At 34.3% G+C, this 144,179-nt stretch overlaps 6 protein-coding genes, 3 long non-coding RNA genes, 1 other non-coding gene and 4 pseudogenes across 12 annotated transcripts; 6 read left to right on the plus strand and 8 right to left on the minus strand.

Annotated features, from left to right (window-relative positions):
* Nucleotides 1-6,403: 6,403 nt before the first annotated feature.
* LOC146909573 (putative SWI/SNF-related matrix-associated actin-dependent regulator of chromatin subfamily A member 3-like 1) lies at nt 6,404-11,515 on the minus strand (annotated as a pseudogene). The gene is made up of 3 exons (XR_015018224.1): nt 10,066-11,515; nt 9,560-9,854; nt 6,404-7,385 (listed from the first exon to the last, which is right to left on the minus strand). The product of XR_015018224.1 is annotated as a putative SWI/SNF-related matrix-associated actin-dependent regulator of chromatin subfamily A member 3-like 1 (transcript).
* Nucleotides 11,516-21,193: 9,678 nt separating this feature from the next.
* Nucleotides 21,194-22,095, plus strand: LOC146909574 (protein FAR-RED ELONGATED HYPOCOTYL 3-like; annotated as a pseudogene).
* Nucleotides 22,096-25,494: 3,399 nt separating this feature from the next.
* LOC146909575 (protein RADIALIS-like 3) lies at nt 25,495-26,384 on the minus strand. Its single transcript, XM_085727568.1, has 2 exons — nt 26,020-26,384; nt 25,495-25,835 (listed from the first exon to the last, which is right to left on the minus strand). The coding sequence occupies exons 1-2, from the start codon at nt 26,271-26,273 to the stop codon at nt 25,811-25,813; spliced, it is 279 nt and encodes a 92-aa protein (XP_085583694.1). The 5' UTR covers nt 26,274-26,384; the 3' UTR covers nt 25,495-25,810.
* Nucleotides 26,385-36,315: 9,931 nt separating this feature from the next.
* On the plus strand, nt 36,316-39,640 carry LOC146909576 (uncharacterized). The gene is made up of 2 exons (XR_015019472.1): nt 36,316-36,412; nt 37,529-39,640. It is a non-coding gene; the product is annotated as an uncharacterized LOC146909576 (long non-coding RNA).
* Nucleotides 36,908-64,820, minus strand: LOC146909577 (uncharacterized). Of its 2 annotated transcripts, none has more exons than XR_015019470.1 (2): nt 64,556-64,820; nt 36,908-37,163 (listed from the first exon to the last, which is right to left on the minus strand). It is a non-coding gene; the product is annotated as an uncharacterized LOC146909577 (long non-coding RNA). The 2 variants fall into 2 exon arrangements; XR_015019469.1 differs by lacking the exon at nt 36,908-37,163 and adding an exon at nt 37,351-38,670.
* On the plus strand, nt 39,393-39,630 carry LOC146909578 (small nucleolar RNA U3; annotated as a pseudogene).
* A 3,861-nt stretch (nt 64,821-68,681) lies between the features above and the next one.
* Nucleotides 68,682-75,244, plus strand: LOC146909579 (pentatricopeptide repeat-containing protein At4g33990-like). The gene is given in 7 exon segments (XM_085729724.1): nt 68,682-71,215; nt 73,535-73,561; nt 73,564-73,760; nt 73,762-73,852; nt 73,906-74,181; nt 74,396-74,531; nt 74,842-75,244. Coding segments are annotated over 7 exon segments (3,339 nt in total). The 5' UTR covers nt 68,682-68,832; the 3' UTR covers nt 75,071-75,244.
* A 1,807-nt stretch (nt 75,245-77,051) lies between these two features.
* Nucleotides 77,052-79,954, plus strand: LOC146909580 (uncharacterized). The gene is made up of 2 exons (XR_015020345.1): nt 77,052-77,373; nt 78,645-79,954. It is a non-coding gene; the product is annotated as an uncharacterized LOC146909580 (long non-coding RNA).
* Nucleotides 77,703-77,922, minus strand: LOC146909581 (small nucleolar RNA U3). Its single transcript, XR_015020737.1, has one exon. It is a non-coding gene; the product is annotated as a small nucleolar RNA U3 (small nucleolar RNA).
* A 1,163-nt stretch (nt 79,955-81,117) lies between the features above and the next one.
* PEX6 (peroxin 6) lies at nt 81,118-88,077 on the minus strand. The gene is made up of 16 exons (XM_085729725.1): nt 87,837-88,077; nt 86,369-87,007; nt 86,041-86,284; nt 85,698-85,833; nt 85,208-85,391; nt 84,439-84,630; nt 84,075-84,359; nt 83,830-83,901; nt 83,166-83,252; nt 82,937-83,059; nt 82,676-82,786; nt 82,554-82,592; nt 82,334-82,455; nt 82,107-82,251; nt 81,840-81,920; nt 81,118-81,706 (listed from the first exon to the last, which is right to left on the minus strand). The coding sequence occupies exons 1-16, from the start codon at nt 88,068-88,070 to the stop codon at nt 81,617-81,619; spliced, it is 2,784 nt and encodes a 927-aa protein (XP_085585851.1). The 5' UTR covers nt 88,071-88,077; the 3' UTR covers nt 81,118-81,616.
* A 3,140-nt stretch (nt 88,078-91,217) lies between these two features.
* On the minus strand, nt 91,218-94,229 carry LOC146909583 (10 kDa chaperonin-like). The gene is made up of 3 exons (XM_085726364.1): nt 94,060-94,229; nt 92,835-92,974; nt 91,218-91,556 (listed from the first exon to the last, which is right to left on the minus strand). Exons 1-3 carry the CDS (start codon nt 94,162-94,164, stop codon nt 91,508-91,510), a joined length of 294 nt encoding a protein of 97 aa, XP_085582490.1. The 5' UTR covers nt 94,165-94,229; the 3' UTR covers nt 91,218-91,507.
* A 4,579-nt stretch (nt 94,230-98,808) lies between these two features.
* Nucleotides 98,809-101,818, minus strand: LOC146909584 (10 kDa chaperonin-like). The gene is made up of 3 exons (XM_085726377.1): nt 101,649-101,818; nt 100,424-100,563; nt 98,809-99,147 (listed from the first exon to the last, which is right to left on the minus strand). Exons 1-3 carry the CDS (start codon nt 101,751-101,753, stop codon nt 99,099-99,101), a joined length of 294 nt encoding a protein of 97 aa, XP_085582503.1. The 5' UTR covers nt 101,754-101,818; the 3' UTR covers nt 98,809-99,098.
* A 4,559-nt stretch (nt 101,819-106,377) lies between these two features.
* Nucleotides 106,378-109,391, minus strand: LOC146909585 (10 kDa chaperonin-like). The gene is made up of 3 exons (XM_085726720.1): nt 109,217-109,391; nt 107,992-108,131; nt 106,378-106,716 (listed from the first exon to the last, which is right to left on the minus strand). Exons 1-3 carry the CDS (start codon nt 109,319-109,321, stop codon nt 106,668-106,670), a joined length of 294 nt encoding a protein of 97 aa, XP_085582846.1. The 5' UTR covers nt 109,322-109,391; the 3' UTR covers nt 106,378-106,667.
* Nucleotides 109,392-134,520: 25,129 nt separating this feature from the next.
* LOC146909586 (zinc finger BED domain-containing protein RICESLEEPER 1-like) lies at nt 134,521-135,393 on the plus strand (annotated as a pseudogene).
* The last annotated feature ends 8,786 nt before the right edge of the window (nt 135,394-144,179 follow it).

A 144,179-nucleotide genomic window follows, 5' to 3' on the forward strand; every position in this document is an offset into this window, starting at 1 on the left:
ATGTCCTATAGCAATTTTGAGGAGCAAAATACTAAAATGCTCTATCAAGGTGGATTAAACATCACTACTCAGGTTGATTCTTAATGAAGTTATGATATGGGGAAGGGAAAGGTACTATACAATGGATAGGGATAACCGGATAAGGGACATCCCTAATCTCTGGCTAGTGGTTCTAAAGGGTAACGCTGCCAATTGTGGGATTGGAGAAGATTCCCTCAAATTTTGTGTGTTATGCTATGATGTTTCTGCAATCTCCACAATTAGGTCTCCTTTTACTTTAGTGTAAACTCTCTTTCTTTTTATATTTTAGAACATTATACCATATACCCATACATTTGTACCTTCACCCCTACAAATCACTTATAATTCCAATTTTATCCTTTTTTTCTATTTAATTGTTTGCACATTTATTTTCACCCTTATTTTTAACATATCCAAATTCAAAGTTCACCCCTACAAGACATTCAAGATATGTATGTTTCGGATAACTTCAATTCAAGTGACATTTACGATTCAAATTTCTTACCGAATTCTTGTCAAAATAGTTTTCCGCCGTGTTTTAATTTCACAAAATTCATATTACCTTTCCAAATATTCAAACTGTAAAACAAAAATAAAGCTACATCCAGTTTGTTGTTAATTCTCATAAAACTAAGCATAACACTTCTAGAATTGGTACCTGTGTTCTTTATGATCATTTCCATGTTCATTGTTTACGTACACAACGTTTCGAACTCCTTTCCAATCATTTTAGAAAACAATTAGTAATAAAAAAACATTATTTTTTTAACAATTTAATAAAAAAAACTTCTGTCGAATCCATCATATTCATTTTGGAATCCTTTATAATCTTTTTCGGTAAACGCCTAAACACAAACTAGAACCGTCAAAAAATCATAGAACCGTCGCAAAGTCGTGTCAAAATTGCGTTAAAATTGCGTAAAAGTCGTAACAGATTCTGAACCGAATCGTGATATGTGTTGAAATTGTTGTTAACCGAGATCCTAACCCGAAACACATATTGCCGTTTTCGGATGTCGTAGGGTGATGTTTCGTGATAAAACACAAACTAGAAGATTGAGATTAGTTATTCTAGAACTCACTCTCATTGATGTTGGAAATCGATGATTCGATGATTTTTGGGATAAAAAAGTTTATGTAAGGGATGAATATTGTTGGGGTGCAACTCGAGTTTTGTTTTTCGGAAAAGTTGAAACAAGTTGTCCGGTGTAGAATTGTTGGGGTGAACTGTTGGGACAAAACAAACACCGAAGTGGTTTGAGGGTAAAATGGGTAATTTGTGTAAAATTTTAGGGTGAGAGTATAATTGTAGGGGTATGGGGTATAATTTCCTATATTTTAATTGAAGATTAGCGAATAAATGTACTCTCATGTCACATGAAATGTTTATGATCCAAACCTAAACTAGAATGCAAAATCATTCAAATTTAATAATAGTTTATTAATGCATCATATATAGAGATTTTCTAAAATTTGTGGCCAATAGACTGCTGGGGAAAATGAATGTGGACGGTGCTGAATTTTTTTTCCTTGCTGGAGAAATTTAAATTCCTAAAGATAATAAGCTTAAAATATGGAGAGAAAAAAATGAAATTTAAATAAATTATTAGTTCATGTTCAATATTTTGTTTCAAAAAAATTATACTCCCTCCGGTCCTATTTATAAAAGAAATTTGGGTCAACAAAAGTGAATGTATTTGGTCCAATTTTTTAACCGGATACATTAACTTTTGTTGACCAAAATTTCTCTTATAAATAGGACCAGAAATATTCAATCAAATATGAACATAACTCACTAATTTAGTTGACAGAGACGTTGCGGTATGCAGAGGTCGAGGTTTTAACCTCAACTCCCCCTTTATTCATCTTAGGGGTGAATTTATAACCAATAACCTATTTACAATCGTCGAACAAAATGTTGAGAACATTCTTTAGAACCGCACAAAAAAAATACACATAGTGTTGAATTCGAATTGATAATTCCCATGATGATACAAGTTAAGTTTAGTATGGAATCTATCTATATTTTAATACAAGCCACAAACCTAACTACATGCTACAAGCTTAGGTATGTGCTTGCGTGGTTGGTGAGGGATGGTGGCATGCTACTTGCTCAAACAAGTTGGGTGCAATTCCGAATGAGGTCTAGGAAGGAGATGCTTTATCACTGTTTAGAGGTTTTATGAGGGGCAGAGTACTTGCAACTAGTGTTTCTTCAATATGAAATATACTCAAACATTAACATGACAATTCTGCATTCAATATAAAATCAAGTGTTTTTACTTGGATATATTATAGGATATCTAGATGAAATACATCTTGTGTTGGGTGTGACATATAATGATATATAAATATATCTAAATACTTATATAGACTTGTCTCGACGGTCGATAAAAGGCAAAAACATTGATACTTTGATTCCCTTCCAATTGTGCGACTTCGATTGATCCAATGCGGCCGGCCCTAGGCATAGACGCCGAAGTGATGCGGCCTAGGGGCCCATGCCCGCAGGGGGCCCTAAATTTTTTTTATAGGGGCGTGTATATAGCAAAACGAAGGAAAAAGTCGGTGCGTATAGTAATTAGTACCGACAGGCCTAAATACGAATGATTTTCTCGGCCCATCAGTATAAAACAGAAAAAAAGGGTATTACTTTTCCCACCCTATGCCTTTCCTAGCGCGCCCTATTTTTTTTCCAAAATACCCTTAGTCCGGATTATATAATCCGAACTAATTCCGAACATATATTCCGGATTCATTCGTGTATTTTGACACTCCAATCACCACGATGGTTGATGATGCCGGTTATAAAATAGTGGTCGGATTATATAATCCGAAATGTTAGAGATATTCGGAAAATATAATCCGAAACATGTAAATCACCCCGTTGAAAGTCAACAAAAGGGGGTGGTGGACGACGATTCCGGATTATATAATCCGTAATGCGCTAATTATGTCCGGATTTAATAATCCGGAGTGCATCGATTCGGAGGCGAAGCCATCTGTTTTGGTGAGCCTCGTTTTAGAGCAAATTCGGTCAATGTTTTTGGCCTTTGACCATACGCAAACTAGAAAATCAAATTATAACATCCAAATTAACAACATAATATAATTTTTAAACTTTAATAAAACATAATTATCCAAATGGTACATAACATAATTATCCAAAATATTCAAACATTAAAATTACATAAAATAGTATCGGTCCCTAATAACTACTCCTCTGCCACCACCTGCCACCACCCCCGCCACCCTCGGTAGCTTTCCGACGATGGTAAACTTTGGCATCATGCACCTCTCTCAAGGCATCCTCCAAATGCTGCCATTCCTCACTCCCTTTCGGCACCGGACCGCTTCTCATCACGGCATAAATGTGGTCTCGATGCGGCTCGTCCTTCCGCTAAGCCGTAAGTATGCAAGGTCTCCATCATCTTGAGCGGCTCGGGCATCAAGGACCTCACGCTCGGTGGCCGTGGCACCGGTTTCGGCATGTCTGGAAGAATCATGCGTGGATGAGACACCTCGGTAAAACCACTCGATGTATCCATCTACTACCTCCACACCATGGACTGCAGCCTCTCCCAACTCCCGAGGTGTCGCCGCATAATCAAGTGCACGGCGAAAGCGGTTTGTGATCTACGCCAAGTTCACATCAACAGGTGCACTCCTCGTCCATACCCCTGCAGCTCCTCCTCAAGCTCTGCTCCTCCATACGCCGCAACTCCACATCGGGCATCTCCTCGCTCTATGTCTTCTTGCCGATCCGCCGCCGCTCGACATCGGGATCGACATCGGCACGACGTCCTCAGCACCCCGACGCCTCGGAGGAATAGTACCTTCGGCCTCCATCCTGTTGCCTACGCGCTCTCCTACGGGAAGCATGCCCCGCCTCCCTTACGCGCCGAGTATTAGACGTTGAACCTTCGTAACATTCAAATTAGGGTAATCAACCATCACAATCAAACAACACATTCAAACGGCACAAAACGAAGCAAAACAACATTCGGGTTTGTCCGGATTTCGAATTCCGAAAGGGCAACAACCTAGTCGGAAAACGAAATCCGGATTGGATTCGACGAATTCAAAAAAAAAACGAACTAATTTAACTTGCATGACTACAAATCGAACTTACCTTCCATGATGTTTGACAAGGGTTGAAATGTGGTGCTTTTGAGCAAAAAAACTCCAAATTTGGACAAGATTTGTTGTGTTCGGAATTTGGGATAATGTAGAGAGAGAGAAAATGGGGAAAGTGAAAATGTAAAACTCGTAAAAATGGGGGTGAAGTTCCTTTTATATGTCGCAATTGTCCGGATTATATAATCCGGAATTTTCATAGTTATTCCGTAATATATATTTCGGAGGGTATGTTGGTAATTTACATAGGGCGCGCGAGGAGGCCATAGGGTGGAAAAAGTAACACCCAAAAAAAAACGTGGAAAGGCCCAATAAAGAGGAAAATAATGGAAAGTGGCCCAACTAACACACAAACAAAAACTTCTTTTGAGCAAGAAAATTGTTGTTTTTGACAATGAAAGCTTCCTATTGACACAAGTAAAATACTAAAATGCCTCCGGCGGTTGTTAACAACCGCTCTGCAAACCGCCGGTTGTTAGCCGTCATTGGCCTCGCCGTAGTTAACTACCGCTAGAATATTGCTTTTCCGAACATGCCCACTTGTTGTTTCACCACAACTTCCATTTTTCTCGATCTCCTCCTTCCTTTGTTCAAAGGTATGAACACCGATCACATGTCCTCTCGCCGCCATTTATCCTAAATCAAGAAATTTGCACTCTTTTGATTGATACAATGGATAACTTTCATCCCAAACCCAATTACCTTCAACCTTTTCTCGCACCTCTTGGTGGTGGGGTTCTTGCTTGTAGTCTTGGACTTGATTTGAAGCCACGTAAAGAAATTAATCTATGGAAGAGAAGGGCCTCTACAACTGGATCCATTAAATTAGATCAAACTTGGTTAATGGTGAATTGGCCTCTCTTCATGAACATAAATCAGTTTTGTGAAGACTCTTGCTCTCTTCATTTGCTTGTTCAAGCTTTGTTAGTATATCGCGAATTTCACCCATTTCTCGTTCTTACTTTCTCTGCCTCTTCCAAGAACAGATTCATATTAGTTTCCAAATGGGTCAATGAAGATCTTGTTAATTCAACACCACCTTGTTTTTGAAGACCGGCTAAATCAACTTCATCTTTCATAATCGCTTTTAATTTGTTAACATTGAGTCAAGAAATTTGAATAAAACAAGTCAAGAAACCATGGGCTGCATGAATGATTGAAGCAAATTCAAAACATCTGTTGCAATATATTGGATGATCGTAATTAATTATTATTAATTAATAAAAAATGGAAGTTGGTGGCCGAAACAAGTGAGAATGTGCGAGAAGAAATTTCCGGCGGTAGTTAACTACCGCCGAGGTCGTTAACAACCGCCGGGGGCATTTTAGTATTTTACTTGTGTCAATAGGAAGCTTTCATTGTCGAAAAGCAATTTTCTTTGAGCAATTAGAAAGACAGATGAAAAAAGAAACTTAAAAAGAAAAACCAAAAGGTTCCAAAATCAGTCATTTTCTCCGGGTAAATTGTTTTAGGTATATGTTTTTTTTTTTATTCCAATTCTATTTGATAATATTGTTTCAATTCTCTAATTGCTTCAAGTGTTGAATTCTAATTATACTTTTTTCTTATTCCAATTCTCTTTGATAATCATTGTTTCAAATTGCTTCAAGTGTTGAATTTTAAAATTCTAATTGAATTATTTATGTTTTTTCCAATTGAATTCTTGATTTTTTCCATATAGCATGATTTGTACACCAAAAAGCATATGACATGATTTATTCAAGAATCAAGAGTTCACGTACCGTACATAAAACACGTACACGTTGAATATCAATTTTTGATTTTTTTAATTAATTGTTTGTACCCATAGACTACAGATTTTTGGATATTTTGTGCAACTATTGTATTTTCTCAATGATGGTCTATATCTATATGTCATAGTTTTATTAGAGTTGTTTTCTCTAGAGATAGGTTGGTATCCATACCTATAATTTTACTTAACTTTGTTGGGTTAGGTTCGGCCCCCCCAACTTTTTTGTTTTGTTTTTCCTTTTTATTAATAATATATAGGATGAGGTGTATTTGACACACGATATTTTGAGGTGCCAACATACCGGGATGTCAAAATATCGTATTATAGTGACTTGGGGTGCCGGCATAGGCTGGGATGTCAACCACTATAACTAATACATGTCTCATTCATCATTTATCGAAGAAATTTTTTTTATGATGTAATACAATGGGCCCTTTTTTTATACTATGCCTAAGGCCCGTAAAACTCTAAGAACGGCCCTGATCCAATGACTTTAAACATTAAGAAATCCGGTGACTATAATTTGGTTATAAAAAAGTAGTCCAACTGATATTTTTCAGCACTACAGAGCTAAAGCAAAAGTTTGAGAGATTCAAACAGACAATAACTAACACTTGCTAATTGCAACTATCCCACTAATCCTCACAGTAACCAACTCTATTCTCCTAAAACAAAACGGAGATCCTCAATGCCCATGCCAGCGATATCCTTTGATCTTCTCCCAGATCCTCGGCTTGTAATTGTTTTCTTCTTTTCTTGCAACATTAGTATTTTCTCTTCGATGCTGTTTTTTGCAATCAGTCTAACAATCTTCACTTCTTCTTTCTGTCCAATGCGGTGGACACGATCCATTGCTTGTTCTTCAACGGCAGGGTTCCACCACGGCTCCATTAAGTACACTCTGGAGGCAGCAGTAAGATTTATTCCTGTACTCGAAGCTCTGAGACTTGCAAGCAGAATCATTGGCTCATCAACTTCTGAGAGTTGAAATTGTTCAATAACCTGAGCCCTTTGTTTGGCATTCATTGTCCCGTCAAGACGCAATGTTTTAAAGCCAGCTGCTTTTAAAGGTTCTTCTAACAACAGCAGCATCTTACGGAATTGAGAAAATACAACTGATTTTGTAGCTGGATTTTGATCCCTTGATTCCGTAAGAAGCTTTATCAAAGTAGCGATTTTGGTAGATGACCTTACTTCTGGTGTGCACGGCTCAGTAGGATCATCAGTATCATCAGTCTTGAAAGATTCAGGGGTGCTGAGAATAACTCAGATTCTGAGAGGGAGCGCCGACAAAGTGGACAACTGGAATTGCTGCGCTGAAGAGTTTTCAGAATACATTCTCGGCAGAAAATATGAGCACAGCATGTAATTACAATATCTGTTGGGGGAGATAAACAAATTGGACAATCAAAATCTTCACCATCTTGTAGCATCCTAATTAATGTTTGCAGCAATTCAGGGTTCTTGGAAACATCTGCTTAGCAAAAATTATGCATGGTTAGCAAAATGAAGTAATACTTAATAGTATTGATTATCAAAACTCTCTTCAATAGTAATGAAAATGTATGGTTCACTGTATGGCAGAACACACAAATTATATATCTGTTTGCTACATAAAGGCCATGTTCGCATCAAACTAATTTAGTACATTGGTAAAATCAATTTGACCAAACATAAGAATTCATATCATATCATTAAATATCACAAGACAACGATTACCAATCAATTTATTGTTGACAATACATAGGAGGAGTCCTCTAATAGTTTATACACACACTTGGGCTGGGCATGTGATCACAAAATACTTTGAGAATGCATAAGGATGTGGACTCTACTTCAATCAATTTGTGTAAAACTTTGACTGACACATGAGGTGTTGGCAAAGAAGTAACTCTATGAATGCGGATAATAGTGATATTGTGCATAAATATCAAACTAGATGTGCCCCAATCTGCTAGCACTATCCCAAAAGTGGCCAACCAAAGCCACCCCCCAAAACAACATCATCACAACCCAAGTCAAATATATAGAAATTTGCAGTCACCACAAGACCACTCAAGTCAAAGTAGATTTGGATGTTGTCGGCGCGGAAATCAGAATCTTAGGAAAAACACTCATGGTTCCCAGGAAATGAAAATTTGAGAATGTAAAAGAATATGCACCCACTCTAATTCCTCTCAATCCTTGCGTCAAATTCAAATCATCCTTTAACCCACGAGCTAATTCAATTATAGTCGAAAGGTCTGAAGGTTCATGGATGTGCATCTTGCCCAAGAGTTGTGTTTGTGCAATCAAATTTATTTGAGCCACCAAGGATTCAGAAACCTTTACATATTCCTCCAAAGCATCGCCCTATCGTAGTATTCGAAGTCTCTCAAATATGCTATCTGTGTTCTTTCACCAAATCTTTTTATGAGAGCCATCGTAAAAATCTCCACCCTGTTCTTTCACCAAATTGAATATGCTACCCCTGTTCTTTCACCAAATATTCTACCCTTGTTCTTTCACCAAACTCCCCTGGTAAAAGTAACACACTACTCAACAAACTTTCTTCTGGAGTACACCAAGTTTGGAGACTTCTAGCTCGCTAACATATTTTCCTTAGTTTTATCTAAGCCAGCTCATCTAATATTAATGTCATGCTTACAATGCTTCACAACTTCTGAAAGTTGAAGTATTCCATGCTAAGATGAATTCCTCACCGACTGTGTTCCATACATACACATAAAATGAATTCCTCACTGACTGTGTTCCATCCTGACCCGAGTTAAGTTGTTAAGGACATAGAACGCTATCACCCAATCATCTGCCAAGACATGCCTATCACCTGAAGGTTTTGGTATTGATGCCTAATTGATATTCAACCAGTGGAACAGTTTATCAACTGAAATCGGAGGAGTTAAGATTTTAAAAGAGTTTGACTAACATGTGCAATATTGCACAAGTTAAGGCAACTAAAAGTAGTAACTTTTCCTTGAAAACCAACAATTATTTATTAAAAACTACATATTTAATATAAAAAACACAAGTTCCAAGTCAAAGTTACTACTTTAAACTTCTTAACATGTGCAAATTTGAACATGATAGAAAAAACCCTTTATTAAAAAAATAGAAGGAAAAAAAACAGCAACGGTGTTCCTAAGCAAGCCACAAACTTGCGTTTCAATACAATTTAGAGACAACAGTCATAAATTTCACAGAAATGAAATATGTGACAAGGTTTTGAAACATTAACCGTAACCAATAAAATGATATTTTTTAGGTAAGAAGTACTGTATTGATATTGCTTATGTAATTAGTCTTTTATAGGCACTAATGACGTCAAAGATTTTGATGACATTTTCATGATCACCAATCACACCCCAACAATTGAAAGTAACAAATTGTTAGTTGACAGTTAACACAGCATTCTAGCTCTGCTAAGAAACATAGATAATATGAGGTGTTGGCTGCAAGTACATGGTAGATGAACATAATGTATTATGAATTAGGAATGCATGAGATGAATTTATACATTTGTCATGTAATCTCATCTTTCCTCGTCCTAAGCTTCCAACAAAAAACATAAGTGAGATGTACCTAAATGGCTAAATGTTATCATTGCTAGTTTCATAAAAAAGGTCATTGCTGGTAAAGGGGAAAATATACCTTCAATATCAGTTGAAGAAAATAGACACGACTTGAAATCCAAAGGAACCATCGAAAAATCAGCACAGATCTGACGAAGTCTTAGAATCATACTTAGTATAGTGGAATAACTAGATACTAGTCTGTCATTGCTGTTATGATGCATCATAAGTGACTTTATTTCCTCTTTAACCTCATCATACAGTTTACGTTCTTCAAATGAAAGTTCAACATGACAAGTCTCAACAATCTTAGGTGGAAGCCCCACCAATGCAGTGTCTTTGGTTCTTCGCAATGATATTGCCGACATCAAAACCTACCCAAAAAAGAGTAAGTAAAACCATATAAACAAACAAGCGCTTACACAAAACATACCAAACCAAAAAAACAGAATAATTGGTCACAACTCACAAACACTGAAATTCAAATTCAATTCATTGAGCAAAAGGAAACTAATAGTTGATTTATGTAATCCCCTACACATGCAAGTAAAAAATGACAATCAATACATCGTTATCGAATTGTACCTGCAATCGACTCATCCCGGTCTGTTTTCCTTGATTAAGAGGTCGCTGAACCAAGCTTTGCCAATAACTCTTAATAGAAAACGGCTCAAAATGCAAAAAAGCCATAAGAGAAAACAAGTCATAAGAACCATTCTGAATAGGCGTCCCCGTAACAGCCCATCTCCTCTTCGCATTCAAAGCAATCACAGCCTGACTCTGTCCCGCATTAACATTCTTGATCGTATGCGCCTCATCCAAAACAATCCTCCTCCACCCCAATTTCTTCACAGGAGTATCCGAACACCGCAACTCAGCTCCCAATGTAGCATAAGTAGTCAACACAATATCATACTTCCTCAACTCCTCAGCATCTTGAGTCCTCCTATCACCATAATACATATAAACCTTCAACGTGCCACGGTTAGTATGTTCCTCCAATTGAGTTATCCATGTCGAAATCACAGAAGGAGGACAAACAATCAATGTACCATTTGTCTCACTCTCCACCCTCTCTACACTACCCCTACCTCTTTTCTTCCCACTTTTCATTTTCATTTTATCATAACCAATCAACGATAGCAACGTTAACGTCTTCCCTAATCCCATCCCGTCCGCAAATATCCCTCCCGAGAGAGGCTCCGGCCGCGCATTAGTTTGATAATTCGTCAACACATTAACAAAATTCCCCTCTTTCTCCTCCCAAAACGGCGGTAAATCATCAGCACTTTCACGATGATAAAGCCATCCTAGTGCTTCTTTTTGGTGCTGCAGAAGCTCTGATTTAATAATGCTAGAAGGAGGGTTTAACGGTTCAGAAACTAGGGTTTTGGAAGCTAGGTTTTCTCGAACGAGTTTGAAAATTTGATCTAGGTTTTTACTATTATTATTACCGGTTGTTACAGAATCAGCGCTGACGGTGTCAGCGCGTGTTTCTTTAACGGCGGCGGAATGAGAAAGAGTAAACGAAGGATCACTATACGAAATGAAATGAACATTGGAACCGTTAAAAGCGTCATGAACAGCGTCAAAAGCAGATTGATGAGCGAAGATATGAATCTGACAAGGGATACGGAATTTGTTATTGTTAGAGCGAGTGTTGGTAGGAACGATGGCTTCGACGTGGATGATGTGGGCGTCGAGGAGAGGAGCGAGAGCGGCGGCGACGGCGCGTTCGATGTAACCGACTTGGAGTGTTTGAGTGTTGAGGACTTTGATGGCGTTGGAGTCGTATGGGTTTAAAGGTTCGCGGATTAAGCCGAGGATTTCGCGGCCGGTGATGGTGCCGGAGTAGTGTTTAATGCCGACGATGTTGGCCATTACGAAACCGGCGAGGTAGGTTTCGGATTGGGATTGGGAGAAGGGTTCTTGTGAGTCTTCCATGGTGATTGGGATTGTAAGATCTGAAAGGTGAAATCAAATGAAATGAAATGGTAAAGGGTGATGTTTTTGTTTTGGTGATATTTTGAATTGGTGGAGATGATTGTGGAGGCGGTATTTATTTTCATTTGCTAAAATTGTGCTGTATTTGAATTTTTAACAATAATTTCTTCAAAAAAAAATTTTAACAATAAAACATTTATAAAAACTAATCATGTAAATAATTAAAACATTTATAAAAACAAATAATGTAAGAATAAAACAATAAATAAAAATTTATATATTTATAAAAAAAAAGGTATAGATATGTGTATATGACTTTATTAGTCCAAAAAGGTACTTTGACTTTAATAGCTTTTCAATTTATACATTAATATTTAAAATATTTTGTAAACAGATTATCCTAGTTATTATTGATAATTAATAGAGCAAGATACACTATGATACTTCCTCTGGTCACAGATATAAGCAAAAAAAACTCTCAAATCTTGGTCACAAATATAAGCAAAACTTAACTCCTTTTCAAGTATTTAATACCACTATTCCTAATTTACCCTCATTTAATATTGCACTTTTTTAAGACATTTATGCCACGTTTTTAAGACATCCACTTTTTTCTTATGAGTTACACTCATTTATAGTGCGACGTGCTAGTATATCTATCCACTTTTTTTCGTATGAGTTCCAAGGTACTTCGCATGTATCCTTCCATCTTCTCTTCGATACTAGTAATTGAAGAACTAAAGGTATGGATCATTTGTGTTACCTTCACCGAATATGTCACTTATATCTTCATCTTCAACATGAATGTCACTTAAATCTTCATATTCTCCACCAATGTCATTAAAATATTCATATTCACCCTCAATGTCACGTAAATCTTCATCTTCTCCGATAGCTTCATCTTCAAAGAGATCATCAATGTCACCAATGACATCTTCAATCTCATTTCCAAACTAACCTTCATGTAGAGGATAAACATTCAAGTCGAAAATATCTTCTTCAAAGGAAGGGCACACGTTTAAATCTATGGCTAGTGGAGCTCTATACTCATTTACGGACGACATAGCCACGTTTAAGTCGATTGGTGTTAGTGCTCTGTCTTCGTTTAGTGTCGATGCACCATCATTAACATCAAAATCATTGTATGGTTCATTCAAGTCAATAACCAAAACCATGGTGACCTTGGGCAAAAATGGTGAATAGGTGTTTAGTTTATAAAGGAACCTCCTTTGAATATGTTGGCGGGTAACAAGAAAATGAATCGCTTCGCATTTTTGAAAATTTTGACAAAATTTGAATTTCATTTTTATTCCCGCTAAATGAATGTTGTTGGAAAAAATGAATTGCTAAATTTAGTGATGAAATGAAGAGGAAGACAAAGAATTTTACAATTTGAAGTTCTCTTTCGTTGTTTTGTTGGGCACGTGTGCGGTACTGCTTCTGTCCTTTTTTGCTCTAGGAACAAGTTCACATGTTATAGAACCAATGCTTTTGTTGGGCATGTGTGGCTTTTAGTTGAACGAGAGTAAATGATGGAGTTGTATTGAACTTCTCAATGGCTAAATTTATTACGGGAATAAACTCGTCTGTTTTTGTATCAAGGTTAATTTAGTAAATTTTACTCATATTTTTCATCAAGTCAAAAGCGTTAACTACACTTAACTGAATTCCTTAATATGTGTGTAAACAATTTTTTTTTGCTTAAATAAGTGACCGGAGGGAGTACGAAAAAAAACAAGGAGGAAGAGACGCTACATGTACGATAAAAACAATTTGGTCTTTTCTATAGAAATAAAGCTTGTCCCTTTCCTTGAGAACTAGAGGGTTGACGCCAAAAAAACTTGGTGCGCACATCATTTCAAAATCCATCAACATGCATATCAAATTGAGAAAGGGTTTAATTGTCCACTTATATCTCAAGAAGAGAATTCTTACCGGAAACACATGCACCGGTCAAAGTGATAGGCCAAACCGTAAGTGCACGGTCTATCGAAGTAATAGTAGTAAAATAGAGTATCGTTCCGCTAGGGAGTTGTTCAATCTAATTAACTTTAAAAGAATGATTAGAGGAGAAGAAAGTTTATAAAAAGGAGGTTTAGTTGGCTGAAGGTAAATAACAATAATATAAAAGAGCCTTGGGACCGTTGGTTTGTTGTAATAACGAATCTTTTCACAAGCAAGCCTTAAACTTATAACCTTACGTTGATCTTAATTTCTAAAGACAAGTTTCTCTTTAGCCTATCACATCTCCTTTCGGTCTCAATGAGTGTGTTCCTCCAACAACCACACCTATTTTCATGGGTGATTGCCTTTGGAATCCTTGAAGCTCGAAACTTTATATGTCTCAAGGTTTGCTAGACTATTTTCATGTTTCGCAATCCTTGTCTAGATTCACTTGTTCGAATATCTAAACTCCACTTTCGTTTTATGAATTGATATTTGGAATAATGAATTAACAATTATCAAACCCTCCACTTTCGTTTCTACAGCTTGATAATGGTTAATTCATGTTAAAACGGTGAATCTAGATTAGAAATTAAGGTTACATAAAATTAAGGTATAAGGCTTGGTTTGATCCGGATTAAGTCATTATATCCAACAATCCCAAGACAAGAGAAGTCTACTCACTCATGCTCATCGTAGACATGGGGAAGAAGAAAGAAGACAATAAAATAAATTGCGAGAAAGAAATAAAAGAAAGAAAAGAACTTTATTAAAATAATTGTACTGAAAATATTCTAAGAAAAGGTGAATGTTTATGATGGAGTGCTCCTCTATTTATAGCTTTACAATTGACTTAAAATCTAAGCAACTATAAGGGCTAATCGGTAAAACTACAACAGAGTAACTTGGGCTCGAAGAAAAGTAGCAAAAGAGCATCCTAGAGGGTGGCACGGCCGTGCCACTGTTGGCACGGGCCGTGCCAAGCTTCGACTTGGTGGAGACATATTTTTGTCTCGTATCTTCGTATTTTCGCACCGTATTTGCTCCAGTCCTCTTTGTTTTGCTCCAAGACACCTTCCACCATATATTTATTCCTGAAATAAAATAAAATGCAATTTAAAGTAAAAGATTCAAAAAGGAAATAAATTTCCAATAAAATCAAATCAAATCTAAATAAAACTAAACTAAATAATGCTTTAAAATAGACTAAATTATGACTCATCAAACTCCCCCACACTTGAATCTTTGCTTGTCCTCAAGCAAAAGGCAATGGACATAGCAGCAACAAAAGATTAATTATGGCAATGCAATTGAAAACATCATGTCTCTTTGAAGGTTTTGTTTCAAGTACACTAATCACAATTTCAAACATTCCTTGTGAACATATTCAACCCAACATCAAGTCTTAAGTGAGTGTGTGTGTGCAGTCCAACCTTTTTCTTGCTCCCGCATAAGACAGATATTATGAGGAACAGTTCTATCCTTAATGCTAAAGTAACCGAGAAAAGTCCTTTCTTCATTTCATATAAGAGTGATGAGAATTTGGTTAAAATTAAATTAAATTAACAATTTAAGCACAAAGGGGCTGCAGGTGCTTAGGGCTATCTATCCTCATAGGAAGTCTTTTTGGATGTAATTGTCCTTTCCCCCTAAATTCAAAATCACCCTAAGTAGTGCTGCAAAATTTTTATTTCATCTCCGCGTAGGAAGTCTTTTGGATGTAATTGTCCTTTCTCCCTAGCATTGATGAATTTATTTTCCTCATTTGAGGGATTTGGAACTTAAGTTCAATTAGGGAGTCACCACCACAATTAGGAAGTTAGGGATTGTCGTTTCCCCACATGTTGGTGTCATTCTCCCGCCCCATTTAACTTTAACAATTAAGAGAATATAACAATAAAGCACAATTGATTATTTTCCCACACAAACTTATACTACTTTTACTCTAAAGACTTTTAAGGGTCTAAGTTAACACTAAAGATAGAACGTGCTCCTTAAAATACCTACTCATACATTTACTCAAAGACTGCTTAACCGGATGCTTTTCTCATTGGAGATTTTTCACAATAAAACAAGATGTGGGTATAGCAAGAACACAAAAAACACAAGAAACCACTTTTATGTACAAGAAACAACCTTTAAAGAAGAGACAAAACAAAAAAATTTATGCCATATTTTACATTAAAAACAAGCTACTAATCATGCCTTTCGCTATAAAAACAAAACAAAAGAATAAAGTTCAAGGGAGTTTGGAACACTAAGACTCTAGACACTTTATTAGCCCCCCCCCCCCCCCCCCCCCCCCCCACACACACACACACACACACACACTTAGGGGAAGCATTGTCCTCAATGATTTAAAGAAAAGAAAAGAAAAGAGAAGAAGAAGAAGAAGTAGGAGAAAAGAGAAGAAGTAGAAGAAGAAGAGTAGAAGAGAGATAGAGAGAGTAGTAGAAAGAGAGAAGGGAAAAAAAGGAAGAGGAAAGCTCACAATGTTTTATTGAGGTCCATAAGGAGGACCTTGGAGATGAAGGTGTTGCATCATCCGGCGGAGCATCTCATTGTTTTCTTGTGTTAAGCGGTTGCCCCTTTGAACATCATTCCTTAGTTCGGAGATTTCAACACCTTGCCTTTGTTGCTCGGTGCTCATCCTTTCAACTTCATTGTGAATCCATGCCCATCTTTGATCTTCATTGAGGTTATCGGTGTCATGGCCATGGTGCTCCTCTTGGTGCAAGTTAGCACTTCCTTCCACATCATGGTGCAAGTTAGCACCCTCTCCTTCATCAACCTCTTGCTCTTCAAGAACCTGCGCATATCATCATCATACAACAAATTCTCTTCCACCTCGGTGGTAGTCCAAGATGTGTTAGGTAGTAAAAACATTAATGGCACATTGAGCTTGAGTTGGTAATGGAGTGGTGGACGATATTTAATGAAATTCATAGCAATGAGGGTTTCTCGGTTAAGCCTATTATTTCCCTCAATTGGTTTGATCCCCTCATCCTCACTCACACCAAAACACCTAGCTATGTATGTAATGATGCCACCCACCACTATGTCTCCCTTACCGGCTGGTCTAGTACCTACGAAGTCTAGGTAATCAATCAAATAGAAACAAGTGTTGACGGGGTGGTTGTAGGGCATTGCCCATAACATGAACAACTCATCGGTTCTAGTGTTTCCTAGCTCGGTTCTACCCCAAATAGTGCAAGCCATTACCCTTTGAAGGTACTTAAGTACGGGGTTGTGAATGTTGCTAGCTTTGTTTGCCCTAGGGACGTATGCATTAAGGTCGGTGATGCGTTTCCAAAAGGCCGCCGGTTCATAGTTATCCGGTTTTAGGCTAGGATCCCAATGATCATGAATATACACTTCATTAGCAAAACCTAAGGCTTCACAAAAGTGCTGAAGAGACATATTATAATCAATGTTCAATAGTCGAAGGTGATTCTATGGTTGGGGTTTTCAAAATTCAACTTATCTTTGGTAAAAACAATTGAGCTCAAAAATTCATAGGTGAAATTCCCATAACCCCGCATAGGTTCTAACATATCAGTCCAACCTAGCCTTCCTATCAGCCTATAAACATCATCTCTAAGCCCTAGCACATTCAAATCATAAGAATCGGGATATCTAGAAGGATGTAAGGGTTTAGAAATAAGAATTTTATACATGTCCCTTTGTGAGTTGTCCTTAAACTTTATCCCATGATTCTTGACTTGTGCTTGCTTCTTTGATGGAGGACCGGAAGAGCTTGCTGGTTCCTTACCACTTCTTCTTGAAGCCATTGACCTTGGGTGTGGATTGGATTGAAGGTTTAGGGTTTGGGAAGATTTTTGGTGGAAAGGATTGGTTTAGGGTTGGGGTTTATGTTTTAGTAAGGTTTATGAGTTTGGTTGTGGAGATTGGTTGAGAATTTGTGGTTTTTGGGTTAGGTTTTGAGTGAATAGGGTTTTGGTGAATTATAGGTTTGAGTGAATGAAAGGTGTTTTTGATTTGTGGTTTGTGTTTTGGATGAAGTTTGTGATTGATTTGTGGAAGAATTGGATTGATTTGGTGGAGTTTTGATGGAGATATGAAGGTTTGAAGATGGATGGTTATGGAGGTTTGAGAGAGAAGTTTGAAGGTAGAGAGAGATTTATGTTTGAGAATGAATGGAGAAGAAGAGGAAAATTGGGTTTATAGCACACTAGAGGTCGGGCACGGCCGTGCCAACCTTGGCACGGGCCGTGCCAACATTCCCGACTTGGCCATCCTATTTTTGCTTTAAAAACTGGCACGGCCGTGCCGGCCTTAGCATGGGCCGTGCCACCTCTCTCGGTCCAGGGGGCTTCAATTTTTTTTCATTTTCTTGAATCGTAATTGGACAATTACCTACAAAACAACTTAAAACAAAGAAAAACAAATAAAAAAAAGCAATTAAATGCGTGGGTTGCCTCCCACGAAGCACTCGTTTAAAGTCATTAGCTTGACGATCAAAAGGTTTCTCTATCCGATACCTAATCTCTCACTAAGGGACAATGGCATCAAAGTAATATTCTCCCCCAAATCACATGTTGCTCTTTCTATAGTCTTGGATCCTATGACATATGGTATGGAAAAACTCTGGATCCTTAAGTTTAGATGACAATTTGCTTTGAGTGATTGCAATAAATTTCCCTGAATCGCTCATCTAACTTGGACTCATCAAACCCTTGTGGGAAATGAATTTTTGGCTCATATGGTGGTGATATGTGAGGCTTATCACTCTATACTACAACTTTCTCACTGTTTGGTTTTTCACTCTCTACCCCAACCTCAATTGTCTTGGTTTCTACAATAGGGTCCTCTAATTGCTTATCATCCCTAAGTGTAATAGCATTTATTGGGCCTTTGTGGTTGGTTTCGGTTGACTCGGGAAGACTCCGGAGGGTTGTGGGGAAGAGGTTACTTGTTGGGCTACTTGAGAGATTTGAGTCTTAAGCATTTTGTTGTGAGTAAAAAGAGAATCCACTTTTGCGGAAAGCCTATTGAGAGAGTCATTCAAAATTCCAGCTTTGACTTTAAACTCTTGGTTATGCCTAATGTTATCTAATTCAAAATTTTCTATCAAAAGTTCCAAGTCGGATTTTCGAGGGACTCCTTGGTTGTTTGCAAAACCGGGTGGTGATGTTTGTTGTCCAAAAAGATTTTGAGGGGTTTGAAAAAAATTGACTATTCCTAAACCCTTGATTATATTGAGCATAGTTTACTTGCTCGGGACTTCTAACAACACTACCTAGTTGACATTCAACACTAGTATGACCAAATATTTCATAATCCTTACAAGGTGGTGAAAAGGGGGAAAAGGTCCATTGGTAAAGGTTTTGAGCCATGCCTGAAATCAAAACAAGAAGAGATAGAATAGAAAAAAAAGAGAAAGAGAAAGAGAGAGAGAGAGAGAGAGAGAGAGAGAGAGAAAGGAAAAGAAAAAGAAATAATATATATATATATATATTTAGAAAGAAATATAAAGAGAAATAAAATAAAATAAAATAAAGAAAAATATTTTTTTCAGTCTAATCGTAAAAAAAATTAATCAAATTGCAATAACTCCCCGCAACGGCGCCAAAAACTTGATAGGCCAAACCGCAAGTGCACGGTCTATCGAAGTAATAGTAGTAAAATAGAGTATCGTTCCGCTAGGGAGTTGTTCAATCTAATTAACTTTAAAAGAATGATTAGAGGAGAAGAAAGTTTACAAAAAGGAGGTTTAGTTGGCTGAAGGTAAATAACAATAATATAAAAGAGCCTTGGGACATGTTGGTTTGTCGTAATAACGAATCTTTTCACAAACAAGCCTTAAACTTATAACCTTACGTTGATCTTAATTTCTAAAGACAAGTTTCTCTTTAGCCTATCACATATTCTTTCGGTCTCGGTGAGTGTGTTCCTCCAACAACCACACCTATTTTCACGGGTGATTGCCTTTGGAATCCTTGAAGCTCAAAACTTTATATGTCTCAAGGTTTGCTAGACTATTTTCATGTTTCACAATCCTTGTCTAGATTCACTTGTTCGAATATCAAAACTCCACTTTCGTTTTATGAATTGATATTTGGAATAATGAATTAACAATTATCAAACCCTCCACTTTCGTTTCTACACTTGATAATGGTTAATTCATGTTAAAACGGTGAATCTAGATTAGAAATTAAGGTTACATAAGATTAAGGTATAAGGCTTGGTTTGATCCGGATTAAGTCATTAGACTTATCCAACAATCTCAAGACAATAGAAGTCTACTCACTCATGTTCATCGTAGACATGGGGGAAGAAGAAAGAAGACAATAAAATAAATTGCGAGAAAGAAATAAAAGAAAGAAAAGAACTTTATTAAAATAATTGTACTGAAAATATTCTAAGAAAAGGTGAATGTTTATGATGGAGTGCTCCTCTATTTATAGCTTTACAATTGACTTAAAATCTAAGCAACTATAATGACTAATCGGTAAAACTACAACAGAGTAACTTGGGCTCGAAGAAAAACAGCAAAAGAGCATCTGGAGGGTGGCACGGCCGTGCCACATGTTAGCACGGGCCGTGCCAAGCTTCGACTTGGTGGAGACATATTTTTGTCTCGTATCTTCGTATTTTCACACCGTATTTGCTCAGTCCTCTTTGTTTTGCTCCAAGACACCTTCCACCATATATTCATTCCCGAAATAAAATAAAATGCAATTTAAAGTAAAAGATTCAAAAAGGCAATAAATTTGCAATAAAATAAAATCAAATCTAAATAAAACTAAATTAAATAATGCTTTAAAATAGACTAAATTATGACTCCTCCTCAACTAAGAGTTCATCAAAATAAATATGGACGAAACTTATTTGCTTTGCACGGTTATGCAGCTTGCGACGACATTATCCAAAACTATAATGGGCAATTTGTTAAAGGTTTCATGTGTAAGCTTTGTCGGGAAATGCTCTTATTGCATGATTAAAGGGATACATCTTACTCTTGTCATTCTTGAAACAAATTCCATGTATGCCATCAATATGATCCATAATCGCCATACTTCCATATTTCACCTCACACTTCTTTTCGGGAGGTCATATCCCTCATCAACCTCTCGAATTTGAATTTTTATATAAATTGTATTCAACGTCTCGAGTTTGACTTTTTATATAAATCATATTCACCATTAACCAAACAATTATGTTGACGCACGGTAGGACCGGCCCAAAGTCCATTGAGTCTTGAAAATTGCTTTTTTGACAAAGAATACTTCCAATTGACACATGTAAATGACCTTAATGCCCTCGGTCAGAGTTAACTACCGTGGGACCCAGGTTGTTAACTGCCGTCGCTTTCTTTCCCTCCAAAACCAAGAAACCCCTACCTCACCTATTCATTCATCACCTTACTCATTCCATTCCTATACCACACCCAAAAAAAAACCCATTTCAAAATTTTTGTGTCAACATCATGCCTCCAAATCATTGCCGATCGATTGCTAAGACGTTTCTATACACAAAATGCATCAAAGAACAGGTATTACAACGTTAAAATCCATTACATTTGATTGATTTTCCTGGATTTTTTTTTGTACCGTCACACGTTTTAGCGGCGGTTAACTACCGTTTGGGAGTGAGCGGCCGTTAATCTCCATTGGTAACTTAGAAAATTTTGAAAAATTTTCAAATGGCAAGGTCTTCCGCCAATTTTTTTTCCACAATTTTTTTTCTTTTGTATTTTTTTGGTTTGTTTATGTTATTATATGATATTAGATACATGTTTATTAATTAGTTTAGTAATTGTATGTTGTTTATTTATAGATAATGTTGAGAATGCGGGTGATGATCCGGTGATCGAAAACCTAGAGTTGTCGATTCCATTAAGGTTGAAGCTCCCGCTAAGGTCGAGGTTTCCGTTAACGTTGAGGCTTCAAGCGTCAATTCCGATGTGTGGAAACTTCGTGACAACGAAGTGGACACGACTCATTTCTTTTCAACCCGAGACACATGGAAAGATAAAGACGAATTGCTCGGTTGGGTCCGTCGACAAGCAAATAGGGCTGGATTTACGGTTATCATTAGAAGATCTTGTGAAGGAAGAAATGCTATGTTGGAGTTGGTTTGTGAACGGAGCGGCGAACACAAAGTACCGAAGACAAAAGTGAAGCATGAAGGAATGGGATCAAGAAAATGTGGGTGTTTGTTCAAGATGCGTGGATATGTCGTTAGGGAAGACAATGCTTGGAAATTGGCTATTCTTAACGGCGTTCACAACCATGAGATGGTGCCGTATGTAGCAGGGCACCTTATTGCCGAAAGATTAAGCTGAGGACGACAAGAAGATTGTACATGACTTGACCTATTCTTCGGTGAAACCAAAAAATATTTTAACAAATTTGAGGAATAAAAGGAAAGAGTCCATGACAAATATCAAGCAATTCTACAATGAACGTCATAAATTCAAAAAGGCAAAAAGGGGTGACTTGACGAAGATGCAATATCTAATCACAAAGTTGGAAGAGAATGGATATGTTTATTACGTAAGAGAAAAAAGGAAAGTCGAAACAGATTCAAGACATATTTTGGACTCATTCAACATCGGTAAAGTTGTTTAAAAATTTTCCTACTATTTTGATAATGGATTCCACGTACAAAACCAACTTGTATAGGATGCCATTGTTTGAAATAGTTGGAGTCACCTCAACCTATTTGACATATTCGGTTGGTTTTGCATTTATGACGTCGTAGAAGGAGCATAACTTTACTTGAGCTTTGCAAATGTTGCTTAAACTTCTTGGACCAAATAGTGATATGCCTAAGGTGGTAGTGACCGACGGGGACACAAGTATGATGAATGCCGTAAAAAATGTTCTCCCCGGTAGTAGTGCAATACTTTGTTATTTCCATGTTGGCAAAAATGTTAGATCAATAATCATTACCGATTGCAAAGTTAAACAAAATGTTCTTGTGGTGGATGAGCAAAAGAAGATTGTTGACGAAGAGAAGCATAGTAAGTTGGTTGATACCATATTTGATGCATGGAAAAAATTGGTTGAATCTCCTACTCAAGAGTTATATGCGGGTAATCTAGTGGAATTCCAAGATGCTTGTAAGGATCATCCAAACTTTCTTCACTTGTTCAAGAAACCATATTGAACCCTTTTAGGGACAAACTAGTGAGGGCATGAACGGACCTTGTGTTACATCTTGGGTGTAGGACCACGAATAGAGTTGAAGGAGCTCATGGTGTGGTGAAGGAATATTTGTCCACCTCCAAGGGTGATTTGGGTACTTGTTGGCAAAAAATAGATGAGATGTTGGCAAACCAATTTGGGGAGATACAATCATCGTTTGGTAGGAGTGTTTCGGTCTTGGAACATAGGTACAAAGATGTCACTTTGTACTCCGGGTTGGGGGGTCACGTGTCTAGACAAGCCATGAACTTTATTTTTGTGGAAGAAGAGCGTGCTAGGAAAACCTTGTGCATTGAGAAGAAAACTTGTGGTTGTGTTCAAAGGACGTCGTATGGCCTACCTTGTGCATGCTTCATTGCTATGAAAATCCGTCATAACAAGCCCATTCGATTGGATGAGATACACCCGCATTGGCATAAGTTGTATATGGGTGAAGAACAAAGTAATGAAGATTTGTTTTCGGTCGCGGAGGAGTGGCGTGGTATCCAAGAACGTCTCCAAAGAGTTTCGTTCCAAATGAAACTAGAAATCAAAGAGGCTTTGCGGTTGTTAGCGTTTCGGAGACCGCATTGTTGTCACCACCTCCAAGAAAGGTGGCAACCAAAGGAGGTCCCAAAAAATCAAAACCACACGTAGTAGGATCCCATCTTCGTGGGAGACTATTGATTCTCAACATCCGGAAAGTCAATCTTCACCACGGAAAAAATCTTCACAAACTAAAAGAAAAGATGCTCGCATTGGCATTTCTCCGGTTTCGGTTCATAAGCCTAGCTTGGTTTCAACAAGTTATGATCCATCCAATCCTATGTATTACATGCCAAAATTCATGAGACCATACATTGAGAGAATTGTGGATGTTATTGGTGACGGACATTGTGGGTTTAGGGCTATAGCCGAAGCCGTGGGTTTGACGCAAGAAAATCATGTTATGGTGCGGAGAGCACTTATTCAAGAGTTGAAAGAGCATATGAGAAAATACATCGAGATATATTTTGCATAATGTGGGAAATTTGATGAATTTCAAACAATTGATAAACGTCAACGCATTATTGGTTTTGTGTGATGTAACCGAATAATTGATAAACTATGAAATGTTGATGTTTATGATTGCCGGATGTTGTTGTTTTGGTTTGATTTCCTCCGGAATTGACGTTTGAAATTACAGTAAAACATGACACATTTCCTCGGAAAAACCAGGCGATGCACTGTTCTCGTTAACCGGTGTGAGCAACGGTTAATCGTCGCTAGGACCCCAAATGACGGTTGTTAAGCTCGGCGCATTAACCAGCGGCCGTTAATTGTCGCCGGGGGATAAAATCGTCATTTACTTGTGTCAATAGGAAGTATTCTATGTCGAAAAGCAATTTCAATTTTCTTGAGTCTTGCTACAAGGGCCTCAAAATTGAGGGGTCCAAGATATGAATCGAGTATGAGTTATAAACTGCCAATGTGATTCATTGCAATGGTCCAGTGGCAAAACAGATGCTTGCACGTGTGTCGGGCCTTGTGGTCGTCAATTCGAATCCATGCTGTGGATGATTTTTAGTATTTATGCTGGGGATGATTTTTAGTATTTTATTCATAATATAATACTGTAACTAATATTTTTAACGTTAAAAATGAAAAATTGTACCTGAGTTAAATTTAGCTCAAGAGATTTTGTTCTCCTCTCCTCTGTTCCTCTCCAACCAACCAGAATTAGGCATGGCAACAAAACCCATACCCGTGGTTACCCACCCGAACCAAACCCAATTTGACGGGTTTTCCCCGTTTTGACCGGGTATGGGTATGGGTTTGGGTTTTCCCCGGTTCCAAAACATGGGTATGGGACGGGTAACGGGTATATAGGTACCCACCCCAAACCCATACTCAAACCCGTCCCGAATGCGAGAAAATTATTTTATGTTGATATGTCATGTTATTTTGTTTAATAATTGTCGTGTTATAAAAACTACCATTGATATTTAAAGGGGCAACTAAATCAATCGATCTAACAAATGTTAAAGCGAGCATATTGTTGGATAATGCATTACAACATTTCTCTCAGAGGTTGCAAAAAGCTTCTATTTTTTGTTAAAAAAATTATTCAATGTGGGGATGGGGATGGGGCGGGGATACCCGAATCCGTTGGGGATGGGGTTGGGGTTCAATTTCTCATCCCCGTTGGGTATGGGTAGGGTAACGGGTAAGATATGACAATCGGGTATGGGGACGGGGAAGGTAAAACCCGTCCCCACCCCGCCCCATTGCCATGCCTAACCAGAATCATTATTCCATTTTTAAATAAGAAAGATAGAGTTTTTTCCTTACCATTGACTTTAGTTAGCACTGATAATAATATTATTATATTATGATTCAAATGTGATAATTTAGCATGAAACATGATAAATAGTGTGACGAACGACTACATGCTTCCAAATAGTTCGACACAAAGATAGAGCTTTTACAGATTATAATCGGATTTAGCATATTGTCGTTAATACCTCAGCAAAGAAAAAACACGTTTTTAGTTTTGACAAGACCATTAGACAACATGATACCTCTTACCTATTTCTATATATATATATATGTTAAAGTAAGCTCCATCAAGCACAATTACATCTACAAGGGGAACACACTTTATAATTATGCCTGTGCTTAATGTTAAATAATTGTCTTAAAACAAATGAAAGAATAAAAGAAAATAAGCTTAAGCAAATGAATAGCCAAATATAAGTACTATCAATAGCAATCATCATGTTTCTATGTGCTTAATAAGTATAATTGTTAAACCACTGATTCCATATTATTATGATATATATTCATGATTTTCCAGCTGCAATTGTTTTTCAAGTAAATGATATTCGGAAGGTTGAGTAGCTTAATTAATTTGAGTTAATAGAATCGAAGTAGTTAAAAGATCGGAATTCAAATCTTGGTAAATAAAAAATATTAAACTAATATACTAGTAACATTTTCTTATGAAAAAGTAAATATAATGATACATGTTATTGATATTTGATAATTAAACAAGAAATATTACAACTTTATTAAGAACGAGGAGGTGAAACAGTTGTTGATTCTCTTAGCCTGCTTCAACAACAAGAAAGTAAAGGATGGAATTTTATCCAAAAAGAGTAAAGGATAGAATCATAAGTAAAATATGATTCTTATGACTAATACTCTAATGCTATTACTCTAGCACTATTTGAGACATACACCCCTCAATACCATTAATTAGGATACTAGAATAAAAAATAAAATTTGTTGTTGTTGATTGCACTTGTTGGTCAATGAAGGCTCATGTTCCTCATCCTATAAAAGAAAGTAAAGAGTATTAATCAAACAGTAGATTTATGAAAATCAGATAAAAAAAGAAGTTGATTAGAGTTATAGTAGTTATATTTAACTATTGCTTCATAAGCTTCTGTTTAATTATTTAACAAGCGTAGGAATATGAAGCTATCAATTTAAGCTATTAATTATTTAATTATGATACCTTTTCTCCTCATGAGACACTGAAATTTTCTTGTAATTTGGAAATGGAACTTTCCCTGACTCAATATGTTTAATATCCTCAACAAGAAGTTCATAATGTTTCTTAACTTCCTCAGGAGTTTTGCCACCAACAGCATGAGCTACATTGTACCAACGATCTGGAGTGTCTTTGTCATAAACAGCTAAAGCTCTTTCAAAGGCTTTGTTCTCCTTAACACTCCATGAGCCAGAAGCTGACATTGAACTAGATGCCATTTCTTAATTAATTCAAGGTATGAAAGGAACAATTAATAAGCTAGTTTTGGTTTGAGAATCACTTATGAAGAGTGGTAAGTGGAGATATGTTGTGAGAGGTAACAATGTTTGCTCCTTTTATAGGCAGAATGGGAAGGTATATGAAATAGGGTAGTGCCAGTTGGCATCAAAATCTTGTGCTAAAGAAAATGAAGATGTAGAATTATTATGATTTGTTTCCTTATGAACCACGAAAATTAGCTGGCCCAAGAAATTCAGCAACTGCAACAAACAATATGGGAGAATCAGTATCTTCATGACAGTAAAAAATATAAGTCCATGAATAGACAGGTATTTTAACCCAACAAACAGGAAAATTCTTCTTCTAAATTATAAGTATCGGTCAAAATAGTCTCTAAATTTTTGCTACAAAGTAACGTTTCAGTCAAACTAGTCTCTCTATTAATTTTTGTTAGGGACTATAACAGGACGAGAATAGTCTCTAATTTGCCTATAAAGTTTAGGTTTCTCATGGACTATTAGCTAGTAAACTACTAATTAGTACATACACATTTGTAATTACTTAAATATTTGTTCCCAAGTTATTGTAAAAATTTTAGGCAAATAAGTCTCTAATAAGCTAACATTGAGGAGGGGTCAATATGTAATGTGACATGTTAATAGATTGAAATGACGATAGAGGTTATAGATGAACCATTTTAAATGATATTTTGTGATTTTGAAATTGACCAATACTGAAAATTTCTAGGATCAATTTGACCATTCACTTAATTTAAAATTTATCAAACTAGAGCTGATGAAAATTCTTCTCAAGAAAGTAAAATATGTGAAAGAATATACTAAAGCAAGTAGTTTAGCAATTGGACATTGAAGCACTTTGTTACAGACAGTAAAGTTAAAGAAGTCATACAGAACCCACTATGTGCTAGGTCAGCAAATCTCTATCATTATTTTATTCTCTTATTTGCAGGGTATTCAGTGGGTCCAAGCTGAATCATACAGAATCAATATATAGCAGAAACAATTGGAGATACAATACAAACTATGCTAGTTATGTGCATTAATTTAAACCGTTTAAAAATAGTTAAACTGGGGCAAGTGTTATATCCAACGGCATACAAGTGTAAATGTGAGATTATGTAAGTGCAAACAAGTTTGTGCAAAGTAGCAAAGGTACAAACATCAAACTTTTTCAAAGCATGCAACAAAACAAACAAGCATAATATATGTCGTACAAAAGGATTGGATTGCATATAAAAGGCCCTGTGGTTTTTCATCATAGCATGGTGATCTTGCATCTGTACTTTGTACTGAACAACATTAATTCCAAAACTCTTACCTGCTGGCTAGTTGTGCTCCTTCAATTATTGTGGTTTTGTTTTTTTACCCCAAGGTTAAATAGGTCATCACTGACTACTTTTTTTTTAACTGCTAGGGGTCTTCTGAATTTACTTGGCCAAAATAAATTGTTGCTATTATTACAATTACAATTAAAAACATTTGTAAGAATTTGCATGTGAGGTAAAAACTGATATGTCGGGTAACGACGGATGATGGCAACGGTGGTAGTGCGGTGCTCCGACACGGTGGTGGTGCGGTCTCCACGGTTGAACGAAGGGTGCTGCGGGGAACGTTACCACTCCAACACTAAGTCAAGTGTAGGAAATGAGGTTGAATGTGTAAAAGTGTGTGGAAAATGAATCATACCTTGTGGGTGACGCGCAATCACCCTTATACGGAGAAGGAGACAACAACGGATTCTATGAAATGTGGTGCCTCGTCGTAGAGCCGTTGGAGGCCTCAAGTACGGTGCGGGAAGGCCGGGACGTGCTTGAGTCCGGTCATGTGCATGGAAACTAGCGTGTTCACCCTAGCCATAATGTCTTGTTCCGATAGTTCCGTATCCACGTGTCTTTATAGGATTGGTTTTCTAGCCGGTCAAGACCAAAAACCATAGAGCAATTTAATAAGGGGATAAAAAACAATACTTTATTATCCTGCTATTGTTATCATTGAATATAGGGCTGTTTGGTTTGGCTTCGAGAAGCAATTCTAGCCCAAAATCAATTCTCTACAGTGCCAAAAGCAATTCTAGCCAAAAACAACGTGTTTGGTTCAGCTTTTCGAATTGCTTTTATCCTCCAAAAGCAATTCTCCATGAAGCTACAAATCCTAGCTTCTAGCTTTTCTAGAATCAATTCTCCTTGAACAACGTGTATAGGTTTGTATATTTTATTATTACAACATGTTATTTTACTTTATTGCCCTTTATCAATTCTCATTCTTTATCAATTCTCCTTTAGCTATGTCTATTTTAGTAATTATACATTCAAAAACAATTCTACATAATTGCATCCAAACATAAATCATTTTGTTTAATCAATTCTACATAATTGTATCCAAACATAAATCAATTCTCTCGTAATCAATTATATTCAAAGTTCGAACCAAACGGGCACATAGTAAATAGCAAACACCAAAAAATGTAGCCGGAGAGAACTCTTTGAGTTGATCCATGAGGGAAATATATCTTAGTAATTCGTAGTTCGGTCAAAAAGAAATATAAGTTTTCTTAAATATTGTTGCCGTTAATAATAGAAATTGGTGCTTTGAATTGATTCAACCATAGCTAAAATTTATTAATCATTTAAACTCAAACACTTAATTAAATAATATGTAATGTTTAATGTAATATAAAACCGAATGAGTACTATTTTGACATATTAAGTCAAACCACGTGCTCAAATATATCAAACACCCTATGATGTTATGTATGATATATTTGTTGTTTTGTGTATATTTGAATCGACAATGAATTTGTCAAAATCAATGCGATAACATGATTTTATTGAAGTTTTAAGGTGTAGCTTTTATCAAATTTGAAGTAGTTAAACAATCCCACCGCCAACAAAAATGCACCTTGTTTGTTTACTGTTAACTAACTTACTTCATGGTAGTGCCATGAGAATCAAAACTATAGGCATGGACCACTTGCCACTAATGACTAGTTATGGTATAGAGATAATTGTCTTTAGCTGCCAGGTTTTGTTAAGCTTCATGAAAGCAGAAAACATGTGTGGAGATTTACCCTTTCATGATAAATACATGGGTTGAGTCTAGCTGGCATTTTCATTATAAGTTTTATGTTTCACATTTTCTTTGTCTAATATTATTTGTCATCACTTTATGATACTAAGTTACTAATAAGATAAGGGTGATGAAGTTAATTTCAGATTTTTTCAACTTCTTCTACCAGCCTTATTATGGTTATGGGCTACTACAGTTACTTAGTATATCATACTCTGTTTTTTCTTGAGCAATAAGTTACCACTTACCATTACTTGTTTCGGTGGTAATTACTGGTTTTCCTTTTGTTGCCTTTATTGAGAAGTATGGTATATTTCAACTAAGAGAAAAATAAATCCCAAGAAATATTCTTTTTAGAATTGATAGAACGATGGATATCTATAGTAACATATGAAAGGGATATAACCTTTAGGCTGACTTTTTCACCATATCGAATTACCCTTCCTTAATTGCAAATTTTATCTTCAAGATACATATTATTTAATTTAAGTTTTTAACTAACAATATGAAAGTGTGGGTTCAACTTCGGTTATCGATGTGAGAGTTTTTTTTATTGGCAATTTGTAAGTACATCTATGAATATATTTGAGTTTTAAAGCCTACTCCGACCTTTATGAACTCTAAAACTGAACTCACCTAAGCAGTTTTTTAAAGAGATAGTATTGTAGGTCAAATGAATTTGTTATTTTTAAAAATGACATATTAATAATTAATTGTTAAAATATAGGAGAATGAGTTAAACCAAGGATTATTATCTCAATCTTTATGTTCCTCTCTCAACCCATCTAATAAGTTTATGAATAGTTTCTTCTAGTCAAAGGTTAAATGTCACTATAGATTTGGAATTTGGTATTTGGAATGCTTGCAAGAGGGTCATATTTGAGAGGTTGGTGTGATGATACCATGGCTAGCTATAGGTATCAAATTGGTTTAGATTGCCCCCCTCCCTATGGAATTAAAATTTTTCCACAATGTCTTGCAAGTAGCCTTAGGCTTCAATTAGAGTATATTCTCCAAGAGTAATCCTCAATATTTTTCAATTGCCTACTATAATAGTTTATTTAGGAAATTTGTACGTGTATTGATTAAAGTTCATAATTCTTTGAAGATATATATACGATGCTTAATGATAAGAATGTTTTTCTTTTTTTGGCAAAATGCTTAATGATAAGGATTGTTACACCTTGAAAAGGACAAGGTATTTATTATGTCCAACTTCTTTACATGAATTTTGAAAAATTTGACATTTCATACAACTATATGTAAATTGACATATGTCTCATTTCATAAAAGAATTGATTTGAGTTACACGTTTGTATACTTTCTAGCAAGACATTTTTGTTAATCAACCTTATCTATGCAGTTGTAGGAATTCCGTAGAAAATCAAAATTTGTAATTTATAGAAGTAGTTTACTTATAGGCCAATTCTAGCAAAGTTTAAAACAGTATTGGTGAATCAAGTCTCACTATCAAGCTGTATCAATCATGGTTACACTCTCTGACTCCAAGCCACAAGGTATATTGTAATGGCCTTTAGGCATTGCATGATGATTGGTTTTAAATTATACAATTCAAAGAATCGTTGAGAAAAAGAGATGGTTGAAGATCTGCCTCATCACCTAATATGTAGAATCCTTATCGCCCATTCTATCTTTGGTACATAATATATGGAATCTTCCATCATTATTGGATAATTCCTTCAATAGGTCCCCAAATGTCTTAGGGGTCTAATAGATTTAGAATTTTAAGACTTTTGATTTAATTTTTTTTTTTTTAGATTTTAAAAGTTTGCAAGATTTTTTTTGAATGACAAATGTTAATAGCTAATTATTAGATTAATATTTTTACTTATTTGTCCAAGTTTAAACTTAGAACCCCCACATCCTTAATCCTTAGCTCAAATTAATTGAACTATTCAACCTTCAGTTTATATGATTAGCAACAATATAATGATTTGTAAAAAAAGAAATATTTTTTATGATCAAGATTTTGTAAATTTGTTTATAGGCTTGTTCTTTGAATTTTAATTGGTTTATATAATATCAAAAATAGTTTATATGATTTAGAATGACTTTATCAATTGATGAGATTTCATATATTTTTATATAACATTTAGACACTAAAAAACTCGCTTGATTGCAGGGATTTTTAGACCAATTTGCGAAGGTTTTCAATAAAGAAAAAGATAAGATTTGGTTAAATAAGAGGAATAATTGTTTTTTTGACAAATGATAATTTCTTTAGGCATGATATAATTTCTCATGATTCTTGCTTGTGCGTTAATGGACGTGGTTTTGAAGAATCTCTATCTCATTGTTTTTCTTTCCCAACGTGTGGTTCTTCAAAAAGTTTGATAATTCATCTTGTATTGGATAGATATTTCATGTGCATTATCAAATAATGTTATTACCCGCGCTCAACAATTTGGTTGGTTACTGGTTTGGGCGGGCATTGAGTCTGTTATTAATCAAGTTAAAATTCATATTTGGTGGTGGTTGAAAGTGAAAGAGATTTCGGTTATGATTGATCTTTGGTGAACACATCTTTTGAAATGTTTAGGGTCTTTTGATTATGCACTTCCGTGTTTTGGTTTTTGTGGACAATGAGGGAGAGCTTCATTGGGTTGGTTTGTCACATTCCGTTAAAAACATCCTTACATGTGAGATTGAACACTATATCTTCACTCAAAACATTAAGATATTGGTTTTGGGCCATCTAATATGTTACTCAAACTTAAATCATTATTTTAACGTGGGATATTTGTAAACAATTTAATCATAAAGATCGAGTTATTATATGAAATTAGAATACACTTACTTGGAGATCATGACTACCGGATTCGCCTAGATTTGAGACAAAGTCTTCCTTTGCCTTTCACATGCTCCGGACTTGGGGTTTTCAATGGGGCAAACCACTAATGAGCGTAATAGTCGAGTGATGGCAAAGGGGACCTAGTCTCTCTATTTATAACCGTGCAACCCTAGACACCACCCATCATGGGCCTAGTGTTTGGGCCTACATTATGTTTCTACACAAATCGTATTAAGTGCCCAAAAGCCCAATATTTATTGATCACTTTTATTATGGCCTAAGCATCATCAAATGGATCACAACATTAGTCCGTTTTTATTAAAACCAAAACCAACAATTGATTGTAGCCCACAAAATATTAGAAGAAATTCTAACAACATTAACTCACACTTAACATATCACAACATCTCTCCCTCAATTGTGGGACTCTCGGCATTTGAGATCCGACATCAAGAATCTCTTCTGCTCCCCCATCAAATCGAACTAGAGCTCAAATACCAATGTTGGGCTATGAAGTGGGAGGCTCAATGGGTTGAATCGTTATATTGGACTACGAACGACTACACGAGTAAGGTTGAACATCATATCTTTACCCAAAATTTTACGATATTGAATTTATGGGTCCTTTTTTATGATATGGTTTTCAACCTCAACTTTTTTTTATATAATATAAGATTTTAATTCACACTTCACATATCAAAACAGTTTTTGTCCAAGAAGGTTTTTTCTTCCGGACTAGTTTGTTGTGCCTTTTTTTAGACTTATGTTGTATTTTTCCTCTCTCTACTTTGCACACATCTCGTGCCATATGAATTTTTGATATATTTTATCCCTTTGGCCGTTCCAAAAAATGGTTTGGTTTTTTGGGTAGAAAAAATGGTTTGGTTAAATAAAAGTAAATTCAATATAATTTTCTCCATATATTTAAAGCTACACTATCCCCATGTCATATTTCTCAGACATCAAAGTGTTTAGAATTTTATTTTCATTTTGAATGTTTTTATCATGATATAAAGAAGTGGTATGAAGATACAAGAAATAAAAATTGAAAATCCTTAGAAATCTTATGCACTACGATATAATTTTATGGCTAAAAACTCACTATAAAATACAATAAAATTACATAAAACCCACTGCAGAGAATAATTTATAGCCAATGAAGTTGCTCAAATAACGGAGTGACTAGCTATCACCGTTACTTGAAGTTGCTCAAATTGTTATCAACGTGGATTTTGAAACAGACTCAAATATAGTGATAGATAGTATCTATGATCGTACACTCGGTGTCTCAAATTTTGCTTCAATTATTAATGATTGTCGGCGCTTAATTTCTTCGATTTAACAACCTCTCGATGTTAAGTTTATTAGGAGACAAGTCAATGAAGTTACTCATAGTTTAGCTAGGGTAGCTCCATATCATGCTAGTTTTCGTATTTTCATTTGAATTCCATCTTGTATCTCAACTCTTATATTAAATGAAATGCATTAAGTTTGACGTTCTAATCTTAATGGATGAAATTCAGATATGATTGAAGACAGTTGTAAAATATAATGGTTTTCCCTGGCCTTTTTTTTTATCGAAAATATGCTTACAATATTTTATGAATAATGATAATGATGTCATAGATCCAAGTTGGAATATTAATGAAAACATGTATATGAGCTAAAAAAAGAGAGGAAAATGATATACTTGTCTCTCCTAAGACACTGAGTTTTGAAATGAGAGAAAAATGGTTTTGTACCCTCAGTTCTACATGATTCCTCATGTATGCCCTGAATACATGCATGATTGAACAAAATCAATCAATTATATCAAGTTTCCAGGCAAAGCATGTAGGGCCTGATTATAAAACATAAGTATGATTAGCTCGATATTACAATAAGTATTCAAGAAGGTGGTGCTGAACTCAAAGTGCAATAGGCAAGATGGGAACACATTCAAATTTTAGATGTCATGGAGGTGCTTGGTAATAATATCGTATCTATATGTAAAATCAAGTCATATGATAAGAAAGGAAAAAAAAAAAAAAACTGGGTAAAATCATCTTGAGATTCATAACAAATTGCTTGATGAACTAAAATATGTGCGTCAATTGTTGTTTCCAGTACATCACCCCTAAACCAAATGACATTTACATCTTAATTAACCACCGACTGACCAAAACATTTGACTATTGTATCAACATTCATTCTCTATCAAAAAATATCTTTTTACTTATAATAGTGATCGAATAGGGTAAAGATAAATAATTTCAAGCCACATACAAAAACAGTCTAGTACATAAATCTTCCTTCACTGTCAAGTCAAACAACTCAAACCTACCAAAATATAACTATTATTTTTTTTAAGAAAAAAATGCAACTATTATTGTTGTGTTCCTATAGATGTGGAAGAAATATTTTATGTACCGATATGAGAAAGTCAATATGATAAATTTTAAAAACTCATGATTATTGTTAAAATATCAATATTAATGTGGTGTTTCTATTAATTTTTGTTATTAAAGAGAATAAAAGAGATAAGAAAAACTTAATATATATATATATATATATATATATATATATATATATATATATGACATAAAAAAGAATAATAAAGTGTTTTTCTATATTTATGTGATAATACATTGTTTTTCGTATTATTTAATAGCAAATTGACTATAACACACAATATAAGTGAGATTAAAAGTCTAACAAATACATTTTAGTCGTCGTTCATACACATCTTTTCTTTGTAAACATCACTTTTAAGTTACAGATGCAAATAAGTATATTGAATGATAAAAATTGTAGTTTGACTTAAGTTTTGATGAAAAAAATCCAAAATAAATATTCAAACTAAAATTTTACGCCGTTACTAACCATCTCGTGTATTTCAATCAAACAATTAGACAACTGATAACTGCTGAAATTTCTGGTTTGAATAAAGTTATGCTTTGTTGCTTCTCCGTGTTTGTATATAAACATTTGGTAAAATCCTAAAGCAAAAAATGTGGGACTCATTAGTTGTATACACTCGTTTTCCGAATGTGTATCTCTTGAGTGCAGTGTGTGTTATATATTAGGGGTGGCAATTGGATCCATCAAATCCATATCCATCCGGTCCATCCATTACAAAATCCATCCGGTCCATCCATCAAACAATTTATTTTTAATGGATTGGACTCAATCCATCCATTAAAAAATATGGATGGATCCAATCCATCCAAATTGATCAAATGGATTATTTTTTATCCAATGTTTAAAACCACTTTTATTAAAAAATAACAAATTAAAATAAAAATAAAAACGTATAAATTAAAAAATTAAAATTCGAATAGTTTATTTTTCCCCAATGAAAAACGATTAAATATTGACTTTGTCTTCGTGAACAAGTTAAAAAATAGTATCCTTAAATACTTTAGTTTCGATTGTGTGAGCAAGGCTTAAATACTTTAGTTTGTAATTGCATGATCTTTATGAAGATTTGCTTATTGACGTAGGTTACTAGTAGCTTGAGATAAACTTGTTAGTTGGCCAATAATCGAGGAAAAGCTTGCTTAGTCTTGGTGATTAAAACTGTGGTTACATGTTAATTTGCGGGCATAAAAAAGTATGTAGGCATGTAAGATCCGAGGGCATAAACAAAAGTTCTTTCTTGATTGAAGAATTAGAAAATTTGCGGGTCCCCAATTGATAATACTCACTCAAGGTAATCTACATGAGAAATACATATCACCATTAGAACACGAGAGACTAGGGAAGTGGGTCAAAGCTACCCTAGCTCCTTTATATTTCATAAGTTATATGTATTGCCATTAAAATCCATAGCTTCCATGCTTAGTATTTGAAGTTGTTTTGAAAAATAAACGTAGGAGGGAGGGAGAAATGGAGGGAGAGAGATCGTAATAAGTTGTTTTGTATAAAATAAGTTGTTTTGTATAAGTTGTTTTTTCAAAAGATTGTAATAAGTTGTTTTGCATAAAATAAGTTGTTTTGCATAAAATAAGTTGCTTTGCATAAGTTGTTTTTTAAAAAAGAAATTGTAATAAGATGTTTTCTTTTGAAAACATCTTAAGGTAAAGGCCATGAATTTTCTTTTGTCATATTCAATATGATTGCAACTATAACCTATTTAAATTGCCAGGTCATAATAATCGGTCCAAAGAACTAGAGCAGTGCCATTGTTTTGGACAAATGTTTCTTATCCCTCTTTTGAAGGCCAGTTCTTTCTCTACCACATCATGTTCAAATGAAATAGGTAAGGGCCAGTTTTATCTCTTTTTAAACTTGAATTACACTATTCTTTGTTGTAATGCATTTCGATTCATGGTCGTCAAATATTAATAACTCGAACCATAGATTGATACAATTTTCCAAGAAAGTTAACAACCATTCACCACAATTGTGTTGTGTCAAAACCACCATTTGTTTCCATATAAGCTATTTAGATAGTTCTTAGAAATGAACTTGTGTAACTTGGATTTTTCTACAATACAATGAGTCTCTTCAGCATGTTGTGTCGCGTGGCCAAACACCAAATTCAGGACCAACTATGATATCATCTAAAGTTTTGAGGCTAATTCATTCCCATAAATATACGGAGCAAGTAAATCCCAATCGTAAATAGACAAGACTGTCCTACCTTCTAGTAGGACGGAAGAAAAAGTAAATCCTTACCCTAATACACAGTTCAAACTGGGTGTAGGTTCGCTGGAAAGTGAGTCTTCATCGAGTAATTTTATTAGGATCCTGCTTTTCCTGGAACTATCAAAAGATTATCAAATTGCAATAATTAATTAGTTTTATACGGAGTGTTTCTAGTTATCATAAATTTGTTCATATTTTAAGATGATGTATAATTTTCAATGTCTTTCCTTCCAAAAATGCTTTAAATAACACAAGTGATCTCTCTGGCTGAGAAAGGGAAGCTACATGAGATGCTCCTCTCCTCTAACAGTAATAGCATGTGATAAGATATCACCACAAACTTGTGTCCATCCTCCTGCTACCTGACATATACCAAATAAAGGTTGAGTTAAGGCAATCCATATACGCATTATGACATTTCTATTCAAGACGAGTTGTGCTCTAAGTATTCACCTATCTTTCCTGATAGTCATAATGGAAAAATCTATTAGAGAAGGTCAATAGTATTAGCAAGTACAGGGAAAATAGAAACACAAGGAAAAAATGAAGTTGATAAAGAATAATAAACTGGGAAATTAGTTTCAAGATTTGTAAATAAAGGATTTTACAATAATGCTTGCAATGCATACATACAAATTAGTTGGTATTTTAATCTTAATTGATAGTTTATGAATTTTCATTCATTTTTCCCTCAGAATTACAATTTATGTTTACATTCATGCTTTAGTATGTTCAAGATCTCCTAAGGTAAGGTTATCGGTGGAGAACTGGAAATGGATCACACATCAATGTATGGTAAGAGCCTTGGATTCGCAACCAAGCAAATCATAGACCTAGTACACCAATGCAGGACAGGTTGGCAGCCTTAACAGCAAATGACCTCATCGATGAAAACACTAGAAGTTGGAACCTGAACATGCAGTCAGCAATATTAAATACACAACCACTGTTCAACGCATTTGGAATGGCACTAAGCAAGGAATCTACACAGTAAAAACCGCATATAGTCTCAACATGGAGCACTTCACTGTCTCGGCAGCTTTAACAAGGCCGGGAGACTGGAATTTCCTGTGGAATCTTAAGTTACCTCCTAAATTAAAAATCTTCCTTTGGAGGCTAGGCCACGATGTGCTTCTTAACGAAACACCAATTACCCAATAGAGGTGTCCTTTGTCCACCCATGTGTGCTCGTTGTAACAACTAGCCACCTTATGTTCAAATGTGACGTTACAAAATCTGTTTGGGAGAAAATTAAGTACTGGCAGATTTTTGAACCTGTGCTTGCAGCAGACGAAGATTCGAGCATTGTGTTTCTAAACCTGTTGGAACTCTTAATTTCTAAAAGATCAACAAATGTTCTCTATGTGCTTAAGGAGGTTGTGGAAATCAAAGAATGAATGTTGCTGGAATAATACTCAAGAGAATGCTTCACATATCATCTATCTATCGAGCAACAGCAGCATTACAAGATTGGAGCTGAGCAAACTTGAGGAATGCACATCAGCATTAAGCCGACGGCATGAACAATACAGTAGAGTCCCAGTGGCACAGACCAGATCCGGGTTGCTTAAAATGCAACATAGACGGCGCCTTTTACCAGCAGCAACAGAAATTTGGCTGTGCTTCAGTGATGCATGACTGAAACGGCAGTCTTAGTATGGCCCTAACATCATGGACTTTGAGTTTATTCGGAAGTTCACCAAGGAAAGGGTATGGGACTGACTGCTATATGCTTTGCAGTGGTTGCTATTGAGATAGATTGAAAAATTGCAGTGGATGCCATCCATAGCAGTAAGATTGATCTCGTGGTTCATCATTTAGCGAGAGCAGCTGTTTTCTATGTTAGTCCACACCTTTTTTATGATCCTCCTGTAATGATTGAACATTTTTTTATGAATGATATAATCTAGATTGGCTTTTGCTCCAAAAAAGGCATTCTTATCTACATGTAATTAGCTAATAAATGCGTTGAATTTTGCTGGATCAAGTTCATATTGTAAAAGGTACCATGACTCGAGCAAGTATTGTGAATGACATATCATAACAAAAGGACACTAAGCAAAAAAATTGTCAATTAGATCAACATATATAGTCTTATTATTACCCTAACCTTAGATGATGCAATGTTTGTTAAGGTTGCTATGTAATGCAAACATCTTAAGTAAATTTTGTGCATCTGTAAAACAGTCAAATTTGAAGCACTAAAACTAACGAGAAGAGCTCTGGTCTTGAGTTGAGTTGAGATCAGTATTTAACTCCGTAAGAGGATTCCCTATCTATCTCCAAATATCAACATAGAAACCAGTTATTATGCTATTCAATAAACATAAGCTTTCTCGTGTTTTCTAACCAAGATTTGCAAATGCTCTCTGTTACGCTTATTGATGCATCACAGCAATGATTTTGCACAAAGTTCGGTTGAACAAACTTTGTTTTAAAGCTGAAATGGCTTCAAGAGTCAAAAGCATTTGCATAAGCAAGTATTAGTGTATTACTACCACACAACACAACAGAAACAAGTTTTTAGTCCCACATCGTTTGAAACAAGACAAACTCAAGTGTTTATAAAAGACACGCGTGAAGCATTGGTCACGACCTTACTTGAACAGGATCTGTTCTATAGGATCGTACTACTGTGTCCTTGATTTCGTTTCTAGATTTCATTTCTAAGGAGACAGGAATATACGTCTGGATGATGAACGAAGACCGTGCGATCAGAGCGTGATTAATGGCTGAGATGATTCTCATGTTGAGACATCATCTTGTGCCGTAGATGATCGTTCTCGTGCACACGCTGCCTGGGGTGGTCTCACGGTGATCTTACAGACCCAATACTTTTTTTTTTAGTCCTGGATGATTTTAGTCTGGATGATGAACGAAGACCGTGCGATCGTAGCGTGATTAACGGCTGAGATGATTCTCATGTTGAGACATCATCTTTGTGCCGTAGATGATCGTTCTCGGACACACGCCGCTTGGGGTGGTCGTTGTCTTGTAGATGATCGTTCTCGGACACACGCCGCTTGGGGTGGTCGCACGGTGCTCTTACGGACCCATTACTTTTTCTTTTTTTTTTTAAAAAAACTATGTTTATCAACAGTCCCAAACATGAGACATCATCTTGTGCCGTAGATGATCGTTCTCGTGCACACGCCGCCCGGGCCGGTCTCACGGTGATCTTACGGACCCATTACTTTTTTTTTTTTTAGTCTCGGATGATGAACGAAGACCGTGCGATCGTAGCGTGATTAACGGCCGAGATGATTCTCATGTTGAGACATCATCTTTGTGCCGTAGATGATCGTTCTCGGACACACGCCGCCCGGGGTGGTCGCACGTGAAGGTGAGAAAAACACAAGAAGGGGGTTGAATTGTGTTTTAGAAAAATTCTTCCTAAAAACCGAACACACCGATCGAAGCTAAGCGAGACGGCTTCGAAGTGATAATCGAATCTAAATGCGGCGGAATAAAACAGAGAGAGAGAGAGAAGAAGAACGACACAAAGCAATTATACCGGTTCCTTCCACAATCCGAAGTAGTCCAAATTCCCCTTGCACTTCCAAGGAGATTTCACTATGAGAAATATCCGATTACAAATGCTCAAGCACACAAGCAAGAGACTTCCAATGCTCAAGCACACAAGCAAGAGACTTCCAATGCTCAAGCACACAAGCAAGAGACTTCCTTTGCTCAAGAACACAATCAAGAGACTTCCCGCTCAAGCACAACCGCAAGAGACTTCCTAACTAAACAAAATTACACGAAAATTGTTTAAGGTTGAACACTTGATATACAATCAGAGGTGCTCACAATACAAATCGATACGTACTCAATGGACTTAAGAATTTCTAAGATATGACTTTGAGACACGAAATTCTAAGTGATTGCGTAGAACAATTTCAAGCAGAGGTTTGGTACTTGTGAAAATCTTTGTGAGTCTTTCGTTCGCAGTTCATGCATTACCAATTCTCTAGGTCTTCACTCCTTTATATAGTGGTGTGAAAGAGACGTTGTGAAATTGCCAAGACACCAAAGAGTCGTTGTTGAAGCTTGATCTTTCACCAATAATCTTTTGCTCGATTTGGTTTGTTGTCCTATGAAGAACAAATTTGAAATCCATTCCTTATCCAAAGGAACATCTATGCAGCGAAACCGTATTCGGAGCCGTTTTCTTGTCCCGTAGCGCGGACACAAAACAGAGTAGTGGAGAACGTGGTTGTACAATTCGTACAAAGTACAATGTCAACGCTTTCGTCCAAATTGCAAACACACGCCTTCAAACACCTTTGAAATGACCGTTGCAAACTCCACTAATCCTTTGTTTGTGTTTTCGAATCCAATAGACTTTTGCATTGATAATTCTTCAATTCTTGATTCTTTGCAAATCCGGTTGATATTCAAACTTCGGTGAAATGGCTTCGATGAGGCAGCTTCGATGATGCAGCTTCGATGATATGACTTCGCCTTCGATGACGCAGCTTCGATGATGTGGCTTCGGACCTCTTGTCTTCGAAGCACTATTCTTCAGAGCAGCCTTACTTCGGAGCGCTATTTCTTCAGAGCGACTTGACTTCAGAGCGCTTTTTCTCTTCGCAGCAAGTTGCCTTCGGGAGCGTCCAAGCTTCAAATTTTTGTTGTTTCCATAGCTCTTTATTTGCTCATTCGTAACCAATGATGATGTAACTTTATAATTATGGTCCCGTACACTTCAACAAATATTAGCTAGTCCGATTTACAATTTTTAATACCTTGTTATCATCAAAACCCTTTAAGGTTCATTGTTAAACACATTTTGTTCCAACAATCTCCCCCTTTTTGATGATGACAAACAAAAGTATTTAAAATTGACTTTGGGGTTACGAGGTTTGTAAGCTCAATCCGAGGTTTGTAAGCTCAAACTCCCCGAGTCCGATAGTCTTTAAGGTGAGGTTTGTAAGCTCCCCCTAAGTTCTATCCAGTTAATTAAATTCATTTTTCGCGCAATAATATTATCGAGCTTAAAAACAAAATTGAATCATTGAAAGAATTAACTTATAGATAAGAAGAATGGTTCAATTAATTTTACTTGAATTTTGATACTCCTTCGTTCGTTCATAGCTTATACCAATAAGGTAAAAAAAATGATAGAAGGTTTTCAAAAATTTCAAATGCCATTAATGGGGCTCGTAGCCTTTAAATACTTGTCACATATACTCCCCTTTTGTCATTATCAAAAAAAATTGAAATATATAGGCATAAAAGACAAAGAGATATGAGAAAAACTCAAACATGAGAGAGTATACTAAGCAATGAACTAAATAAATCAGAGCAAAATATATGAACATGTATATTCAATTGTCGAAGCGGCTAAACAATCCAATCGGTAAGCATTCGAAGCAAGAGAAATAAGACAAGATGGTTTCGAAGCAAGGACTAAGAAATTTTAAAACAGACAACAAACAAAGAAAAACACAAGGGTGTGCAACTAAGGGTTGGTTTGTTGTTGTTTCTTCATCTCTTCCATTTCTTCAATCTTCTTCTTCAACAGCTTCTTCAAGTTGTTGTTGCCTCCGAAGAAGAGCTTGTTCCCTTTCTCTAGCTTCTTCTTCTTCGTGCCATCTGTTTCTTCGAAGCTTACACAACCTTGCTTCTCCGGTCAAGTAATCTGTTTCAAAGAAGAAAGGCTGGTTTGCCGGGAGCAGTGTAGAACTTCTTACTCCGAGACTCGATTCGGATGCTCCATTAACTTCCCGACGGTAGCTTCCTTGCTTCGATGCACTTAGCCCTTATGCTTTCAATTAGCTCGATTGCCGGTTCCGAAGAGATGCCCAGGAGTCTTCATATGCACCTGTGAGATCAATTGTCCCTCTTTGATCCACCGCATTATGCAATTGACTCGAATTGTCGAAGCTCGAATTAATATATCCAGATTCCGGGATGTCCGTGGGTGGTTGTTCAAGGATTTCAAGATCGAATCATTGATTTCCAAATCTTGAACAGGTTAGGAACTGAATGGTAAAGTGTGTTTGTGTGTTTGAAGATGAAGGCTGGTCGAGGCAAAGTGTGTGGTGGAGGTTGAGGCTTGAACATTGACTAGAGAGATGTCAACATCCATGGGAGTTGGTTCGGGGAGTGTTCGGGTAAAGGTTGAAATTCGGTTTCGCTTGATGGTTGTTGTGGTGAAGATGATGTTTGAGTGTTGAGTTGAGGGTCAATAGTAGCTATTGGTGATTGTGGGGGTGTTGTGGGTTTATGTGGTTCAGGTGTTTGTTGATGGGGGTTTTCGAAACAACGTTTTCGAAGCATTTGCTTCGGAGTTGCTTCAGAGGCCTCTTCGAGGTAGACTCAACATTTTCTGGAGGAATCATGTTGAGAGGTTGAATGTTAAGAGGTTGAGGGTGAAGGCGAAAAATAGTATCAATGACTCTTTCTCTCTCGTCACGGTTCAGCCAACTTCTCATTAATTATGTGACCAACCGGTTCATAAGTAGTTGACCGAGAGGGCTTATCGTTGGTTTTGGTTGATGTTGATTGGCTTTTTACCGGTTTTCGAAACAGTTGAGCTAAGGGTATATCATCATCGGAATCATCGTAGTCCGATAATGATTTGGATGCGGAATCCGATGATATATTAATTACCTTCTCTCGGTTCGGGATCAGAATCCTCTTGAGCAAACTCACCGGTCATCTGCAACATTTTCTTGGCTTCGAGACTACGGACTCTTGTAGCTCAGCCAATTTCCAAGACTTTTTCAAATTTCTTGCCTTCTTCTCTTGTAACTTCTTTAACTCCAAATCGAAGCATCTTGAGCTGAGAGGTGATATGAGGAAAATCCTTGGTCCTCCTCAAGGCCGGCTTCCTCTTCCTCTTTGGTATAGCAGGTTGATCAAGAGAAATGCCAACATCCATGATCAACCTGGAATCCATGTCTTCAATGGCTTCTTCAATAGAAGGTACCGATGAACTACCAATTTTGAGCTTGTCGGTAGCAACTTTTGCCTTTTAGCGGGTTGTTCAACCTCTAGATATTGCTCTGCCGGCTTATCTTCCTTTTTGACTTTCTCGCCTCTGGCTCGTGGCGAGCACCACCATACATTTCCTCCGGAATATCTTCCAATCCGATTCTCTCATTGGTTGCCTCAAAATGTTCCTTGATATAGTACATCCGCACTTCAATGGGATCCTTCTTGCGGATGGGTGGAAAGTCCTTCATAAGATCAGACTTAACAAATGATTCACTTAAATCGGTTTGAAGTTTGGTGACTTCACCGATTAGCTTCATATTCAAGAGAGTATGAGCATTAATGAATTTTCCAGTTTTTGTGTCAAGTAGCCGATCCGTGAAGCCTTGAGATTGACCGAGACTGTCCAAGATACCTCCTTGACAGAATATCTCGAGAGAAGTCTTCCATAAGGAACCAAGGGTTTATCCAAAGAGGCCGACTCGCTTCAAACACTCTACCAAGTACTTGAACATGTATTTGGGCACATTCACCTTTTCCTTCTTGATGAAGTGTGGAGAAGGACCTTCGAGCTAGATTTGGTTTCACACAGTCACCACTTGGAAACAGGTTCTCATTACGAATCTTCGAAGCATCTTAGTTTCCATGCTCAATTCGGCATATTTCTTCTCCTTCTCGAATTGTATATCACCAAGTTGGCTTGCTTTTTCCAAATGCGTTTTTCGGCGGCATTCGAAAGATCAATTCCAGAGTAGTATCCGAGAGGCTGCAGCCTTGAGAACATACTCTATGTGCCATTGTGCAAGTCTTACCGGAATACCACGTATCTTGGACCTCGATTTCATCTTCAACAAATGGCGCAAGACCCATTTCTTCTCTTGTTTTCCCTTCTAATTCAGATACATTAGCACCATCCGACTTTCCTCGGCTAAGGATGCCGCTTTGTTGTAGAATTTTGCTCTTACCCGAAGTGTCTAACCAGAGCTTCATATGTTGGTCCATTCAACATTTTGAAATAATCCATGAGTCCTTGCTCTTCATAGTAGCTTCGATTGAACACCTATGAAAATTCGGAGAATCAAAGTCCACTGGATTCTCTATCCGAACTCGCAAATCCCATTCTTCCAATTTCATGCTTCTTCCTCTGTAGTCATATTCGGGGACCATTCGTGAAGTAGATACCGAATCTTCTCGTTGCGAGCTTGATGATGCCATTTGATGATTGACGAAGACTTGAAGAAGATGAAGATTTTAGGGTTCTAAGGTTGAGAGAATGCGCTTACTTCGCAAGAGGTTTGAGAGCAAATGTGTTTGTTGTGAGTGAGTAGTGTGTGAATTGACAAAGTGTTAAAAGTAAAACGATTGCAATTCAAAAGAGACAAACAAACATAACATTAATGACAAAATTGGGGGCGCGTGAAAAGTACTTTCAAAGCTATTAAATCATCATTGCCCTTTTTAGTTATACACCAACACATACAGGCCACGTAAGAAGTTCACAGAGTAACTACCAAGTTAGTGGGCCGAAGTTACTTTTTAAAAGGTAACTTCCAACGTTTCCACTAATTCAACTATTCGAAGCAACAAATCCAGCTTTCCGGACTTCGTATGTGACGTCATCATCGAAGCGAGTTTTCCTCGTAACCTCAATAAAGAGCTTCTGATGGACTACCGCTTCGAACTAACTTCGTAACCTAAAATCCTATTCAGAGCAAGCAAGCATTTAATCGGATACAAAGTGCATGTTCAAATTTTTCTTTATAAAATCAAATCTTTCAACAGCTAAAGGCTTAGTAAATATATCAGCCCATTGATTTTCGCATCAATGAATTGTATATCTAAAATTCCTTTTTGAACATAATCTCGATAAAATGGTGTTTCGATTTCAATGTGCTTCGCTCTTGAATGCAAAATTGGATTTTTAGACAAACAAATAGCGATATTATCACAATAAATGGGAATACCGTTAGCGGTTATCCGATAATCTTCCAACCGATGTTTCATCCAAAGTAGTTGTGTACAACAACTTGCAGTGAAATGAAATGTATTCTCGCTTCTGCCGTAGACATAGCAATAGTTGTTTGTCTTTTGCTAGCCCAGATATAAGATTATCACCCGAAATTGACAATTGCCACTTTGGTTGACTTTCTTTCAATCCTATCACCAAGATAATCGCATCAGAATCCAATTAGCTTATAATCTAAGGATTTCCTATAAAGGAGTCCAAGATTAGTTGTTCCTTTCAAATACCCGAAGATTCTCTTGACAAAGAATATATGAGATTCTCTAGGATACGATTGGAATCTTGCACACAAGCATACACCGAATAAAATATCGGCCTAGATGCAAAGTGAGGTATAACAAAGAACCAATCATACCTCTATACAAACCTTCTGATCTACTTTAGTTCCTTCATCTTCTTTGCTCAAAGTTGCACGTAGGATGCATTGGAGTGTTCATCACTTTACAATCTTCAAGTTTGAACTTCTTCGAAGCTCCTTTGTGTACTTTGATTGATGAACATAGACTTCATCTTTGCATTGATTGATTTGAATGCCAAGGAAGAACTTCAGCTCTCCCATCATGCTCATTTCAAATTCATCCCGCATTAACTCGTAAAATTCCTTGCAAAGAGATGCATTAGTAGAACCAAATATTATATCATCAACATATATTTGCACAACAAGAGTATCTTTCCCAAGGGTCCTTCGAAGAGTGTAGTGTCAACCTCGTCCTCTCTTAAAATCATTTTTGATTAAGAAATTACTTAGTCTATCATACCAAGCTCTGGGAGCTTGTTTCAAGCCATATAGTGATTTCTTCAATTTAAAAACATGGTCGGGATATTTAATATCCTCAAATCCAGGAGGTTGCTTAACATACACTTCTTCTTCTATGACACCATTGAGAAATGCACTCTTGACATCCATCCGATATAATATTATGCCATGATTAACTTGCATAGGAAAGAAGTAACCTGATTGCTTCCAATCTTGCAACCGGAGCAAACGTTTCAAAGTGTAATCAATGCCTTCTTGTTGACTATACCCTTGTGCAACAAGTCCGGCTTTGTTTCTTGTTACTTCACCTTGCTCATTCAGCTTGTTTCGAATACCCATTTTGTTCCAATAATGTTCTTGTGCGAGGTTTGGGTACCGGATCCCACACATCATTTCTTTGAAATTGATTCAACTCTTCTTGCATAGCTAGGATCCATCCATCATCCGAAAGTGCTTCATCAACCTGTTGTAGGTTCAATCATTGAGATTAGTCCAATCATTGACTCTTCTTGTCCGAAATGTGATCTTGTTCTTCTTGGACTATCTTTGTTTCCAATGATTAGCTCCTCGGGATGTGAAGACTTGTGTTTGAATGTGTTTCGGGAGGATCTTCTTGATGTGAGTCATCTTGTGCTTCATTAGAAGCGTTTCATCTTGCGCTTCGATGTGGGTTCGGCTTCCGGACTATCTTCGATTCAGCCATTCGATCGTGTTCGGAGTAGCTTCAGAACTCGTATCTCTGCAAAACTTTCACCTTGCTTTGAAGTTTTATCTTCAAGCTCCTTGTCATCAAATTTAACGTGCATAGATTCTTCAACACAGAGTGTCTCTGAATTATACACTCGTATGCCTTTGACCTTTCGTAGTAACCTAAAAAGATTCCTCTTTGGGCCTTTGCATCAAATTTCTTTAGGTAGAGCTTGTTGTTCGGTAATGTAACATGTACATCCAAATTGATGAAAGTAAGAGATATTGGGTTTTCTTCCTTTAAAGAGTTCATATGCCGTTTTCTCCAAAATAGGTCTAATATAGATCCTGTTTTGAACATAGCATGCCGTATTCATCGCTTCGCCCAAAAATGTTTTGGTAAATTGTTTTCATGAATCATGGTTCGGCCATTTCTTGTAAAGTTCTATTCTTTCTCTCTACAACCCCATTTTGTTGTGGTGTTCTAGGAGAAGAGAATTCATGGAAAATTCCATGTTTTTCACAAAAAGCTTCAAATGGCTCATTTTCAAATTCTCCACCATGATCACTTCGATTTTCAAAATTTTTGATTCTTTTTCGCATTGAATTTGAGTGCAAGCTACCGAATACATCACACGCAACATCTTTACTCTTTATGAATTTCACCCAAGTCCATCCGTCGTAATCATCAACAATGACTAATCCATATCTACTTCCATATAAGGATGCGGTACTTACCGGTCCAAATAAATCAATATGGAGTAATTCTAACGGTCTTGAGGTTGAAACAATGTCTTTGGATTTAAAAGATGATTTCACAATTTTCCCTCTCGACATGCACCACAGAGTGCATCCGAATGATAGTCAATGTCCGGTAGCCCTTTCACAAGTTGTAATCGAAGTAGATAAAATAGTCACAAGAAAGGGGTTTGAATTGTGACCCTTTAAAAATTATCCCGAAACTTAAAGGTTATTCTCAAGTAGTTTACTTGGAATGGTTAAGTTAACTTTCGAACTCGTAACGTTCAAGTTCATACACGTAAACCGATTAATAAAGTAAATGTGTTGGTGTGTGTTGTGTATACCGAAATTAAAGAGTATAAGGAAGAAAGAAAGAACACACAGAGATTTATAGAGGTTCACCCAATGTGGGCTAGTCCTCTCCTCACAATCTTGTGAGAGTTTCCACTATGATGCTTGAGATAACCTCTCAAGTCCTGCACCTTACAATCTTTGTTCACCCGAACAATTACAATCCCGTATTCTCTAAGCCTCAAGAGGCTTGCACCTTCTTGCTAAGTTACCCACTTAGACTTTTACAACCTTTGCTCAAACTAACACTTTAGTACCCCTAAAGCTAGATGAGACTTAGTTACAATTTATATGGAAGTTGAATGTTTGTGAATCAAACAGAGGAGGAAGAAGAGAAAGAAGTTATCTTAGAGATAACAAGGAGTATTGATTTGCACTAAGTAATGAAAGCCTTAGAGATTGATCAATTTCAGTTTGCAAGAGCTTCAAACAAAATCGAGTTGTTTTCTTGTATGCTTTGCAATGGTGCAAGTAATGCCGAGCCTTTGAACCGTATTTATAGAGTCCTTGGGCTCAAATAGCCGTTGTGGGGTGTCCAATGGTGTTATGCCATGTGTCCTGGGTCCCACAAGCTTTTACTTGAAATTCTCGGGCAAACATTCGATCTCTCGATGAACTTCGAATGTTGTTGCGTTCATGATGATCTTCATCTCGGGTTCATCATGTTCTTCATCTGGGTTCATCATATATGAATGAACATTTGAAGTTCTGGGCGTGTCATATGCTTTTCATATGAATTTCGGGCAATAACCAAAGTATGGACTTTGCTTCATACTTCGTAAAGTTCAGTTGCCAGATCTGCCTTGGAACTTGGTGCAGGAGGATATAGTGGGATTCTGCATCTTCATACACGAGGCTTTCGAGAGATTGTGTGGTCCTTGTTCTGTACCAACTCTCATGCGTGTCTATCTCTGATTGAGCAGACAAGATTTGCTTTGCTTTTGCTTTTGCTTTTCACCTACCGTACCGTTCATGAAGTAAGCTTTCATTTGAGCCGAACATTCGATCATCGAATGTTCCATTTGTTTCACTTAGGATGATTTGTAAGACTACCATTTGATGTAATCAAATCCTAATAGTGAAACACAATGAAGAGCAAGTAAATATAACATCTAGGATGATATTCCCTTGTGGAATATTCCTAGGACTTTAATGTTCATAGTCTTAAATGAACATAAAGTATCCTTTTTGACATAATCCTTGTATATGCCTTTATTGCTTGATTGATCCATGCAAAAGTACTTCTCTTGACATTTATTTATGTCACATGTGTCTTGCATGACCTTGATCCATGTTCTTGAGATTCTCGGGCTTCGTGTAGAAGCAACCTTCGATCTCTTGTGCGAACATTCGATCTCTCGAGCAACATTCGATCTAACTTTCTACGATCTCGTTGTTAGATCTTGAATTCAAATGTCCTTTGATTTCTTGATTCTTGGTATGATTTAAGCCTTGTTCCCGTCTTAGTAAAACACTCAAGAGCACAAGTTAAATACCAAGGAAATAATCAAAGTCCATTAATTCTTTAATCATATTGGTTTATTATCTTTAAAATTAATTAGGGATTTTGCCTCAACAATCTCCCCTTTTTGAAGATGATAAACCTATGATTTAGGATTAAGGATTTTGATTATATATATGAAGAATAACAGCTTGAAAATTTATTTATGCTCCCCCTCATTTTTATAATCCATTATGCAGAGTTTTTAAGAACTTTAAAAAGCTCCTTAATTTCATAATACATTGCATAAAGTAAAAATTATGCAGATTTGAACCAAACTCAATATCATTCATTAATGTAAAGCATGAAGTACAATTACATGAATATATGGTTCAAAAACAAAAAGAAATTCAAAGCATGTGATCAAGCAAAAAGTGAAGTTTCTAACTCCAATAACTAGTGATCACTAGACCTACTTAGGGCCTAAAACTAAGAAAAACTTAAGACTTAAATCCTAAAGCTTCTCCCCTTTAGTCATCTCATCTCGCAAAAAGGATAGGGAGGACAATACGTAAAGATTCGGGGAGTAGAATCCCCGGAATCGAGAGGATGGTTCGTACTCAAACACAGATGGATCATCAAAACCTGGTGGATCAATGGCCGGACCAGAGCATGGACTTTGACGGTCAATCACCCAAAGCACGGACAATTTTGTGTGTCTTGGTGGAGACCCCGAGTGCCCTTGAGGCTAACTTCTCAGCCCTTGAAGGCTTGGCGGGTGCCAGGGTGGAACGGCATCGAAGCTTCGGCCTTCTCTTTGTTGGCAGACACAAAGGTATTGAGGGAGTCAAAAAGAGCAGCCATATTAGGAAGCTTGCTTGTGGTGGTAGTTTTCATTGGTGGTGGTGGTGGAGTGTATGAGGGAATGGTGTCTGGAGTTGGAAGGTTAGAAACCAAAAGTTGCTTGCACCGGCAACGAGATCCCATTGTGGAGGATGAGAGGTTAACATTCGACCGAGTTTGAGCCATGAGCCGTACCTCGGCGAGAGGGCAAAGATCCCGAGGCCATAGGCACCGGATCCGCCGACAGTGGCTAACTTGAGCAAGAAGAGGCTCATTTGATGCATTCAAACCAGCAGAGACTTGAACATTCTGACCGACCGGAACATCTTCACGGGAATTTCAACATTCGAGCTTCGTAGATTTCAACATTCGACTCCGCAACTGGTTCCCGAACATGTTGAGTGGTGTCCCGTCCATCTTGGAACACTTCATTATTGAAGTCGTTGTTGACATCTTCAATGTTGAGATCAAACCCGTTGTGAACTCCATTTGTTCAACTTGAACATCTTTCTCCATGGACATGTTTGAAGCTAAAATTTCGCCACTTCTGAGTATCTTCATCAACATTCCGAGCTATCTTCTCGCATTTTCTTCAACTCTTTGATTTGGATCAACAGAAGTTTTCCTTACCACCATCCGAGATATATCTTCATGAGTCTCAGTTGCTGTTTGCTTAACATTCTCGGCTTCCCTTTGAAGAGATGCATCATCATCCTTCGAGCATCATCTTCAATCATTGATTCACCAATCAAGGCCTTGAACCGAGAGCTTCCTTCTTGAACAATCTCCTTGGCAAGTTGAGAGACTTGAGAAAACAATTCCAAAGCCGGTGGAGAGGGAGGTCCGACTTCGCATTCTTAGGAGATTCATCTCTGATCTCTTCTACCTTTCTTTTCTTCTGGTTGTCCGAACCTTCGAGCAAGAGATCTCTTAGTAGATCCAGAAGTGCCGAGAGGTTGTAAAAGATGGCATGTTTGAGGTGGTGATGCGTAGCCGACCTAAAGTCTTGGATGTGAACTTCATAAAGTCAAGCTTGCGTGGTTCTCCCTCAAGTGGCACCTTTGCTTTCGAAAGATGGGGGTTAAGTGCATCCCATAAGGTAACCCAAGAACAGTTTGTTTCATGGCCAAGCAGAATCTATCATATGTTGAATGATGATGAAACAGAGGTTCAATTTGGTTTTGGTCATGAGGTGGTAGATGATGCATAGATCCATATCGAAACAACATCAACAGAGCCACACTTAGGACTAAGGTGTGCCTAACCATATTATGAAGGATTTTTGGAATATCTTCTAGATTTGTGGAGTTAAAAGTGCGGTTTTCTTTGGTGTATTTGACTATGAAGTTGATTACGGTTAACCCTAATATCATTATACCATGAGCAAGAAAACAGTTTGTTACCTTCATTAGGAATTTTCAAAGCTTTAGAGAGGAAATCTTGAGTGATAAGATTGATTCGAACTCCTTTTACGTAAGAGATGAGAAAGTTCTCATTTTCCTTTTTCTTCTCGCTTCACAACCGGGTTGGTGTAGAACTCTCTGACCAAACCTTCATATGTGTGTTCTTGTAGAGACACAAAGTTAGTCCAGCCTTGTGGATCGGTGAACTTCTTCAGGTTCCATCCTTTTGTCTCCAAGCTTTCAAACTCAAAATACTTTGTTCTCGCTTATTGGTCCGAGAGCAATCTTTTCTCGCTCTCCGAGCCTTTAGAACAAAGCAGCAACTCTAGCAATGTCTTTTCCTTTGCCATGCTTTTTAGGAGAAATTTTCTCCTCTTCTTCAGAGTCTTTTCTTCAGTACTCTTCCTCATCATTCTCATCATCATCTTCCCGAGATGATGAACTTTCTTTTGATGGAGAGGGAGTGGCAACTTTCTTACCTTTCTTTGAGTGTTTTCTCATGGATTTCACTATTTCGTAGAGAGTTTGTTCGTAGTCTTCTTCCACTTTTTCTTCCTCTTCATCTTCGTGGATTTCCATTTCTTCTTCTGAATTCTCTTCGCATCTTCTTCTCTTTCATCATCACTTGAATCTGTCTTATTCTCTTCTTCGAGACAAGATTCACATGTGAGACCTTAGGTTCCTTTGATGAATGCTTCATCCTAGATGATCTTCTAGTAGGGATAGGTCCGGGTTTGGTGATGGGTTTCTTAGAGGCTTTTGATTTTGAGGATTTGGGTGGATCAAAAGGTGATAGACCACATCCGGAAGAACAGTGTGAACAGGGGTTTCACTTAGTGGTTGTTGATCGTAGGATTGACCGGCGGCGGCGTTTGGTGGTGGTGATTGAGAACATTCCACTTGTGGAACTTCATTATCGAAGAGTTTTGAAGTGGTTTTTGTTCTTGCCATTTTCTTCGTAAGCGAGAGAGAGAAAACAGAGGATTTGTAAATTTTTGTGAGTTGAGAAGAAGGAAGTTTGGATTGAGATGGTTGTAGAATAATCGAGAAGTGGTTCTTGATTATATAGACCAAACGTGCGTAAGGGAAAGAGAAAGGGAGAGAAAATGATAGCAAGCTTTGCATTGGGAAGGAGGAAACCGCAAAAGTAACTGGCCGAGGAGAGAGAGAGAAAAGTAGCCGTTTGTGGGAAATGGAAGGGATTGGTTGATTTGATAGTTCAGGTTTTACATGGTGGTTAAAACTTAAACTCATCTTCTTATAACCAAACATTAAATGCTTGAGATTATAGAAGGATTTTTGGATAAAGTCAACACAAAATCTCACGCATGAGATAGTTGACCTAGAAATCAAATTTTGAACATAAGCGAGTTTTGTGGACATCCCGAAAGGATGGAACTTAGGTGAACAAACTTGTGAATGTTTTGATTGTATGAATGTTAGGATGAACATTCGATCATATGAACATTCGACTCGATGAACGTTCGAACTCAAGAACATTCGAGCTCGGGAACATTCGAACTCGGAACATTCGATGAATGTTCGATTATGATAGATCTATCCGATTTGCATCGAGATGACATCAAGGGTTTAGTCTAAGGCCCTTAGTGATCCGTAATCAATCTTTATTGGGATTTTTTATGATTGACAATTTTTCTTTAAGAAAATTGAATCTATCCTCAACAAGGGGTTTTGTGAAAATGTCGGCTAGTTGATTTTCGTATCAACAAAGCTTAATGCAATATTCTTTCGAACATGGTCTCTAATGAAATGATGCTTTATTTCAATATGTTTAGACCTAGAATGCTGAATAGGGTTCTTAGAAAGATTAATTGCACTTGTATTATCACAGAAAATAGGAACACTTGTGTACCTTAATGAGTAGTCTTCCAACCGATTTCTTACCCATAAAATTTGAGAGCAACAACTAGCCTGAGATACATACTCACCGGTTGTGGAAAGTGCAATGGTGTTTTGCTTTCTGCAAGACCATCCAATCAATGCTTGTCCCAAGAATTGACATGAGCCACTTGTACTTTTCCTCTCAACTTTGTCTCCAAGATAGTCGGCATCACAATATGCTACAAGATCAAAACTAGAACCTTTTCTATACCAAAGGCCAAGATCAGTAGTACCTACTAGATATCTAAAAATCCTTTTAACTTCTTGATTAAATGGGATTCTTTTGCACAAGTTTGAAATCTAGCACATAAACCTACCGCAAACATAATGTCGTCCGCTAGCAGTCAAATATAATAATGAGCCTATCATGCCTCTATATTCTTTTCGTAAATAGATTTTCCACTCTCATCCTTATCTAAACTTGAAGATGGATGCATAGGGGTGACCATGATTTTTGCCTCATTCATTTTATATTTCTTAAGAATGTCTTTGACATACTTTTCTTGACTTATGAAAATTCCATTTGGATGTTGTTTGATTTGTAAACCAAGGAAGAAACCAAGTTCACCCATCATGCTCATCTCAAATTCACTTTGCATAAGGTTGGAAAATTCTTCACACATTTTCATTTTGGTGGCACCAAAAATAATATCATCCACATAAACTTGAACAATAAGTAAGTCGAGTCATGTGTTTTTCTAAAAAGTGTGGTATCAATTTTTCCTCTTGAAAAACCATTTTCAATTAAAAATGTGCTAAGTTCGTCATACCAAGCTCTAGGAGCTTGTTTAAGACCATATAGTGCTTTAGTGAGTTTGAAAACATGATCTGGTTTTTCTTTACTTATGAAACCAGGAGGTTGACTTACATAAACTTCCTCATTTAGAAAACCATTTAAAAATGCACTTTTAACATCCATTTGAAAAAGTTTAATGCTTTTATGTGCAAGATATGCAAGGAGAATTCGATGGCTTCTAACCTTGCCACCGGTGCAAAGGTCTCATCATAGTCAATACCTTCTTGTTGGTTGTAACCTTGAGCAACTAACCTTGCTTTGTTTCTAACAACCTTACCATTTTCATCAAGCTTGTTTCTGAAAACCCATCTTGTTCCAATGATGGTTTTCTCTTGATTATTTGGAACCAGTTCCAAACTTTGTTCCTTTCAAACCGAGAAAGTTCCTCCTTCATGGCCTCAATCCAGAATCATCAATAATAGCTTCATTGATTGACTTGGGTTCCATTTGAGAGATCATTGCCATGTTGGTATCTTGAAAGGACAATCCGGTTCTTATACCATCGGTTGTGCTTCCAATGATTTGATCTACGGGATGGTCTCCTACCATTCTCCAACTTCTTGGTGGACTTTGGAAGGGTTGATCCCGAACATTCTGATCATCTTCTTTCTCAACTGGAGTGTCAATGTTCGATCGGGAACATTCGAAGTGTTGGCACTTCGTGTCTTCACTTTCTTTTGGTTGAGAATGTTCATCATACTCATCAAATATGACATGCATACTAATTTCAATCGTCTGGGTTTTTAGATTGTACACTCTATAACCTTTAGAAGTTGTAGAGTATCCTAAAAAGATAGCTTTATCGATTTAGGATCAAACTTACCCAATTTTTCTTTATTGTTCGTAATGTAGCAATAATGACCAAATATGTGAAAATAAGATATGCCGGGTTTAATGTTTTTCCAGAGTTCATATGGAGTTTTATTAAGAACTTTTCTTATTGAAACTCTATTCAAAATGTAGCAAGATGTGTTAATGGCTTCGCCCAAAAATAATCTTCAACATTTGATTCATTTAACATTGTTCTAGCCATTTCTTGCAAAGTCCTATTTTTTCTTTCAACAACTCCATTTTGTTGTGGAGTTCTTGCACAAGAAAAGTTATGTTTAATACCATTTTCATCAAAGAATGTTTTGAAAGATGCATTTTCAAATTCTCCTCCATGATCACTCCTTACCGTAATGATATTAGAACCTTTTTCATTTTGAACTCTTTTACAAAAGTGTTGAAATGCTTCAAAAGATTCATCTTTGTGTTTTAAAAACAAGCACCCATGTAAATCCGGGAAAAATCATCAACAATAACAAACCCATATCTTTTGCCTGTTAGACTAGCAGTTTGAACTGGACCAAATAGATCAATGTGAAGAAGTTCTAAAGGTTTTTGAGTTGAAACAAACTCAATGGTTTTAAAACTACTTTTTACTTGTTTACCTTTGACACATGCTTCACAGTATCTTATCCTTGTCAAAGCTAATCTTAGGCAAACCTCTAACTAGATCAAGTTGAGAAAGTTTAGCAATGGTTTTCATGCTTATATGACCAGCCCTTTTGTGCCAAATCCATTTGTCCTTTTCAAGAGACATAAAACAGATTCTGGGCATATCATTTAGTTCTAAGACATACAAGTTCTTTCTTCTTGATCCAGAGAAAACAGTTTGTTAGAGGAGGTTTGTCTTATTTCACATATGTTAGGTTTAAAGATAACTTCAAATCCACTATCACACAATTGACTTATGCTAAGTAGATTGTGTTTTAAACCTTCTACATACCGAACATTTTCTATCTTAGCAGTAATTAGGTTTACCTATAGTACCTTTACCTCTGATCTTACCCTTGTCATTGTTTCCAAATGTCACCAGTCCTCCATCCTTCTTTTCAAAGGTCGGAAACAGCCTCGTCACTCGTCATGTGCCTAGAACAACCACTATCCAAGTACCATGGCTTTGTTCTAGCACCCCGAGGCAGACCTACATTTGACAAGATAAAAATTTTAGGTACCCATGTAATGTTGGGTCCTTGAGGGTTAGTTCTTCTAAGAGATCCTTCCTTATTGTAACATTCTGTCTTGTGTGATCGGATTTGTTACAGAGGAGCATGACTTCTTAGCTTTCTCGGCCTTTTGTGAACTTTCGATCTATTGAGATGAGAACGTTCGAACTAAGATTAATTTTATTTTCTTTGATAAGTTTTTTCTTAACATGGCATATTTTTTCATCATGTCCATACCTATCACAAAAATAACATCTAGTTCTTGGTTTAGTTTTAGGTACAAAACTTTCAATGATTTTGTGTGGATCCTTAAAACCTAAGCCGATTTTTTAGCACTTTCATTTTGAGATCCTAAGATATTTTGAAATGTTTCGTAGATTTTATAAAACCTGTAAGATCATTTTTCAAAGTTTCAACTTCCTTTTTCAAAAGTGTGTTTTCCTTTTTCATCTCAGTAAGGTATAGAAATAATGCCTTTTTGTTTCTTGTTTAACTCTTTTTGTTTTTCGACATTTCAAAATGGGAATCTTGCAAAATCGTATGGTTTTTCTAGATTCATCATATTTGTTTTGAAGTGTTTCTTTTTCTCGCTTTTATTTCGTAAAGTTCCTTGATTAAAGAATGACATCTATTAGTTAAGAAGTTTGAGTCATATAAGAGACTATCTATTTTACTTTCAAGATCTTTATAAAAAGAATCGCTTTTATAGACAATTACCTCTTCTTCATCATCCGACCGAGCCATCAATCCCATGTTGGCTTCTTCATCTTCTTGAGGTTCGACTCTTCTAAGTCATCCCAAGTGATCATTGCCTTCTTCTTGAAGGGAGGTTTCCTTTGCACCTTCTTGATGTCGTGACATTCACTCTTGTAGTGTCCAGCTTTGTTGCAGCCCATAACAAGTGACTTGGCTTTTGTCGGCTTCGATTACGGTGCTATTGTTGGTGTTTGGAAACTTCTTTACGATCTGATTTCTTCTCAACATCATTCTTTGAATTCTTTTGGAGATTAGTGCAAGTTCATCTTCAGCTTCTTCTTCATGAACTTCATCTAATTCTTGTGGTTCTTGTACCTCATCATCGAACTCGATGGGGTTTGCCGAGATGCTTTTAAAGCAAGTGTTTTAACCTTCTTCACTGGTTTGTCTCCTTGAAGTACCACTTCATGAGCTCTCGGTGATCCAATGAGATCTTCCAGGTTCATAGATTTCAAATCTTTGGCCCGAGTGATTGCAGTGACCATAGGTCTCCACACACTTGGAAGACATCTTAATATTTTTCTCGATTCTATCATGAGTAGAATATGCCTTTCCAAGAGATCTCATTTCATTTACTATTGTAGTAAATCTAGCATACATCTCATCAATGGTTTCATTTTCACTCATTTCAAAGACTTCAAACTTTCGACACCTATGTCAATTCTAGTTTCTTTGACATGAGATGTACCCTCATGATGTATTTTTAGAGTATCCCATACCTCTTTAGCATTCTTACATTCATCAACTCTTTCACTTTCTTCCATGGTTAGTGCACATGATAAAAAGAGTCTAGCTTTAGAGTTTAACAATACCCGAGCCTTTTCATCTGTTGACCATGAACTCTTTTCTTCGATGCCTCCTTCTTTGGTTGTTGGGACAAAATCTCCATCCGTGATGACTTGCCACATATCATTGTCTTGAGATCTGAGGAAGAGTTCCATTTTGCCTTTCCGAAGTAATAGTTTGAGCCATCAAAAAGTGGTGGTCTGTTTGATGATCCTCCTTCACTATGTACTTGACTTTAGACATGCTTCCCGAATCTTTTCTCTAACACTTGTTAAAGTGTTCAAACCCTTAGAACCGGGCTCTTGATACCAATTGAAGTAGATAAAATAGTCACAAGAAAGGGGGTTTGAATTGTGACCCTTTAAAAATTATCCTGAAACTTAAAGGTTATTCTCAAGTAGTTTACTTGGAATGGTTAAGTTAACTTTCGAACTCGTAACGTTCGAAGTTCATACACGTAAACCGATTAATAAAGTAAATGTGTTGGTGTGTGTTGTGTATACTGAAATTAAAGAGTATAAGGAAGAAAGAAAGAACACACAGAGATTTATAGAGGTTCACCCAATGTGGGCTAGTCCTCTCCTCACAATCTTGTGAGAGTTTCCACTATGATGCTTGAGATAACCTCTCAAGTCCCGCACCTTACAATCTTTGTTCACCTGAACAATTACAATCCTGTATTCTCTAAGCCTCAAAGAGCTTGCACCTTCTTGCTAAGTTACCCACTTAGACTTTTACAACCTTTGCTCAAACTAACACTTTAGTACCCCTAAAGCTAGATGAGACTTAGTTACAATTTATATGGAAGTTGAATGTTTGTGAATCAAACGAGAGGAGGAAGAAGAGAAAGAAGTTATCTTAGAGATAACAAGGAGTATTGATTTGCACTAAGTAATGAAAGCCTTAGAGATTGATCAATTTCGGTTGCAAGAGCTTCAAACAAAATCGCAGTTGTTTTCTTGTATGCTTTGCAATGGTGCAAGTAATGCCGAGCCTTTGAACTGTATTTATAGAGTCCTCGGGCTCAAATAGCCGTTGTGGGGTGTCCAATGGTGTTATGCCATGTGTCCTGGGTCCCACAAGCTTTTACTTGAAATTCGGGCAAACATTCGATCTCGATGAACTTCGAATGTTGTTGCGTTCATGATGATCTTCATCTCGGGTTCATCATGTTCTTCATCTGGGTTCATCATATATGAATGAACATTTGAAGTTCTGGGCGTGTCATATGCTTTTCATATGAATTTCTCGGGCAATAACCAAAGTATGGACTTTGCTTCATACTTCGTAAAGTTCATTGCCGGATCCGCCTTGGAACTTGGTGCGGGAGGATATAGTGGGATTCTCGCATCTTCATACACAAGCTTTGAGAGATTGTGTGGTCCTTGTTCTCGTACCAACTCTCATGCGTGTCTATCTCCTCGATTGAGCAGACGATTTGCTTTGCTTTTGCTTTTGCTTTTCACCTACTGTACCGTTCATGAAGTAAGCTCGTGCCGAGCCGAACATTCGATCATCGAATGTTCCATTTGTTTCACTTAGGATGATTTGTAAGACTACCATTTGATGTAATCAAATCCTAATAGTGAAACACAATGAAGAGCGAGTAAATATAACATCTAGGATGATATTCCCTTGTGGAATATTCCTAGGACTTTAATGTTCATAGTCTTAAATGAACATAAAGTATCCTTTTTGACATAATCCTTGTATATGCCTTTATTGCTTGATTGATCCATGCAAAAGTACTTCTCTTGACATTTATTTATGTCACATGTGTCTTGCATGACCTTGATCCATGTTCTTGAGATTCGGGGCTTGTGTAGAAGCAACCTTCGATCTCTTGTGCGAACATTCGATCTCTCGAGCAACATTCGATCTAACTTTCTACGATCTCGTTGTTAGATCTTGAATTCAAATGTCCTTTGATTTCTTGATTCTTGGTATGATTTAAGCCTTGTTCCCGTCTTAGTAAAACACTCAAGAGCACAAGTTAAATACCAAGGAAATAATCAAAGTCCATTAATTCTTTAATCATATTGGTTTATTATCTTTAAAATTAATTAGGGATTTTGCCTCAACAAGAACTTACTAAGCTTAGAGATTAACCTCCAGTTAGCATGTCCCAACCTTCGTGCCACATCCATTTCTTATCATTCACCGATAGTAGGCAAACCACCTTCTCGATCACCAGTTCGAAAAATTGATTTTATAGACATTGTCAACTCTCTTTCCTTTGAACACAATGGATTTGTCTTCCTTGTTGATTCTTGTACGGTTGGGTCTTTCAAAAAGCACATCATAACCATTATCACAAAATTGACTAATGCTCAAAAGGTTATGTTCAAGACCATCTACCAACCATACATTATTAATTGAGGTAGAGGAGTTACCAATAGTTCCCGTACCTATGATCTTGCACGACCGGTTGCCTCCAAATTTCACATTTCCTCCCTCTTTCATTGTTAGGCCGAGGAACATGGACTTGTCTCCTGTCATGTGTCTTGAGCAACCACTGTCTAGGTACCATGATCTTTGCTTTGGCACCGCTCTTAGACATACCGCATCATTGACATTTTTAGATTTAGGTACCCATTGTTCTATGGGTCCTGGAAGGTTAGTACTCAAGGCTTTACTCTTCACTTCTTGTACCTTGTCTTGTGAGTTGGGTTGCTTCGATTAACCATCACCTTAGGTTTTGGTACTTCGAAGCGAATCGTCTTCTTCGAAACTTAGACTTCGTAACCCCGCATTTTGGTTTCACCGTACTGCGAGGAATAGGTTCGATCTTTTCAGATCCTAACCTTTGAAGTCTTGGAATCGCATTTGATCATAGCCTTTGACTTAGAGTTCTTTGGCTTTGAAATAATCTTAGCCTTAGAACTAGAAGCTTCGAGGTTCTGATTGAACAACGAGCTTTCCAACTCAGCCCCTTTCCGGTACAAAGAATGTTTTCGTACCTTCCTTGATGCATTCACAACAAGACTTTAGATTGGTTTTCTCCGGTTTCACTTCGGAAAACCAATTCCTCTCGCCATTGTTCTTGTAAATGCTATAAATCATGAAGCCACTCGCTTCGTCAATGCCGTATATAATAAAATCTTCAAGAGCAATTTCATGGTTACTTAAAGGTTTTTCATTACACTTTTCTTGTAGCTTCGACATAAGAACCTGAGCCGATCTTCATATGTTTTACACATGAAGTCAAGGCCCCTAAGTCCTTGTTCGAAGCTTTCGCATCCAATAAAGTTGATTTTTGCCGTTGTACCAAATCGGCATATTTTTCTTTTAAATCCTTCAACTCATTGGTTCTTACTTCAAAATGTGTAAGAAGTTCTTTAAGTGACTCAACAAGTTCATCTCTCGGGAATTTTGGAATATACCTCGTTTTCATCTTCCGAGTCCGAATCCGACCCAAATTCTTCCGAAGTTGCCGTTGCTACCAACCCAACAAGCCTACCTTTGCATCTTCATCGGCTTCCTCTTTATCGGATCCGCATTCACTACCCAAATCATCCTGTGTTGCCATTAAACTCGCTTAATCTGCTTCTTGAATTTGCTTGGTTTGAATGTAGACCTCTTTGACTTGTCCTTTGACTTTTCTCTTTGAAGATCGGGGCATTCGGCAATGAAGTGACCCGGCTTCTTACAATTGAAGCATCCCTTCGATCTTCTTTCCTCGAGCTTCGGAGTTACCCTTACGGAGAGAAACTTTCGTTCTTCTTGGCCAGATATTGAAGTCTGTTTGAGAGCATGGCCATTTCGCAAAGATCCGGTTCGTAGTCCGAACTCGATCGTTCTTCCTCTTCGTATTCAACCACTTTGAGAGCTTTTGATGACTTGCCTTTGGATGGAAGAGCTATTGATTTACTCTTCTTAGTAGACTCATGTTCATTAAGACTTAACTCATGAACTTTGAGAGAACTAACAAGATCTTCGACACTTAAAGTGTTTAAATCTTTAGCTTCCTCAATGGCGGTCACTTTTGGTCTCCATCTCGGCAGTAAGCTTCGAGTATCTTGCTTACATGATCGAAGCAACATAGCTCTTCTTTAGAATACGTAGACCGAAACTAAGGTTTGAAACCTTGAGTACATCTCCTCAATAGTTTCATCCTCCTTCATTTTGAATAACTCATACTTGATGTACAAGCAGGAGAGCCTTTGCTTCTTTGACCTTCTTGCTCCCTTCATAATTTGAACAGAGAGAAGCAAACATAGCTTTAGCGAAAGGATTTGTCACTCATCTTCATGTATTCTCGCTTTGGGTATGGCAAAGTGACAAGAGCTCCTACGATAATATGATGCTTCTTGTAAAGTTTCCTCGCCCGGAGTATGTTTCTTTCTATCCACAACAGCTCCTTCTTCATCAAGGACTAAATCACCAACACCATCTTCCGTAATATCCCATAATTCTTCATCTAGGCTCATGATGTAACCGTAAAAGTTGGTTTTCCACCAAGAGAACTCTTCAAGCATCTCCATTGAACTTTGGAACTTTTCCAATACTCGGTTTTCTTACTATCACTATAATCATGTGAGACATGTTTATAGCTAGTATCACTGTGACCGGTAGGAGTAGGAGTAGACATGTTTTTCTCGGATCTTTCGACCGTTGCACGGTTAAGTGATACACAACGGACCAAGGCTCTAGATACCAATTGAAGGTGAGAAAAACACAAGAAGGGGGGTTGAATTGTATTTTAGAAAAATTCTTCGTTTCTCCTAAAAACCGAACACACCGATCGAAGCTAAGCGAGACAAATTTTCGAAGTGATAATCGAATCTAAATGCAGCGGAATAAAACAGAGAGAGAGAAGAAGAACGACACAAAGCAATTATACCGGTTCCTTCCACAATCCGGAAGTAGTCCAAACCCCTTGCACTTCCAAGGAGATTTCACTATGAGAAATATCTCGATTACAAATGCTCAAGCACACAAGCAAGAGACTTCCAATGCTCAAGCACACAAGCAAGAGACTTCCAATGCTCAAGCACACAAGCAAGAGACTTCCTTTGCTCAAGAACACAATCAAGAGACTTCCTCGCTCAAGCACAACCGCAAGAGACTTCCTAACTAAACAAAATTACACGAAGAAAATTGTTTAAGGTTGAACACTTGATATACAATCAGTAGGTGCTCACAATACAAATCGAGATACGAGACTCAATGGACTTAAGAATTTCTAAGATATGACTTTGAGACACGTAAATTCTAAGTGAATGCAGAACAATTTCAGCAGAGGTTTGGTACTTGTGAAAATCTTTGTGAGTCTTTCGTTCGCAGTTCATGCATTACCAATTCTCTAGGTCTTCACTCCTTTATATAGTGGTGTGAAAGAGACGTTGTGAAATTGCCAAGACACCAAAGAGTCGTTGTTGAAGCTTGATCTTTCACCAATAATCTTTTGCTCGATTTGGCCGTTGTCCTATGAAGAACAAATTTGAAATCCATTCCTTATCCAAAGGAACATCTATGCAGCGAAACCGTATTCGGAGCCGTTTTCTTGTCCCGTAGCGCGGACACAAAACAGAGTAGTGGAGAACGTGGTTGTACAATTCGTACAAAGTACAATGTCAACGCTTTCGTCCAAATTGCAAACACACGCCTTCAAACACCTTTGAAATGACCGTTGCAAACTCCACTAATCCTTTGTTTGTGTTTTCGAATCCAATAGACAAACTTTTTGCATTGATAATTCTTCAATTCTTGATTCTTTGCAAATCCAAATGATATTCGGCTTCGGTGAAATGGCTTCGATGAGGCGGCTTCGATGATGCACTTCGATGATATGACTTCTGCGGCTTTCCGATGACGCGGCTTCGATGATGTGGCTTCGGACCTCTTGTCTTCGAAGCACTATTCTTCAGAGCGGCTTACTTCAGAGCGCTATTTCTTCAGAGCGGCTTGACTTCAGAGCGCTTTTTCTCTTCGCAGCAAGTTGCCTTCGGGAGCGTCCAAGCTTCAAATTTTTGTTGTTTCCATAGCTCTTTATTTGCTCATTCGTAACCAATGATGATGTAACTTTATAATTATGGTCCCGTACACTTGAACAAATATTAGCTAGTCCAATTTACAATTTTTAATACCTTGTTATCATCAAAACCCTTTAAGGTTCATTGTTAAACACATTTTGTTCCAACAAAGACGGTGCTCTTACGGACCCATTACTTTCTTTTTTTTTTTAAAAAAAACTATGTTTATCAACAGGTCCCAAACAAAATTCTTAAACCAATTAAAATCTGTTTTGTTTTTTTCTCACACATGAAAACCCAGGATTTATTTTTTGTTTGGGAAAAAGACAAGAAGGGGATTTTTTGAATGACATTGTTTACCTTAAACTCCAAAGGACAGTAATCTGGACAAGAGACAGTGAAAATGTTGCATGTGCTTGACCTTGAGTCCCCCAACTCTCTATCATGCATGATCCATGAAAGCTTCAAGCTCTTTGTCCTTTACAGTGATCACCTAGTTTGTTTGTAAAACTGAGAAAGTGGAAACAGTAAAAGGGAGTATGGTTCCATTTTTCGGTTCAGTAAAAGTGATTTTGCTACTTGAGTTGAGGTTCATCATGGCATTTGAGACGACTATGTAGTGGTACAAGAGTTGCCACGTAACAACTTCAAGGGTAGAAAATACTATTTTTATTCATATGTCATTTTTTAATTTTAAAGCTATATTAATAATTACCTTTTTTTTTGTTTTTTACAATTGTACTTTTACATGATCAGTTATTTTATATTTTTTAAGAAACTTTTAAAGCTATATTAATTATTAACTTGTTTTTTACAATCGTACTTTTACATGATCAATTATTTTATACTCCCTCCGTAAAATGAGTGTCGCTTTAGCCAATTGCACACAGATTAAGAAATGGAATGAAATAATCATTAGACATAACATTTTTACTAAACTGCCCTTACTTTATAAGAAAAAGACAAATTTAAAGTTGTATTGAAAATTGTGTGAGAGAAAAGTTGAAGTATTTATTGAGGGTAAAGTTTGAAGAAAAAAATTAAAGTTCCATTGAAAATTGTGTGAGAGAAAAGTTGAAATATTTATTGAGGGTAAAGTTGGAAGAAAAAATTAAAGTTGTATTTGAAATGTAAAGTGACATTCATTTTGAAACAATTTTTTTTTACTAAAATGACACTCATTTTAAAACAGAGGGAATATTTTCTTTTTTTTAAGAAACATGATCAATTGATTTATATTTATATTAATGAAGAAACAATAACAAGGTAAGGAGACCAAACAAATAATAATATAGGGGTCACACATTTATCCCCTTCAATCTTTTTTGAGCAAAGACAAAATTAATTCATTTCATTTCATTTATAATTAACGAAGACAAAGTAGTTGGTACATAATTGAATATATGGGGACTAGGATGAGATAATGATGCTTCGACTATGCAATGAACAACCCTTTAGCTTGCCTCTGAACATGCGACACCGCAAAGTCGGGTCTATTAAGTAAGAGACGTCTACCTTGAAAGACAAGGTCTCCAAATTCATTTAGAGGAACCTTTGTGGAAGAAATAACATCAAATAGAGTTTTGCAATTTGTTTCAAACAAAACAACGTGCATTCCGTTTGATATGACCACTTTGATAAGCCCGTGGTTTCGGCTTCTAGAATCGTGGTCGATGAGTAAAAATAATATGATTTTTCAAGCAATAATAGTCTCCCGTGGAATCTTTAAAACACATAGGGGGCGTTTGTTTGGGAGATAAAAAATGCATTCCCGGGAATAGAGAATGAGAATAAAACATTGCCGTGTTTGGTAAAAAGGAACATAAATGATATATCCAGGAATGAATAATACCTGTGAATTTATTCTACCTAAAGTTTAGCTATTTTTATTCCCATGAAAAAGGTTTGGGAAAATTGAATTCCTAGGAATGATAACCCACGTTCTACTATTTTTTTAGCAAAAACCCACGTTCTACTATATAACCAACTAATACCCCCTATTTTACCATTTAATCTTCCCACATCACACGCCGCCACATCATTCTTTGTAACTCAACATCTAAAACGATTTTTTTAGCAAAAACCCACGTTCTACTATATAACCAACTAATACCCCCTATTTTACCATTTAATCTTCCCACATCACACGCTGCCACATCATTCTTTGTAACTCAACATCTAAAACGATTTTTTTAGCAAAAACCCACGTTCTACTATATAACCAACTAATACCCCCTATTTTACCATTTAATCTTCCCACATCACACGCCGCCACATCATTCTTTGTAACTCAACATCTAAAACGATACATCAACGTCCTTTGCCGCATCACACGCCGCCACATCATTCTTTGTTTGTCACATACACTTTTGTAATCGACCGTATGGACCAAAACTTGGCCGCATCACACGCTGCCACATCATTCTATGTTTGTCACATACACTTTTGTAAGTGACCGTATGGACCAAAACCAAAACCTTTATAACCATCCTCACACACTATTTGGCAATATTTTCAGAACTTAAGTAATTGATAATAAGGACTTGTTAATGTTATTAAATTTGAAAACTAAATACAAATGATAATAATACCATACCATTCGCTTCCAATGCAAACGATGAGGAATTGACCCACCAGTGTGAAGAGATGCTCCACTCCAGCCAGCCATAGACTCGCAATTTCTTTTTGTGAATAGAGTTTTGCAATTTGTTTCAAACAAAACAACGTGCATTCCGTTTGATATGACCACTTTGATAAGCCTCGTGGTTTCACTTCTTCTAGAACCGTGGTCGATGAGTAAAAATAATATGATTTTTCAAGCAATAATAGTCTCCCGTGGAATCTTTAAAACACATAGGGGGCGTTTGTTTGGGAGATAAAAAATGCATTCCCGGGAATAGAGAATGAGAATAAAACATTACCGTGTTTGGTAAAAAGGAACATAAATGATATATCCAGAATGAATAATACCCAGAATTTATTCTACCTAAAGTTTAGCTATTTTTATTCCCATGAAAAAGGTTTGGGAAAATTGAATTCCTAGGAATGATAACCCACGTTCTACTATTTTTTTAGCAAAAACCCACGTTCTACTATATAACCAACTAATACCCCTATTTTACCATTTAATCTTCCCACGATGACTTAAAAGTGTAGCTAATGATTTTTCTTTCTTTTTTTTTAATTAAAAAACAATTTATATTTTGACAAAAATCCCAAGGGTTTAAAATGGTAAACAAATACTTTCTAAAAAATTCGTAGGAATATAATTTTCATTATTGTATTCCTGGAAAAGTTCATTCCAATGCTTTATTTTTTCATCCATATAACAAACACACCCATATTGTATCCCTTGATGGCGTTATTGTTGAAAGCAACGGCGTCCACATTACATTTAATCATACCGGCTAGGGGTTTGCTCCAATTACGAAAGACTTCAGCTTCTTGTAATGGTAACCTTGCTCTTTGCATGCAACTCCACTCATTAAGTGTGTTTTTTGCTCGAGTAACAATGGATGCCGGTGTGGTGTTAGAGGTTTCTAGAAGCTTTGCGTTCCGACTCTTCCATAGACTCTAAATGTGGAGTGTGAATGCACTATTCAATGAGCTTGATGATAGTAATATTTGGTGGTAAGGATGAGAAATATGATATGATAACTAGATGTAATATGATAGTTGGATCATATTCGGTTTGACTATTGATGAGAGTTTCTAATACATTATATATCATATTTTAATCATATGTTTATGTTTCGATGCACCAATAAAATATGACCATTTACAAATCCTATTTAGTTATTCCCTTGTGATTTCTATCCTAAATCTAGGCCGATTCGTAAACAACCTATCGTATTTAGGAAATAGAAATATTATTTTGCCCTCACCGTTGCGCCTCTCTTATTATTTCGTGTCTTAACATCTTGCTTCGTGTTCTCTACATTTGATTTTATATGGAAATAGATGATCATTTTTTTTTCGGTTTTGGTCTCTTTAAATCGTAACTCAACATCTAAAACGATACATCAACGTCCTTTGCCGCATCACACGCCTGCCACATCATTCTTTGTTTGTCACATACACTTTTGTAACTGACCGTATGGACCAAAACTTGGCCGCATCACACGCTGCCACATCATTCTATGTTTGTCACATACACTTTTGTAACTGGACCTTATGGACCAAAACCAAAACCTTTACAACCATCCTCACACACTATTTGGCAATATTTTCAGAACTTAAGTAATTGATAATAAGGACTTTTTGTTTTTTGACAGAGATAATAATGTTATTAAATTTGAAAACTAAATACAAATGATAATAATACCATACCATTCGCTTCCAATGCAAACGATGAGGAATTGACCCACCAGTGTGAAGAGATGCTCCACTCCAGCCATAGACTCGCAATTTCTTTTAGTATTTATTTAAGACACACTTTTGTATTTTAAGGACTCCCAATGTGCCTTAAATTGTGAAAATGCAGAACTGGTATTATTCACTTCAATTTCTATCTCTAACTCTAAAACGCTACGCTCTTCCAACCAAATTGAATCATTTTAACTGAACCCCTTTTTCTCAAATTTACGTCGCACCAAGTCGTTATATTACCTTTAAAGTTGGTCGATTTCCGGCCACCAATGCTTTCTCTTCTCAAATCAGCTTCTAAGGTTTACAAATCAGCTACAACTTCTCTACAAAAAGATGCTGATTTCAATGCTTTATTCAACTCCTGCGTCAATCTTAATGCTACCAAGAAGCTTCATGCTCTTCTTCTGGTATTTGGAAAATCTCAAGACATTGTTTTATCAACAAAGCTTATTAATTTGTATGTTACTCATGGTGATATTTCATTATCACGTTCCACATTTGATTTTATTCACAAAAAGAATATCTTTTCCTGGAATTCAATTATATCTGCTTATGTTCGATTTGGAAAATACCATGAAGCTATGAATTGTGTCAATCAATTGTTTTCAATGTGTGGTGGTGGTCATTTACGACCCGATTTTTATACTTTTCCTCCTATATTGAAAGCTTGTGTAAGTCTTGTTGACGGCAAGAAAGTGCATTGTTGTGTTTTTAAGATGGGTTTTCAGGATGATGTATTTGTTGCTGCTTCATTGGTTCATTTGTATTCAAGGTTTGGTGTTTTAGAAGTTGCACATAAGGTGTTTGTTGATATGCCGGTCAAAGATGTGGGTTCTTGGAATGCAATGATATCGGGGTTTTGTCAGAATGGAAATGCAGCGGGGGCTTTAGGTGTTTTGAATAGGATGAAAGATGAGGGGGTGAAGATGGATACGGTTACGGTGGCGAGCATACTTCCTGTGTGTGCACAATCGGATGATGTTGTTAACGGGGTGTTGATTCATTTGCATGTGTTGAAGCATGGGTTCGATGGTGATGTTTTTGTTTCAAATGCTTTGATTAATATGTATTCGAAGTTTGGTAGGTTGCAGGATGCACAAATGGTTTTTGATCAAATGGAAGTGAGGGATTTGGTATCTTGGAATTCTATAATTGCTGCGTATGAGCAGAATAATGATCCAAGTACTGCACTAAGATTCTTTAAAGGGATGCAATTGGGTGGAATACGGCCTGATTTGTTGACGGTTGTGAGTTTGACGTCAATTTTCAGTCAGTTAAGTGATCAAAGGATTAGCAGATCTATTCATGGATTTGTTATAAGGCGTGAATGGCTCGATAAGGATGTCGTGATTGGAAATGCACTTGTAAATATGTACGCGAAATTGGGATATATGAATTGTGCACATACAGTTTTTGATCAGCTTCCAAGAAAAGATACAATTTCATGGAACACATTGGTCACAGGTTATACTCAAAATGGTCTTGCAAGTGAGGCAATTGACGCTTACAACATGATGGAAGAGTGTCGAGATACAATCCCAAATCAAGGGACTTGGGTGAGCATTATCCCAGCATATTCCCATGTTGGAGCTTTGCAGCAAGGGATGAAAATTCATGCGAAACTAATAAAAAACTCACTCTACTTGGATGTCTTTGTAGCTACCTGCCTAATTGACCTCTATGGAAAATGTGGGAGGTTAGAAGATGCAATGTCCTTATTTTACGAAATCCCACGGGATACTTCAGTTCCTTGGAATGCCATAATAGCTTCTCTGGGGATTCACGGTCGTGGAGAAGAAGCTCTGCAACTTTTCAAAGATATGCTAGCTGAAAGGGTAAAGGCAGATCATATTACCTTTGTATCTTTGTTGTCAGCTTGTAGCCATTCAGGTTTGGTTGGTGAGGGCCAAAAGTGCTTTGATATTATGCAGAAAGAGTATGGGATCAAGCCTAGTTTGAAACACTATGGCTGCATGGTGGATTTGCTTGGCAGAGCTGGGTATTTGGAAAAGGCGTATGAATTAGTGAGCAATATGCCTATACAACCAGATGCATCCATCTGGGGTGCTCTTCTCTCTGCTTGTAAAATACATGGAAATTCAGAATTGGGTACAATAGCTTCAGATCGCTTATTGGAAGTTGATTCGGAGAATGTTGGCTATTATGTTTTGTTGTCAAATATCTATGCAAATACCAAAAAATGGGAAGGAGTGATTAAAGTAAGATCGTTGGCCAGAGATCGAGGGTTGAGAAAAACACCTGGGTGGAGCTCTGTTGTAGTTGGCAGTAAAGCTGAAGTCTTTTATACTGGGAACCAAAGTCATCCAAAATATACAGAGATATACAAGGAATTAAAGGTTTTGAGTGCCAAAATGAAGAGCCTTGGCTATGTTCCGGATTATAGTTTTGTCTATCAAGATGTTGAGGAGGATGAAAAAGAGCAGATTTTGAATAGTCATAGTGAGAGATTGGCCATTGCATTTGGAATTATCAGTACCCCACCAAGAAGTCCCATTAGGATATTTAAAAACTTGCGTGTTTGCGGCGATTGTCATAATGCAACCAAGTATATATCTAGAATTAGTGAGAGGGAAATCATTGTGAGGGACTCAAACCGTTTCCATCATTTTAAAGATGGGATTTGCTCATGCGGTGATTACCGGTAAAAGTTACTAATTTATGGGAACTTGAAAAGATTTTTCCGTATCACAACCAACATATATGCATTGATCAAAAGTCTATGAGGCATTCTCACAAAAACTTTTTTTCAACAACTTTAAGTTTCTTCAAAGCTACAACGAGTGTTAACTTTTAAGGAAGAGAACACAATGTATTATTTAGATATAGCTTGACATCATAGAATTGTACATATTTAACACATTTATTGAGTACTATAAAATTAAGATTGGAAGGAAGAGAACACAATGTATTATTTAGATAGAGCTTGACATCATAGAATTGTACATATTTAACACATTTATTGAGTACTATAAAATTAAGATTGGAAATAAGGGCCAGTTTTATCTCCGATCACATCCTGTTCAAATGAAATAAGGAAGGGCCGGATATTGAAATTGATTAGGTTTTTGCTATTGCTGGTTTCTCTTGTGTTTGGTTTATTCTTTTTGCTGGTACAGGCGAAGCTGGTACTCGGCTATTATTGAAATTGATTAGAATTTTGAAAGACATGCACACAAAAAAGGAGGCTCGTGGTCATATGTGACGGAATGAATATGGAAGGGATTTGTGTAGCTATTGCTGGTTTTCTTTTGATGCTGTAGCTTTTTATATTTATATTGTTTAATGCCTATATTCCAACTGCCTTTTTTGATGTTCATGGGCTGGAGAAAAAGGGACTGATCATATACTGCTTGCTGGCTTTCTGCTACTGGTGTTGCAATTTGTGCTCTTGTTCTGCTGATTTGATGTTTAATGTTCTGTTGATGCTATTGTCTTTGTTGCTGCGGACATTAATGTATTTTAATGGTGTTAATACCGATGTAGTCATCCTCCTGATGCTGTTGTTGGATTGCTATGTCTTTGTGCTGATGTTGCTGTTACTTAAGTTGTTTTTTGTTAATGCTAAACATTGTGTTCATAGGGGCTGAGAAAGGTCCGCCATTGCTATCTTGGATGAATGTGTCCCAGAACAAGCTCCGACATTGCTATCTTCTTCTTCTTCTTCTTCTTTCTCTCTGAAAAAGGAACAGGTGAAGAAAATGGTGGAGAGAAGAAGAAAACCTCTAATTCTATGTTCCACCAAAAATCTCATCAATTCCGTATTGAAATCTTCAAATTCTTCAATCAATGAGAATGAATTCCCTAACTACAATTTACCAGTTGGAATTCTTCGATTCTCCAATAAATTTCCTTCTTTTGTTCACTCTGCACTCATTGCTCTCTCTACTTCTCTTCTCAAAACACTCTCCATCACTTCTGGTTCACCGGTAATTCATTCCAATAACACTCTCTTTTCTAAATTCTCAATTTTTTTACACTGAGGAATCACCATTTTAGTTATTGGAATTGTAGTCATAGAATAATTTGGTATCAAAATTTAGTCTTTCATCATTTATACTCGGTGTAGATTGACTTATCTGCTTATCTACTGGGATAAATACTTGTGAGACTGTTTGTAGAGCTTAGGAAAACAACTTGCAACTTATATAAAAATAGTTTGACTTTATGGGCACGTTTGAATTGACTTATTTTTGAGCTTATGAAAAATAGCTTATGCAAAGCTTTTATGTTAGTTCATAATTTCTCACTAACGAAAAGTGTATCTTCATAAGCTGTTTTTTTTTTTTTTTATAAACTAGCTTGACAAACTTATGTATAATAATAGATAAAAGCTTATTTATTTGCATAAGCTTTTTTGCGTAAGCTAAAAAATAAGCCAATCCAAACAGGCTATATATAAGCTTATTTAGTGGGAGTGTGTTTCCATAAATTTGTTTAGTGCTTTTGTTTATCTTTAGTTTATGATATAGGTTCATCATAACTAATTGATCGATATTCTTCAATTTTAAGGACTAATTTGTTATTTCGTAAATTTGGACACAAATTTTGCAGACACTTATGATTTTTTAGTGCAAAATGAGGACTTGCTCGAGTTTTTGTTAAAATGTATTGATTTTGAATTTTCTCAGGTTCTGGTCAAGAATGCTGAAAGTGAAATGAACACACAGAGGGTTGCAGTGGCCATTCCTCTTGACCCTCCAAGCAGCGACACCACTACCCTTGATATAGATCACTCACCACCCGCTTCTTCTAGAATAATGCTTGTTTTTCCTTCTTGTGATTTCCCTCTCAATGGCCCCTTGTTAAATGGTGAAATTGCTTATTTGTCTCCTCTTTTGGCCTTTAATCTTAACTTGCACATTTCATGTTTGAAATCCATTATCCACAACGGCCAAAATGCTTTGTCATCTTATTTCAAACCTCAATGTCAAGTGGGTGATGAGGATGCAGCTAAAAGCATCGAGGACTCTGACATTAATAAGAGTTAAAGCCTCTCGCTCAACCTCCCAGATTTGCCTCCCTTCTGAGGGTTGCTTTTGTGAAGATACCAGAATGTGGCATCCTTGATTCCATTAAACCAATTTCAGAAGTTGAATCCAAAGAACGGCAAGACATGATTGACTTGGCATTGCAGAAGTACTTTGAAATTGACAGATATTTGTCAAGCGGGGATGTTTTTGGAATTAGCATTAGTTGGAACTGTAATTCCAGTATTTGCATTCCTTGTAACCAAAAAACACAAAAGAACGAAAACATTATCTGCTTTAAGGTATCTTTATCTCTTCTCTCTCATATTTTTAAACCTCAAGAAACTGTATCAGGTTCTTTGTTAGAGTGTAACTTATATCTTCAGGTCATTGCTATGGAACCATCAGATGAACCAGTTCTTCGTGTCAATAAAACCTTAACCGCTTTGGTGTTAGCAGGGAGTTGCCCATCCGCCCTTCCTCCAGATTTGTTAACTACTGGACCAGAAGGGCCTGTACCTTTGCAAATAGACACAGTGAAGATCTTGGCTTCAATACTCGCACCGACTTTATGTCCATCTGCCCTCTCTTCCAAGTTTAAAGTTTCAGTGTTATTATATTGCTGGGAAGGTGTGTTCTATATTGCCTGGCTTTGTTTTCTAATAGAATTGGTATTTATTTATTTTTTCTTCACATTCTTCATAATGGATCACCACTAGGTATCCGTAGTTGCTGTTGTTGTTGCAGTTTATTTAAAATATGTATTCGCGGCTTGAAAATGTCAAATATATGGTGTGTTTGGATTGGCATTGATTGTGCATATTTCCTGAACATAATTACGCAGGTTGTGGGAAAAGGACTGTTGTTAGATATGTTGCTCGTCGACTGGGCCTGCATGTGGTGGAATATAACTGTCATGATCTAATGGGCTCCGGTAGAACATCTGTTGCTCTAGCTCAAGCTTTCAAGGCTGCTCAAAGGTAACATTTAGAATACTAGGAATGATAAGAAGTTAGAACACACATTATACCGAGAACTTTGTTCCTGCAAAAAAATTATTTCGGCACGGGTCAGCGCACATACTTAGCTATCAGGACAGGAACATATATTTCATTAATTTACTACCTTCTTTTTTCTCCTCAGTAGTTCTTCTCTGCACTTAGATTTATCCACCTTCCTCAGTTTTTCACCTGATTGTGTTTGGCTATGAGAAATTTAAATGTTCAATGTTTTGGATATGTTTTTCTGTCCAAACTTCTAGTATGCTCATATGGGATTATATTGTTACAGATACTCTCCAATAATACTTCTACTTAGTCATTTTGAGGTTTTTCGAGATTCGCAATCACCTGAAGTTTCACAAAATGATCAAAGAGGAAATACATCTGAAGTTGCATCAGTTATTAGGAGATTCACTGAGCCAGTTGGTGAACATAGTGATAGTAACTCCCTGGTGAAATCAAACGGTGAATTTGTAAGATTTAACGTAGTTGTAACCTTCTATTTACTTTTTTACTAATGCACAACTTAAAGTATATAGATAATTTTCTCAAGATGTGTGCATTACTTTGTAAATATATATGACTGAATTTTCATGCTTGTTTTGCCTATGTTGCACTAGCAACCTATACAAACATTGTATCAGCTAAGGTTTGGGTAACAATAAGACTATATATGTTGATCTAATTCACAATTTTTTTTGCTTAGTGTTCTTGTTTTAATTTTAACCTAGAAAAACTATAAGAGAAACTATTAGGAAAGATTTATATGCTAATGAGTTGGATCCAAATATAGTTTCGGATAGAACATTATGGCGTAATTTGTTCCATGTATCCGACTCCACTTAGTGGGATAAGGCTTGGTTGTTGTTATTAAGTGCTCATTATACAGCACACTAGTTTTTTAGTGTGTGTGTGTGTGTTAAAAGTTTTGGAATTGGAAGAGAAACGATCGATGTCTTAACTTGATTAAAACAAAACTATGATACTGATTTGAAGGAAAGAAAAGTAAACGTAAATACTTTATTGGAACTCACTTGTATTGGTATTGTCTACTTCTTGAGTTTCACAAGTACTTTAACTTATTTACAACATTCGCTCATTGTACCTTTTACAATGAAGTTGATCGAAACAAATTTAGTGCATATATTAATTAATTACATGCCGTAGATATGAATACATTTTTGTTAGCAAAAGCCAATCTAGTTTATATCATTCATAGAGAATTGTTCAATCATTACAGGAGCATTATAAAAAAGGCGGGGACTAACATAGAAAACAGATGCTCTCGCTAAATGATGAGCCACCATATTCGTAATCTCATAGCAAGCAGCACTTTATAGTTCGGGTGGTGGGATAAAATTTGGTTTCAAAGGGAAATAAGTATCTCAAATTCTGATACAGCAATATTTCTGCTATGGACGGTATCCACTACAATTTTACAATCAATCTCAATAGCAACCACTGCAATGCACATGCAGTCCGTGATGTCTGGGCCATGCAAAAACTGCTGTCACGGTTGTGTATCACTGAAGCACAGCCAACTTTCTGTTGCTGCTGGAAAAAGGCGCCGTCCATATTGCATTTTAAGTAACCCAGAATTGATCTGTGCCATTTGGATGAATGGAGAGAATGATCAGTTTCACTTTCATAAGAGCAAAGTATGGTGCATCTCACATGGTGTAAACCCAACAACTTAAAAATTCAAATTATTTTTTGCTATAAAAAATATGAGTATTTTAATTTGAGGTTTTGATGTTGTTGTTGGAAGAACAATATGAGTTTATGGGTTTTGGATGGTTTGGCTTTTTTGATGAAATTTTTGGGTTTTTGATATTTTTTTTTAGTAAAAATGGATAACAATGTTAACGGAAATGATCAAACTCGGAAAAAAAATAAAGAACTAAAATGTTACTTAAAATAAGGAACCATATTTTCTTTTTTTGACAAGATAAGGAACCGTATATGTAATTTTGTTTTTTAACCAATGTCTATTTTTAAATTTTTTTACATTTACCTATGTAATCAATTGCATAAATAACACTATCATCAATTATAAAATTATCAATTTTTTTCTAAAAAATTTTAAAAAAAATCTTTTGACCCATGACCCACTACTCAAAATCAAGATTCAAACCTAATTCCTAAATCCATCCTTTTCATCAACATATAATTTTTCAACTAGAATGAAAAATCCTAATTTTCAACCCTAATTTTTCTACGAGACTATTATTGCTTGGAAAATCAGATTATTTTGACCAAAAACAAAAACTCTATATGATGCTATTTCTTCCATAAAGATTGCTCCAAATGAATTTGGAGACCTTGTCTTTCAATGTAAAAATCTCTTATTTAATAAACCCAAATTTGTAGTGTGGCATCGTTAATTATAAATAAAATGAATTAGTTTTGAAATTAAAAAATGACATAGGAATAAAAATATTATTTTCTTTGTTTTTTCTTCATAAGTATAAATAGGTAGTTATGTACCCAAAAACAAAAGGGTAATTAAAAAGGGTTAACTTTTCTACCCTTGAAGTTGTTACGTGGCAACTCTTGTACCACTACATAGTCGTCTCAAATGCCATGATGAACCTCAACTCAAGTAGCAAAATCACTTTTACTGAACCGAAAAATGGAACCATACTCCCTTTTACTGTTTCCACTTTCTCAGTTTTACAAACAAACTAGGTGATCACTGTAAAGGACAAAGAGCTTGAAGCTTTCATGGATCATGCATGATAGAGAGTTGGGGGACTCAAGGTCAAGCACATGCAACATTTTCACTTTCTCTTGTCCAGATTACTGTCCTTTGGAGTTTAAGGTAAACAATGTCATTCAAAAAATCCCCTTCTTGTCTTTTTCCCAAACAAAAAATAAATCCTGGGTTTTCATGTGTGAGAAAAAAACAAAACAGATTTTAATTGGTTTAAGAATTTTGTTTGGGACCTGTTGATAAACATAGTTTTTTAAAAAAAAAAAAAGTAATGGGTCTGTAAGAGCACCGTGCGACCACCCCAGGCAGCGTGTGGCTGAGAACGATCATCTACAGCACAAAGATGATGTCTCAACATGAGAATCATCTCAGCCGTTAATCACGCTCTGATCGCACGGTCTTCGTTCATCATCCAGACTAAAAAAAAAAAAGTAATGGGTCTGTAAGATCACCGTGAGACCACCCCAGGCAGCGTGTGCCTGAGAACGACCATCTACAGCACAAGATGATGTCTCAACATGAGAATCATCTCAGCCGTTAATCACGCTCTGATCGCACGGTCTTCGTTCATCATCCAGACGTATGTTCCTGTCTCCTTAGAAATCAAGGACACAGTAGTACGATCCTATAGAACAGATCCTGTTCAAGTAAGGTCGTGACCAATGCTTCACGCGTGTCTTTTATAAACACTTGAGTTTGTCTTGTTTCAAACGATGTGGGACTAAAAACTTGTTTCTGTTGTGTTGTGTGGTAGTAATACACTAATACTTGCTTATGCAAATGCTTTTGACTCTTGAAGCCATTTCAGCTTTAAAACAAAGTTTGTTCAACTGAACTTAGTGCAAAATCATTGCTGTGATGCATCAATAAGCGTAACAGAGAGCATTTGCAAATCTTGGTTAGAAAACATGAGAAAGCTTATGTTTATTGAATAGCATAATAACTGGTTTCTATGTTGATATTTGGAGATAGATAGGGAATCCTCTTACGGAGTTAAATACTGATCTCAACTCAACTCAAGACCAGAGCTCTTCTCGTTAGTTTTAGTGCTTCAAATTTGACTGTTTTACAGATGCACAAAATTTACTTAAGATGTTTGCATTACATAGCAACCTTAACAAACATTGCATCATCTAAGGTTAGGGTAATAATAAGACTATATATGTTGATCTAATTGACAATTTTTTTGCTTAGTGTCCTTTTGTTATGATATGTCATTCACAATACTTGCTCGAGTCATGGTACCTTTTACAATATGAACTTGATCCAGCAAAATTCAACGCATTTATTAGCTAATTACATGTAGATAAGAATGCCTTTTTTGGAGCAAAAGCCAATCTAGATTATATCATTCATAAAAAAATGTTCAATCATTACAGGAGGATCATAAAAAAGGTGTGGACTAACATAGAAAACAGCTGCTCTCGCTAAATGATGAACCACGAGATCAATCTTACTGCTATGGATGGCATCCACTGCAATTTTTCAATCTATCTCAATAGCAACCACTGCAAAGCATATAGCAGTCAGTCCCATACCCTTTCCTTGGTGAACTTCCGAATAAACTCAAAGTCCATGATGTTAGGGCCATACTAAGACTGCCGTTTCAGTCATGCATCACTGAAGCACAGCCAAATTTCTGTTGCTGCTGGTAAAAGGCGCCGTCTATGTTGCATTTTAAGCAACCCGGATCTGGTCTGTGCCACTGGGACTCTACTGTATTGTTCATGCCGTCGGCTTAATGCTGATGTGCATTCCTCAAGTTTGCTCAGCTCCAATCTTGTAATACTGCTGTTGCTCGATAGATAGATGATATGTGAAGCATTCTCTTGAGTATTATTCCAGCAACATTCATTCTTTGATTTCCACAACCTCCTTAAGCACATAGAGAACATTTGTTGATCTTTTAGAAATTAAGAGTTCCAACAGGTTTAGAAACACAATGCTCGAATCTTCGTCTGCTGCAAGCACAGGTTCAAAAATCTGCCAGTACTTAATTTTCTCCCAAACAGATTTTGTAACTTCACATTAGAACATAAGGGGGCTAGTTGTTACAACGAGCACACATGAGTGGACAAAGGACGCCTTATTGGGTAATTGGTGTTTCGTTAGAAGCACATCGTCGCCTAGCCTCCAAAGGAAGATCTTGATTTTAGGAGGTAGCTTTAGATTCCACTGGAAATTTCAGTCTCCCGGCATTGTTAAAGCTGTCGAGACAGTGAAGTGCTTCATGTTGAGACTATATGTGGTTTTTACCGTGTAGATTCCAAATGCGTTGATCAGTGGCTGTGTATCGGAGAGAGGGATTCTTGAGATGCTTATAATACCGTGCTCATTGAATATTGCTGACTGCATGTTTAGGTTCCAACTTCTAGTGTTTTCATCGATGAGGTCATTTGCTGTTAAGGCTGCCAACCTGTCCTGCATTGGTGTACTAGGTCTATGATTTGCTTAGTTGCGAATCCAAGGCTCTTACCATACATTGATATGTGATCCATTTCCAATTCTCCACCGATAACCTTGCCTTAGGTGATCATCTTAAACATACTAAAGCATGAATGTAAAATCATAAACTATCAATGAATTTTAAAATACCAACAAATTTGTATATATGTATCACAAGCTTTATTGTAAAATCCTTTGTTTAGAAATCTTGAAACTAATTTCCCAGTTTATTATTCTTTATCAACTTCATTTTTTTCCTTGTGTTTCTATTTTCCCTATACTTGCTAATACTATTGACATTTTCCAATAGAGTTTTCCATTATGACTATCAAGAAAGACAGGTTAATACTTAGAGCACAACTCGTCTTGAATAGAAATGTCATAATGCATATATGAATTGCCTTTAAACTCAACCTTTATTTCAGGTAGCAGGAGGATGGACACAAGCATCTCATGTAGCTTCCCTTTCTCAGCCAGAGAGATCAATTGTGTTATTTAAAGCATTTTTGGAAGAAGAGACATTGAAAATTAGATATTATTTTAAAACGTTATTGTTATTAGTATGATAACTAGAAACACTCCTTATAAAGTAGCTAATTATTGATATTTGATAATCTTTTGATAGTCACTCTTCCACTGTAAGTCTGTAACATTGATGATCTTCGGCAAATTTGAATAAGGTCTGTGTTGTTTTAAATTAAGTATGAAGTTCATGTTGCTAAAGGGTTTTAGTAGCATTTTAACATATAAAAGATAACATGAAATTTTTACTAATTTTTCTCGTATGTAACATATTTTTACTCCTTTGTGACATTTTAAAAATGATACTTGTATATATTTTGGTAAAAAGTTTCTCATACTTTCTGCACCTTTTAAAACATGTTATTTTATATTTTTGTAACATTTTTCTTATACTTTTTACAAGATTCAAGTATACATTTTTTGTAACATTTCTTTAATCCTTTTTATAACATTCAAATGATGTTGCTGTTCCACTTTGCATATTGTTTTTGCCAATGTTCAACAAATATTGCCATGTTCGCATTCATCATATCATTCTTGAAATTCCAATAAACTTCACCTTCCACAGAGATATTTCCCACATAATTAAAAGAGCGTTTGAAAAGAAAGATATAAAGGCATTACAAAGTTTCTTGACTCAAATCTTTTGCTACAAACTACGTTCAAAAGAATTCCAAATAACCTCAAGGTGTCTACAGTTTTCAGACCTAGAAAAAAAATGAAAAACCAAATTTTCTACCAGTGTGACGAATGCTAATCTGTGTACAAAATCACCTAAAAATATACTTACAAAATTTTTTTTTTTTTTTTTGCGGGATCTTACAAAATGTTTTCACTGTCAACTTCATGCACAACATCGCTAACCTAAAAATTTTGTCAAAAATGTTTTCACTAAAATATATATGATGCATCATAATTTATTTTCCAAAAAAATAATAATGATAATTAGGTTATGAGAAGCTGTTAACACATCTATTTTGGCTGTGCTCTATTACATGGTTGGAAGCCTACTATATACAGAAAAGAAACAGATTCCACGCAGTCACGGATTTAGAAATCTCGAATGTTCAATCTGATTGCACAACTTGTATTCCGGTTTTGTGAAGTTGAAATTGTAAGCTGTCCAATCTGATCGATTGCACAACTTATATTCAGGTTCGGTGAAGTTGAAATTATTAGCCTTCCAATTGTCCGATCTGATTGATTGTGCAACTTCTATATTCAGATATGGTGAAGTTGAAATTGTAAGCCGTCCAATTTCATTTTAATGGCCAAGATTATTTGATTGAGTGCAATGCAACTGCATGCTTCTGTAACTTTAAGAATCTTGACTCCCTAGTATACCAGCAAGAGTAAGGTTGCAGATTGTATATCAGTCCGATGTTCATTTAGAGGTGCCTTCAAACTGATCTCTAAGAAGCTCGTACTTCTTTAGCTCAGCCATAGAGAGGGAAGGCTGAAGTTCTTCCAAGACCTGAAATTTAGAGGAAATGTGAATCACATAATTACATACTAGAAAACTCTTGGGATGGAGAAGTTACTGTAGTGTCAGAGTTTGATCAGTGGGCAACCTAAATTATCAATAAAAAATACAATTTGCAAGTTACCTGGACAAAATCATCGTATTCAACAACAACAGAGTCTGCTTCATTATCCGGGTTGGAGGACTCTGGCTCTGCATTCAAAACCTAGAACAAAAGAATTAGGTTAAGTACCGTCTCTCTAATTCACACAATGGCGGATGCATAGATACAGGCTACTATTTCCTCTATAAAGTGACAGTCCACCATCATCTCAAATGCAATAATAAGCCTAATATCAAAGAAAATGCACACAAAGTAATCGCCAGATCCAGTGATCTTAGCTGGACTTACCCTGCGCTTTGCGGCAAGGAACCAAGCATCTGCACACAAGGCATACATGTCTGCGCCAGTGAAGTTTGGCGGACATTTTGTTGCAATAGTGTAAAGTGAAACATCTTCATGTAATTTGAACTTTCTAGTAAGAGCTTTCAATACCCTGAGAGAGATGTGCACAGTACCATGCTATCAACAATAGAAACTCCTCAACACAAAGGGAACCGGAAAAGCAGACAGCTTACCGCTCTCTGTAAGTTGCATCAGAGACAACTCCAACATATAACAGTTTATCAAAACGACCAGGGCGAAGAAGGGCTGGGTCTATCAAATCTGGTCTATTACTTGCACCTATAATAAATAGATCCTATTAAGCCACCAACAAAGTAAACACTTGTTAGAAGCAAAATAGGATAATATATCTTACTAAAACGAGAGAAAAAAAATTGAAGAAGATAAAATAACCTGTGTTGAATCACTTAAGCCGTCAATTTCTGCAAGCATCTAATAAAGGAAATATATTTCAGATTAGGAAGTCCAAAGAAAAGGTCTAAAACATCATGGTCTTGCGCAAAAAAGGAAATCACCTGCGAAACCACTCTGTCCATAACACCCCCAGAATCTCCAGAAGCTCCCCGAGCTGGTGCAAGAGAATCAAGTTCATCAAAGAAGATGACACATGGACGTGCTGATCTGGCCTGTGAATTATATCAAAGTTGACTTTATCAAATTCTGTTCCTTAAACTTTTTAGTTCACAGAAAATAGACAGACACGCAGAAACATTCAATTGAACTTAAGAAAATATTTAGATCAAAATAAAAAATAAAAAAATAAAAAGTTATTATACCTTCTGAAAAATGTCTCGAACATTCTTCTCAGACTCTCCTATGTACATGTTGATCAGTTCAGGACCCTTCACACTAAGAAAATTTAAGGAACATTCTGTAGCAACAGCTTTTGCTAATAATGTCTGACATTAAATAAATAAAAAGAAAATGAGACAAGAAAACTTCTGCAAGTAAAGAGTAAGAAATCTGAGGTAGAAGATTGTCATTTAAAGGTACTTTACAACTTACTTTGCCAGTTCCAGGGGGACCGTACAAAAGAACACCAGACCGCTTGCGTAACCCAGATGCAAATAGATCTTTATGCAAGAGAGGCAACTAAAATACAAAATACAGAGTGAATCAGTTATTCAGAAATTACAGAAAATAAATAATATCTCCAGGGTAGCATATGATTGAGTTAGATAAATATTAAAATATAGAAAAAAATAAGACTAGAGATTATTCTAAAAAAGGAAAAAGCGATATGATAAAGTAGAATAATCCATGATTTAGACTTGATAATATAGCAGAAACAGTCCATTCTATCTCTTTTTAGGAGAAATTAGTGTTGACAGCTTCCATGTTGAACTTTAGGAGTGAAGTACATTCAAATTTCAATTTTGACTTTCCAAAAGCACTTTCTTTCTTATTTTACTTACACTCTTCAATCTGAGTATACACTAAAACGTAATTCAACTCGGTCAGCTTATGAAATTTGACAATCTAATATATCTTATGAAATGTTGACCATGTAAACATAACCACAAATTCCTTTTTACTATTTTCAAGTTGACGTGAGGGGCACTGTTTTCTGCTATAGTAAGCACAATTTCAAATAAAAGTGTGAAGCTGCACTTCCAAATCAGAGGAGAAAAGTGGCAGCCGGTAAAGTTATGTCATACAAGAAGCCCACCTGAACAGTATCCAGGATTGATTTTTTGACATCTTCAAGCCCGCCAACATCTTCCCATTTTACATTCGGAACCTGCATAAAAATCCATGCTTAAGAAAACCATGCATCGAAGAACTTTTTCTCCCACAAGTCATATTACATAGTGTACACTTTTCAACAATAAAAGAATGGTATATTATCTTGATTTTAAACACTACTCAATATAAATGAGAAAAGTTTCACAAAATCCTGTTTTCTTAATTTACCTTTGGAGTACCCAATGCTGACGCATTTCTTTTCTTTGATCGTTCCAAAGCATTCACCAAGTCTTCTTTACCAGGTTTCCGAGCTGAAACTTCTGACTCAATGTTGTCCTCCGTCACCTCGGAAATAAGAGAACTATCTGAGTCTTCGGGTTGATCTTTGTCTACTCCAACATTGCTCCCAGGAAATAAGTTGGCACCAGCATCCGCAATTAAAGCACACATATCCCTGGGCATGAAACCAGATGTCTGTCCAACTATTTCTTTTACAAAGCCCTCTAAATCAGTCTGCAAGAAGCATAATGCAATTATTTAAAGTCAACAGAAGAAGGTATAGACACAAGAGGAGGTTCCATTCTACACTTACATTAGAGTGGAGTCCATAAACATTTTGCAGTGAATGCAACAGCATTTCAGCCCTTTGCTCTTCTGTCAAAGGCCCCATCTTTATTTCGTGGCTAAAGCAGCGTCTGATGCTTGAAGGCAGACCATCTGAACTGTCAGCAGCAGCAATCAACAGGACCTGATGCCCGCTTGTCTTTTCAGAATTCTTCTCTACCTACACCAGCATGCTGTAGTAGTAAATACCTTTGCAATTATAGTTAAAAAAATAACAAAAGGAAAACATAACTGCTGAGATTTTTCCAATCTTGATTTTGATTTACTACTTGACAGGCCAAATGAAAAGGATATATTTGACATATATATGGATTTGTATATATGCAATAAAACAAGAACATTATTAAAGTATAATGCATGTCAATTGATAGATAATTCTTCACTCCTGATAGAAATAGTCAAATTTTATGCAACAGGGAACTTTGGAAAGACAAAAAAATAGCTAACTGTATATGCTTGCATCTCCAGCAGAGAAATTTCCCCAATTTATTAGAGTTCCCAGTAGCTAATTCCTTTTCATCAACTTTTCCTTACAATAATAGAAATTGCTATTATTGCTTAATATTATCTTACCTGTTGGCTTCTTTTAGTGTTCAATTGTTTGTTTTATTTCTTTATTTGATTTACACTACAGTGAGATATACCATTTGTAATATCCAGAACAAAGAGTGATTAAAAAATTTATAGTTCAAACGATAGTGATAGCAATAGAAAGTTACAACTACGTTAAATCTTACAAATTCACCATTTGATTTCACCAGGGAGTTACTATCACCATGTTCACCAACTGGCTCAGTGAATCTCCTAATAACTGATGCAACTTCGGATGCATTTCCTCTTTGATCATTTTGTGAAACTTCAGGTGATTGCGAATCTCGAAAAACCTCAAAATGACGAAGTAGAAGTATTGTTGGCGAGTATCTGTAACAATATAATCCCATATGAGCATACTAGATGTTTGGAAAGAAAAACATATCCAAAACATTGAATGTTCAAATTTCTCAGAGCCAAACACAACCAGGTTAAAAACTGAGGAAGGTGGATAAATCTAAGTGCAGAGAAGAACTAATAGGGAGAAAAAGTAAGGTGGATAAATTAATGAAATATATGTTCCTGTTCTGTTAGCTAAGTATGCAACCCATGCCGAAATAAAGATTTTGCAGGAACAAAGTTCTCGGTATAATGCGTGTTGTTACTTCTTATCATTCCTGGTATTCTAAATATTACCTTTGAGCAGCTTTGAACGCTTGAGTTAGAGCAACAGATGTTCTATCGGATCCCATTAGTTCATGACAGTTATATTCCACCACATGCAGGCCCAGTCGACGAGCAACATATCTAACAACAGTCCTTTTCCCACAACCTGCATAATTATGTTCAGGAAATATGCACAATCAATGCTAATCCAAACACACCATTTATTTGACATTTTCAAGCCACGGATACATATTTTAAATAAACATCGACAACAACAACAACAACTAAGGTCATCTAGTGGTGATCCATTATGAAGAATGTAAAAAAAATATTAATTCCATTAGAAAACAAAGCCATGCAATATAGAACACACCTTCCAAGCCATACAATAACACTGAAACTCTAAACTTGGAAGAAAGCGCAGATGGACATAAAGTTGGTGCAAGTATTGAAGCCAAGATCTTCACCGTGTCCCTTTGCAAAGGCACAGGCCCTTCTGGTCCAGCAATTAACAAATCCGGAGGAAGGGCAGATGGGGAGCTCCCTACTAACACCAAAGCAGTCAAGGTTTTATTGACACGGAGAACTGGTTCATCTGATGGTTCCATAGCAATGACCTGAAGATATAAGTTACACTCTAATAAAGAACCTGATATAGTTTCTTGAGGTTAAAAAATATGAGAGAGAAGAGGTAAACATACCTTAAAACAGATAATGTTTTCGTTCTTCTTTTGTGTTTTTTGGTTACAAGGAATGCAAATCGTGGAATTACAGTTCCAACTAATGTTAATTCCGAAAACATCTCCGCTTGACAAATATCTATCGACTTCAAAGTACTTCTGCAATGCCAGGTCAATCATGTCTTGACGTTCTTTGGATTCAACGTCTGAAATTGGTTTAATGGAATCAAGGATGCCACATTCTGGTATCTTCACAAAAGCAACTCTCAGAAGGGAGGCAAATCTGGGAGGTTGAGCGAGAGGCTTTAACTCTATATTAATGACAGAATCCTCGATACTTTTAGCTACATCCTCATCACCCACTTGACACTGAGGCTTGAAATATGACGACAAAGCGTCTTGGCCATTGTGAATAATGGATTTCAAACATGAAATGTGCAAGTTAAGATTAAAGGCCAGAAGAGGAGACAAATAAGCAATTTCACCATTTAACAAGGGGCCATTGAGAGGGAAATCACAAGAAGGAAAAACAAGCATTATTCTAGAAGAAGAGGGTGATGAGTGATCTATATCAAGGGCAGTGGTGTCACTGCTTGGAGGGTCAAGAGCAATGGCCACTGCAACCCTCTGTGTGTTCATTTCAGCATTGTTGACCAGAACCTGAGAAAATTCAAAATCAATAGTACATTTTAACAAAAACTCAAGTAAGTCATCGTTTTGCACTAAAAATTGTAAGTTTCTGCAAAATTAGTCTCCAAATTTACGAAATAACAAATTCGTCCTTAAAATTGAAGAATATCAATCAATTTCGTTCCTCCATCAATCAATTAACTATGATAAACTTATATCATAAACTAAAGATAAATGAAAGCACTAAACAAATTTATGGAAAGTTGGAAACACACTCCCCACTTACTATGACTTAAACAACGCATCAACTTAGTCTTTCTGTCATCTTAAAGTCCTATTTTGATAAACAACTTAATTAAGCTCTTATAGGATAATTGCTTGTCATATATAAAGCCCGTTTGGATTGGTTTAGTTATTAGCTTACGCAAAACAACTTATGCAAATAGATAAGCTTTTATGTATTATTCATAAGCTTGTCAAGGTAGTTTATGAAAAAACAGCTTATGATGATACAATTTTCGTTAGTGATTGAGAACTTATGAACTAACATAAAAGCTTATTTATTTGCATGAATTATTTTTCATAAGCTCAAAAATAAGCCAATCCAAACATGCCCATAAAGTGAAACTATTTTTATATAAGTTGCAAGTTGTTTTCCTAAGCTCTGACAAACAGTCTCACAAATATTTATCCCAGTAGATAAGGTCAGATAAGTCAATCTACACCGAGTCTAAATGATGAAAGACTAAATATTGATACCAAATTATCCAATAACTACAATTTCAATAACTAAAATGATGATTCAGTAGAGTAACAAAAATTGAGAATTTAGAAAAAGGGTGTTATTGGAATGAATTACCGGTGAGCCAGAAGTGATGGAGAGTGTTTTGAGAAGAGAAGTGGAGAGAGCAATGAGCGCAGAGTGATCAAAAGAAGGTAATTTGTTGGATAATCGAAGAATTCCAACTGGTAAATTGTAGTTAGGGAATTCATTCTCGTTGATTGAAGAATTGGAAGATTTCAATACGGAATTGATTGCAGTTTTGGTGGAACATAGAATTAGAGGTTTTCTTCTTCTTCTCTCCTCCACCATTTTCTTTACCTGTTCCTTTTTCAGAGAGGAGGAAGAAGAAGAAGGTAGAAAGGGCAGAGCTTGTTCTGGGATACATTCATCCAACGGTGAGTGTAGCTTTCTCTTCTATGGTAAGGTCAAAGCCGTTGGATCGAAATTAAAACATGTTTTTCATAATTTGCTATTAGAGGATGCCCACTCTAAACATGAGATCGACATTTTAATGTAAGTTTTACACTAAGGAATATATAGAAATGTTAAATAAATAAACAAATCAATTAATCAATAGATTATTATATATTATAGTGGAAAGAAAAAAATCAATCCATCTAATTTCAAAAACAAACAATAAATCAATCCATCAAAAGATTTATAAGCTACTAGAAAATTAAATTGTATATGAAGGTGAGAAAAACACAAGAAGGGGTTGAATTGTGTTTTGAAAAATTCTTCGTTTCTCCTAAAACTGAACACACTAATCGAAGCTAAGTGAGACGGCTTCGAAGTGATAAACGTAATCTAAATGCGGCGGAATAAAACAGAGAGAGAGAGAGAGAAGAAGAACGACACAAAGCAATTATACTTGGTTCCTTCCACAATCCGGAAGTAGTCCGGTCCCCCTTGCACTTCCAAGGAGATTTCACTATGAGTAATATCGATTACAAATGCTCAAGCACACAAGCAAGAGACTTCCTTTGCTCGAAGCACACAAGCTAGAGACTTCCTTTGCTCAAGAACACAATTAAGAGACTTCTGCTCAAGCACAACCGCAAGAGACTTCCTAACTAAACAAAATTACACGTAAAATTGTTTAAGGTTGAACACTTGATATACAATCGAGGTGCTCACAATACAAATCGATACGGACTCAATGGACTTAAGAATTTCTAAGATATGACTTTGAGACACGTAAATTCTAAGTGAATGCGGAACAATTTCAGCGAGAGGTTTGGTACTTGTGAAAATCTTGTGGGTCTTTCGTTCGGCGTTCTTGCATTACCAAAACTCTAAGTCTTCACTCCTTTATATAAAGGTGTGAAAGAGACGTTGTGAAATTGTCGGCACCAAAGAGTCGTTGTTGAAGCTTGATCTTTCACCAATGATCTTTTGCCCGATTTGGTTGTTGTCCTATGAAGAACCAATTTGAAATCCATTCCTTATCCAAAGGAACATATATGCGCGAGACCGTATTCGGAGCCGTTTTCTTGTCTTGAAGCGTGGACACAAAACGAGTAGTGGAGAACGTGGTTGTACAATTCGTACAAAGTACAATGTCAACGCTTTCGTCCAAATTGCAAGCACAAGCCTTCAAACACCTTTGAAATGACCGTTGCAAAATTCCACTAATTCTTTGTTTGTGTTTACGAATCCAATAGATGACTTTTGCATTGATAATTCTTCAATTCTTGAATCTTTTGCAATTCCGGTTGAGATTCAAATTTTCCGGTGAAATAGCTTCGATGAGGCGGCTTCGATGATATGACTTCTGCAGCCTTCCGATGATGCAGCTTCGATGATATGACTTCGGACTTCTTGTCTTCAAGAGCACTATTCTTACTTCGAAGCGTCTTAACTTCGTGAGCACTATCCTTACTTCGAAGCGACTTAACTTCGGGAGCGTTTTTTTTTCTCTTCGCAACAAGTTGCCTTCGGAGCGTCCAAGCTTCAAATTTTTGTTGTTTCCTTTGCTCTTTATTTGCTCATTCGTAACCAATGATGATGTAACTTTATAATTATGGTCCCGTACACTTGAACAAATATTAGCTAGTCCAATTTACAATTTTTAATACCTTGTTATCATCAAAACTTTTTAAGGTTCATTGTTAAACACATTTTGTTCCAACAGTATACACACCATAAATTGATTTGGAAAAAAATGTAAAGAGATAAATCAAAGAGAAATTATAAGATGCATCGACGATGTAAAATAGTTTTACACCGATATCCAATACATATATTGTATACCACTAAATTATATAGATATTGTAAAATTAGTTGTATAACATAGTATACTCCCTCCGTCCCATATTATAAACAAAAAAAATCACACTTATTAAGAAAACTAAAACATAGTAATTTGTAACATAGTTTTTTGTGTTATCTTTGAAATAAGTTATATAGGAAGATTTAAAAACAATTTTCATTGGTAGTTCATTATAGAGAAAATGAAAAAGAGAGCAAATTGAATGCACTTTGCATTTAATTTTCCTTTGGAAAAGATAATTTTTGAAAAAACATAATTAAATATGATAAAAGTTGGTCTTTTTTGCTTATAATTTGGGACAAAAAATAGATTTTTTTTGCTTATAATTTGAGACGGATGGAGTATTTGATAATACATGCACATCAAGAGTAACCAAAAAAGAATGCATCTCCATTAAACTCTAAATCACAGTCCATGCAAGATAAACAAGAATTATTTAAATCAAACTTAAATCTTCTTTATTACCAAAAAAAAATCTTCTAATCTTTCTCATGTTATACTCATGAAATTTAGTCAAAATCATTGTGAAATTAGAGTCATCCTCAATAGTAGTACTATTATTCAATTTTCTCTCTATACACCAGAGAGTCATCCTTGTCGATTATCAGTCTCAACTCACAAAAATAGGGCAAGTTTCAATCAAACGGCATAAGAGTTGAATTAATCACAAGAGTCTTAAAATCTTAACAAAGTGTTAAATTGTTGTAGTCGTCGAATGAATTGAATTGAAAGCAAGCCAGAAATATGGATAGTTGGAGATGAGTTTTATGCAAAGGACTTTCAAAACCTTATCACTTATTATGGGGACATGATTTACCTATTGTATTTAATTGATGAATGTTATTTGGTGGATAAGATCGATGAGCATTAGAACAACCAGCTCCATCACTAAGGTAGCATCCCTTGAATTGTGTTGGAGCTTGAGAACCCACACTCCAACATATCTAAGATAACTCCATGGCTAAATAGCAGCGGCCATGTAAACGCTACAAACTCAATATCAAAACCCCTCAATCACAGCAGTAAATCGAAAATCCAATAACTAATCAAAAGATATTCCTGCAAGAATTGCAATCTAATCCAGAAGGCAAAATCCAAGAGGATTGGTCGCAACTAGATGATATGTTTGAACATGCATGGTATATCATTTTTTTAAGTAAACTTTGAAATAGTCAAGTCCAAAATAACTAAACCAGAGGCATGCATTTAAATTTAAATAAGCCACAAACAGGCTATGGAATGTAATAAGGTACGTTGCGGCCTTCAAAAAAAGGTTTCCCCAATAGTTGCATAAAAATACTAATCTTGATTGTTGGCCCAAATTTCTAAGAAATGTTTTGCCTCAAAACAAAATATAGATTGTAGACATTGTGCATAGAAGTCAGAACAGAAAGAAACTGCTCAAATGTATGTAGCAGAACACCTAGTATATAAATTACTACAGCAGGGGCCAAATCCGCCAATGACTTTGACATCAATCATGCAGTGTTCCCAATATATCGTCATCTCCATACAGATAATACCTGCCAAAAAAATATGATCTAATTAGGCAAGATTTCAGAAAAGTCACGTATTGCAATTGATACGAATAGCACACTACTTAAACCATCACATCTAATTTATTCACATTGCCGACTACATATCATTATGATTACATTTACAGTGTTGTCAATTGCAGAACGTAGAAAATAGTGGTTTGTTCAAAAATCCGCTATGCTCCAATGCTATAGCCGCAATTGGACAACATTTTGTACTAAACATACCGCAGAACAATAGCGGTTTGTTAAAATTCCGCTATGCTATAGTGCTATAGCACTGCTGTAGCTGCTATTTGACAACAGTACATGATTATAAACTTTGTGAAAGAGAAGGATTGCACAAGAAAAACTAGGAATTTATTTAGGGGCCAAGAGAGGATGCATCTTGCAGTCAAAACCTTCAATTCAATGTATATCATACATTTTCAGAACTGGCATCCCAGACCATGACAATATTAAAAAATTCAAAATATATACGAACCAATTTTGTAATTTACATTCTATATGGTTGGAATTTCAAATTTTACATTACTTATCAGCACACGCAGAACATTGCATTAATATAATCCCTCAACAGTATATAAGTGAGAAGGTCTTATAAAGCGACACAATTTATTGAATGAAATGCTTAACTTATGAATTATGATACAAATGACTTTCCTAATTAAGACTATGAAAATATAAAAAAAATTGAATAGAGATGGAGTTAGCCTGCGCCCTCAGCTTCAGACATGAAGCTCTGCATCAAGGCACATACATAAGAAACAACAAATTAAAAAGAAAATAAAAATACATTATACCAATGGTGGAGTAAAATCAAATCCCAAACATTGACATGCAATATCAGGCATATCCTTTCCTCCATAAATAAGGACTAGCTTTGTTTTAATTATTCACAAAGAAGCCAACATTCAACAGCAATTTAAACATGAAGGTATCAAATATGTACCAAGAAAATAAATTATCTAGGCATCATATGGGTAAAACTATCAAAGTTAAACTTAAGTCATCAAAAGAAGTGATTGCAAGCGTAATATAGGCCCTCAACTGACTAATTGAATTAAACTTTCATAATCAGCTTCAGGACTATTACTCAAACGGATAAATTATGACCTTTTATGCGTCATTTGCGGCTTTTTTAACAAACAAATTACAGTGCCAATAAATTAAAACTAAGAAACCGTGTCCATCAGATCAGTCATGATTAAGAGACATTAAGAATGATGAAGTTCAACGAAGTAAAAAGAGCAAATATATACGTACTCTTTGTGATCAAGCTTCACCTCAACTCCTCCGTATTCAGGTAACAGAACAGTGTCACCTTCCTTTACAGCAACAGGAAGGAGTTTGCCGTCCGTACCATGAACGCCAGGGCCAACAGCAACAACTTTTCCAGAATTCAGCTAAAGCAACAAGACAGAAATAAATTCTCAGTTCATCAGTGTACTTCAACAAAGCACGAATACAATAGTCTTATCCCGCTAAGTGGGATCGGCTACATGGATCAAATTATGCCATTAAGTTCTATCATAAACCATATTTCAATCCAACTCTATCTCTAGATCTTTCTAAATAGTTTCACCAAAGCACGAATGTATATCATAAAAATGCATGGTTGCAGTAATAAATTAACGCCAATCAGTCTAATGAAATGAACCATAAAATCGAAAAATACCCTGAATCAAGAACATTCAAATTAAAATCTTAAACATTTTGGAGCTTAAAACTAAAACAAGTAGAAAAACAAACTAAAACTTAGTTCAAACTCCTATTTTAGAAATCCTAGAAGCAAAAGCTCAAGAAAAGGTTTACTAGGAACTAGGTTAGAATAGAGAATCAAAATTCTACTAGGAAAATTTACTAAATCAGTCCACCCTTAATTTGTTCTACCTTGCGGTGTAAAATTCAATTGCAAACTCGCATAACACATGTGTGCAGCTACTGAAAATACACAATAACAATTATTCTATAAGAACCGGAATATAAACAACGTCAAAAAACAAACATTTGTTTGGTTTGGTAACAAGGGCCTGTCTGGATTGGTCTTTTACTCTTTTTTATTAGCTTATGCAAAACAGCTGATGCAAATAAATAAACTTATATGTATTATTCATAAACTTGTCAAGTCAATTCATGAAAAACAACTTGTAAAGATACAATTTTCGTTAGTGAGAACTTATGAATTAACCTAAAAGCTTATTTATTTGCATAAGCTATTTTTCATAAGCACAAAAATAAGTCAATCCAAACAAGCCCTAAGACAGAATAGATGAATATTTCAGTTTTCCAATGTCATGATCAACAATCAACATTAAACTAAGCTATAACACATATTTTATGAAACCTAAAAGTGTGATAAGAACATAACTATCAACTATTTTTCATATTCAATGAAATGAAGAAAAAATGCAATTTTGAGAAGAAAAACGAAGACCCAAAAGGTGGAGATGAAATGGGTATGAATGGATTAAGAGGAGAATGAAAAGACCTTGGAGATTTTCTCCGGTAACAAAATTCCAGCGTTGGTTTTTGATGGAGGAACAATCTTCTCAACCAGAACACGGTTGAACAATGGAATCAATCGCTTCGCCATTTCGAAATTGGAGCAAACGACAGCAACACAAGGAAGAAGAATGCAAATTTGAAGTCACTTTTTAGGGTTTTACAAAGGGTTTATGTTATTTCAAATTTGGCTTAATTGCATTTTAATCCCACTATTTTATTAAAATTGCAAAAATAATCTTCTTTTTAAAATTAAACTTTTTAGTCCCTCCATTGCTACATCTTAATCTTAATCTTAATATATATAAATGTTAGACGATCGACCTAACCCTAATCCCGCCCTTTTTGGCGGATCCGAATATTTTTTATGAAAAAAAAGGTTTTTCAAGGATTCGAACTGGGTACCTCTTGGCTACACTTTACAACTCTCCCCACTAAGTCACTTCCTTTTTGATTGAAATATTGTTGCTTCCAAAATTGATATACCACAGTACTAAAACATTTTTTAAAAGACGCAAACGCCCTAGCGGTTCCTTTTCTCATAACAATTTCTTTTCATTTTTAATGGTTCCTTTATTGATGGCGGTATTTATTATTATTATTATTATTATTATTTTTGCTCGTTGTTATTATTTTCTCGTCGTTTACCACATAAAAGTTCATTTTCATATTTCTTCTTATTTCGCTACCACATAAAAGTTCATTTTCCTTTTCATTTTTATAGTATTAACGACCCTTGCGATTAGGATCAATTTCCTTTTCATATTGGTGTATGCTTACTACGTGTTACGATATTAAAGTTGTATTTTTAAAATTGTTGATAATTTGACCGATTTCAATGATAATTTTGTCGGCCTCTTTGTTTCTCATATATTATTACTTGAAGTTATTTATTCGACTTTTTATTTGCAAAAATCACTACACTAGATTATAACATTACTTTGATTTCTCCCTCGACTTTTCAAAAATGTTTACTAGTTTCAATTTGTTTATTTTAGTTGTTCTTTTAACATGAATGTAATCAAATATGAAGATTGAGAAAAAAGAAATTCAAGAACACAACCTCGGTAATATTATTTGGTAAGAAAATAAATTTAATAATTTAAATTAGTGTAATTTTTTCATTTTTTGTTGTTGTTTTTTGTAGTCGTTTCATAAGATAGTATTGAATGTACAATCAGTATAATATTTATATACAAAACCGGTGCATCGCACGGGTTAGAGTCTAGTTTATTGTAATTTTTAGTCCCCGACCAATATTTTTAGTCTCTAAAAAAGATGTTTTTTAGCCTCAAAAGTAGTGTTTTACAACCATCATCTTGAGTTACCATAGAAATACAGCTTTTAGGGATAAAATTCACCTTTTCAGACAAAATATTATGGTTAGAACCAATATTGCAATAAATATAATAATGGAGAAACCAAAAAATCTAATTTTAAAATCGAGAAACTATTTTCATGAATTTGATAAAATAGGAGGATTAAAATTGCAATCAAGTATTTAAATTTTATTATTTGTTTTAGACTTTTATTAGACAAAATTATTTGTTAAAAAAAAAAAAACTAGCTCTACAATATTCTCATTGCATTTTTTTTATGATTCTTACACATTTTTAAATTGCTTTAAATACAAAGTCATACTCCCTCCGGTCCTATTTACAAGAGAAAATTGATTTTTTAGATACATTGAATAATGTATGTATCTAGTCAAGAACCTAAACCAAATACATTAATTATTTAATGTATCTAAAAAGTAAATTGTCTCTTGTAAATAGGACCGGAGGGAGTATCAAATATCATTTAATGAAGAATTCCTAACATTCACCTTTCATGTCTAGGACAAAACATCTAAAGTGTGACCAAGTAGTCTGATAGCATAAACTTAACAATATATTGTCTAAACCAATTTATAAGGTATAGACTGCCTTCACTTTAAGGTCATATTTAATTCAATGTGAACTCTTTTTTTTTTTTTTTTTTACAAATTCAATGTGAACTCTTAACAAACTAATAAATGTAGAGTGTTTTCCGGTTTATATTACTATCTCTTTCTCTCTCAAATAAGTAACTTGATCTTTTTTTTATTCTTTTGATTTCAAAGAGCCATAAAGCAAAACTCACAAACATAAAATGCAGAGGATTCGAGAACTACAAGTTCGAACTTGCGTCTCAACGTATCAAGTGTTTCTACGGTCTTTTATAATCCGAGTTGTACTTATGTTCGGACAAAATGTTCAAATGTGTAATAATCATCTTCTCTCGCACTTTGTGTGTATGAGTTTCGTCACTAAACTCTTGGATACAAAAAAGTAAAAACAAGGAAAAACTCAAACTAAAGTCGAGCAAACTCAACGTCCATGGCATCTCGCAAACCATAGTATAAACTCAAAATTTCAGCATGGAGAATGCATGGTCTACTAATTTTTTTGAAGAAACCATGCAAAAAAGAACATGTATGATCGCGAATAAGACTATCAAAACCTCCCAAATTGGAATCGAGGAACACATTGTCATCAACATTGAGAGCTACTAAAACCATACTAGGTCGTAGATAAGTGACAAAATTCCATGTACCGACTAAAAAAGAGTAAAAATATTTATGTTTTATAGTAAAAACAGTTTTTTGTCCAAAAAAACAAATAAACTTGTAAAAAAAAAAAAAAAAAACTAACAGTATTTTACAAAGCATATCAATGATTACGTTACTCTAAGAGACTAATCAAGTGATTAAAAAGAAATCCAGAGAAAAGTTGAAATGAAATAAATCACAGACAGGTTTGCCATAATCATAATTAATTTGACCACCACATACCTAACTAGGTTTTATTAATGTACTAAATGATATTTTGAGGATTCTCATCATAAACCATCTTGACCTCAATCATATTGTTTCATATCTTTATGATTTCTGCATTCTGCTTCATGTTCTATATGATTACATGTCTCTGGTTGGAAATTTTACTTCCGTACAGCATAATCAGGTGTATATATATGCTTAATTTAAATTCATAAATAAATAAATAAGATTTGATTAAGACAAGATTATAGACAAGGAGAATTTGGAAAATGAATTCACCGGGGGAAAAAGGAGGAGAAAGTGTCCCAGCCTATTCTTACTTCGAAGCGTCTTAACTTCAGAGCACTATCCTTACTTCGAAGCGACTTAACTTCGGGAGCGTTTTTTTTTTCTCTTCGGTAACAAGTTGCCTTCGGGAGCGTCCAAGCTTCAAATTTTTGTTGTTTCCTTTGCTCTTTATTTGCTCATTCAGAACCAATGATGATGTAACTTTATAATTATGGTCCTGTACACTTGAACAAATATTAGCTAGTCCAATTTACAATTTTTAATACCTTGTTATCATCAAAACTTTTTAAGGTTCATTGTTAAACACATTTTGTTCCAACAAAGTATACACACCATAAATTGATTTGGAAAAAAATGTAAAGAGATAAATCAAAGAGAAATTATAAGATGCATCGACGATGTAAAATAGTTTTACACCGATATCCAATACATATATTGTATACCACTAAATTATATAGATATTGTAAAATTAGTTGTATAACATAGTATACTCCCTCCGTCCCATATTATAAACAAAAAAAAAATCACACTTATTAAGAAAACTAAAACATAGTAATTTGTAACATAGTTTTTTGTGTTATCTTTGAAATAAGTTATATAGGAAGATTTAAAAACAATTTTCATTGGTAGTTCATTATAGAGAAAATGAAAAAGAGAGCAAATTGAATGCACTTTGCATTTAATTTTCCTTTGGAAAAGATAATTTTTTGAAAAAACATAATTAAATATGATAAAAGTTGGTCTTTTTTGCTTATAATTTGGGACAAAAAAATAGATTTTTTTTTGCTTATAATTTGAGACGGATGGAGTATTTGATAATACATGCACATCAAGAGTAACCAAAAAAGAATGCATCTCCATTAAACTCTAAATCACAGTCCATGCAAGATAAACAAGAATTATTTAAATCAAACTTAAATCTTCTTTATTACCAAAAAAAAATCTTCTAATCTTTCTCATGTTATACTCATGAAATTTAGTCAAAATCATTGTGAAATTAGAGTCATCCTCAATAGTAGTACTATTATTCAATTTTCTCTCTATACACCAGAGAGTCATCCTTGTCGATTATCAGTCTCAACTCACAAAAATAGGGCAAGTTTCAATCAAACGGCATAAGAGTTGAATTAATCACAAGAGTCTTAAAATCTTAACAAAGTGTTAAATTGTTGTAGTCGTCGAATGAATTGAATTGAAAGCAAGCCAGAAATATGGATAGTTGGAGATGAGTTTTATGCAAAGGACTTTCAAAACCTTATCACTTATTATGGGGACATGATTTACCTATTGTATTTAATTGATGAATGTTATTTGGTGGATAAGATCGATGAGCATTAGAACAACCAGCTCCATCACTAAGGTAGCATCCCTTGAATTGTGTTGGAGCTTGAGAACCCACACTCCAACATATCTAAGATAACTCCATGGCTAAATAGCAGCGGCCATGTAAACGCTACAAACTCAATATCAAAACCCCTCAATCACAGCAGTAAATCGAAAATCCAATAACTAATCAAAAGATATTCCTGCAAGAATTGCAATCTAATCCAGAAGGCAAAATCCAAGAGGATTGGTCGCAACTAGATGATATGTTTGAACATGCATGGTATATCATTTTTTAAGTAAACTTTGAAATAGTCAAGTCCAAAATAACTAAACCAGAGGCATGCATTTAAATTTAAATAAGCCACAAACAGGCTATGGAATGTAATAAGGTACGTTGCGGCCTTCAAAAAAAGGTTTCCCCAATAGTTGCATAAAAATACTAATCTTGATTGTTGGCCCAAATTTCTAAGAAATGTTTTGCCTCAAAACAAAATATAGATTGTAGACATTGTGCATAGAAGTCAGAACAGAAAGAAACTGCTCAAATGTATGTAGCAGAACACCTAGTATATAAATTACTACAGCAGGGGCCAAATCCGCCAATGACTTTGACATCAATCATGCAGTGTTCCCAATATATCGTCATCTCCATACAGATAATACCTGCCAAAAAAATATGATCTAATTAGGCAAGATTTCAGAAAAGTCACGTATTGCAATTGATACGAATAGCACACTACTTAAACCATCACATCTAATTTATTCACATTGCCGACTACATATCATTATGATTACATTTACAGTGTTGTCAATTGCAGAACGTAGAAAATAGTGGTTTGTTCAAAAATCCGCTATGCTCCAATGCTATAGCCGCAATTGGACAACATTTTGTACTAAACATACCGCAGAACAATAGCGGTTTGTTAAAATTCCGCTATGCTATAGTGCTATAGCACTGCTGTAGCTGCTATTTGACAACAGTACATGATTATAAACTTTGTGAAAGAGAAGGATTGCACAAGAAAAACTAGGAATTTATTTAGGGGCCAAGAGAGGATGCATCTTGCAGTCAAAACCTTCAATTCAATGTATATCATACATTTTCAGAACTGGCATCCCAGACCATGACAATATTAAAAAATTCAAAATATATACGAACCAATTTTGTAATTTACATTCTATATGGTTGGAATTTCAAATTTTACATTACTTATCAGCACACGCAGAACATTGCATTAATATAATCCCTCAACAGTATATAAGTGAGAAGGTCTTATAAAGCGACACAATTTATTGAATGAAATGCTTAACTTATGAATTATGATACAAATGACTTTCCTAATTAAGACTATGAAAATATAAAAAAAATTGAATAGAGATGGAGTTAGCCTGCGCCCTCAGCTTCAGACATGAAGCTCTGCATCAAGGCACATACATAAGAAACAACAAATTAAAAAGAAAATAAAAATACATTATACCAATGGTGGAGTAAAATCAAATCCCAAACATTGACATGCAATATCAGGCATATCCTTTCCTCCATAAATAAGGACTAGCTTTGTTTTAATTATTCACAAAGAAGCCAACATTCAACAGCAATTTAAACATGAAGGTATCAAATATGTACCAAGAAAATAAATTATCTAGGCATCATATGGGTAAAACTATCAAAGTTAAACTTAAGTCATCAAAAGAAGTGATTGCAAGCGTAATATAGGCCCTCAACTGACTAATTGAATTAAACTTTCATAATCAGCTTCAGGACTATTACTCAAACGGATAAATTATGACCTTTTATGCGTCATTTGCGGCTTTTTAACAAACAAATTACAGTGCCAATAAATTAAAACTAAGAAACCGTGTCCATCAGATCAGTCATGATTAAGAGACATTAAGAATGATGAAGTTCAACGAAGTAAAAGAGCAAATATATACGTACTCTTTGTGATCAAGCTTCACCTCAACTCCTCCGTATTCAGGTAACAGAACAGTGTCACCTTCCTTTACAGCAACAGGAAGGAGTTTGCCGTCCGTACCATGAACGCCAGGGCCAACAGCAACAACTTTTCCAGAATTCAGCTAAAGCAACAAGACAGAAATAAATTCTCAGTTCATCAGTGTACTTCAACAAAGCACGAATACAATAGTCTTATCCCGCTAAGTGGGATCGGCTACATGGATCAAATTATGCCATTAAGTTCTATCATAAACCATATTTCAATCCAACTCTATCTCTAGATCTTTCTAAATAGTTTCACCAAAGCACGAATGTATATCATAAAAATGCATGGTTGCAGTAATAAATTAACGCCAATCAGTCTAATGAAATGAACCATAAAATCGAAAAATACCCTGAATCAAGAACATTCAAATTAAAATCTTAAACATTTTGGAGCTTAAAACTAAAACAAGTAGAAAAACAAACTAAAACTTAGTTCAAACTCCTATTTTAGAAATCCTAGAAGCAAAAGCTCAAGAAAAGGTTTACTAGGAACTAGGTTAGAATAGAGAATCAAAATTCTACTAGGAAAATTTACTAAATCAGTCCACCCTTAATTTGTTCTACCTTGCGGTGTAAAATTCAATTGCAAACTCGCATAACACATGTGTGCAGCTACTGAAAATACACAATAACAATTATTCTATAAGAACCGGAATATAAACAACGTCAAAAAACAAACATTTGTTTGGTTTGGTAACAAGGGCCTGTCTGGATTGGTCTTTTACTCTTTTTTATTAGCTTATGCAAAACAGCTGATGCAAATAAATAAACTTATATGTATTATTCATAAACTTGTCAAGTCAATTCATGAAAAACAACTTGTAAAGATACAATTTTCGTTAGTGAGAACTTATGAATTAACCTAAAAGCTTATTTATTTGCATAAGCTATTTTTCATAAGCACAAAAATAAGTCAATCCAAACAAGCCCTAAGACAGAATAGATGAATATTTCAGTTTTCCAATGTCATGATCAACAATCAACATTAAACTAAGCTATAACACATATTTTATGAAACCTAAAAGTGTGATAAGAACATAACTATCAACTATTTTTCATATTCAATGAAATGAAGAAAAAATGCAATTTTGAGAAGAAAAACGAAGACCCAAAAGGTGGAGATGAAATGGGTATGAATGGATTAAGAGGAGAATGAAAAGACCTTGGAGATTTTCTCCGGTAACAAAATTCCAGCGTTGGTTTTTGATGGAGGAACAATCTTCTCAACCAGAACACGGTTGAACAATGGAATCAATCGCTTCGCCATTTCGAAATTGGAGCAAACGACAGCAACACAAGGAAGAAGAATGCAAATTTGAAGTCACTTTTTAGGGTTTTACAAAGGGTTTATGTTATTTCAAATTTGGCTTAATTGCATTTTAATCCCACTATTTTATTAAAATTGCAAAAATAATCTTCTTTTTTTAAAATTAAACTTTTTAGTCCCTCCATTGCTACATCTTAATCTTAATCTTAATATATATAAATGTTAGACGATCGACCTAACCCTAATCCCGCCCTTTTTGGCGGATCTGAATATTTTTATGAAAAAAAGGTTTTTCAAGGATTCGAACTGGGTACCTCTTGGCTACACTTTACAACTCTCCCCACTAAGTCACTTCCTTTTTGATTGAAATATTGTTGCTTCCAAAATTGATATACCACAGTACTAAAACATTTTTTAAAAGACGCAAACGCCCTAGCGGTTCCTTTTCTCATAACAATTTCTTTTCATTTTTAATGGTTCCTTTATTGATGGCAGTATTTATTATTATTATTATTATTATTTTTGCCGTTGTTATTATTTTCTCGTCGTTTACCACATAAAAGTTCATTTTCATATTTCTTCTTATTTCGGTTACCACATAAAAGTTCATTTTCCTTTTCATTTTTATAGTATTAACGACCCTTGCGATTAGGATCAATTTCCTTTTCATATTGGTGTATGCTTACTACGTGTTACGATATTAAAGTTGTATTTTTAAAATTGTTGATAATTTGACTGATTTCAATGATAATTTTGTCACTTTTGTTTCTCATATATTATTACTTGAAGTTATTTATTCGACTTTTTATTTGCAAAAATCACTACACTAGATTATAACATTACTTTGATTTCTCCCTCTGACTTTTCAAAAATGTTTACTATTTTCAATTTGTTTATTTTAGTTGTTCTTTTAACATGAATGTAATCAAATATGAAGATTGAGAAAAAAGAAATTCAAGAACACAACTCGGTAATATTATTTGGTAAGAAAATAAATTTAATAATTTAAATTAGTGTAATTTTTTCATTTTTTGTTGTTGTTTTTTGTAGTCGTTTCATAAGATAGTATTGAATGTACAATCGGTATAATATTTATATACAAAACCGGTGCATCGCACGGGTTAGAGTCTAGTTTATTGTAATTTTTAGTCCCCGACCAATATTTTTAGTCTCTAAAAAAGATGTTTTTTAGCCTCAAAAGTAGTGTTTTACAACCATCATCTTGAGTTACCATAGAAATACAGCTTTTAGGGATAAAATTCACCTTTTTCGTACAAAATATTATGGTTAGAACCAATATTGCAATAAATATAATAATGGAGAAACCAAAAAATCTAATTTTAAAATCGAGAAACTATTTTCATGAATTTGATAAAATAGGAGGATTAAAATTGCAATCAAGTATTTAAATTTTATTATTTGTTTTAGACTTTTATTAGACAAAATTATTTGTTAAAAAAAAAAAAACTAGCTCTACAATATTCTCATTGCATTTTTTTTATGATTCTTACACATTTTTAAATTGCTTTAAATACAAAGTCATACTCCCTCCGGTCCTATTTACAAGAGAAAATTGATTTTTTAGATACATTGAATAATGTATGTATCTAGTCAAGAACCTAAACCAAATACATTAATTATTTAATGTATCTAAAAAGTAAATTGTCTCTTGTAAATAGGACCGGAGGGAGTATCAAATATCATTTAATGAAGAATTCCTAACATTCACCTTTCATGTCTAGGACAAAACATCTAAAGTGTGACCAAGTAGTCTGATAGCATAAACTTAACAATATATTGTCTAAACCAATTTATAAGGTATAGACTGCCTTCACTTTAAGGTCATATTTAATTCAATGTGAACTCTTTTTTTTTTTTTTTTTACAAATTCAATGTGAACTCTTAACAAACTAATAAATGTAGAGTGTTTTCCGGTTTATATTACTATCTCTTTCTCTCTCAAATAAGTAACTTGATCTTTTTTTTATTCTTTTGATTTCAAAGAGCCATAAAGCAAAACTCACAAACATAAAATGCGAGAGGATTCGAGAACTACAAGTTCGAACTTGCGTCTCAACGTATCAAGTGTTTCTACAAATCTTTTATAATCTGAGTTGTACTTATGTTCGGACAAAATGTTCAAATGTGTAATAATCATCTTCTGCACTTAGTGTGTATGAGTTTCGTCACTAAACTCTTGGATACAAAAAGTAAAAACAAGGAAAAACTCAAACTAAAGTCGAGCAAACTCAACGTCCATGGCATCTCGCAAACCATAGTATAAACTCAAAATTTCAGCATGGAGAATGCATGGTCTACTAATTTTTTGAAGAAACCATGCAAAAAAGAACATGTATGATCGCGAATAAGACTATCAAAACCTCCCAAATTGGAATCGAGGAACACATTGTCATCAACATTGAGAGCTACTAAAACCATACTAGGTCGTAGATAAGTGACAAAATTCCATGTACCGACTAAAAAAGAGTAAAAATATTTATGTTTTATAGTAAAAACAGTTTTTTGTCCAAAAAAACAAATAAACTTGTACAAAAAAAAAACTAACAGTATTTTACAAAGCATATCAATGATTACGTTACTCTAAGAGACTAATCAAGTGATTAAAAAGAAATCCAGAGAAAAGTTGAAATGAAATAAATCACAGACAGGTTTGCCATAATCATAATTAATTTGACCACCACATACCTAACTAGGTTTTATTAATGTACTAAATGATATTTTGAGGATTCTCATCATAAACCATCTTGACCTCAATCATATTGTTTCATATCTTTATGATTTCTGCATTCTGCTTCATGTTCTATATGATTACATGTCTCTGGTTGGAAATTTTACTTCCGTACAGCATAATCAGGTGTATATATATGCTTAATTTAAATTCATAAATAAATAAATAAGATTTGATTAAGACAAGATTATAGACAAGGAGAATTTGGAATATGAATTCACCGGGGGAAAAAGGAGGAGAAAGTGTCCCAGCTATTCTTACTTCGAAGCGTCTTAACTTCGGGAGCACTATCCTTACTTCGAAGCGACTTAACTTCGGGAGCGTTTTTTTCTCTTCGGTAACAAGTTGCCTTCGGGAGCGTCCAAGCTTCAAATTTTTGTTGTTTCCTTTGCTCTTTATTTGCTCATTCAGAACCAATGATGATGTAACTTTATAATTATGGTCCCGTACACTTGAACAAATATTAGCTAGTCCAATTTACAATTTTTAATACCTTGTTATCATCAAAACTTTTTAAGGTTCATTGTTAAACACATTTTGTTCCAACAGTATACACACCATAAATTGATTTGGAAAAAAATGTAAAGAGATAAATCAAAGAGAAATTATAAGATGCATCGACGATGTAAAATAGTTTTACACCGATATCCAATACATATATTGTATACCACTAAATTATATAGATATTGTAAAATTAGTTGTATAACATAGTATACTCCCTCCGTCCCATATTATAAACAAAAAAAAAATCACACTTATTAAGAAAACTAAAACATAGTAATTTGTAACATAGTTTTTTGTGTTATCTTTGAAATAAGTTATATAGGAAGATTTAAAAACAATTTTCATTGGTAGTTCATTATAGAGAAAATGAAAAAGAGAGCAAATTGAATGCACTTTGCATTTAATTTTCCTTTGGAAAAGATAATTTTTTGAAAAAACATAATTAAATATGATAAAAGTTGGTCTTTTTTGCTTATAATTTGGGACAAAAAATAGATTTTTTTTTGCTTATAATTTGAGACGGATGGAGTATTTGATAATACATGCACATCAAGAGTAACCAAAAAAGAATGCATCTCCATTAAACTCTAAATCACAGTCCATGCAAGATAAACAAGAATTATTTAAATCAAACTTAAATCTTCTTTATTACCAAAAAAAAATCTTCTAATCTTTCTCATGTTATACTCATGAAATTTAGTCAAAATCATTGTGAAATTAGAGTCATCCTCAATAGTAGTACTATTATTCAATTTTCTCTCTATACACCAGAGAGTCATCCTTGTCGATTATCAGTCTCAACTCACAAAAATAGGGCAAGTTTCAATCAAACGGCATAAGAGTTGAATTAATCACAAGAGTCTTAAAATCTTAACAAAGTGTTAAATTGTTGTAGTCGTCGAATGAATTGAATTGAAAGCAAGCCAGAAATATGGATAGTTGGAGATGAGTTTTATGCAAAGGACTTTCAAAACCTTATCACTTATTATGGGGACATGATTTACCTATTGTATTTAATTGATGAATGTTATTTGGTGGATAAGATCGATGAGCATTAGAACAACCAGCTCCATCACTAAGGTAGCATCCCTTGAATTGTGTTGGAGCTTGAGAACCCACACTCCAACATATCTAAGATAACTCCATGGCTAAATAGCAGCGGCCATGTAAACGCTACAAACTCAATATCAAAACCCCTCAATCACAGCAGTAAATCGAAAATCCAATAACTAATCAAAAGATATTCCTGCAAGAATTGCAATCTAATCCAGAAGGCAAAATCCAAGAGGATTGGTCGCAACTAGATGATATGTTTGAACATGCATGGTATATCATTTTTTTAAGTAAACTTTGAAATAGTCAAGTCCAAAATAACTAAACCAGAGGCATGCATTTAAATTTAAATAAGCCACAAACAGGCTATGGAATGTAATAAGGTACGTTGCGGCCTTCAAAAAAAGGTTTCCCCAATAGTTGCATAAAAATACTAATCTTGATTGTTGGCCCAAATTTCTAAGAAATGTTTTGCCTCAAAACAAAATATAGATTGTAGACATTGTGCATAGAAGTCAGAACAGAAAGAAACTGCTCAAATGTATGTAGCAGAACACCTAGTATATAAATTACTACAGCAGGGGCCAAATCCGCCAATGATTTTGACATCAATCATGCAGTGTTCCCAATATATCGTCATCTCCATACAGATAATACCTGCCAAAAAATATGATCTAATTAGGCAAGATTTCAGAAAAGTCACGTATTGCAATTGATACGAATAGCACACTACTTAAACCATCACATCTAATTTATTCACATTGCCGACTACATATCATTATGATTACATTTACAGTGTTGTCAATTGCAGAACGTAGAAAATAGTGGTTTGTTCAAAAATCCGCTATGCTCCAATGCTATAGCCGCAATTGGACAACATTTTGTACTAAACATACCGCAGAACAATAGCGGTTTGTTAAAATTCCGCTATGCTATAGTGCTATAGCACTGCTGTAGCTGCTATTTGACAACAGTACATGATTATAAACTTTGTGAAAGAGAAGGATTGCACAAGAAAAACTAGGAATTTATTTAGGGGCCAAGAGAGGATGCATCTTGCAGTCAAAACCTTCAATTCAATGTATATCATACATTTTCAGAACTGGCATCCCAGACCATGACAATATTAAAAAATTCAAAATATATACGAACCAATTTTGTAATTTACATTCTATATGGTTGGAATTTCAAATTTTACATTACTTATCAGCACACGCAGAACATTGCATTAATATAATCCCTCAACAGTATATAAGTGAGAAGGTCTTATAAAGCGACACAATTTATTGAATGAAATGCTTAACTTATGAATTATGATACAAATGACTTTCCTAATTAAGACTATGAAAATATAAAAAAAATTGAATAGAGATGGAGTTAGCCTGCGCCCTCAGCTTCAGACATGAAGCTCTGCATCAAGGCACATACATAAGAAACAACAAATTAAAAAGAAAATAAAAATACATTATACCAATGGTGGAGTAAAATCAAATCCCAAACATTGACATGCAATATCAGGCATATCCTTTCCTCCATAAATAAGGACTAGCTTTGTTTTAATTATTCACAAAGAAGCCAACATTCAACAGCAATTTAAACATGAAGGTATCAAATATGTACCAAGAAAATAAATTATCTAGGCATCATATGGGTAAAACTATCAAAGTTAAACTTAAGTCATCAAAAGAAGTGATTGCAAGCGTAATATAGGCCCTCAACTGACTAATTGAATTAAACTTTCATAATCAGCTTCAGGACTATTACTCAAACGGATAAATTATGACCTTTTATGCGTCATTTGCGGCTTTTAACAAACAAATTACAGTGCCAATAAATTAAAACTAAGAAACCGTGTCCATCAGATCAGTCATGATTAAGAGACATTAAGAATGATGAAGTTCAACGAAGTAAAAAGAGCAAATATATACGTACTCTTTGTGATCAAGCTTCACCTCAACTCCTCCGTATTCAGGTAACAGAACAGTGTCACCTTCCTTTACAGCAACAGGAAGGAGTTTGCCGTCCGTACCATGAACGCCAGGGCCAACAGCAACAACTTTTCCAGAATTCAGCTAAAGCAACAAGACAGAAATAAATTCTCAGTTCATCAGTGTACTTCAACAAAGCACGAATACAATAGTCTTATCCCGCTAAGTGGGATCGGCTACATGGATCAAATTATGCCATTAAGTTCTATCATAAACCATATTTCAATCCAACTCTATCTCTAGATCTTTCTAAATAGTTTCACCAAAGCACGAATGTATATCATAAAAATGCATGGTTGCAGTAATAAATTAACGCCAATCAGTCTAATGAAATGAACCATAAAATCGAAAAATACCCTGAATCAAGAACATTCAAATTAAAATCTTAAACATTTTGGAGCTTAAAACTAAAACAAGTAGAAAAACAAACTAAAACTTAGTTCAAACTCCTATTTTAGAAATCCTAGAAGCAAAAGCTCAAGAAAAGGTTTACTAGGAACTAGGTTAGAATAGAGAATCAAAATTCTACTAGGAAAATTTACTAAATCAGTCCACCCTTAATTTGTTCTACCTTGCGGTGTAAAATTCAATTGCAAACTCGCATAACACATGTGTGCAGCTACTGAAAATACACAATAACAATTATTCTATAAGAACCGGAATATAAACAACGTCAAAAAACAAACATTTGTTTGGTTTGGTAACAAGGGCCTGTCTGGATTGGTCTTTTACTCTTTTTTATTAGCTTATGCAAAACAGCTGATGCAAATAAATAAACTTATATGTATTATTCATAAACTTGTCAAGTCAATTCATGAAAAACAACTTGTAAAGATACAATTTTCGTTAGTGAGAACTTATGAATTAACCTAAAAGCTTATTTATTTGCATAAGCTATTTTTCATAAGCACAAAAATAAGTCAATCCAAACAAGCCCTAAGACAGAATAGATGAATATTTCAGTTTTCCAATGTCATGATCAACAATCAACATTAAACTAAGCTATAACACATATTTTATGAAACCTAAAAGTGTGATAAGAACATAACTATCAACTATTTTTCATATTCAATGAAATGAAGAAAAAATGCAATTTTGAGAAGAAAAACGAAGACCCAAAAGGTGGAGATGAAATGGGTATGAATGGATTAAGAGGAGAATGAAAAGACCTTGGAGATTTTCTCCGGTAACAAAATTCCAGCGTTGGTTTTTGATGGAGGAACAATCTTCTCAACCAGAACACGGTTGAACAATGGAATCAATCGCTTCGCCATTTCGAAATTGGAGCAAACGACAGCAACACAAGGAAGAAGAATGCAAATTTGAAGTCACTTTTTAGGGTTTTACAAAGGGTTTATGTTATTTCAAATTTGGCTTAATTGCATTTTAATCCCACTATTTTATTAAAATTGCAAAAATAATCTTCTTTTTTTAAAATTAAACTTTTTAGTCCCTCCATTGCTACATCTTAATCTTAATCTATATATAAAAGTTGTCTCAAGCCAATTTTGAAGCCCTAATTTTTCCAAAACCCTAATGGCTACAATTCTTGTTTTACCCTAACTAAATCGTTAATCTATTTTTATCTATAAAAGTTAACCGAAAGCTTATTTTAGCCCTAATTTTAACCTAAACCCTAATGCTTAAATTTCTTGTTTTAACCCTAATGCTTAATTCCAATTTGTTTAATCTATCTATATATAAAAGTTGTCCCAAGCCAATTTTGAAGCCCTAATTTTTCCAAAACCCTAATGGCTACAATTCTTGTTTTTACCCTAACTAAATCGTTAATCTATTTATCTATAAAAGTTAAGCCGAAAGCTTATTTTAGCCCTAATTTTAACCTAAACCCTAATGCTTAAATTTATTGTTTTAACCCTAATCTATCTATATATAAAAGTTGTCCCAAGCCAATTTTGAAGCCCTAATTTTTCCAAAACCCTAATGGCTACAATTCTTGTTTTACCCTAACTAAATCGTTAATCTATTTATCTATAAAAGTTAAGCCGAAAGCTTATTTTAGCCCTAATTTTAACCTAAACCCTAATGCTTAAATTTACCGTTTTAACCACTAATCTATCTATATATAAAAGTTGTCCCAAGCCAATTTTGAAGCCCTAATTTTTCCAAAACCCTAATGGCTACAATTATCGTTTTACCCTAACTAAATCGTTAATCTATCTATATATAAAAGTTAAGCCGAAAGCTTATTTTAGCCCTAATTTTAACCTAAACCCTAATGCTTAAATTTACCGTTTTAACCCTAATCTATCTATATATAAAAGTTGTCCCAAGCCAATTTTGAAGCCCTAATTTTTCCAAAACCCTAATGGCTACAATTACTGTTTTACCCTAACTAAATCGTTAATCTATTTATCTATAAAAGTTAACCCGAAACCTTATTTTAGCCCTAATTTTAACCTAAACCCTAATGCTTAAATTTACTTGTTTTAACCCTAATCTATCTATATATAAAAGTTGTCCCAAGCCAATTTTGAAGCCCTAATTTTTCCAAAACCCTAATGGCTACAATTCTTGTTTTACCCTAACTAAATCGTTAATCTATTTATCTATAAAAGTTAACCCGAAAGCTTATCTATCTATATATAAAAGTTGTCTCGAAGCCAATTTTGAAGCCCTAATTTTTCCAAAACCCTAATGGCTACAATTACCGTTTTACCCTAACTAAATCGTTAATCTATTTTTATCTATAAAAGTTAACCCGAAAGCTTATTTTAGCCCTAATTTTAACCTAAACCCTAATGCTTAAATTTCTTGTTTTAACCCTAATGCTTAATTCCAATTTGTTTAATCTATCTATATATAAAAGTTGTCCCAAGCCAATTTTGAAGCCCTAATTTTTCCAAAACCCTAATGGCTACAATTCTTGTTTTTACCCTAACTAAATCGTTAATCTATTTATCTATAAAAGTTAAGCCGAAAGCTTATTTTAGCCCTAATTTTAACCTAAACCCTAATGCTTAAATTTATTGTTTTAACCCTAATCTATCTATATATAAAAGTTGTCCCAAGCCAATTTTGAAGCCCTAATTTTTCCAAAACCCTAATGGCTACAATTCTTGTTTTACCCTAACTAAATCGTTAATCTATTTATCTATAAAAGTTAAGCCGAAAGCTTATTTTAGCCCCAATTTTAACCTAAACCCTAATGCTTAAATTTACCGTTTTAACCCTAATCTATCTATATATAAAAGTTGTCCCAAGCCAATTTTGAAGCCCTAATTTTTCCAAAACCCTAATGGCTACAATTCTTGTTTTACCCTAACTAAATCGTTAATCTATTTTTATCTATAAAAGTTAACCCGAAAGCTTATTTTAGCCCTAATTTTAACCTAAACCCTAATGCTTAAATTTACCGTTTTAACCCTAATGCTTAATTCCAATTTGTTTAATCTATCTATATATAAAAGTTGTCCCAAGCCAATTTTGAAGCCCTAATTTTTCCAAAACCCTAATGGCTACAATTACTTGTTTTACCCTAACTAAATCGTTAATCTATTTATCTATAAAAGTTAAGCCGAAAGCTTATTTTAGCCCTAATTTTAACCTAAACCCTAATGCTTAAATTTATTGTTTTAACCCTAATCTATCTATATATAAAAGTTGTCCCAAGCCAATTTTGAAGCCCTAATTTTTCCAAAACCCTAATGGCTACAATTATTTTACCCTAACTAAATCGTTAATCTATTTATCTATAAAAGTTAAGCCGAAAGCTTATTTTAGCCCTAATTTTAACCTAAACCCTAATGCTTAAATTTACCGTTTTAACCCTAATCTATCTATATATAAAAGTTGTCCCAAGCCAATTTTGAAGCCCTAATTTTTCCAAAACCCTAATGGCTACAATTACCGTTTTACCCTAACTAAATCGTTAATCTATCTATATATAAAAGTTAAGCCGAAAGCTTATTTTAGCCCTAATTTTAACCTAAACCCTAATGCTTAAATTTCTTGTTTTAACCCTAATCTATCTATATATAAAAGTTGTCCCAAGCCAATTTTGAAGCCCTAATTTTTCCAAAACCCTAATGGCTACAATTCTTGTTTTACCCTAACTAAATCGTTAATCTATTTATCTATAAAAGTTAACCCGAAACCTTATTTTAGCCCTAATTTTAACCTAAACCCTAATGCTTAAATTTCTTGTTTTAACCCTAATCTATCTATATATAAAAGTTGTCCCAAGCCAATTTTGAAGCCCTAATTTTTCCAAAACCCTAATGGCTACAATTCTTGTTTTACCCTAACTAAATCGTTAATCTATTTATCTATAAAAGTTAACCCGAAAGCTTATCTATCTATATATAAAAGTTGTCTCAAGCCAATTTTGAAGCCCTAATTTTTCCAAAACCCTAATGGCTACAATTACCGTTTTACCCTAACTAAATCGTTAATCTATTTTTATCTATAAAAGTTAACCCGAAAGCTTATTTTAGCCCTAATTTTAACCTAAACCCTAATGCTTAAATTTACTTGTTTTAACCCTAATGCTTAATTCCAATTTGTTTAATCTATCTATATATAAAAGTTGTCCCAAGCCAATTTTGAAGCCCTAATTTTTCCAAAACCCTAATGGCTACAATTACTGTTTTACCCTAACTAAATCGTTAATCTATTTATCTATAAAAGTTAAGCCGAAAGCTTATTTTAGCCCTAATTTTAACCTAAACCCTAATGCTTAAATTTATTGTTTTAACCCTAATCTATCTATATATAAAAGTTGTCCCAAGCCAATTTTGAAGCCCTAATTTTTCCAAAACCCTAATGGCTACAATTATCGTTTTTACCCTAACTAAATCGTTAATCTATTTATCTATAAAAGTTAAGCCGAAAGCTTATTTTAGCCCCAATTTTAACCTAAACCCTAATGCTTAAATTTACCGTTTTAACCCTAATCTATCTATATATAAAAGTTGTCCCAAGCCAATTTTGAAGCCCTAATTTTTCCAAAACCCTAATGGCTACAATTACTGTTTTACCCTAACTAAATCGTTAATCTATTTATCTATAAAAAGTTAACCCGAAACCTTATTTTAGCCCTAATTTTAACCTAAACCCTAATGCTTAAATTTCTTGTTTTAACCCTAATCTATCTATATATAAAAGTTGTCCCAGGCCAATTTTGAAGCCCTAATTTTTCCAAAACCCTAATGGCTACAATTACCTGTTTTACCCTAACTAAATCGTTAATCTATTTATCTATAAAAGTTAACCCGAAAGCTTATCTATCTATATATAAAAGTTGTCTCAAGCCAATTTTGAAGCCCTAATTTTTCCAAAACCCTAATGGCTACAATTACTGTTTTACCCTAACTAAATCGTTAATCTATTTTTATCTATAAAAGTTAACCCGAAAGCTTATATTAGCCCTAATTTTAACCTAAACCCTAATGCTTAAATTTCTTTTTTTAACCCTAATGCTTAATTCCAATTTGTTTAATCTATCTATATATAAAAGTTGTCCCAAGCCAATTTTGAAAAGTTGTCCCAATCCAATTTTGAAGCCCTAATTTTTCCAAAACCCTAATGGCTACAATTCTTGTTTTACCCTAACTAAATCGTTAATCTATTTATCTATAAAAGTTAACCCGAAAGCTTATCTATCTATATATAAAAGTTGTCCCAAGCCAATTTTGAAGCCCTAATTTTTCCAAAACCCTAATGGCTACAATTACTGTTTTACCCTAACTAAATCGTTAATCTATTTATCTATAAAAGTTAAGCCGAAAGCTTATTTTAGCCCTAATTTTAACCTAAACCCTAATGCTTAAATTTCTTGTTTTAACCCTAATCTATCTATATATAAAAGTTGTCCCAAGCCAATTTTGAAGCCCTAATTTTTCCAAAACCCTAATGGCTACAATTATCGTTTTACCCTAACTAAATCGTTAATCTATTTATCTATAAAAGTTAACCCGAAACCTTATTTTAGCCCTAATTTTAACCTAAACCCTAATGCTTAAATTTATTGTTTTAACCCTAATCTATCTATATATAAAAGTTGTCCCAAGCCAATTTTGAAGCCCTAATTTTTCCAAAACCCTAATGGCTACAATTACTTGTTTTACCCTAACTAAATCGTTAATCTATTTATCTATAAAAGTTAACCCGAAAGCTTATCTATCTATATATAAAAGTTGTCTCAAGCCAATTTTGAAGCCCTAATTTTTCCAAAACCCTAATGGCTACAATTACTGTTTTACCCTAACTAAATCGTTAATCTATTTTTATCTATAAAAGTTAACCCGAAAGCTTATTTTAGCCCTAATTTTAACCTAAACCCTAATGCTTAAATTTACCTGTTCTAACCCTAATGCTTAATTCCAATTTGTTTAATCTATCTATATATAAAAGTTGTCCCAAGCCAATTTTGAAAAGTTGTCCCAATCCAATTTTGAAGCCACTAATTTTTCCAAAACCCTAATGGCTACAATTACCGTTTTACCCTAACTAAATCGTTAATCTATTTATCTATAAAAGTTAACCCGAAAGCTTATCTATCTATATATAAAAGTTGTCCCAAGCCAATTTTGAAGCCCTAATTTTTCCAAAACCCTAATGGCTACAATTCTTGTTTTACGTACCCTAACTATGAGAATGATGCTTGATTATATTTTGCTTTCTTTAGTCTTTAGATATACATTGATGAATAATTTGGAGGCTTATTACTTATCATGTTTTTTGGTTCCTGTAGGAATTTTGGAAGTTGTTTTGATGTATTTTACTTTTTCGCATGCCCCGAGTTTTTCATGTCTCGATAGAGAAAAGATATATGATAATAGAGTATGTTGTTTTTACCCCGACATATCACAAACAAAACCTGGCATAATGTGGTCAACTAAAGCTATATTTGATGAGATGCTCTACATGTTTTCGTTAATCTTATTGTTTTTGACATGTTTTCTTATCCAAAAAAGGGAAGTCGAAGTCATGATAGTTTGGTCATTTTGCCTTTGATTTAGCCTTTGTCTTCGAGTTGGAGTTGTTCGTCCGAGTAATGTGTTGTAGTTTTTGCGGTGTTGATATATGCATACCGTTTCGGGATTTTGGTTGTTGTATTGTATCTTCGGTGGGGAGTTGATGTATCAATCAAGAGAGACATAGCTAGCGGACTATCCATATCACCGTTTTTCGGCTTGCCGAATTCATTTAGGCTTGTTGTATTTTGTGAGAGGTGCCTTATAAGCTTGTGCGGCTCATGCTTCTACTGTGGTAGAAGTTGCCTCTGTATAGTTTGCTGAGTATAAGTGATCAAGTTTCTTTCAATTGAGGCAAATAATGTGTTTTGATGAATTTTTTAGTGGCTTTGGTGTTATAACACTCTTTTTCCCACATTGTAATGGTGTAAGTCCGTGACCAACTTATTGGTGTTGAATACTTATGTAAACTATAGTTATAGTTATGCTTTGAAATATTCTAATACATTAATTTTACTAACTATATAAAGAACAACCACCAATTCTCCTAAAAAAGTCATATTGTTTTAAGCCAAGAGCACTCCCACGTGATTTTTTATAGTGAAGTGATGTCATCTTGGATCGGTGGCTTTCACACTCTTATAAGGGTTCTATTGTTGTACGATGTATCAAATTATTTATTTTTTAAAGCAAGTGAAGTATCAATTTATTTCCAAGTTTTCAAAAACTACGGGTTTTGCATATTAGGTATGTTCCTAATCAATTGGCACACTTTTAGTAAAATTGAAAGAGAATAAAGAGTAAAATACAATTGTATTCCACTTGAAGTGTGTTTATGTCACATTACTAATTCAATCTTAAAAATCATAAATCACTGATATTGAACAATGCATTAATAAGCTTCCTAGACACACTTTTGCGACAAGCTATTGGTTTTTTTTTTTTTGAAACAATAAAATAAGCTATTGCATGTATAGAGAGTGAACTGAATTGGATCACGAGAGGAAACAATCAAACATGTGGAGGACATTAATATGATTAAGTTGTGATCAAGTTGTCTAAAAATATCAAGTAGTGGTCACGTTCCTATTACCCCATCCAGCAAAAACTTATAACTTAGACTACTTTTGTAAGATAAAATCTTATATTAGTGTAAAGTTGTGATAAATTTATTTTGTTTCATGTCATTATATTCGATTGTCTTATTGCGAATATAATATAAATGTCATACATGTTAGTCGCAACTAGCAATTTAAAAATCATTTGTTCAAAAATAATCTTCATCTATATCGGACCCGTGCGATAGCACGGGTGAAAAGTCTAGTATATATAAATGTTAGACGATCGACCTAACCCTAATCCCGCCCTTTTTGGCGGATCTGAATATTTTTTATGAAAAAAAAGGTTTTTCAAGGATTCGAACTTGGGTACCTCTAGGCTACACTTTACAACTCTCCCCACTAAGTCACTTCCTTTTTGATTGAAATATTGTTGCTTCCAAAATTGATATACCACAAGTACTAAAACATTTTTTAAAAGACGCAAACGCCCTAGCGGTTCCTTTTCTCATAACAATTTCTTTTCATTTTTAATGGTTCCTTTATTGATGACGGTATTTATTATTATTATTATTATTATTTTTGTTGTTATTATTTTCTCGTCGTTTACCACATAAAAGTTCATTTTCATATTTCTTCTTATTTCGGTTACCACATAAAAGTTCATTTTCCTTTTCATTTTTATAGTATTAACGACCCTTGCGATTAGGATCAATTTCCTTTTCATATTGGTGTATGCTTACTACGTGTTACGATATTAAAGTTGTATTTTTAAAATTGTTGATAATTTGACTGATTTCAATGATAATTTTGTCGGCCTCTTTGTTTCTCATATATTATTACTTGAAGTTATTTATTCGACTTTTTATTTGCAAAAATCACTACACTAGATTATAACATTACTTTGATTTCTCCCTCGACTTTTCAAAAATGTTTACTATTTTCAATTTGTTTATTTTAGTTGTTCTTTTAACATGAATGTAATCAAATATGAAGATTGAGAAAAAAGAAATTCAAGAACACAACCTGGTAATATTATTTGGTAAGAAAATAAATTTAATAATTTAAATTAGTGTAATTTTTTCATTTTTTGTTGTTGTTTTTTGTAGTCGTTTCATAAGATAGTATTGAATGTACAATCGGTATAATATTTATATACAAAACCGGTGCATCGCACGGGTTAGAGTCTAGTTTATTGTAATTTTTAGTCCCCGACCAATATTTTTAGTCTCTAAAAAAGATGTTTTTTAGCCTCAAAAGTAGTGTTTTACAACCATCATCTTGAGTTACCATAGAAATACAGCTTTTAGGGATAAAATTCACCTTTTTCGTACAAAATATTATGGTTAGAACCAATATTGCAATAAATATAATAATGGAGAAACCAAAAAATCTAATTTTAAAATCGAGAAACTATTTTCATGAATTTGATAAAATAGGAGGATTAAAATTGCAATCAAGTATTTAAATTTTATTATTTGTTTTAGACTTTTATTAGACAAAATTATTTGTTAAAAAAAAAACTAGCTCTACAATATTCTCATTGCATTTTTTATGATTCTTACACATTTTTAAATTGCTTTAAATACAAAGTCATACTCCCTCCGGTCCTATTTACAAGAGAAAATTGATTTTTTAGATACATTGAATAATGTATGTATCTAGTCAAGAACCTAAACCAAATACATTAATTATTTAATGTATCTAAAAAGTAAATTGTCTCTTGTAAATAGGACCGGAGGGAGTATCAAATATCATTTAATGAAGAATTCCTAACATTCACCTTTCATGTCTAGGACAAAACATCTAAAGTGTGACCAAGTAGTCTGATAGCATAAACTTAACAATATATTGTCTAAACCAATTTATAAGGTATAGACTGCCTTCACTTTAAGGTCATATTTAATTCAATGTGAACTCTTTTTTTTTTTTTTTTTTTTTACAAATTCAATGTGAACTCTTAACAAACTAATAAATGTAGAGTGTTTTCCGGTTTATATTACTATCTCTTTCTCTCTCAAATAAGTAACTTGATCTTTTTTATTCTTTTGATTTCAAAGAGCCATAAAGCAAAACTCACAAACATAAAATGCAGAGGATTCGAGAACTACAAGTTCGAACTTGCGTCTCAACGTATCAAGTGTTTCTACGGTCTTTTATAATCCGAGTTGTACTTATGTTCGGACAAAATGTTCAAATGTGTAATAATCATCTTCTCTGCACTTAGTGTGTATGAGTTTCGTCACTAAACTCTTGGATACAAAAAAGTAAAAACAAGGAAAAACTCAAACTAAAGTCGAGCAAACTCAACGTCCATGGCATCTGCAAACCATAGTATAAACTCAAAATTTCAGCATGGAGAATGCATGGTCTACTAATTTTTTTTGAAGAAACCATGCAAAAAAGAACATGTATGATCGCGAATAAGACTATCAAAACCTCCCAAATTGGAATCGAGGAACACATTGTCATCAACATTGAGAGCTACTAAAACCATACTAGGTCGTAGATAAGTGACAAAATTCCATGTACCGACTAAAAAAGAGTAAAAATATTTATGTTTTATAGTAAAAACAGTTTTTTGTCCAAAAAAACAAATAAACTTGTACAAAAAAAACTAACAGTATTTTACAAAGCATATCAATGATTACGTTACTCTAAGAGACTAATCAAGTGATTAAAAAGAAATCCAGAGAAAAGTTGAAATGAAATAAATCACAGACAGGTTTGCCATAATCATAATTAATTTGACCACCACATACCTAACTAGGTTTTATTAATGTACTAAATGATATTTTGAGGATTCTCATCATAAACCATCTTGACCTCAATCATATTGTTTCATATCTTTATGATTTCTGCATTCTGCTTCATGTTCTATATGATTACATGTCTCTGGTTGGAAATTTTACTTCCGTACAGCATAATCAGGTGTATATATATGCTTAATTTAAATTCATAAATAAATAAATAAGATTTGATTAAGACAAGATTATAGACAAGGAGAATTTGGAAAATGAATTCACCGGGGGAAAAAGGAGGAGAAAGTGTCCCAGCTATTCTACATATATAAAAACAAGGTTTATATTTTTTTACGGAAAATATTCAAAAAAAAACTGACCTAACAATCTACGATTTTAGTATCCCAATTTCTAAATTTGAAAATATTGTCACCAAATTTTTAAAATTTTAGAAAACTTTTCCACCACAGATACTGGAGTTTATTTTTGCTTGAATAATGAGATGACAAATTAGAGGATGTGGCAATACATGTATGGTTATTCTTTTTATTTTATTTTCATTTCAATCAAATTTTTTCTTTTAAAAAAAAACTTAAAAGGAAAAAAAGTAAAATCTTGGAAAAAAATCCAAAAAATATACATTGCAACATCCAATGACTTACATTATCCAGATTGACACATCGTAAAAAATAACCTCAAATTTAGTGGTGAGAATATTTTTTTATATATTTTAAAAATTGGAGACCATAATTTTTTAATTTAAAATTAAGGGAAATAAAATTGCAAATTTATGAAACTTTGGAGACTAAAAGTTCACAAAACCTAAAATAAAGTAAGAGTAATGATATTTTGACATCCATTTGATGACAACTTTGTTGACAACCTTGTTTTTCTCACTTCTTATTGGTCAAAAACAATGGAGAGAGATAAAGGAAGAGAGAGGATAACAACATCATGTGAGTATGAGAGAGAAAGTTGTCAAAAAGTGGTTGTCAAAATATCATTTCTCATAAAGTAATTCAATATATACTAAAAGATATTTTTGCATGATTATACATAAGCTATACACCGTAGTTGAGTCAAAGTATGTTTGAATTAAAGTTGAAGTAACATTGAAAATTAGAGCGTTGGATTTGGAATTTTGGAGTGTGTTCCTCTCATTGTTTTAAGTTCAAATTTCTCTTGGTGCTAATTTTGGTGGGCTATGTCCATACGAGTTATGCTTTAGCTCAACTTTAAACGGAACCTCCGTAAGTGGACGGTGAGATTGGATCTCACGGATTCGTCGGTCCTTGAACCGGATATAAAATTAAGAAAAGGAAAAACCCCAAAAATTAGAAAAAAAAATGGTTTAAATGTGTAATTGGTCCTTGCACTTCCAACGAGATTTTGGCATTGGTCCCCGCACTTTTTTTTGTTTGGCATTGGTCCCCGCACTTTGTAAAAATATTGTCATTGGTCCCTGCACTTTTTTGTTTGACATTGGTCCTTGCACTTTGTAAAAATATTGGTATTGGTCCCTGCACTTTGTAAAAAATTTGGTATTGATCCCAATCATTTCATGCCACGTGGCACCAATACCAATATTTGTCCAAAGTGCAGGGACCAATACCAATATTTTTACAAAGTGCAAGGACCAATGCCAAACAAAAAAAGTGCAGGGACCAATGTCAATATTTTTACAAAGTGCGGGGACCAATGCCAAACAAAAAAAGTGCGGGACCAATGCCAAAATCTGTTGAAAGTGCGGGGACCAATTACACATTTAAACCAAAAAAATTGGTCATCAAATTTATCATCTAAAATGCTTAGCGACGACGAAGTTGGATATGAATTTTATATATTTAAATCTCTAAGGGTGTGTTTGGTTGTGAAGAGAAATTGTGAAGAGAGAAATAGGTGTGAGAGAGTATGAAAAGAGAGAAATAGGTGAGAAATAGAGTAGATTTGATGGATTGTTTGGAATAAGATAAAGATAAGAGAAATAGAGAAGAGAGAATTATAATGATTTAACAAATTGACAAAAAAGCCCTTACCTTATAAAGTCATCTTTATAAAAAAAAATTGTCAAGTTAATTAATTATTTCATTTTCCCGGTCTTCTTGTTATCAAATTAATTAACTAAATAGTATACAACAAAAACAAAATTAATAAAATAGGGGAGTTTTTTTTTCCTTTGGAAAAGCGAATGTAAAGAAAAAGTTACAAAACTAATGAAAGTTGATTATAGAAAAAGAGAAACTATGTTTATCTCTTCCATTCTATACAAAACGAGGTCTATCTCTTCACAACAACAAATCCTTGGGGAATTGCAACTTGAGAGCAATACCAAGCCTTTGTTGTTTTCCATTTAAGCCAAATATACACAAGATCTTAATTGGGGTGTTTGCTGCAAATCCATTTGAAACAGAAAAAAAAGCTTTGTACACGGTGAGATGGTTTGGAACACATTCAAGAGACGGATATAACCATGGCGGTAATGAAGAGATGAAGGAACAATATGAATTATATGAATTCTGATTGTGATAATAATAATTAATAATAATAAGGGTAGAACAGGAAACAAAAAGTGAAGCTTGGTTTCTCCCCCTTTCTTCGCATGTTAGAGGAGAAACAAAAAAGTGGTGGGGCCCATATTAAAGCGGTCTCTCTCTCCAACTTCTTTGCAAACCAAACAGGAGAAGTTTGACATCTCTCTCCAACTTCTCTATCACCAACTTCTCTCTTTCCTATTTCACCTCAAACAAACACGGTGTAAATTTTTATCGCTATTCAATTTTACAAGAGTGAGAGAGGACCATGAAGAGAAGTAGAAGGGAGAAAAATCCTCGGATAACTCAACCGATTCAAGAGAGCTAAAAAAGTTCAATTGAAAAGACCTTTTGATGGTTTTAAAACCTTATACGCTTTTCCTCGTTTTAAAAGTAACAAATAACAACTAATATGTTCCCGTGAGCTTAGATCGGTTGGTAAGGACAATGCATTATAAAAATATATGCAAGGGTTGGGGGTTCGAACCTTGGACACCACAAAAAAATAACAACTAATATGGTTGGATATGTTGGAAGGGGCTAGTCAACCATAATGTGGTAAAACAATATTCAAATATCGATTGATAGAGATGTTCACATTTAGTGTCCGACAATGTCTCAAATATATTTACCTTCAATTAAAAGAATCTAAGAGAGTCCCCGTGAGCTTAGCTCGGTTGGTAAGGACAAATGCATAATATATGCAAGATCCGGGGTTCGAACCCCGACCACCAACAAAAAAAAGAATCTAAGAGAAACAAAAAAAAAGTAACTTAAGAAGATTAATCGTAACACCCCGTTTTCCCAACGTAAAATTTTCATAAATAAAATCAGAGTTTTTCATCATAAAACGGAATGTCACATTTCTTAAAAATCATAAATGGAATAAATAATAATTTATCCTTCAAAACGTTCAACAACATAATATTTAAAACTTCGCAAAGGAATAGTTTGACAACTTAAATAATCTTTGGCACAAGGGCCTCAATATAAAATCTCATAAAACTTAGTTCAACATCAATTCTTGAAAGAATCATAAAGTAATACGTAAGGAACAGAAAGTAAAGACATAATCCCATCTCGTTACGTATCGAGCACCTAAGACACACACACTTGTGAGGAGTCCACTCACGACCGCAACTAATCTTGGTTACCCGCAAGTTACCCATACGAAGAGCAACATTTTCAAGCGAAGGGGTGAGATTTCACAAAACAATAATATTAGGCATATAATTCAACAATTATATCTAACATCTTAAACTTCATTAACTAGCATCATTAATCTTCCTACATTAGTCATAAACTTCATCATACATCATCAAAAGTACAATCATAAACATAATCATATATCTTCATAAATATAATCATAAGACATCATCTTATAGCATCATAAGTACAAACATAAACGTCATCATATATCATCATAAATATATTCATAAAAGCATCATCACATATCATCAAATACTAATCACAAACAATCATCACATATCATCAAATAATAAACATAACATTGTCACATATCATCAATTAATAATCATAACATCGTCACATATCATCATCTAATAGACATAGACATCATATCATAAATCATATAACATCGTATCATAAATCATATAGCATCAACATAACATCATCATCATCATAAACCACTTCATAATCATTCATCATAAACAACTTCATAACCATTCATCATAAACAACTTCATAATCATTCATTATAAACATCTTCATAATCATTCATCTATAGTCACTTCGTTAAAACATCACAACTTAACATCTTGACTCGACAATGCATCTAAACTCGACTATGCAACTCTTAACGTCTTAAACCATCTCGAATCATCATGAAATGCAAATGCATGTGGTCGGCATAAGCCCTCATCGTCGTTGAGCATAAATATACTCCTAGGGCATAAGCCCTCATCGTCGTGGGTTGAGCAAAAGCTCCTAGGGCATAAGCCCTCATCGTCGTGGGTTGAGCAAAAGCTCCAGGGCATGAGCCCTCATCTATAAATGAGTATGCATGGACTCAACATCTTACGTCTTAGAAACTTCATGAACATCTATGACATCTTAACAACTTGACGACTTCATAACGACTCGACGACTTAACAACTTCATATCATCTTAACGTCTTAACATCTTAACATCTTAGCATCTTAAAACATCATATATAATTCACATTAATAATCATATAACAATATCACATTGATAATATTAACAGCAACATGACAAGCACACAATTAATTCATCATATATCATCGTATTCAAGTATCAACAATTCATCATGCATCTTTGTAAGAACATAAATAATCATGCACAACATATTTTCATGTCAAACCAAGGCTACTGGAAAGATATCACAATTATCAACAACTTTCATGTTTACAACAAAGATCAATTCAAAACGAGAAACATATGAACAAAACGCAAAAACATGAAACGAGAGAATGTTGTCACCGTACAATTTCGCTAAGACCTCCTTGGAGTATTTTCATCATAACTCAAAAACTAAAACTCATATTCACGTCAAACCAAAGCCACTGGAAAGCTAACAAAATTATCTAAAACTTTCATGTTTACGCCTAAGACCAATTTTGTACCGATCAATACCAGTTTTCATTTTAAATTCGGAAAAGTTGTGCTAAAAGTCCATAAAAATTCATTGTGACCTACGTGCAGTAATTTGACATAACTTAAGTTCTATAAATCCTTTTGAAGTCAAACCATCGGCATTAGAAAGCTAACATCCATACCTACAACTTTCGTGTTTACACCTAAAGCCAATTCAAAACTGAAATGTGTGAAAAAGATGCAAAAACATGAAATAGAGAATGCTGTCAGAGATAGCTCTAGGGAAAACTCCATTTTTCATCCCAAAATCCCAATTTTGAATCCCCTAAGCCCAAATTTGGTCCCAAAGTTTGTTTAAACGTTTCTAAACATGAAAATACACCCAAATCCATATAAAACTTGAACTAAAACACTCTTTCAACAAAAATCACCATTTGACCCATTTTTCATGAAAACCTTCAAGAACAACATAAATTCACTTCAAGTTCTATGATTATGATTATCCATTGCATCAATCATTAACAAAAACATATCATAATAATAACATCAACAAGCAGCCATGAATTCATCAACAACAACATTATATTTCATCAATTTTGAGTGAAACATAATTTCTCTAATCATCAAAATCAAACAACAACAACCATTAATTCTCAATTCTTCACTTAAACCCTAATTCTCGATCTCTCAAAAACTCTTCCTACAACTCGTTAAATCTAATCGTTAGAATCATACACATAATAAGATTGAATGCTAGTCTCACCCTTACCTTAGAATTATTGATGCAGCCTCTTCTCTCTTCTCTTTGTCTTCTCTTCTCTTCTATTCTCTTCTTCTCTTCTCTTCTCTTCTCTTCTCTCTAAACCTTGTTTTCTCCAAATCCTTGTTTTTTCTTTTGCATATGTTAGTCTTTCAACCTAATATATCCTCTATTTATAATACTAACTTCTCTTCTTAAATCTAATTAGGCCCAATAACTCTCTTCTTTCTATTTCAGCCCCAAAATCTACTTATTCTAATAATTATATTTCTCCACTAAATATATTCTTCCACTAAATATATTCTCCCATTAAATATATAAAATAGGGGCTACTAATAAATATATTTCTACACCAGATAACATATATATTTCCACACAAAATAACAAATATATTTCTACACCAAATAACATATATATTTCCACACAAAATAACAAATATATTTCTATACCAAATAACATATATATTTCCACACAAAATAACAAATATATTTCTACACCAAATAACATATATATTTCCACACGAGAATAACCCCACAACTTAATATTTATTTTATTTTCGAATCTTATTTAATTAAACAATAAAATAAGTCACAACGTCTCATAAATTTCTCTAAAATCATATAAATCACATAAATCTTATAAATCACACTAATCATATAAATATATTCTAAAACTCATTAAAATAATTAAACAATCGAAACCGGCGTTACATTAACCATAAAACTTCCCCTTCAAAACTCTCATCTCATACAAACTAAAGACTCATCTAATACGCATAGACCAATCGAAAGCAAGTGTAAGATATATGCAAGATTTAGTGCATATTTGGTATCTCCGTAGTTTGAACAAAATCATGGCGACTCACATTGATTTTGTCAAATACACCACAATACCAAACAAACACCGGGAAAAAAGTGAAAATACAATTAGGCCTTGCGTAATATTTGTTAGGAATCGAGATAGAATGAAGACTATAAAATAATGACTTATAGGTCTTATTTTTTTTTGGTAAAATAACATAATAGTTAGAAATTCACTTTTTAAGATAAATAAGTGGATGTTATGTTCGAACCCCGATCCGTACATATAAAATACAATGTCTCCACTCTCTACCACGTGAGTTATAAGCTCACGTCATCCTTTTAACTCGGTATACGATCTAAGAATCGACTAATCCAAGGGGACCAATCTCACCGTCCACTTGCGGGGACCCCGTTTAAAGCCGAGCAAGCTCGTATGGACTTAACCCACCGAAATTGGCACCGGAGAGAATCGGTCTTATATTAATATCTGCCCAAATTCACTTCATATCTGTTATAACCTTGAGTTACCAATCTAATAAGTGTAGTTTAAAATTTGTGACACAATCAATTATGTAATGCTTACAAAGCAAAAAAGCAAACCAAGTTTTAGGTACATAAAGTGAATTATCAAATTAGTATGGTAAAACTTACCCAAGTTTAATTTTAATTTTTTAAAAAGCAAGTGGCAATGTGGCCTATTTAAGCATGATTACCGATTAACAAAGAACTAGAACTTTTACTGTGCTACCGCCCGGGTCATAAAAAAGGGAGAAGCTAATATATTGTGATATGATCCATTACTTAGATAATAAAAGAATTAAGAACATACAATGGTTGTTCACACATTTTGGAAAATCTCCTTATACACTACATTTGAAGTGGTGTTAATACAGTCCTCATTGTCATCTTTTAATAATATTTTTAGGACATTATAAATGTAGTAGACAAAAGCAAAATTTTATAGTACAATCCCAACTTATAATTTTAATGTCATAATTTTAAATATAACTATAAAAGCAGATTGTGCAATTGATTCAAAATATTTTTAGCGACATTGAGCGGCAATCCATAATTTTTTAACGAAAGAGATTTTGGCAAAAACACCACACAAATTATAAATTATTGAAACAAAGCAAATGTATTTTGATTACTATCAGTTCTGTATGTAAGTTTAAAATATACCGTCATGATTCTATATTTATGTCATTTATGTTGTTCACTTAGTTTTAATGATAATTTTCCTTGTAAATTATCATACGTCAACTATCCTACCGTAAATCATCCTACCACTTGCTTGTTATAGTAATATGTTTAACTCCCAAAACAACTAACATAATTATGGCCGAATAAATTAGATTGATGGTAAGTTGAATAACTTATTACATAAACTATATAAGAATAGAAGAACGAAAAAATCCAAAACAATTAGATATAACGAAAACAAATTTGCATAAATTGTAAATCCCTTCCTAGTAGTAAAATTTGTTGCTTGTTAAAATATTTGAGGGATGTAACAAAACGTAAAAATAACAAAACCTAAAAAAATTAGGGTTAGTATTAGGAGGGAAAACATTAAGTTTAGTTGTTGCGACTTAACAAAATTAATAAATAAGAATAAGAATATACTTGAGGGATGTAACAAAACGTAAAAATAACAAAACCTAAAAAAATTAGGGTTAGTAGTAGGAGGTAAAATATTAGGTTTAGTTGGTGCGTACTTAACAAAATTAATAAAAAATGATATATTTGAGGGATGTAACAAAACGTAAAAATAACAAAACCTAAAAAATTATGGTCGGATATTAGGAGGGAAAATATTAGGTTTAGTTACCGCAGACTTAACAAAATTAATAAATAAGGATGAGGTTGGTAACTGTTTTAGCACATAATGAGAAGTTTCTATGTAGCAGTTATGTTCCAATGATGGTAAGAGGGCCAAAACTTTGACCGAATAGTTAGGTGCAATAGAGCTAAAAAGCAAAAAATGTAGCCCCAAAAAGTGAGAAATTCTTGTTGCTTGCAGAGCAAAGAATTCTTTACTCTAATCATATCGTTTGTACTCATAACGACATTCCCCATCTTTGCCTTTCATCTTTGTTGCAACACAAAGTAGATGCCACTTGATAACATCTCCCATTCCACATCTTTTAGCTCATCAAACCCTCTTAGCTAGCAACCAAAAATCAGGTTCTAGTGGGAATGAATAGTAAAAAATAGAAAACACAAAAGATAACAACTCTAGCTTAAAATTAAACATTAGTTGACACTAGAAATTAAACTATAAGGTAGTTAAACTTAATCATGTAATCCTCTTCTTCAATTTGAGCAAAAGTGATTGTTCATTAACCAACTGAGGTTGACACAAATAATCGAACCTTCTGCTCAACCCGTTTTGGTTTAAATCTAGAATTACCAATTTAATAGGATATGTATAAATTTATCGTAAATCTTCAATAAAGTTAGTGGATAAAAAAGTAGAAGCTAAACAGCAATGCATATAGGTAAGATAACTCATATACCTAATATTTGAAGAGTGTGTTTGAAAGTTTTTTTCTTGACACAGGAAGATGTTTTTTTTTAAAAAAAGTAATGTAGTTATAGAGGGTAATTAAATTCTTCTACGTAAATTTTATTGTTTAGGTGATAAGTTTGGGAAATTTTCAACAAAAAGGATTTTTTATAAAGTATTTCACAAAGCTAAATTTAGAAGATTGGAAATTCAGCTTAAAAACTAAAAATTAAAAAAAAAAAATCAGAACTCCATACAATGTGAATTTCAAATTGGTCACTATATTTTCCAAATTTTTCATATTATCCCCTATAATTTTTCAAAACTTTCAAATTGATCCCTAAATTTAAAAAAAAAATCAAATTGATCTCTATTTTTCTTATCTTGAAATTGACCCTCAACTTTTTGAAATTTCATAAAATATCTCAACGATGTTTAAAAATGAATTTTTTTCTATTATATCCAAAAAAAAAGAGAGGAAGGAATTCAATTCTTGCGTTTGAATTGCCTATAATTCTAATTTTCTAAATTTTTCTTGCCCAATTCAAACACATTGTTAAAATACAAGGTGTTAGGTGAAGATGTGATACTTGTGTGACTTTACTTAGTTCAATGTGATAATTGACTCTAGTAATATTCTTCAAACTTATTTATGTGTTTGCTCTAGTTCGATGTGATGATACGCCTCAATGTTTTTAGGCTCACTCTGAAAGTCTCAACAATATGAGGTGTGCCTCCCCCAATCAATAATTATTTTTCTTATAAAAATATTATTGTTCATCAATGTTGTTTTTTTTTGTGTGTGAATATTTTAACATTTTAGACAAAAACAAAACATGCAATTTACTATATGCATCGAATTGGAGTCACGAGCATAATTCTACGAATAGGATTTGCCAAATAAAAACAAGCAGCATGCATTTTCACAATTTTTCTTTATGCATTATGACACCACACCACAAAAAGATCATGATATTTCTCTTCTGATTTTTACACAAAGGATATTGTGTACTCATTCTACTGACCTTTTCCATTTTTTTTTTGTGTATCTTAAATTAATATATGATTCCATCCACGTAAGTACACACGCACAACATGATGGTGTTTAATCATCTCATATTCAACTTCTATTAGAAATTTGTACAAAGTGATTATGAAAGGTAGGAAAAATTTATTTTAGTGGAAAATCTACATTTCTCGGGTTCATTCCATGTCATTAATTAATCAAAGTTGAATTTCTTTTTGAAAAGAAAGTCAAAAAAACTATCTACACCTACATTTTAACCTTTTTGTCAAAAATTAATTGGGAAATTTTACAAAATTAGTTGAATTTCTCGGGTGCCACACAATGATGATAGTTCTCATCAACTTCTAATTGAAGCTTGTACAAAGTCATGACTCATGAGGAAAGAAGAAAATATTTTCTTTTCCACACTCACACGTACATCCTCCGGTCACTATTATAAGCAAAATTTCACTTTTTAGGTTCATTCAATAAATGATGTATGTGGTCTATTTAATAGACCACATACATCATTTATTGAATGAACCTAAAAATAGATTTTTGCTTATAATAGTGACGGGAGTGTGTATAACTATATCTATGACTTGTCGCTTATAGTGATGACTTTTTTATCTCTCTTTTTTTGGGTGGCTGATCTATGATCTTACATATATTATGCATATTGTCCATATTAATTGAGTTAAACTCATGAAGACGATAACTTTTATCTATCATAAGGATTTCAAAGTTTCGGGATTGCGTCGGTCGTGCAAGAGAAGATGGGTCACACGTCGGAAGATAAGGTTCAATTTCGATAGAATTTTGATCATGTGTACTTTGTGGTTTTGTATCCCGGTCATCCTTTTGTTTGACATGGGACGATGTGGACTCGAAAGAGTCGTTAATGCTTGTTGTCGTGCGGGGAGTTGATGGACGTTGAATTGTTTATATGTTGGCGAGACGATTCATACGCCAATTTAATATTTGTCATTCACTTTGTTTGATTTGGACTGTGAGGCTCGAAAGATTCGTTTACGCCAATTTAATATTCGCCATTCACTTTGTTTGACTTGGATTGTGAGACTCGAAAGGGTCGTTAAACTTGCTGCCATTGTTGCGGGGAGTTGATGGTACATGAACCGCCTCCGTGTTGACAAATTGCTCGATCACCAAATCGAGGACCTTTAGTTAGTTTTAGGAATAATTAGATATCTTTACGATTAATTAGAGGTTGATACATTTGTGTGTAGTTTTAATTTTTGTATCACCCGTTTGGAGTCCGGGTTAGGTTTATGTCCCCCAGCTTTTATATTTTTTTCCCTTTTTTTTTTAATGATATTTATGAGCATTTGACCGAGATATTATAATAGGGTACCCGGCTTAGTTGCAAGCCTCTTTTTGGTGTCATTTTGCTCTTACTTTATAAAAAAAAATAATCATTGGAAGACATATGATATTCATTAAAAACACTCAAACGAAGATATCAAACTAAGTGGTTAATGAATTTCGGTTAAGTTCGAATTGTTTGACGAGTTTGAGTTTGAATCATAAGCTGAAACAATCACCGGTCAAATTTAATTTTCTTTTCGATCGAACACTCAATTATGGGATCAGGATCCACTCATGCTGGAAAAAAAATGAGGAAATAATGCGAAAGATAATTTATGAAAAATTGAAGGGTTTTTTTTTTAAATTTAGAATATTTGAATTGCGGAAGAAGAAGAAAATTTGTTGTTTATAAAATGCCGCTTGTTATTCTTAATTTTCAATTGCACGCCAACATTAGTCTTTGACAAAGTTATCAAGGTTAATTTCTCTTCTTCCATAAGAAGAAGAAGAAGAAGAAACATAGTGCACATGAGTAAGAAATTAGTGGGACTATCGAAGAAGTCTCAAATTTGAAGAAGAAAACCATTTAAGCTTGAGTGTGAGAGAAATGGAAGGTACAACTTTAAAAAATATCTGAAAAGGTATAACACTTAATTTTTAAACAACATATAATTTGAGGCATTGATTTGAACTCAACGATCAAAATTAATTTATCTCAGCTCTCCTTATAACACACTCTTTTCACTTTTTTTTTTTTTAATTGCACACACTCTTTTCACATTGTGATCATTGAAGTTTGTTAGCATACCGACCATCTTGCTCTGTATCCCCATTGCACGCATCTGTCTCACCAACTACATAAAATACAACCACAATTTATTTTAGTGGTAGTTTTTTGTGTGTGTAACAATGACAAAATAGTTATGAACATTACATGAAATGGGTTGTTTATAACTACTCCCTCCGTCCCTTAATGTAACCCCCCTTTGCATTTTTCACATTTCTTAAGAAAAGTTGTTAGTGTAATTAATGTGTCTGTTTTATGTATTAATATTACTAAATTGTCCTTTGTTTGTATGTGTATTAAATTTGACTATTCATATTTGAAGACAAGTTAGTAGTATTAATTAAGGGTATGTTTAGGAAAAAAGTAATAAATGCATCTAGTAATTTGAAAGGGGTTACATTTAGGGACAAAAATAAAATCAAATGGGTGGTTACATTAAGGGACGGAGGGAGTAAAAGATTTATTTATTTAAATTTGAAATCCGACCAACAATCTAACTAACTTAAGGACCGATCTCATCATCAATTAGCGGAGCTCCAATTGAAGCAACAAAAAAAGCCTTGTATGAACATGTCCACCACATGAATTGTAGGCACCTAAATGATTTTAACCAAAGACCTAGAGAGGAGTAAATACCTAGGTCCCAAGTCTACACCATCAGATCAACCCATGGGGATTATTAAATTATTATTATTATTAATTGTTCACATATATTCAAATAAAAAATTGACAACTTGTGTCCAGACTTAGATTAAAAGAGAGAAAGCTTTATCTCTCATAATCTGATTGTCTAGATTCGGTTTCTTCATAAAGTCGACGACAAAGGATCTATTTCGCTCATGTATGATTGTAGGTGAATATTGCCAATCGAAAATCAGCTTAGTTGATAAGCATTAAGTTTGGATCTAGATAGGATATGAGTTCAAAACCCACCGTCAATACGAGGATGTTTCTAATGGTTAATATATATGTAGTTTTTTTTAAGCGAACTTTGAGTTGGGGCTTTCTTTGATTTGTTCAACCCCAAGATCCACCGTAAATATGACGTTAACTTTTTTTAGTTGATGTCCATGTAGCTATCAACTCATTTTGTCATAATATGAAAAACGAAATTAACAAAAATAAATATAAAATAAAGAAATTGTTTATACCTGGGGTCCATTGATTATGGACAAATCAAAATCAACAAAGATGTAGTCAAATTTAGCACCAGTCAATAAAATATGGATTGCTTCTTGAGAACTATTTGCAGGCACTGTTTGAATGCCTATTGATTCAAGCATTTGATGCTCCAAGCGTCTCGTTGCAGTCTCACCATCTATTAGCAATGCATTGATGAGATAAGGAGTGTCATGTAATTCACACTTTTTGATTCGCATTTTCTTCTCATCAGGCTCTTTCATTTGTTTATATCTGGTGGTTCCTGCATCCATTGTATGTGCAATTGAAGTTTCTGCACAAAGATAAATACAAAATATGTGATCTATACGAGAGATCAAGGATTTTAAGAACAAAAATTTGTGCGTAATGAACACCTACTAAAAAAATACAGAAAATATATAAAATATTATCATAATTCTCTCGTCAAATTTAGTGATGATTTTTATCATAAATTTTCGTTACTATGAAGACCAATATTAAGTGTGTGTTTGTAATATCTTCTTTCTGCGTCAGTGTTGTGTGTATCTCAAAAGCTACAACTGGTAGCGATGATTTATTACATGATAGAAGAGATGCTATATTTTAAAGAAGAAATAAAAAAATGGTTACGAAAGAAGAAATAAAACTAATATAAATCTAAAAGACTGATTTTGGGGATTGAAGTAGAAATTTACTTCATTCCGTGATATAATAACATCATTAGTAAGAAAAAAATACTTTCAAGGTGAGGTGATCAACACAAAACCATCATGTAAAAGAGTACCAAGTAGTTTAAAAATAGAATGCATGCCAATTTTTCATAGCTTGCAAGTTATTAGAAATAGTGAAAAAAAATTGCAACCCTGCACAAAAGCTTGGAAAGAGACTCATAAAATCGAAAAGAAGATTTACCTCTAAACTTAGATATGTTAAAATTCTTATCTTCAATCAAGTCTATCGATAGGTTTATATAGACAATGTATTGGAAAAGAAGAATTAACATTATTTTAAAATGTAATACAATATCATTAAAAAAAATGAGGGGGAATTTTTTACTAATTAAAGTACATTATTGGCCATATTACAATATTCGTCGCGGTGGAGCTCTTTACTACGTGGGATTTATGTTGCATTGTATAGGTGATGAATAATAAAAGTGAAATAGAAACAATTAATCATACATGTAGATTATTATTACAAAATCGAGGAATAATTCGATTTATTTTTTAAAAAAAATTGTTTTATCGACACTATAATTTCTAAACCAATTGTTACGTTTTCTTGTGGGCACCCAAAGTAAGTTGGATTCTTTGAGCTTGCCGAAGATTTATTCGTTCTATATATAAGATGAAAAATCTACAGTGGTCATACATAGAATTAAACACATAAATATTGTATATAATTTATTTTATATTTTCAATATCATATGAAAACTTTTTATAGTATTATATTATATATTTGTTTTATACAAGTAAATGTTTACTACATTAAATGTCAAGAAAAGAGATACGTCACCGCTAACTCTTTTGCAAACCATTTCTTCTTCTTCTTCTTGATTTATTGCAAATGGGTGGTATATGATCAATTTGACCCAAAATAATTTGTCCAAATCGTTTATTTCTTTAAGTAAATAAGTAATTTCTAATCTATTTAGATTTTCTTTTTTGTTTTGTTTTTTTGTGTGTGTGTGTGATTTCACCGTCTTAGTGGAGCATTATTTGTTTTGTTTTCTTCTCTTGGTGTGGTATTCATTTGATTTAGGTTGATAATATAGTTTCAATCTAGTGCTTATCCTATCAATAATTTTGGTGTCGTCAATGTTATAGATCTTGAGGCATTTGTATTTCGGACATTTGAATATAATTATATTTGTAGGCTTATGTATTTTTTAACAACATTGAATTATTTTTGTATCGAACTTCTCTATCGATTTGAATGAATATTGTTTATTTTTATTCAAAAGAAAAATAAATGTCACAATGTTCCTCAAAAAATTAAACATCACAATGAACAATAATAAAATTATATATATATATATATATATATATATATATAATATTTTATTGTTTATATTTATTGCATATATAAAATATAATATAGTGTTTTACAACCAGACATATATAAGTAACTGCATATCTTGTTAAATGTTATAGTGCAATATATTACAAAAATATAATTTTTTTAATTGTATATATTCAACTCATATTATTATTAAATTATATACAAGTTTCATACACAATCACACGAAATATATAATTGTGTATTACATAAAGTCAAATATATTACACCATATTTATCTCAGGTTCATCTTATCCGACTGCAAACTTGTATTTCATGCAACTATGGAAAGTTCAATGTATTTTAGAAAGAAAAAAACTAAAATAGTGTGGATGAAGTGATTGAAAAAATGACCTTGGATATGATGGTGAAATTTGAAAAATACTGGACAGGTTATAGTGTAGTACTATCGTTTAGAGCTATTATAGAATCACACTTGAAGAATAAGTTTTTAATGTAAATATTGTTACACAAGACTTGATGCTTCAACCTCTAAAGAGAAACTCAAGAATGATGGATAAATTTAAATAGCTTTCTGAAGAATATGTGAGCTATAACTATAATCAAAGTACTTCCCTTTCCCATTCATTTTATGAGTCCAACTTGTTGTCTAAGTTGTCCAGAGAGGAGAAAAAGGCTAAGAAATCAAAAATTTCTTTTGTAAGTTTTTTATGTTAATGTTGTTATTAAATTTACTTTATCCTAACTCTTTTTTTTTATATTTAATGATATTGATTGATAGGTTAGGAATTGCAAAATTTTAAAACATGGAGCTCGAGTAGTCAATCTCTCCCTGACAAGAGCAAATTGGATGTATATTTTGAGAAATAACCTGTGCAACTCGAGGAAGAAAACTCTAAAGATTTTAAGGTACTTCTTTATTGGAAGCTTAATGCGAAAAAGTATCTAACACTCTCCATAATGGCACGTGACATGCTTAGCATTCCAATCATCATTGTGGCTTCAAAATCTTCTTTCGGTATCGAATGACGTATTTTCACTAAATACGAAGTTATACACTTTCGAACACGTCTAGATTCGATTTATGCTCATAGTTGGATGCATGGTTTTTTAGAAAATCCCAATGGTAATCTTGAACTCATTATTCTAGTCTAGCCATATTATGTTATTCTTGTTCGGTTGTCCCGTGTTTGATTTGAAATTTATTTGGAAAAGACTTTGATTTAGATTTAGGGAAAATTTAGGCAAATGTTGGCTTTGCTCTATTGACATTTCTTCAATATTTTATTGTTTATCGGTTTTACATCAAATAATTTGTCTCTATTGTATGTAAAAGTTATGGTAGTTGTTCAATTGTGAAGACCTATCATATATATATATATATATATATATATATATATATATATATATATATATATATATATGTATATGGGCCTCGTTAACTTGCACCCACCTAAAAATACTAAGGTGCAAGTTAACAAGCTGCACCTACTTATACTTTACTAAAACACCCTTTTATCTCTATTAAACTTTATTTTAATTATTGTCTCTATTAAACTTTATTTTAATTAAAATGACATTTTTGTAAATAGCATAAATAATATTTTAATATATAATACGAAGGTTCACAATGCATGCCTAATATGAAAACCCTAAACCTAATTCAAATCTCACAATTACCTTTGTGTCCCCCACTTTAATTAACCCTAATCCTGCCTTTTTTGAGAGGTTTAAAAAATCTTTCTATTAACCCTAATCCTGCCTTTTTTGAGAGTTTTAAAAAATCTTTCTGCTTTCGAAAAATGTCTCTGCAGGGAGTTGAACACGCAACCCATTGCCTCCATCCAAGCACTTTGACCACTTGACCGGTAGTTGTTTCGGTGTTATAATATCGCTTCCACTAATGCATATCCTATACCAAACGTACATTTTAAAAGGCAATTAATCTCTTTTCCTCTCCTTCCCGACTTTAACGTTATACGGTTACGAAGTCATGTTCTCCCCTTATTCATGCGATCTCAACCCGTAAATCAGCCATTTCCATCCCTTTCTTCCCCCTTTTCCTTCGATTTCTCCGCAAAAATATGATTCGATGCATATTTTGTCCATGATAACTTATTAATGGTATGATCACTAAACCAATTTTGATATCAATGCTATTTTATTATTTTATTCATTTTGATTTTCTGGATAGTGATTAGGGCTTCAAAATTTGTGGATTTTATGATTTTTCAATTCAATTAAGATTGTTTCTCAATCCTTGAATTTTCAAATATACGATCTTCACGTTTTCGATATATAGGTTAGGATTGGCAATGGTTATAATTTCTAATAGTGATTTAGTCCTAAAAAATAGGGAAAATTGCCACCTCAACGTATTTTTGTTATTATATACTTAAACACTTGCTTAGGTAGTTTTTTTCAAATGAACACACGTGCAAATGTTGTTCCTAGAAAATAGTCACGCCAAGCATGATGACCGATGTGTAGTGGCCTTTCATAAATCCTTGAAAATATAGTCTTGACCCCGAACACGTACAATGTTGTTGCTTGAAAACCCTTGAAAATAGCCACTCCAACTATGGTGACGTGTGTAGTGGGTTTAGATAAATCCTTGAGAATAGCCACGACTCCAAGCATCGTGGGTGGTTTTTCATGATAATTTTCAAATTCTCACTCTCTTCTTATAAATAGATGTCTTTGTTGTTGCCACTTCATGTTCTGTTTTCCATAATCTCATAAATCATTAAAAATAGGTAACGCTCCAAGCATAACTAATGTGTAGTGGGTGGTTTTACATAACCGACTCCCCCTTTATAATTCACTCATACGATGAATTCTTGAAAATTGTCACCACTTCAAGCATAATAAGCGATATGTAGTGAATCACAATTTATTTATTTGTACTCACCGATATGAAAACCCTAAACCTAATTCAAATCTCACAATTACCTTTGTGTCCCCCACTTTAATTTTTTTTCATTTTCCAAAAACGTTACTTTACCTTTGTGTTCACTATCACCATTCATTATCCACACCATCGGTGCGGTAACCAAACAATAAGTTATCACGCCGTATCCATCTGTCATCACTAACCAACCGACAATATATTTAATGTCGGTTTCAACAAATGAAACACCTGTATCTCGTTAGTATATGGTGGAGATGGTTCTCATATTTTAGATTGCGGCAAATTTTTGAATCATTCAAATCATCCTAAATACATTGTTGTTTACAAGGAAATTTTTCGTAATGTACCGGTATGATTTGTTCCCTTTTTTTAAGTTGTATTATTATTTTTAACATTGTATTTGCACAAATAGATTATGAATTAACGGTATAATTGAATATTTTGTTTGCCATCAATATGACTCGTGCGGCGGCACGGGTGCAAGGTCTAGTTTGTTTATAATAGAAAGATATGGGTGTTTTGGTAAATAACTAGTAGGTGCAGCTTGTTAACTTGCACCTTAGTGTTTTTAGGTGGGTGCAAGTTAACGGCCCCCATATATATATATATATATATATATATATATATATATATATATATATATATATATGAGTTTGCTAACTTAGACCAACAAAAAACAAAGGTTCGGGTTAGAAAAAGTGTACCTTTTCATTTGGACAAAAACATCTTTCGTCCATATTATTTAAAACTAGAGAAATGATATTTGAACAACCATTTTTGACAACTTTTATGACAACTTTCTCTCTCATACTTACATTGTGTTTTTACTTTCTCTCTGTTTTTTTTTTTGGTATTCAACTTTCTCTCTCTGTTACTTTGATTTCTGCACCACAACCTAAATTTCTTTGTATATTTTGGTTGTTTATCAAGTTGTCCGATGAAGTAGTTTTGCATCAAACAAGATAAGTATTTGTGTATAGTCTCCACGGGGAATAGTGCTTTATCAAGGACAGTTTAACATCAATTATCATTCCAAGTATTAAGAGTACTTGTTTGTTTGAAATGTAACTAGCTAAACTAAATTGCAAAAGTAAAAGTTGAGATAAATAAGGATTGAAACTTGTTAGGAATAGAGTTCCTTAACCAAGCGTCACACATAACCTAATGATCCATACGAATTCTAGCTTTATAACCAAAATTATCACAATCAATTCTACACTATCCTTCGTGTCCAAAGCGATATAATTAACTCTAAGGTATCGTTTAAACATTCGTGTCCAAATCCCTTAAACGATAACAAAGTTGATCGGATAACTTAATCGACCGTGTCCACTCGATTAAGTATCCGAAAGCATTAAACTCTTGATTATGGTGATTATCAAAGATTAACAAACTTGTCAAGAATGATATAACCTAAGATAGATTGCTACTCTAGCTCTAGATTCAAGAGTTCGTGTCCAAAGCATCTTGAATCTCATTGAAAGCATTAACACAAGAATAACATCAATATTAAATATAAATTGCTAAAACCATAACTTGCAAGATCAAAAGATTACATGTTTACAAGTATCAAGTACCTCTCATCCCAACAAAGGATATTTAGCTACACATCATCATGGAAGCCTTGCAAGGATGGATTGAAAAGGAAAGATCCATTACACCTTGTGATGTCTCAACAAAGGAATAAGAATCCAACTTCCAAAATCACTCTCACTCTATATGATCTACCCTATTTCTCTCTATGAATTACAATGAAAAGCTAAGAAAAACTAAGAGAAAAGGAATATCTAAGATATTTCCTAAGATCCTATGATAATATCTCCAAGAATAATAAGTGGGCTATTTATAGAGGTCTGCTGCCCTGCAGCTGCGAGCTACTCCACTCGCAATTGCAAGTTGAGAAAATACAAAGGTCTCCAGAGAGATACGCTATTGGCGTATCCGGTCAAACCGCCCTTACTCGCAGTTGCAAGCACACACTTCCTCCTGGATCGGCTTCGCCATTTGCACTTTTTCATGATTTTTGGTCTTTGCTCGGTGTCTTGGGGTAAATTCATGCATAAAAGGATAGAGTAAGATATATAAAGCGTAATAAGGCATTTAACACTTATTTCTCGGCTTTTCCGTCAATAACTTGCAAAACAAGTAACAAAAAGTGCTTAAAATATAACATGAAATTAACACTTTTTAGCACTTATCATTGTCCGAACACAAGATTGTTCAAATAACATTCATCTAAAAACTAATAGCTTGGGGGTTACTTTAGTAATATTCATTAAAACATATTTGTTAACTTGCGCCAATTTGCTAACTTAGACCCACTTTTATTTTATAATAAATAGTTTGAGGGATATTTACTAAACCATCCCTAACAAAAATTGGTTTACACTAGTGGATATTGGTTTTTTTGTCCATATGAAAATGTACACTTTTGCTAACTTGGACCTTCATATTTTTTGTTGGTCTAAGTTAGCAAAACATATATATATATATATATATATATATATATATATATATATATATATATATATATATATATATATAGGCTAAATGTATTTTTCAGCAAAAATCGGGAGCTTTTAAGTTTAGTCTTAATGACATTTAATTGAAATTTTTAGTCCTCCATACTTATACTTTTAGTCCCTATAAAATGTAAATAGATATTAAGAGTGAATACTTTTTTTGGGTACTAAACTTAAAAGCTCGTAATTTTGTAAAGACTAGAAATATATTTAATCATGTGAATTTTATATCAAATTACACTCGGTGTAACATTTAAGTTATTTTACACCACTCGGTACCGTTGTAAGTTGTAACAAGACAAGTTTTATAAAAATCCACCACTAGATTCATAACCCACATGTCCCCGGATCGAAACCGGGGTCCGATACCACTTGTAACATGTCAAACAACTTTAAGTATTGTCGACATTGTCGACCGTCCCCACAAACCAACACAAGTCTTTCCGGCGTACTTTGTTTTTCACTTGCACGCTTTTCGTGAATCTTCCCTTAATGTCACTCATCTCAAAATTGCTCCAACTCAAGCACGCTTAATTGTGGAGTTAATATGGAACGGGCTACCAAAAAGATACACCTTGTTTGTATAGGCGGTACCAAACAATTCTTACAAGGCTTCCCTTAACCACAAAATCCTATACAAGCATGACCTCGGGAACCCTCTCATTTCAATGTGAATTTGGTTCGCCTAGAAGCTGTCAAGAATCGCTCATTGCCGTGTTTTATGAACCGCCGATCACTCCCCGTCCTCGCCGGTCTTAGACATTACATGTTACATCATATAGATCATCTATGTAAATGTTAACATAAATTTAAAATCATTTTTTGTATTAACCCTCCAATTTTTAGGGATGGGCCTTAGTAAGATGAAATTTGGTCGAAGGTAATTAAAGTTTGATCAAGAATTTCTTTTGCTTCACTATGGTTTAAATGACTCCACATGAATGGTGAGATTGAACCACTCATATAAGGCGGCACTACAAATACTTCGTTAAAAAAAATGATAGATCTTGTACTTATTAGGTATTGGGGAGAAATATTTTTGGATACTTATAAGACTTAAGGTCTCGCTTAAGACCCCAATCTTAAGTGATATAAAGTTATTGATAGTTGATTAATATGTCCCATTTAAGAAATATGTGTGAAATGTTGATTGGGGGAATTTGATGCTTATTAGATATTTCTATTAACAAATTATAAATGAGTGATGAGTACACGTGAGACCCATTTAAATATCCAAAAATGGATGTCTCCACCGTGGATGTAGAAAGAGAGGAAGACAATTTTTATACAATTTTTTTTTTGTCTAAGATTTTTATACAAAACTTTTAATTGGAGGTGACTCATTTTCTTTTCTGATAGTAATTGCTTCCGACATCTTTGACCAAAACAGATAAATATACATAAAATTGTCTCAAATAGTTAAATGACTCTAATCCCATCAAGCTGCTACTAATCAATGCCAAAAATAAAGTTACTGCAGGCTATAATATCTTACTTACAATTAGTTAAAGGGTCATGTTAACCGGTGCTTCCGGAACATTGGTTAAGGAAGCTAAAAGTGGAAATTTTAAGTCAAAAAGAATACTTTTTAACCTTTTAATGCAATGACAACACAATTTTCAATGTAAGATACTACTATATTTAACTCCTTAACCAAGGTGGAGTGCTTGGTTAACATTTCCCTTAGTTAAATGTTTGTAATCAGCCAGTTTCTATAATCTTATTCTCCATCATCAATGACAGCTATTGGACTAGTTAGATTCAATTATTACAACAAAAAAATATAGATTTGCAATTATACTATATATTTGTCCTTATATACATTTATATATGGCAAACATACACATCAAATATGTAGAAAATAATCACATTCTGATATAGAAAACAAAAACCTACATGTATAAAATAGTGCATTGAGCATGTATAATATCAGTTTTTCAATCCAGATTTCGTCTGCCATTGAGTAAGACCACAAATCATCTTTTCCTTTTTGGGCATAGCTTCTTCTAGGGGACTAAAGAATAGTGACCAAAAGACATTCTCATTAGAGAATGCACATATCACAATAGTGGATAATATATGAAAACCATTTCAAAAATAAAAATAGTGTGTATGAGAATGAGGGAGAAAAAAAAAAGTAAACTAACAAAATGATTAATTTCACATGACCCTAGACCAAATTAAGGACCCTTGCTGCAAAAGCTTTCAATTTAATAACTCAAACTCCACTTCTCTTTTTTAAGCAACAAAAACAAAATTTATTGATAAAAAATAGAAAATAACAAAAGGGAAAAATGGAAAAACAAATTTAAGATCGTCGTTAACTTGAGAGTTAATGTCGTTGGATAATTTTTTTGAGTTTACGGAGTTTACACATTTGTGATTTAGATGTAACTACAATAACGCTATCTTCTAAAAACTTGACGAGTTTCCATATTTCAAAATAAAAAAACCATTTCTCATTATGTCTTCCTTCTCTTATTACACTTTTATTGACTCTATACCAAAACCATCTCTCTCCTCTTCTCTTTCCTTCTCTCAGTTGTTTTGTTTTCTTTCACTGTTGCTAGTGTTTGTCTCTGCCTAAAGAGTCTAAAGTTTAGTGTATTTTTCCTTAGCAAACAAAAAAACTTGGCTCTGAAATTTGTAACAAACATTTTCTATATACTAAGCAAGCACCAAGTTCTATGCATTTTTTTGGCCTCTCTCCTTCCTTTGACTTTCTTCATCTTCAAATTCCTATGCTCTCTTAAACAAAAAGATACTCAAAAGTCTTTCTTTTTTCTTGATTTCATAACCAAAACCAAAAGCCTTCATTTCCTTTATCACTCAACCACAAAGGCAGAAAACACCACAACAAGTCACATACAAAGTATAGAATTTGTGGAGTACTTTTTTTCCATGCCATGATTAGTGTAAAGAGAAAAAACCAAAAACTATGTTTTGTTATTCTTCTTCTACTTCTCTTGATTCTACTCTTACTGTTAAGCAATATTGCTCCATGTGAAGCTGCAGCATTAACTGGTAATAAAGCAAGATTTGACAGATTCAAAGGTGGTTCATTCAAATCATCATCATCTAGATTCCAAGGGAATAATGCAAACAAAAATGGAGATCAAGTTTTTGGTGATGAAAAGAGGAAAGTCTACACTGGTCCAAACCCTCTACACAACAGATAAGTTGTTACCTGTAGAGACAACAAATCCACATCCATTTCTGTCCTCAATCTTTCTGTTCTCTTAATTTCTGTCTCTCTCTTTATATATTACATAATTTGTAAGCATTTTTTGGGTTGTATAAGTCTTTTTTTTAAGTTAATTTATAGATGTACATGAAGGTTTAGGTTTGAGATTATATATAATATTGATGATGAGAGAATATAGTTTAAGCAACTATATTTATATTTTTGTTGAAATCTTATACTATATGATGAGTGTTTAATTAGGTATATGTAATAAATAAATCTTGAACATGGATGAATGGCAGTTATCAATTAATGTGTTTGTTAACTTAGCATGCTTCCTTTGTCCTATGAGTTTTGGGTTCTTCCAAGATTCTCATAGATACGTCAGGTTTTCTATATCTAGCTAAGGTTTGTAGGATTATAGAAGAAACAGTGCATGGTTTCCCCATATGTAAATCACAATAATGCATCTAATGATGAACATTTTTGTATTGCTGTAAAAAATATGAACATTGTATTATAACTCATCATGCATTAATTACATTATGAAATTATTGTGTGTTTAAATTAAACTTTGTGGGACTATTTTTTTCTCCCCTTCCCTTAAAGACCAAATATATTTTAATTTTAATTTTTCTCTTGAATTGCTTTTGATTTTTCTGTTAGGATCAATGCATGCTACTACTTTATTGCAACTACTATTATGTTTATTATCTTAAATTTTATCCTCACCCTTTGCTATATAATGATTTTTTTTTTGGTGAATAACCTTTGTTACAATGATAATCTTTTTGAGCAAAACTTTGATACGGGTTTTTATATTAACTAAGAAGTATTTTGTTGCTTGAATAACTAAATTCCTCTACTAAAAGAATAAAATTAGTTACACAAATTAGTGGGGGAAAAAAAGAATTTTTTTTTTGAAGAAACTAAAATGGGATATATAAACAATAACGGAGACGCCTGCGAAGCACAAGGTGTACTAAAGAGGACGCTAAAAAAAACAAGATGTCCGTCGAATTACAAGAACGAGCATCAGCCTATACCCAAACAAAACAAATGGTCGGACCGCCACCGCTCACAACCATACACAAAAGAGGCGTTATTCGCTTTTAGCCACCAATAGGAGTGGAATATAACTTTTTCCGTAAGCTCCGTAATGGAAGAGTGAACATTATTAAAAATTCTATTATTGTGTTCCTTCCATATGAGCCACACACACAACAACCACAAGAAAAGATCGACGACTTCTGTTGGCACCTAAGTAGTGAGTAAAATGGTTGAAATGAACACCTAGAACATTATGCTCAACACCTGAAATACC

Source organism: Medicago sativa, chromosome 7 (genome assembly GCF_051527215.1).
Source record: "Medicago sativa cultivar Bolivia chromosome 7, Bolivia_mono, whole genome shotgun sequence".
Classification (NCBI taxonomy): domain Eukaryota; kingdom Viridiplantae; phylum Streptophyta; class Magnoliopsida; order Fabales; family Fabaceae; genus Medicago; species Medicago sativa.

Coding starts and splice junctions, on each gene's coding strand:
- LOC146909575 (XM_085727568.1), bottom strand. CDS start 26,273: ATGGCATCTAGTTCAATGTCAGCTTCTGGCTCATGGAGTGTTAAGGAG. Junction 25,836..26,019: donor GTGTCTCATGAGGAGAAAAG/GTATCATAATTA, acceptor TTTCTTTTATAG/GATGAGGAACATGAGCCTTC.
- PEX6 (XM_085729725.1), bottom strand. CDS start 88,070: ATGGTGGAGGAGAGAAGAAGAAGAAAACCTCTAATTCTATGTTCCACC. Junction 86,285..86,368: donor AAAACATTATCTGTTTTAAG/GTATGTTTACCT, acceptor TTATATCTTCAG/GTCATTGCTATGGAACCATC. Junction 85,834..86,040: donor GTTATTGTATGGCTTGGAAG/GTGTGTTCTATA, acceptor ATAATTATGCAG/GTTGTGGGAAAAGGACTGTT.
- LOC146909583 (XM_085726364.1), bottom strand. CDS start 94,164: ATGGCGAAGCGATTGATTCCATTGTTCAACCGTGTTCTGGTTGAGAAG. Junction 92,975..94,059: donor TACCGGAGAAAATCTCCAAG/GTCTTTTCATTC, acceptor TTGTTGCTTTAG/CTGAATTCTGGAAAAGTTGT. Junction 91,557..92,834: donor GTGAAGCTTGATCACAAAGA/GTACGTATATAT, acceptor TTTTTTTGGCAG/GTATTATCTGTATGGAGATG.
- LOC146909584 (XM_085726377.1), bottom strand. CDS start 101,753: ATGGCGAAGCGATTGATTCCATTGTTCAACCGTGTTCTGGTTGAGAAG. Junction 100,564..101,648: donor TACCGGAGAAAATCTCCAAG/GTCTTTTCATTC, acceptor TTGTTGCTTTAG/CTGAATTCTGGAAAAGTTGT. Junction 99,148..100,423: donor GTGAAGCTTGATCACAAAGA/GTACGTATATAT, acceptor TTTTTTTGGCAG/GTATTATCTGTATGGAGATG.
- LOC146909585 (XM_085726720.1), bottom strand. CDS start 109,321: ATGGCGAAGCGATTGATTCCATTGTTCAACCGTGTTCTGGTTGAGAAG. Junction 108,132..109,216: donor TACCGGAGAAAATCTCCAAG/GTCTTTTCATTC, acceptor TTGTTGCTTTAG/CTGAATTCTGGAAAAGTTGT. Junction 106,717..107,991: donor GTGAAGCTTGATCACAAAGA/GTACGTATATAT, acceptor ATTTTTTGGCAG/GTATTATCTGTATGGAGATG.